This window comes from Orussus abietinus, unplaced genomic scaffold (assembly GCF_000612105.2).
Source record: "Orussus abietinus isolate OABI.00-Male unplaced genomic scaffold, Oabi_2.0 scaffold193, whole genome shotgun sequence".
NCBI classification, from domain to species: domain Eukaryota; kingdom Metazoa; phylum Arthropoda; class Insecta; order Hymenoptera; family Orussidae; genus Orussus; species Orussus abietinus.
In genome coordinates, this window is record NW_019395180.1 from 38,210 (window position 1) to 182,388 (window position 144,179).

A 144,179-nucleotide genomic window follows, 5' to 3' on the forward strand; every position below is an offset into this window, starting at 1 on the left:
CAATTTCCGAGATACGTATACGATTTTTCATCCACCCTTCAAACCGAAAGTAGGGCTTTTAAATGCTTGTCAGGTGATCACGCAACCTGATAATGTTGCGGTGAAACCGGAAATTGGAAATTTTTTACAAAGTTGTTATGAGCAACTATAAACGATTTTGTTATACGAGGTATTTGTTAATAATAACGCCCCGCCCACCACCCCACGAATCCCAAGAGATCGATTCGCCACCAACTATCCAACTATTGGGTTGTTCGGAAAGTAATTTCGTTTTTTTTTTATGAAAATGAAAGACGATTTTTTTATAGCGAATAAATATTTTATTGAATTATATAATGTCCATTTTGGTCCAATACCTTTTGCCTTCTTTCTGGCAGTAGCATGATTCCACGCTCATAAAATGGTTGGTTTTTGCTGTCAAAATACTGATCCAGGGGATTTTTGACCTCCTCGTTTGAAGTAAAGGTTTTACCGTCTAAAAAATTTTGTAGAGACCGGAACAAGTAATAATCAGAAAGTGCCAGATCTGGAGAATATGGTGAGTGTGGCAGTATATCCCATCCAAGCTGTAGAAGCTTTTTGCGAGTTAAGAAACTTGTATGAGGTCTCGCATTATCTTGGTGAAACACTACACCTTTTCTATTGATCAATGCTGGTCTCTTCTGTTTAAGTGATTCATTCAATTTGTCCAACTGGGGACAGTACACCAGAATTGATCGTTGGGTTGTTCGGTAGAATCTCAAAAAAAAAACGATTCCTTTAAAATCCCACCAAACAGATACCATCACCTTTTTTTGATGAATTTCGGCTTTCGAAGTTCTTTGAGCCGGTTCGTCTTTTTTACTCCATGATCTCTTGCATGTAACATTGTCGTAGATAACCCATTTCTCGTCCCCAGGGATGATGCGCTTCAAAAATGGATCACATTCTTGACGTTTGAGAAGCAAATCGCAGACGTCAATGCGATGACACAAATTTCTTTCCGTAAGAACATGAGAAATCCATATGTCGAGCTTTGAGATTAAACTTAGGCGTTTCAAATGATCATGAACGGTCGAATTCGATAAATTTAATCTCTCAGCGATTTCACGAGTTTTTATTCGCCGGTTTGCATCAATTAATGCCTTTATTGTGTTTTCATCAGCTTTAAGTGGCCTTCCAGAACGTGGGGCATCTTCAATATCAAAATTGCCGGATCGAAATTTTGCAAACCAGTTTTGACCCCGGCGTTTTGTCAATACATCTTCTCCATACACATCGGATAATTTTTCTCATGCTTGAACAGCAGTTTTACCTTTTCGATAGTAAAACATAAAATATGCCGAAAATGCCGCTTTTCACTTTCCATATTTGAAAGGGTACCAATCAAAAACTACAGCGTAGAATCAATCAAACTTTTACACAAGCAAGCCTTGGTAGATCAGCTGTCAAAATATATAATGTTTAAGCGGCTTAAGTGTGAATTTGGCCGTAAAAAAAAAAATTAAGTCCTCTGTTGGGAAATAACGAAATTACTTTCCGAACAACCCAATATGTTTTTCCTCCTACCCTATCCAGACATCGATGAATTATATATAGTATAGTGGACGTAAAATACTCGTATATCAGTTTCCATTGAATGTACGTAAGATATATATCACAAACTGTATTATTTTTTAATTCACTTGCCATGCTGAAGCGACCTACTCAACTGCTGTACAAACTCTAAATAATCTAATATTATCGCAGACCAAGCTCAGGCAACCATGAAGCGGAATATACGTAAATTAATCCAGTAAATTAGGTTTATAGGTATAGCAAATGTATATCGTCTATTATCCACCCAAAAAATATCAGAAGAATATATATAAATATCTATGTCTATTGTAGATGAAAATTATATATCCACTATTGATCTACAAATATCAACTTATTTCTTGACGCATACAAAATATATAATAGTTCTAGCAGACATCTACCAATGGTTAATTAACATCGTTAAAGAAAAGTAAAAAGACACCTCATGTAACCTAACATTTTTCATACATACTTAATGTTTATATTTAAATTCCAGCTTGATAAAACTGTTCATTTCGACCATACTCTGATTTTTTATTCACTTCCTCTTTGGCTGGATCATGATTTTTTACCACATTGTAAATTATAATGTATTACCAGGCACCGTATGAAGTATAATTTACTTACTTATAGTGGAGGTACAAATTAGAACATAAGTATAGAAAACATCTATGGTATGCATAATAAAAATATCCCGTGAATATATACGTAAATCTTTTTCACGCCTATATTTTCAGTACATATATCATAGAAGTCTAGATTACCTGTATAGAAATCGAAACTATCCGAAAACATTAAATTGATAGTTTATATTCAGATTAACAGTTTATATTCAGCTTTCACAGACCTATAAAAATGTAGTTACCCTAAAAAATTGCGCACATTTAAATGAAATATCTTCAAATCATATTCATAAAATTCAATCACTTTTACTATACAAGGTTGTACTAAAATTATGTTTAGTATTTTAAAAGTGAATCGGTATACATTTATTATACACTTTTAAATAAAAAGATGAGTTTAGAACATACTGTTACAATTTTTCAAATGACTCTTAATTTTATAATCACTTAGGCAATGACAGGCAGTATGTGCAATACCGTATCTTTGTTCGATCGTCATTCAATCATTTCATTCAAATATCTACATCACAGACATTGTTTTCACCGATATTTCTTTCGGTCCGTACACATAAATTATCATTTAGTCCGTAAATACAAGCCTTATCGTACATAAATTGCCTCGCAATACATTGTACAACTTTTTTGTTGTACATTAAAAATAAACCACTACACCGTTCATCACATATCTTCGCGCGTCCAAAGATATAAATGGATCAGTTGTTTCTGGAAAAATATGTATGGAGGACTTATAAACAACGCCAACATATATGTATAAGATTATGAATCGGTATATAAATAAACGAATGGTATCGCAAGCAGATGTGTGATTTTCTATAAATTCTGTGCGTGCATTGCGGCTTAAGGTGAAGTGAAACCCACTTCAAATTAGTCGATTTGAATACAACACTTTTTTTTAAGGGTATTAGACCGAACTGTCCGAAACTTTGACACATCACTCCTGATCATCTAAGAATTGTCCTGACACATTCAAAATTTGGATTTTTGGAAAAAATTTGTTAACTTAGCCCAGATCAGAACCAAAATGGCGTCGAGTTCTTATATTTCGATCAATATACAATTTTCGAAGGCTCTGATATGAGAAACGAAAGGGTCAGGGCAATTTTACGACAATTAGAACGCTCTGGTAATCGTTAAACTCGCATTTGAACGGGATAAAGGCAAAAAAGTGTTGTATGCGCTTCTGTGCCAAAAGGATGGTAATACGAGGTCTCGGATAGAAAATTTAATTGACCTGGAAATCACAGATGGCGCAGGGTGTCCCGCTGCAGTCATTTAGGGTCCCAGAAAGCATGAATCCAGAAGATTTCTGGAGTTTTACTTCGATTTCTTGATATTTATTGTACGAAAACGGCAGGCGGAGTATGCCATTTGGTACAATATCCAATATAATTCGACACATCTGTCAATATAAAAACGAACGTCGGCAACGTAGGCATTTAGAAAAACCTTCTTTATCGACGTCGATGAAGTTCCTCGACGTGTTTCACTTCACCTTAACAATCGTTAGACACTCTTCAGTACAATGAGTTTTCAATTGTTTCAGCGCGTTCCGATTTTTCAAACATGTTCGTAAATCCAATGAACGTGATTAATTTACTGCTCGCAATATTTCAAACAATGCATTTCCTAACGACTGAATTGAATTTGGGAGAAGTAGTTCTAAAAGAATCGATTCAAATAATTCTTATGGATTGTATATTCGACTACAATGCTTTAGAAATAACCGAAGATTGGACATTGGATTTCGAAGAAGCCTTTTTAGAAATGGACGCAGAATATGTCGAAGACGCAGAAGATTGGAGTGAAGAAGGAGTGCCTGGACCTTCTTCATTTGTGTGCCTTCGTCTAGCGCAAGATGACATTGATTTCGATTAGAAAAAACGAGCAGTAGATTCCTGGTAGAGTAGAAGAAATGAATTTCATAAGTTTTCCAGTGTCCAGAATAAATTTAGTTTACAATTTTATGTGAAAATTATTTTTATCACATTACATTTTGTAATACATTCACTCCCAATGTATTTCTTTGCTGTCCGGAAATGATATTCTTGGAGTATTATTATATATTCAAGTTGTACAATGTATTGCCAGGCAATTTATGTAGGATAAAGTTTGTATTTGCGGACTGAATGTTAATTTATGTGTACGGACCGAAAGAAATTTCGGTGAAAACAATGTCTCTGATGTTGATGTTTGAATAAAATGATTACGCCACGACCGGACAGAGATACGGTATTGCACGTACTGCCTGTCATTGAAATATGTTTACCACGTTACACAATGGAGTTTGAAAGAACACGAAAAACATATGAACTCTTATTTTCTATAAGAATCATCATCGTGAAATTTCTATTCCAGTCGGATGAATTGTCTTCGACAAAAAAAAGAATTTCTTTCTTTCTCAAGGGTAGTTCACCTCTTTAGAGGGATGCTCCCATGTCGGACGGTATCGTTTATGGATCCTACCGACCCGAAATATATTCGTACCGAGTTTCATATGAATCCGTCTAGTGTTTATATAAAAAAATACTACCTGCCCTTGATTAATATTTATAGTGATAAATAGTGGTTTTTCGGAAAAACACATAAACACGTAAACTCTTATTTAATGCAAACATTAACGGCATGCAGGATTTATTTCGATCGGATCATTTGTCGCCTGAAAAAAAATTATTGATAAGGGTAGTTTACCCCCGTCGAGGGGGTGCAACGATGTAGGGTAGTATCGTTTATGGATCCTCCTTACACGAGATATATTTATGCCAAGTTTCATTGAAATCCGTGGAGTGCTTCTATGAAAAAAAGAATCGATTTTTTCATCGAACTTTGAGGGGTTGTTTCACCCCCTAGATATCAATCTTAGCACCTAAAAACTAATTAGATTTTCGAGTTCTACAACATATATAAAAATGATTGAAATCGGGATGGGACACTTGGGAATGTTTCTTTGTTAAAGTTTTATGTAACAAAATAATATTTCACAAAGCACCGAAGATAAGCTTCGTTACATAGTGAAAGAAAATGTTCATAATTAAGAAAAACCTGCATAAACTCTGTAAACTTATCTAAATTCATTTACGATAAATTGCTTATTAAATAGGCTTCACTCCCGTGCTCTGGACGATATTTATGAATTAAGTCATGTTATCGAAGCTTCGAAATATGCACAACACTCAAAACTATAACCTCACGTTCCTAACCTCAACACATTTGATCAGTATCTGATAGGTATCCTACTATACAGAGAAAGGAAAGAAGATTGCGCTGCCTAGTGAGAAAAATTGGAAGGGTGTCCCGCTATATAGAGAATAGAAAGAAGATGGCGCCGCCTAGCGAGAAAAATTGGAAACGCACGTGTGAAGAACGGCGATACTGAATCTCAAATAAAATCTCGGCGTACTTGGAGGCTTGCATATATCATTGAATATCTCTGTGAAAAAAAAAAATACAGGGCACTTGAATTTAGGATGAATTTAATCCTTAGAATATACTGATTAAGAAACACTCTTGATACATAAGTTTCGAAGCATTTTTTAATTAGATATTACAGGTTTAATAGCTGAGGTCGGAGAATCGCCTTGTCGTCAGTCCATACGCAAATTGGTAGGGGTAAAGATACTTCAGCTGAGCTTACTCGTACAACAGGTTTCCTATACAGTACTTGGCAACGAGACACGACCGAGTCTCTTGATATATATTCCTGAAGGAAATCGATGCTGCTCTCGCCATATTATAAAGAAACGTTTATTCGGAGATCTACGCGTAGGAGAGACCGAGGTCAATTGAAACAATTTATACGTTTTTATTTCTGCAATTAATTGTAACGGCTCTTTATGATCAAAACTTGGTCCATGTATTAAGTGAACCCCCTGAAAGATAGCTTACATTGGAATGTTTCAAGATCCTATAAAAATCAGCAATTTTTATTTTCTCTACTAAATGTATTTGTTACATTTGCAACCGTGGTGGGGGATGATAACACTCGTCGGGGCAAATGTAACGCTATCGATTAATACAAGAATGCTCAAATAACTGTAGAAAATAACTATGTTTTGGTAAATACGGATGAACACAACAAAAGTTACTTCTATAGGATACATATAAAAAAAAAATAAACATAAATGTGTCACATTTTTAATTAGTATTACATTTCAAACAGTAAAAGTAGAAATGGTCCATCTTGCTTTCCGTTTTACTAATGCACTTTCCATGGGACCATCTCTTAGATTGGGGGCATTGAATCTAGATTTGGTCTATTTTACTTTCAGTGATGTAAAAGGCTACGTATATCTGTTGGAACTAATCCTAAATATAAATCTACAGATTTACGAATACATTCACAAAAAGTTTATTCATTTTCATGAGATAAAACTTTGTTTTGGGCTTTGTACCCCATGACTACTCCCTCCCTTTCCTTTAGGCTTCTTACGTACTTATTTGAAGTCACATGACAAATTTCGAAATCTTTGACTACCCTTCTCTGCCTGCGATTTTTATTCATAACTAAATTTGCGACAGGTTTCGTGATATTTCCATATGGATTTCGGTTCGATATCCTTTTACGGACACGGGGAATGTTCAAAAAATCTGCAAGAGTTATATTGTATCGAATTTATCCGTGTGAACGTAGATGGTCGGGGTCAAATGTCGCATATTACATTTGTGACAGGGTGACTTGGTACAATTGTCCTCGATGGCTCTTTTCAAATAATTGATACAATTACTGCAACTTAGAGCCAGTCTACTTTCAAATGCATTATACATATGATGAACACCTGTAGGTGCAATACTGTGGCATGATTAAATCAGCTTTATCGCCTCCGGATTGATGATGACTTCGATGAGAAACTCTATACGCAGAGACGTCTCTTATGCAATTGCTGTTTTTATGTTTAAATTATACACTCATAGTTCGAACAGGATAATTGCTACCATTCTTGGGCTCGAACGTGAGCAGCAATTGCATCCGATTACTGTGCATCAGTGACTAACTTATTTGAAAAAGACATAGTGCCTCTCGCTTTGGATTTGCAGCTCTTCCTCGAGAAATTCTCATTGAAAACGAAACATCCATTGTTGCGGAGAAGCTACATCAAGAAACTAGGTAGAGTTTCGAGCCAAAAACATTTTTGATCGAGAAACACAGCGTAGTGTCGAGCCAAAAACATTTTTGAGCGAGAAACTCACAGCGTCGTGTGTTGAGAGAAACGAGCGCTGCGTAGGGACGTTCGATTCCGATTCGATTTTTTGAATCGATTCTTTACTATTCAATTTTCTTGAGGATCGATTCTTTACCCTCAGAATCGAGAAACCGATTCTTTTTGACTGAAACGGTAGAGTGGAGAAATTCGCTTCGCTCATTGGTTGCTGTTTATTGCCACGACAAGATTGGTTACTGAAACTCAGCGTCGTGACGCACTTCCATCGTAACTGACTACCTGACTTTCAACAGCCAATCAGAATCTCTCATTTGCTCCATCGACCATCTCGGCCGGAAACATCGGTCAAAGGGAAAACTAGAGAAGACGTATAATTGCTATATAAACGGCTAATAAGGGTTTAGTTCTTTTATACTGTGGCGGTCATAGCATATATATATTAGAAGTTCTTCCTTCGACACGGGCCTTCGATAGCCCAACGGTTACGCTCACCGCTCATACCATGTAGTCTCTCGGGTTCAAATCCCGCTCAGGAGAGATTTTTCGGTGTCTAAGGCAGGGTCTGCCTGATAGCCTTACTGACGAGTCCACACACAGGCAGACCCGGGACGAAAGGGCACACACACCATCATTCCACACCTAAGCCCAAAATACAACATTCATTTCATTTTCATGGATGGCTTTCGACGCGTAAAAATGTATTAATTAAATTTGTGTTAATTATATATAAAAAATTTCCGAATTTTTTGAATCGATTATTGCAGAATCGATTCTTTGGATTCCGATTTTTAAGAGAATCGAACATCCCTAACCCTGCGTGGCTGAGTTCGAGCGAGACGCTACAAAGTTCTATACGCCAAGGATCGAGATTTCAAGAGTGGGGGAAACGGGAATCTACTCTCACCATTACTATAAAATAGAAATGAACGTCTGATCAGCTAAAAAAATTAAGTAAAAAATCAGGAGTTTTATAAAATTTACCCGTCTTCGATCGCTTGTCCCTACGTGAAGATCTTAAAGATTTTCAGCGTCTCAGAATCGTGGTACTGTTCGTCGCATCACATAGTCGTCGCCTCAGTCACAGACTACTTTTTCGCACAGACATGATAGGTGGACTGTCATATAGTCTTTGGGGAGCCACCATGCGACACCGCCTCGCGCGGAACGGAAAGGAACTATACCCACCTCAGCTTTAAAACGATTGGATCTTTATAGAAAATCAGTTTCTTGATATTTTTGAGAACGCCAAAGCCAAGTCAAAGAATATAATTTCCAAATTCAAAATGGCAGATCGAATATGGCGAATAATATAATTTCAAAATAACTGGATTATTTTGAAAAAACGGTTTAGCGTGGTTTTCATAATCGCTTAATCCAAATCTGGTAACATAACTTCGAAATTCAAAATGGCGGACACAAAATTACAAAATGGCTATTTTTATAAGAAAAAAAGAGTTTTGCAGATGTTTGAGGTAGCTGAATCCAAATCTGGCAACCAAATTTTAAAATTCTAAATGGCGGATGAAAAATTTAATAATGATTATACTTTTGTTGGAAAAAATTTTTTCTCAAGATCTTTGGAGTCAATGACTTCAAATCTGGAAACAAAATTATTAAATCCAAAATGGTGGATCCAATATGGCGGATGAAAATGTAAAAATGGTTGGATTTTTATAAAAATGAGTTTCCTACGGTAGTCGAGGTCGCTAAATCCAAACTTGATATTAGAATTTCGAAATTCATATTGGCGGATAAATTATGGTGCCATTCAAAATGTTGCGGGTGGTAGCATAAAACATATATTTATATATACTGCGTATCCGAAATATACAAATTCCTAGTAACTTTTTATCAAATTATATGTTTTTAGTAAACATATTTTGATATTACTATTCTTTAAAATATTTCCGTGTTTACACATGTGCTAAAAGACGTTTATAACCTAGCAGAAGCCGTATATCGTCCATCTGCGGCACTCTTCATATTGGAAACTTAATTTACTGGTTTTCTACGATTTTCTACGGTAAACTACTTTGTTATGTAATATACGTCCAAAATCTCGAAAAATGGGAAATTACTTAACCCAGGGTCTCGCTGTTGCTAAGTTCTGGAATGATCGTAGTGAGGGAGAATATCCCCCCATCGGGTGCAGCAAAAGGACGGAAACCCGAATCTGCTGATCGGAAGAATCTTCCTGTCTGCCCGATTCGGGCAGACAGGAAGTCGCGTTTCCGAGTCCTCGTTAAGGTGAAGTGAAACACATCGAGGAACTTGATCGACGTCGATAAAGAAGATTTTTCTAAATGCCTACGTCGCCGACGTTCGTTTTTCTATTGACAGCTGAGTCGAATTATATTGGTTATTGGATCAAATGGCATGCTCCACCTGTCGTTTTCGTACAATAATTACAAAGAAATCGAAGTCAAACTCCAGAAATCCTCTGGATTCATGTTTTCCGAGGCCTTAATTGACTGCATAAGGATCCCCTGCGCCATCTGCGATTTCCAGGTCAATTAAATTTTCGCTCCGAGATCTCGTATTACCATCATTTTAGCATAGAGGCGCATATAACACTTTTTTTGCCCTTTTCCCGTTCAAATGCGAGTTTATGGATTACCAGAGTGTTCTAAATTGTCGTAAAATTGTCCTGACCCTTTCGATTCTTATATCAGAGCCTTCGATAATTGTATATTGATCGAAATATGAGAGCTCGACGCCATTTTGGTTCTGGTCTGGGCTGAGTAAAAAAATTTTGTTAAAAAATCCAAATTTTGAATGTGTCAGGATAATTCTTACATGATCGGGTGTGATGTGTCAAAGTTTCGGACAATTTGGTCTAATACCCTTAAAAAAAAGTGTTGTATTCGAATCGACTGATTTGAAGGGGGTTTCACTTCACCTTAAGGACACGTAAGATTTCGCAAACGTGTCAGTACTTACGGATGAGTTTGAACGTGAACCAGCAGATTTGTCAGTAAATCAGAAGGTAAAGATAAAATAATGTAATGAATTTAAGAATTAATACCACTTTGATAGAGGATATTTAGTACGAAAAAAATGTTTTCAGTTTAGATCTCGAGCAAATGTCATGTACTGTTTTGAAATCAAATAAAAATCTTTTTCAGATCTTTTATTTAATCTTCGGGGTGTTTTTGAGGGGAAAATGTAATAAACTGTTATTACTTGCATATTTATATTTAATCATTTGTGTATCTGCAATATATTCCTTATAAAAATTTTAATGAATAAAAATATACCAAAATATTAATTTCTAAGGCAATAAAATTTAAGAAATTAATAATGACTGGGTATTATTAAAAATCAATTCAATGATACTTTTAATGTAGTTTAAAGAAAAAGTAAATCTCAATTAAACATTTTGTTCTTTCTCCATTTGAATCATATCAAATTGTCAAGATATATATTTAAAGCATGAACCAGTACTTTTTTGTGGATATAAAAAAAATGCGCTGTTCTTATTTGAACTTATAAGTATCGTTTCATAAAGTAATTTTTTTTTATTTTAGGCTACAGAAATAGTCTCAGTAGTGAATTTTGATACCGTTGGTGAGCCAACCGCTTCAACTTCAACTATTGGAATATCCCCAACATCCTCAGGTTACTCAACTATTTCAAATAGTTCTCAACAGTCATCAATAACCGAGGCATTTTCGTTGATACATTCATTTTCAGGTATGTTTAAGTATTTTTGTTTAATATTACAATATTTTGTATCACGTACAATATTTTATAGATGGTGGGGCAAAATCAACAAAGATTATGGATGTTAGAGGTATACGTGATAATAAAGGATAATTTACCTTTAAGTACACTCAAAAAAGAGGGCTTTATATATTTAATGACGGTAATTACCCCATTGAGGCAAATGCCTTGAGGAAAGAAGATTACTGAGATCATTGATCAGAAATATGAAGTATTTTCTAATGCATTTAAAAGAAAATTAATAGACATTGTAACGTGGTGGGCTCGATGTCCCTTCACGTTACGGGGAATCAGGTCCATCGAAGAATGTGACCCGCACCCTATATTAAGATGAAGTGAAACCCCCTTCAAATCAGTCGATTTGAATACAACACTTTTTTTTAAGGGTATTAGACCAAACCGCCCAAAACTTTGACACATCAATCCTGATCATCTAAGAATTGTCCTGACACATTCAAAATTTGGATTTTTTAACAAAATTTGTTTACTCAGCCCAGACCAGAACCAAAATGGCGTCGAGCTATCATATTTCGATGAATATACAATTATCGAAGGCTCTGATATGAGTATCGAAAGGGTCAGGACAATTTGACGACAATTTAGAACACTCTGGTAATCGATAAACTCGCATTTGAACGGGATAAAGGCAAAAAAAGTGTTGTATGGGCTTCTATGCCAAAACGATGGGAATACGAGGTCTTGGAGTGAAAATTTAATTGACCTGGAAATCACAGATGGCGCAGGGGGTACCACTGCCGTCCATTAGGGCCCCAGAAAGCATGAATCCAGAGGATTTCTGGAGTTTTACTTCGATTTCTTCATAATTATTATACGAAAACGACAGGTGGAGTATGCCATTTGGGATAATGCCCAATATAATTCGACCCAGCTGTCAATAGAAAAACGAACGTCGGCAACGTAGGCATTTAGAAAAATCTTCTTTATCGACGTTGATCAAGTTCCTCGACGTGTTTCACTTCACCTTAAGAATATTTTAGACGGAAGAGGCCCTCTGATTACTTCACTGGGTTCCTTGCCACCGTTCACTACCTAAAGGAAGATCCCATATGTCCTGTCGATAAAACGTAGGTCCAGGTGGACTATATAAAATATATTGGGATTGGTATCGGGGCCTCTCGACTACCTTCCCCTCTTTTCGGGTTATACACCTTCGACATGAAACCTAAGAGAATTTGTGAGGGAGGCCAACCAGATAGAATTAGTAATAATTCAAATAATAGAATATTTTAGGGACGGAAAGTTACCTGGTGGTGCGGTTGGACTGAAGCTGGTGGCGTCGGGGCCGAACCTCCAAAGGGCTTCCGAGGATTGGGCTGGCACAAGCCGATGCAGAATCGGAAATCCAGGGCGAGATAGGGATGTTCAATTCTCTTAGAAGAATCGATTCTCTTAAAAATCGGAATCCAAAGAATCGATTAAAAAAATCGGAAATTTTTTTTATATATAATTAACACAAATTTAATTAATACGTGTCGAAAGCCATGCATGTAAATGAAAGGAATGTTGTATAAAAAAACTAAATTATTAGCCGTTTATATAGCAATTATACGTCTTCTCTAGCTTTCCCTTTGGTCGATATTTCCGGCCGAGATGGTCGACGGAGTAAATGAGAGGTTCTGATTGGCTGTTGAAAGTCAAGTAGTCAGTTACGACGGAAGTGCGTCACGGCGCTGAGTTTCAGGAGCCAATCTTGTCGTGGCGACAAACAGCAACCAATTAACGAAGGACATTTCTCCGCTCTACGTTTCCGTCAAACAGAAACGATTTCTCGATTCTGAGGGTAAAGAATCGATTCTCAAGAAAATCGAATAGTAAAGAATCAATTCTAAAAATAGATTCTTTCACCAAAATAATCGATTTTTTAAAGAATCGAATCGGAATGGAACATCCCTAGGACGAGAAGTCCCAGAGGACTCCTGCGGTCCCGCGGCCACCACCGAGAGTTTGTCACGGGCCCAGAGGTTAGGGGCGCCGATTGACAGGCGAGGTTATGTTTTTTCTATTTTTTTTTTGTGACGGTGCTTCGTGACACCTTTTTTGGCCCGCGGTATCCGTTAGGCACCTTAGCCAACCCAAACTATTAAACTGTTTTGTGTATTTTCCTTTGTTCTATATTTCAGTTTGTCTTCTTTATGGGTTATAAGAGCATGGGGAGCTAGTGACTCTCCATGCGGTTGCTTCTTTGTGTGGTGACGCGAGGTTACTAGAACGTCTCCCGCGTGCTTTGTTCTGTGTGGGTCTTAAGGTGAAGTGAAACGCGTCGAGGAACTTGGTCGGCGTCGATAAAGAAGATTTTTCTAAATGCCTACGTTGCCGACGTTCGTTTTTATATCGACAGCTGTGTCGAATTATATAGGGTATTGTACCAAATGGCATACTCCACCTGTCGTTTTCGTACAATAATTATGAAGAAATCGAAGTAAAACTCCAGAAATCCTCTGGATTCATGCTTTCTGGGGCCCTAATGGACGGCAGTGGTACCCCCTGCGCCATCTGTGATTTCCAGGTCAATTAAATCTTCACTCCGAGACCTTGTATTACCATCGTTTTGGCATAGAAGCGCATACAACACTTTTTTTGCTTTTATCCCGTTCAAATGCGAGTTTATCGATTACCAGAGTGTTCTAAATTGTCGTAAAATTGTCCTGACCCTTTCGATTCTCATATCAGAGCCTTCAATAATAGTATATCGATCAAAATATGAGAGCTCGACGCCATTTTGGTTCTGGTCTGGGCTCAGTTAAAAAATTTTTTTGAAAAATCCAAATTTTCAATGTGTCAGGACAATTCTTAGATGGTCATGAGTCATGTATCAAAGTTTCGGACAGTTTGGTCCAATACCCTTAAAAAAAAGTGTTGTATTCAAATCGACTGATTTGAAGGGTGTTTCACTTCACCTTAATAGGTTGTTATATTGTTTTATTTTCGGTTTTGTTTGTTGCCTTGGGTGTAGTTATTCTAATGCACTGATTTTTGTTGCGTAGGTGTTTCGTATAAAACAATTGTTAGTCTATGCAATGAATTTTTCGCGGGACCCCCGGCGATCGCAATAGCGGACGTCTTGCCGCCATCGCAATCGCCGGGAGACTCTAGGAGAGGTTATGTCTCCCTGCACGCGGATGCCCGGGAGCCGGTGAGCGGCCGGTAAGGAGGGACGGGCGCCGCGCGCGCGGGATGCGGCGGTGGCCCAAAGTACGGCGTTACTGGCCGGGGAGGATCTCGCAGGGGGTCCGACCTAGAGTTCGAAAATTCTCGGTTACATTAAATTGGAGAAGGTAACTGTGAAACATACCGTAAGTTACCGGGAACACTGAGAATTTAAGAGAACGTTAATTTTGTTATTTATACTTCAGGTTTCTTCTTTTAAATAACTTTTTTTTTCAATCAACTTCAAAGTTCAACCTAAAGAGTAATAATTACTATTAGAAAATGTTGATTATAGGGTCGTATTTACCTCCAGCCAAAAATATTCACGTATGTACAACTTCACGGAAAATTCCATGCCATTTGCTTCAAACGAACTGATATTTCATTCTGCGACGAAGCGAATGGGAGGTTTTGATTGGCTACGAAGAACGTACAACGGAAATTCCCCTCTACGATGTTTCTCTATAGCTAATCGAAACCTCTCGTTCGCTCTGTTGAAAAATTCAAATTCTCATAATTTCTCCATAAAAAAGGGGTTGGAGAAATTACCGATAAATTACCGGGAATTTCTCTTCGTTTCTGACGTAACTTACTGGATTTAGAACTCTAGTCCGACCATTCAGAGTTGAATTCGCGGAATTTGCCATCGATCCTCGGGTGGCTTAGATCTGGCTCTTCGATACGAAACCTTTTTTCTATAAACATTCAATCACTTTAAGTTTCTGATGGGTATAGTTCCTTTTCGTTCCGCGCGAGGCGGTGTCGCACGTTAGCTGCCCGAAAACTATATGACAGTCCACCTATCATGTCTGTGCGAAAAAATAGTCTGTGACTGGGGCGACGACTATGTGATAACAGAATCACGATTCTGAGAGGCTGAAAATCTTTAAGATCTTCACGTAGGGACAAGCGATCGAAGACGGGTAAATTTTATAAAACTCCTGATTTTTTACTTAATTTTTTTAGCTGATCAGACGTTCATTTCTTTCTCTATAATAATGGAGAGACTAGATTCCCATTTCTCCCACTCCTAAAATCTCGATCCTTGGCGTATAGAGCTCTGTGGCGTTTCTCGCTCAAAAATGTATTTGGCTCGAGATTCTACCGAATTCTTGATACTAAAAATATCAACGTTAATATATTTTGATATGAATTGAAAATTATGAAATCACTGTACCATCTAATATACAAGCAGGGTATCGGTTTGAAAAGATTAAAACCAGAACTCACCAACCTAAAAATATCGATCGGTGTTAAAACTATGAAAGAACTATGCCAGTAAAGTACAAAAGGAAAAGTGTCAAATGAAAGAAAACTATAAATATGGAACTATGTCAAGCATCAGTTGTGCCTCTAATCTGAACGATTTTGATAGTGATAATTAATTTGAAAATGTCAGTATCAACAGTTTATCCTGACATTTTGACAAAAATATCTCCAATGAAATGTTTAACCTAAAAATGTCATCCATGTCGAACCTGTAATAATGCGATGAATTTGGAGGTGTCATGAATGTTTAACCTCAAACTGTCATCGATGTTTAGTAACCTGAAAATTATTCATTGGTCGTGATACAGAGGGAACGACATTGGTATCTAATCTGAGGATGTGGTCGACGTTTAATACGTTTGTCGCGATGCAGAAGAAACGGTACTTCATGGCTGGAATAGCACTGAGTGCGTTGTGTGCCACATAGTGTGACACGTCAATACGTGAAAAGGAAAACCAATCAAAACTGCAACGGCATTGACGCGCCGTACTCTGTGTAATACTCAAAGCGCTCACTGGGATCCCCGCGTTTTGACGAGTCTACCTTGGCGCCACTTGCGGCAACTCTATGGAACTTGAAAGGGATACGGGCAGATGGCGCTGATGAACACGTTAAGGTGAAGTGAAACATCCTTCAAATCAGTCGATTCGAATACAACACTTTTTTTTAAGGGTATTAGACCAAACTGTCCGAAACTGTGACACGTCACACTCCTGATCATCTAAGAATTGTCCTGACACATTCAAAATTTGGATTTTTTAACAAAATTTGTTTACTCAGCCCAGACCAGAACCAAAATGGCGTCGAGCTCTCATATTTCGATCAATATACAATTATCGAAGGCTCTGATATGAGAATCGAAAGGGTCAGGACAATTCTACGACAATTTAGAACACTCTGGTAATCGATAAACTCGCATTTGAACGGGATAAAGGCAACAAAAGTGTTGTATGCGCTTCTATGCCAAAACGATGGTAATACGACGTCTCGGAGTGAAAATTTAATTGACCTGGAAATCACAGATGGCGCAGGGGGTCCCTCCGCAGTCAATTAGGGCCCTAGAAGGTATGAATCCAGAGGATTTCTGGAGTTTTACTTCGATTTCTTTATAATTATTGTACGAAAACGACAGATGGAATATGCCATTTGGTACAATACCCAATGTAATTCGATACAGCTGTCAATATAAAAACGAACGTCGGCAACCTAGGCATTTAGAAAAATCTTCTCTATCGACGTCGATCAAGTTCCTCGACGTGTTTCACTTCACCTTAAGGTGATATGAAAGAGTCAGCCTTTATATCTCTGACAGATCAAATCGTTGGTGAAAATATTCCACGAATTAGGTGTACCGATTCGTTTCAAGTTTTACCACGTGTATATGGAGGTCCTGAAATTTCTTTTTTATAACAAAAATTTATTTGTTTCTCATGAGCTAGAACCAACGTGGCGTGGTTCATGCACGTGTTCGATGTTTTACGCTTCTTAAATGCTTAGAATCGAAAATGAAGAGTTTTAGGACTTAGCTTGAACAATTTAGAATACCATAGAAATGGAATATTACAGAGTCAGGTAGGAATACATGAAAAATACTTTTACCAACGATTGCAAGAGAATGCTGGCTTGTCCCGTGGGTAACAAGTGTTTCAAGAGCAAAAATTTAGTTGTAGTTAAACGTCACAGATGGCGACGTTCGTCCTAAACAATTGTTATAATAATGAATTCCCGAGATTTCGACAGTTTTACATCGATCTCATTATCATTACTTTACAGAAATGGCATATAGAACGCTTCATATCGAATAATTCTCGACGTAGACTGTAAATGACTTTAACATAAATATAAATGTCGGTAAAATGACGCGCCAGGTTATATAACTACTTGAGTATCCTAAATGGCATTACCGTCAAAAACGGTATACATGAATTTTATTTTATCGACGTCGATTAAATTTTTCAGCGCCTTTCATATCGCGTTAAGTGAAAGAAATGTAACCTTAAATATTTTCATGTTGGTATAGCGCAGTCGTAGAGAAACATAATGTGGCTTAGATCTGGCTCTTCGATACGAAACCTTTTTTCTATAAACATTCAATCACTTTAAGTTTCTGATGGGTATAGTTCCTTTTCGTTCCGCGCGAGGCGGTGTCGCACGTTAGCTGCCCGAAAACTATATGACAGTCCACCTATCATGTCTGTGCGAAAAAATAGTCTGTGACTGGGGCGACGACTATGTGATAACAGAATCACGATTCTGAGAGGCTGAAAATCTTTAAGATCTTCACGTAGGGACAAGCGATCGAAGCCGGGTAAATTTTATAAAACTCCTGATTTTTTACTTAATTTTTTTAGCTGATCAGACGTTCATTTCTTTCTCTATAATAATGGAGAGACTAGATTCCCATTTNTATACATAAAGAAATTCTACAAAGCTCGCGCTCTTCAAAAAATCCCATTCCGTCCCATGATATTCAATCCAAGATCTCCACTTAAGAAGCCAATCCAGTAAAACTATTCATCCGACGGCTACCAACCATCAGCTTCAATCGTCGATCGGTAACCGATTCAATTCCTAATCGAAATTCGATTTTTATCGGAATCGAGGATCGACCGTTCCGCGTTGGGGCAATTCTCGGCTCGTTCGTGCACCGCGAATAAGGGAGAGTCAAAGACGCGATAACTCCACTGATAATGCCGGAAACGCGTTATCACAATGTCTGATATCGTGTCGATTCCACGGGGTGCAATAAACTTCTCTGACGCAGAGAATAAACCGCAATGGTAACACGTTTCCTCGGAAAGTATGTCAGTAAGCGCGCAGTGCGGTAATACGCACGTTTCCCGGAGCTGCATTTACATTCCGCGATGCGGCCAATAAGCTGGCGATATATTCTCTTCTTCTCACATGCAACGCCTGGTGCATTCGCGGGGATGCACGCGGAAGGAGGCCTAATAACGCATGCGATAAACGCGCCGCTGTCCGAATTATGCACCAGCTCGTATCTCATCGCGATGCGAGTTAATTCACGACCTGATCCTGAGCCTAGGGATCAATTTTGTAACTCGGATTGGGTAAAATGTGAAAAGTGAGCACCTCCCGCGAGTTAGTAATATGTATACTTTACCCACTGAACACCAAACCTAACAGTTACGTAATTTAAAAATAACAAATAACATAGGGTAAGTCCGGGATATATGGACCACCGGTATAGACGGACTAGTCGAATACTTGGCTGGGGTGTCACAGCAGCGCTGCAGTCGTTGTCTGAAGTTGTTCTTCTTGAGTAGACGGAACCACGCTTAGTTTTGCTCATGAGTTTCATGCGTATTTTAGAAGAAAACTTTGTTTATTTCTTTTGGTGAGTTGAAAAATATTTTATACTGGATTTATTTGATATGTGGTTAAGTTAGTTTAAATGATTTCGACGTAAGATCAATCCTATAACTCAAGTGTATACTTGAGTACAATCTTAACCTAAAATGGCATGCCGGTAGCGTTGTTTGTCTGGACGGGAAACTGGTCCATCTATCCCCGACAATTGGGATAGATGGACTACTTGAAAAAACCTGGGATAGGCGGACCATATCTCCTATTAGGGCTTTACTTTCTATATAAATGGATATATGGATGGATGGATGGATGGATAAATGGAAATGGAACGGAAATGGAAATGGAAAGAAGATGACTGCAGAATGATTAAATGTTTTGAACCATGTGAATATAAATCAGACTACCTATATTTTCTAAGTATATTGACTATCAAATTTACTTATCCTTTTTCAAATAGTTTATAACTCTATACTAATCACTTTTCAAGCAGTTTATAACTTTATGCTTTGAAATAAACAATGTTTATACCTTTGATAACATGTATTTCTTGTGTTACACCCTGATTTAGTAACGTATACCAGAGGTCCATCAATCCCTAGGAAGTGGTCCATCTAACCCGAGTACCCCCGGGATAGATGGACTACCGAGTAAAAAAAAAGAAAAAATCATAACTTCAAGTGTGATTAGTGTAACAGCTGGAGAAGTGCTTACAATTGTTCAAGGTCATATATACATATTATAAAAAAATATACCAAATCCTAGACATCGCGAAGTTTCAGAAAAAATGACTTTAAAAAAACATGGTCCAACTATCGCGGACTTACCCTAGCGTTTGTTACAATGTAATAACCTAACGGTTACGTAACATAGAGCTAACTAGTTACATGACATTTGTTACAATGCAGTAACTGAACAGTTATGTAACATGGAGCTAATAGGTGACATAACATTTGTCCCGCGAGGGCAAGAGGACACAAGAGGGTTCGAAAGAGGGTAAGATGGGTCGAGGAAGGGCGAGAGAGGGTGAGAAAGGACGAAGAATGAGGCAAGAGGGCAAGGGTTAGAGCAAGAGCGAATTTATCCCGTGAATTCATGACTTCTTATATTCTAACTGACTAACGGCGCCATCTGTGACGTTTAGCTGCAACTAAATTATTGCTATAAAACCACGTGGTAGCCACGGGACAAGCCAGCATTCTCTTGCAATCGTTGGTAAAAGTATTTTCCACGTAATCCAATCAGTCTGTAATTATCCATTTCTATGGTATCGTAAATTGTTCAAGGTAGGCTCTGAAATTCTTCAATTTCGATTCTAAGCCTTCAAGAAACTTCAAACATCGAAAACGTACAAGGGTCACGCCTTGTTGGTTCTGGTCCAGAACCAACAACCAAATAAATAATTTTTCTATTTAAAAAATGAAATTTCATGAAGTTCTGGATCTACTTTAGGGCCTCCATATTCACGTGGTAAACTTTGAAATGAATCGGTGCACCCTATTCGATGAATTCTTTCACCAACGATTTGATCACTCGGTATATTTAGGCTCCTTCATATCACCTTAACAATAGCAGAAGAGTAGGAAAGTCACCGAAGATGGGTAAGGAGAAGGAAAAGGGTGAGGAAGTAAAAACTGGAAAAGATAGGGAAGGAACAGACGAAAAAGAAGTAGGATAAGTCATAGAAATGTTGAAAGATATGCGAGAGAGGCTCAGATAGTGAGAGGAGAATCTGAATGAGGTGGTGAAGGAAGGTGTGAAGATAGTGCGAAAGAAAGTGGAAAGGTTGGAGGGGGAGATAAAGAAGAAGGATGAGGAAGAAAAAGAAAGGAGGATGGAAGAAGGAGAAAGAAGAAATGTGGAAGAGGATAGAACACCTCACAAAGAAAGTAGAGGAAATGTACAAGTAGAAGTCGGAAGCAGAGAGAAGGGGGAAAGCCCGCGCAAGGGATTGCAAAAAAGGGTAAGAGATATGGATGAAAAGGATGAAAGAAAAAAGGAGAAAAGAGAGAATTGAAAGAAGAAGGAACGTATTAATAAAAGGTTTAATGTATGAGGAGAAAGGGAGTACAAAGGTGGCGGACGAACTATTAGAGATGGTAGAAGACAAGGTTGAAATAGAATGGGTGAGGGAAGTAGGCAAAAATATGGCAGGAAAGGGAAACATGGAGCTGAGACAAAAGGTGATGTAAGGAAAGAATTTGTTAATAGGGTAGAGGGAAAGGATGGAGAATGATCTACCGTTTAGAGAGAGAAGGATGTAATGGCGATTGCGGGGTATGGTGCAGAGAGGAGAGAAGAGGGGGAAAGTGACGGTTAGTCACGGTAAACTATGGATTAATACGAAATGTGGAAAATGCGATAAGGAAAAAGAGGCATTAAGGGATGGGAAAGGAAGGACGAGAGAGGGAAGTGAAAGTGAGGAAAGATCAAGTGGGGAGGGAGAGTAGGGGACAGAGAAAGGGGAAAGTAGAAGTGGTAGGGAGAGGAAAAGAAAAGGAAGGGAAGGAGAGTAGAGGCAGACGAAGGGGAGAGTAGAGAAGGTAGAAAGGGGAGAAGTATGGAAATACCGTGGGAAGAAAGTGAGGAAATAATTCAGGGAAATATGTAATAGAATGTGAAGTGAAGAAGGATAATCAGAAATATGGAAAGAGGGAATAATAGTGCCAATAGTCAAGAAAGGAGAAGGGGAAAAATCCCATCAAAAAATCCTACTTTACGATTCAAGTTGGCTTCTCTCTCTCTACATTTGCAATTGTATGTACGTGTGCGAATGAAATCAGCAAAAAAGTTTCACTCCATTGCTCGAAATTTCCGGCCTCGGTTTCCACTTAGTCGCTACGTAACGCTCACAAAGATGAATATAAATAGTAATTAACTGGTAAAAAATTAATAAATGTTTACTTTCTGACATGCTCTGATTCCTGAAAATGGGACTTTACACTACCGCGATATCAGACGTTTCACTTCAACAATGATAGGTTTCTATGATGACATATGAATTATTAGAACTGGGATCCCACCTGAAATATTCCAGACACTTTAGCAACATCGAACGTTTCTCCTTGTGAATTCTTGAAGTTATGAAAAATAATCTTTTTGCCTGAATCAATCCACAGGGATATAAGCATTTAGTATTTCTACACGAAGAATGAGAACAATTCATACAACTACACAGAGAAGGGGAAAAAGAGGAAGAGTACAGAGGAGTCACGTTGATGCCAACGATGTTCCAGAACTACGCGGCTATATTAGCGGAAAGACTAGTGGAGGAGATTGAAGAGAAGAGGGTATTGGATAGAAGCCAAGTGAAATTAAGGAAAGGGATGGGGGTGTTGGATAGTATACAGGCTGTAACAGAACTCGTAGCCACAGTTTATACAGTTGAAGGAGTCGAAAAGTCCTATACTACTTTTTCCTACAATGCATAAATTTCCTGTAATAACTTGTTTTGCGTTTATCGAAGTTACTCACGTTTTCCCGCGTAATAAATTCTTTAAATACATTATTTCATGAAAGTATTAAGGGGTTAATAAAAGAGCCATTCTATGTAAATCGAAACGTCAAAATATATATAAAACTTCTTCAAACTGGGTGCACCGAATCATTTGAAACTTCAGCACGTGATTATGGAGACTCTGAGGAAGACTGGGATTCCTATAAAATTTAAATCTTAAAAAAATGTGTCGATACTAGTCTCGGGTAAATAGAAAATATTATTTTAAATGAAATTTCATGAGCATCACGTTCTTTCTTAGGGCTGCCATAATTGCGTGCCGAAGTTTCAAATGATTCGGTGTACCCAGTTTGGCGAAAAGTTATACATTTTTTGACGTTTTGATGTATATAGAATGAACTTTTCACAACAACTTGACGGATCTACCAAGCATTCGGCAAATAATCAATAATATAAATGTAAGCGATCGTACAGATGTAGTTTCGATGTGATGCTTACACTGTTTTGTATGGACACATTGTCAGGTATATTGACTAAGGTTTGCATTTACACCTCACGTATATAATGCAAAGACGTCGTTTATCTTTAATCTTTAAATGGCTAAAACATGTCTGTTGACGCTAAAAGTGGGGTATGAGTACAAATGTTTGGTATCAAAGATATACAGGGTGGTCCGTTAGTCACTTTATCATTTACATATCATACCAATTACAAACGATAGAACAACTTATGAGGTACGCCCCAGGCACCGCGCAACGTGGAATATCCATAAATTAACCGTATATAAATATTTATTGAATGTATGTGAGATATACGTATATGGATATCTATGAACTCTACTTTAGATACACTCAAAGGCTAGTTGACCGGATATGATACGTAATATATATCGTAGATATCTACAATAGATGGTTAATCCACGTCTATAGATTTTCATATGTATTTATAAAATAAATGAAATTCATAACACTTTTTGAACCGAGTCTGAGAATTTGTTCAGTACAGCTATGTAGACAAATCCTGCTGTTGTTGACATAGACCAATTTTTTTGCAATTTTCGGGATTTGAACCCTCGACTCACGGATAGAAAGCAGTAACGCTAATCATGATGCTACCAAAGCCTATAAAAGAATAAACATTTTTTGCACATATGAAGACCGCTCCGGTTTTTCTCGATCGATGTTAAAAATACTTATTGCATCTTGGTGCAAATTTATTCTTAAAAAAAACCTCGTAAGCGATTATAAAATTAAAAGTTATTTAAGAAATTGCAACAGTATGTTAAAAACTCGTCTTTTTATTTAAAAGTGTATAATAAATGCATACCGATTCACTTTTAAAATACTAAACATAATTTTAGGACAACCTTATATACTAAAAGTGCTTGAATTTTATGAATATTATTTGAAGATATTTCATTTAAATGTGCGCAATTTTTTAGTGTAACTACATTTTTATAAGTCTGTAAAAGCTGAATATAAACTGTTAATCTGAATATAAACTACCAATTTAATGTTTTCGGATAGTTTCGATTTCTATACAGGTAATCTAGACTTCTATGATATATGTACTGAAAATATAGGCGTGAAAAAGATTTATATATATTCACGGGATATTTTTATTATGCATACCACAGATGATATAAGTTTTCTATACTTGTCCTAATTTGTACGCCCACTATAAGTATATTATACTTCGTACGGTGCCTGGTAATGCATCATAATTTACATAATGGTAAAGAAACTTATAAATACAACTAAACTTACAACTATTGATTGCCCAGGATGACCCTGAGTGTCGTCAACCGACACCGTAATTAAATAATTACCAAATTCGGTACTTATCACCCACGCTGCACTCCGACTTATGATGGTAGAATTCACCCACGTCACAACATATACAGAGTGTCCCATAATAGCTAATTAATCTTTCAAGTAGTAAAGGAGGTTGGGATTTTTACCTAGAAGTTATTACGTAGGCACCTTCCGTACCTTAACGTAGGAAAAAGCCCTATTTTCCGATCACCGGAGCTAGCCATGGAAATCCGAATACAGAAACGCGATTAGGAAACTCTTGCGAAAGGATCCAACGAGTTCATCGGCCAAACGACTCCAAAAGTCATCGACCGACCCGGGGCGAACAACCTGATGACTCCGCAACGCATCAGCACGACTCAGAAACGCCACCCTCACCTGGGCCCTAGAAAACCCCCACTAATTGGAACATCCTGCTAATAAAACCAGCAGTCCAATCAAGACGGGAGTATTAAGTCTTTAGTCAATTTGTTATAAGTCAACGTCAGTATCATCGAAACTTCGAGTGGAGCTCCTGGTCGCCGGTACTCCGTTCCTAGCGAGTCAGATACCGAGACCATTGGACTCCCTGCCAAGGACCACTATCCTGCGAGCTGCAGTAGCGCCATCCGGTACTCCAGCGATCAAACCACCGAGTCAGGACTAGACAGCGGCACTGCGACTTCCGTTGGACGGGAGGCTTCTAGGAGACCTCCAACCCTAGGGCACGCCACGGGACAAAGGTGTTCACGCACAGTCATTCGACTGGGTCGATCAAAAGAGACTGTCACCGATTACGGCCGCTGAACAAACCAGGTAGAGGATCCTTCGCAAGCTCGACTCATCCTCATTTTCATTCTAGTCTATTTATTAACCCTTGATCTTCAACCAAAACCGAATTCTAACCATTATCGCGATTTCCATGCCTTGCTCCGGTTAACCACATAGATTAAGAACCCATCGACTTCCATTAAACAGCTGAGCTCGAATCTCAGCATCGCGAAACAGAATCACGCGAAGACCGCCATTAGAACAGTCAGGAATTCCCGCATCAGCACTCCGGTATCCAGTAACCTGCCGCCGCTAAATCGCGCTATCGCGACACCCGAACCTCCGCGACGCGGAAGTATATTAATCTAGAGAAATTAGGTCAAGGCACCTCGGGTGCCCTTCCAGCTGATTGTAGCTCAGACCTCACGTACGAATAAATGCAAATCTTAATACACTAGCCACATAGCCATTCGTTCGTACCCCTTGTTATTCCTCACTCCCCTACATCCCACCAGAGGAATTGATCTAGCCGCTCGGATCAGTCTCCTCACAAACTTAAAATAATCGTTACGCGCAAGATTTGGGTAATCTTCATCTGAATTACCCCGGCCTCGCATCCGCTCGGCCGCCCCGTAACAAAGTTCCTTTTTCACTTTTGGCTCAGACCATTATTCATCGAGTGATTACCAAATAAAGGTGACTAAAGGCTTGCGCTGATTATGCCGGGGCGGATCGCAGCGCATCGAATTGCAAAAATCCGCACGGGATTGATTTAATACATTTTATATGGACTATCGCATATTGCAGACGGGGCGCATTTACGGATTGCTCGCTAAGCGGATTTTTGCGTGGACCCGCTGCGACCCATTAAAATGTGCGACGAATCTGCGCAATGGCTTACGCAACGCGAAACAGACATTGCACGTGGGCATGAGTTTTGAACTTAAAGGTAACTTTCATATCTGTGTCATTGTCGTTGGTATATAGGCGATTTGTAAATTTGCTTGTAATATAACGATAGCACATATAGGTCCGCGGCAATTCTTATCCACGCATAACCTATTCTTTTTTTATATTTCAAGTAAATCTCCAAAATGGTTTGAAATTTTCCAAATAACTTTCTTTTCGAGCAAATATTGTGACACCATATACCACGTTTTCATTTCTTAGTTTTTTTTTCTCATTTCTTTATCGAACAAAATTTTAAATAAATCAAGTTCTTCGCCGGAACTATCCATTTTGGAAAACGTACGGACGCAAACAGGGTTAATTGACAACTGAATGCTGTAATGTGTACGAAACGACGCACAGCCGGAGTATGCGTTCCTCCAGAAAAAATGTTTATGTTAATANTTATTAAATACTTTGACATATTAAAGTAAAAACTTTTTCTGTAGTAACGTAAGGAATGAATGAGAGGTTTCACGGCGTGCTGTGACTCTGTGTACTGCAATTGCGCGCCATCTCGTTGTTCAACGTTAATTACTAATAATTCGATAGAAAATGTTTTGAGCGAAAAATGGAAAAGGAACATCTAGTTCAAAATACCAATAAAGCCGTTTCTCTTACCCGGACCTTAGAACATCAAAACTACATCAGAAATTCCAAAACCCTAGAGAGAAAAAATATACAGATAATCAGATAATTATCTCGTATCGATACGAAAGAGAAACTGGAGAATGTAGCTGTCTCGAACTCAAAAAACACTTCCCGAGTTCGGGAAAAACGGCACCTACTTTATCATAAGGCGCTCGCCGCCGCCGTCTCTCCTACCAGTTGAAGTCCGGGCTATAACAGTGGCGGATCTCAGGCACTCGCGTTATTTCTCTTCAGAGAATAAGGAATCATACAAACTTTAGGGAACCAATGCGTGTGGTCGGGCGATCCAAGGCGAAGAGGTAGGAGCTCCTTATGTCCGGTTCAATAAAGTATCCCGGGTAACCCGTACAGAATCCTAGGCGCTGGTCATTGATTGACTCTAGGCGCTCCGCTGTCGTCCCGACTTCCAACATTTTCGCGTTCCACGCTGCACTAAGTGGTGCTTGACGGATGGCGCATGCAGGGTGTGGCGACGGCAGCAGGGCTGATTGCGCACGTTAGACGGTCTCCGAGGTTCATAGCCTTAGGTGATGGTGGGTTGGAGCCCTTGGTGCGCCGCTCTCTGCCTGGAACGACCGCCAAATTCCCCTCTGAGAGTCCGCGGTTCACCCAAAGCAGACTTCGGTAAGCCTCGGGTCTTTCGGCGGCGGAAGGTCGGACTCCTGGCCCGGAAGTCGGACGTACCGGGAGCTGGGTACATGTGCCCTGGACCTTTGTGTCCGCTCCCTGACGCTGAGACTTGGTCGCGAGTGGACCACCCAGGATGCGGCATCTGCTCGACGACGTGCCGATCGGGACCGGGAAATAGGCCAAGGCCCCATCCCCTAGCCCGGCCTCTGTCGGGTTAGTCCTGTTGCTCCTGTTACCGACGTGATGATTTCTACCCTGCGACTGCGGGTTGTCCTGGAAAACCACGAAACGCGAGGGTTGCACAACAGTCCTCACCTTGGCTAAAGTTGTTTATCTGAGGAGATTAGCCAAAATTCCGGTAAAGGAAGAGTAAAATGAGTGGTAGCAGTAGTGAGCGATAGAAAGAAAGAGCAAGGTGTAAAATCCTGGAGTTGACCAAGAACAAATTTTAATGGCACGGCGGCCCTGTTAGTCATCATTTACAACACTGTCATCTACCGATTGTCAATTTAAAAAAAATATTCTGCAACCTGGATGCTAAGGACAAGTCAGTCACCAAAATGGATACCCATTGACAAACCACGATAGATTACCGTCGTAAGAAGCAGAATGGGAAAGAAAAGTCTAATATTATTATTGGATAAAGAGAATCAAATCCAGTTAGAAAAGTCACAGCACTTCCAACATTCTGTAGGCAAAATCAAAAATCAAAATCTCCATTATCAGGAGGATCCTTTCAAAATAAGAAACGTTCTCATACATTGAATAAGACTACAAACCATTAAATTTGCCTTTGCAATAAGGGGCCAATCTATCGAGATGTACTACCTTAAATTTACTATTTCTGGACTTCTGGATTCTACAAACAACGATTTTATCGATAATTTAATACAGGCCATCCCAACATCGTTGAAGTTTAAAAGAGAAATTCTTAATTCTTTGAGGGGGAAAAATGTCAAACCAAGTCACCATTTTTAAAAAAAAAAAAGGGCTCTCTTTAGAATTATAATTACACCAGAACCGCCGACATGAAACACGCTGTTATTCGTTGTCTCTTGACCGTTGTCAAGAGAAGTATAAAAGACGGTTGGGAAAGAAGCGTATACCGGATGTCCAGACACAAGAATATGTCTTAGACCAGTATCTGATAGTCCGATGCGTAGTAAGTTGATTTTCGAGACCGGAATAATTCCTATTTTATTCAGCTCTTGTTATATTATTTCGCGGGGAATAACTGGACACACATTTGATATGATGATTCGCTTCGGTTAAAAGATTAGAGGCCTTCATTCTAGTGTATGATCTTGGATTTTTATTTTTTTATGCTTAGATCATTAGCTGCTTCTTCGTTGGCTAAAAAGATGCGGATTGGAGTATTTGAGATTGTAGAAATTAATCGAATAGGGCTTGTGTTGATTAACTATCCAAGTGCGGTTACGTAATCCTTAATTGATAGGCCGTTTTTAACTTCTATAATAATGGTTGGGTCTTTTTTGGACAAACTTTCGGTGGCAATGGCTCTGACGTAAGATTTTGATGTTTGGGTGGTTGTACTATGTTAAGGGATGTTGTTGCTGTTGGCGGTACGCATCTGCACCAACTGCATCTTTAGATGTAGCCAGGGTAGGGCCCTGCACCGTATGTACTGTGACTTCGATTGTTGTTCACTTATTTTAGTGGTTTTGACACACTGATTTTTGTGTTGATTAACTATCCAAATGCGGTTACGTAATCCTTAATTGATAGGCCGTTTTTAACTTCTATAATAATGGTTGGGTCTTTTTTGGACAAACTTTCGGTGGCAGTGGCTCTGACGTAAGATTTTGATGTTTTGGTGGTTGTACTACGTTTAGGGATGTTGTTGCTGTTGACGGGACGCATCTGCACTAACTGCATCTTTAGGTGGAGTCAGGGTAGGGCCCCGTACCGTATGTACTGTGACTTCGATTGTTGTTCACTTATTTTAGTGGTTTTGACACACTGATTTTTGTGTTGATTAACTATCCAAGTGCAGTTACGTAATCCTTAATTAATAGGCCGTTTTTAACTTCTATAATAATGGTGGGGTCTTTTTTGGACAAACTTTCGGTGGCAGTGGCTCTGACGTAAGATTTTGATGTTTGGGTGGTTGTACTACGTTTAGGGATGTTGTTGCTGTTGGCGGGACGCATCTGCACTAACTGCATCTTTAGGTGGAGTCAGGGTAGGGCCCCGTACCGTATGTACTGTGACTTCGGTTGTTGTTCACCTATTTTAGTGGTTTTGACACACTGAATAAGGGATAGTACTGTACAAGGTTTAGGCTTGGGACGCTTGAATTTATACCGCTCTCGTAAACACGTCTGTTCTGCAAGAGGATCTGACGAGTACAAGTTCATTAATTGCTTTTATAAATTAACGCATTAAAGCACAAAATCTATAAAATATAAACACACAATTTTTAAAACATTTTCGGAAAGCCGGATAATATTCTATCAAATACTTCACAGTTGTTGCGACCTCACTATGTCAGTGTCAAGTCAGTTATGCGGCTCGCCAAAAATGATTATATATTGTATGTCATAGATTTTGTGTTTCAACGCCGTAGTTTAGAAAAGTCATTCATAAATCAGACGGACGTTATTTTTTGTATTCTGAACATAACTGATCTTAGATGTTTGTGGCCGGAATGATGTCATGGTCACAATATATTGTTTAACATAGCAACTAATCTCATTGTCAATTTTGTGATCGAAAAGATTTATGACGGTCACATATGTATTTGGCAAAGGCTTTTTACGCCTGATGAAGGTGTTTTTGGTGTGATTTCGTGATTATAAAGATACAACATAGAAATAATTAATATTAATATATAAATAAGGGAGGGGGAAAACGGGGAGAGAGAGGGACTAGGAGAGGGGGATAGAAAGAGGGAGAGGACGAAAGGGCGAGGATGAGAGAGAGAGCTCAGCTCCTTATTGATCCCACTGTATATTTGATAACTCCGTTATGGTGCTCCCGCCTATTGGTTGCATGGCATCGTTACGATCTATTGGTCGGTTGTCTATTTTCTACCCAGTTTTATGCTCCAGGTTAAACATTGCAGATAATGACTATGTGAGGGCTTCGCACCTATCACGTTTATAACTCTACACTCTTGAGAGTTTGTACGTGTATTTGGAGCGAAAATATATTGAGTTTCTTAACTAGGTTGGGGTTTTGTACCTACTGCGGTTGTAACGCTACTCTCTTAAGCGCTTACGTATATATTTGGCGCGAAACTCTACCGAGTTTTCTAGGCCACTGGCTGCTAAACCCTTTTGACGTACGAGAGAAATTCGTAAACTGGTGCAGGCAATAGTGGACCAAATATTTGACGTATATATGTCTTTTACAGCCAACGAGTTTATAACTAGCTGAGGGTTTTGAGCCTACTGCGCATAAAACGCTATGCTCGATTCGCGAAACTGTATCGAATTTCTTTATTTCTCCCGGTTAGAAAAAGCTAGGCGCCTCTGTCGAAATGCGATCGGTCGGTCGTCTATTAGCGTGATTTTCAATTCCGGTACCGGGTCTATGTCATCGAAGCCCCTGAGAAACATACTTTGTGTTATGGAGTTTCTTCGATTTCCTCACTACTTCAAACGCTGCCTCGAAATCGGCGTTCACTTCCTGTTTAGATTTAATGAAATTCTGGACATCATCTATTGCCATGATCTGCGCAAGATCGCTCCTTTCCGATGCGTTAAATTTATTCACAGTCTTTACATTCTCGCCTAATTCGATTGTCATGACGGCTTTCGGGAAAAATTGCGCCCAAGCAACGCGATGCACGTTGTCGTCTCTCTCGGGACTGCTAAAGAACCGCAACTCTATTTCGACGCCTTCAACTTCGAAGGCGCTCGTAAACACGCCTTGTATGCGGGCAATCGATTTGTTCATGCGCACAAAATATTGCCGTTAAGCAGCACGAGCTCGTGAAAGTTCACTGGTACGTACGCGCCCCTGATTAGACTTATCGGGGATCGTGGATCGACGACGGTGTTTATCGAATGAATGCAACTATCGCTCTTTAAATGGAGAACTGAAAAATTTATCTGGTCGTAATACGAATTGCTCACTTGTGTTGGTTTGGTCATGTTTGTCACACTTGCTGGTGTCGGCTTTGATTCTTCCTCTGGGTAATTTCTTTTCGGGGGACTGACTATCAGGTGGCCAGATTGAGTTGGTTTGGTCATGTTTGTCACACTTGCTGGTGTCGGCTCTGATTCTTCCTCTGGGTAATTTCTTTTCGGGAGACTGACTATCAGGTGGCCAGATTGACTTGGTTTGGTCATGTGTGTCACACTTGCTGGTGTCGGCTCTGATTCTTCCTCTGGGTAATTTCTTTTTGGGAGACTGACTATCAGGTGGCCAGATTGAGTTGGTTTGGTCATGTTTGTCACACTTGCTGGTGTCGGCTTTGATTCTTTCTTTGAGTAATTTCTTTTCGGGAGACTGACTATCAGGTGGCCAGATTGAGTTGGTTTGGTCATGTTTGTCCTTTGGGTAATTTCTTTTCGGGAGACTGACTGTCAGGTGGCCAGATTGAGTTGGTTTGGTCATGTTTGTCACACTTGCTGGTGTCGGTTTTGATTCTTCCTCTGGGTAATTTGTTTTCGGGGGACCGACTATCTGGTGGCCAGACCCACAGCACTTGCAACACTTTACCGCCCTTCTCCGAGACGGCGAATTCTCGTTCGTCGGCGTTGAAGTTCCTGCCGATGTCATTGGATTTTTTGCCGACAGCGAACCACTGTTGAATTCCTTGGATGCGCTTTTTGCGAAAAGGCTATATGTATGTCTGTCAATGTAAAATGCTAATGTAGGGTAACCGTCGTCGCTTTAGTCGTACAATTCCAGGTATGGCCGATGTAATTCATTGATAAAGAATAAAAAACATTGAGTTCAATGTCAAGCACGCTATTGATATATATTTGCAAGCGTCCTTGAAAAACGCACTAGGTTGAAATCTATATCCTTGCAGTAAACATTTCGTACGAACGAGTGTCCTCGAAGTATACGCCATTTATCGGATTTTCGGGGTTTCAACAATAAGTTCAGCATTTAATTTGCGATATTGCTGATTCGGGTACATTTAAAAAAATTCCTGATTTTTACTTAACTTTTTTAGCTGATCAGGCGCTCATTTCTTTTTCTAAAGAAATGAAGAAAGTAGATTCCCATTTCACCACTGTTGAAATCTCGATCCTTGGCGTATGGAACTCTGTAGCGTTTCGTTCGAGCTCAAGCGCGCAGGGCGCATTTCTCTTAGCACACGACCTTGTGAGTTTCTCGCTCAAAAATGTATTTAGCTCGAAATTCTACCGAGTTTCTTCATGTGGGAAGTGAAATCGTTGGGGGGTGTATTCTCCGAATTGGACGTACCGATTCGTTTTAAATTTTACCACGTGAATATGTATGCCCTACGGTAGGTCCTGATACTCATGAAATTTCATTTTTCATTCAAAATTTATTTATTTATCACGACGTTGAGTTTCTCCCTCAAAAATGTATTTAGCTCGAAACTCTACCGAGTTTCTTCATCTGGGAAGTGAAATCGTTGGGGGATGTATTCTCCGAATTGGATGTACCGATTCGTTTCAAATTTTACCACGTGAATATGTAGGCCCTAAGGTAGGTCCTGATACTCATGAAATTTCATTTTTTATACAAAATTTATTTATTTATCATGGGCTAGAACCAACATGGCGTGGCTCGTGCACGCTTTCGATGTTTCACGTCTCTTAGAGACTTAGAATCGAAAATGAAGTGTTTCAAGACCGAGCTCGAACAATTTAAAATACCATAGAAATGGAATATTATAGAGTCAGATGGGTGAATATGCAAAACACTTTCACAAACAATTGCAAGAGAATACTGGCTTGTCCTGTGGTAAACACTTGTTTTTAGAGCGAAAATTTAGTTGTAGCTAAACGTCACAGATGGCGACGTTCGTCCTAAACAATTGTTATAATAATGAATTCCCGAAATTTCGACAGCTTTACATAGACCTTTTTATCAGTACTTTACTGAAATGACACATGGAACGCTTCAGTTCGTATAATTATCAATGTAGACTGTAAAAGACATCAACATAAATATAAATGTCGGTAACGGGACGCGCCAGCTTATGTTACCACTTGAGTATTTAAAATGACGTCACCACCAAAAAGGGTATAGATGAATTTTAATTTATCGACCTGCGGTAAAATCCTCAGCACCTTTTATATCATCTTAACGTTTCCTTGGGAGAAACAATTAGCGCCAATTTTTCTATCGGACATGCGAATTTATCGAGATAATGAACAATAATAAATGGAGCAATTTATCGTTGTCGTGAGTACCTATAAATTCATCGAACGATGAATTTTAATTTATCAACCTGGAGTAAATTTCTCAGCGTCTTTTATATCATCTTAACGATTCCTTGGGAGAAACAATTAGCACCAATTCTTCTATCGGACATGCGAATTTATCGAAATAATGAACAATAATAAATGGAGCAATTTATCGTTGTGAGTACCTATAAATTCATCGAACGATGAATTTTAATTTATCGACCTGGAGTAAATTTCTCAGCGTCTTTTATATGATCTCAACGATTCCTTGGAAGAAACAATTAGCGCTAATTTTTCTATCGGTAAATTTCTCGGCGGAGTAAATTATCGAAGTAAATTTCTCAGCACCTATCATATCATCTTAACGATTCCTTGGGAGAAACAATTAGCACCAATTCTTCTATCGGACATGCGAATTTATCGAGATAATGTACAGTAATAAATGGAGCAATTTATCGTTGTCGTGAGTACCTATAGATTCGTCTAAGTGAATTGGCTCATCCGATTAGCTCGCGGCATGTTGCGGTAATGGATTCGCGATTGGACGCGGGCCGCGTGTAATCGAGTCGGCAATCGATCGATGCCCGATCGCGATCATCGCGAATCGATTAGCGCGACACGCTAAAATGACTGAGCCGCCGTATTTCTCCGTGTTACAGACTTTCTGCGTGGTCTCGAAGAGGTTTCGCAAGAACTACATCCACAGGTTCACTGCGACGAACAGCTGGTTCATCTTCTCGCCGTGGAACCCGATAAGGCGGTGCTGCATCTTCCTCAGTACGAACCAGTACTTCGATTACGTGGTCATGGCCACCATTATACTTAACTGTGGCTTCCTAGCCATGACCGAAACCGTCGAAGAAGCCGAGTAAGTCAATACTACCTTAGTCCTCGTGTGATCAAAATCGATTATATTAACACCCCCAGTTTGTTTCCTTTACAGCATACAGAAAAAATTGAAACACTAAAGTCCTTACTCATACCTCACCTTTAGCGTCGAAACACGTATTTTGGAGCACTGTTGAAAGCGACCCTACTCTAGTCTCGCTTTAAAACCAGTTTTATAGAAAATCCTTAAAAGCAGCCATAGAAGACGTATTTTAGTAGCAATACCTCTTCATACCCCCTTTTAAGGTGACGTAAAACCCCATTCAAATCAGTCGATTCGAATTCAACACTTTTTTTTAAGAGTCTTGAGCCACCCTGTCCGAAACTTTGTCACATGACTCGGGATCATCTAAGAAATGTCCTGACATATTCAAAATTTGGATTTTTCAAACAAATTTGTTAACTGAGCCCAGACAAGAACCAAAATGGCGTCGAGCTCTCATATTTCGATCAATATACAATTATCGAAGGCTCTGATATGAGAAACGAAAGGGTCAGGACAATTTTACGACAATTTGGAACACTCTGGTAATCGATACACTCGCATTTGAACGGGATGAAGGCGAAAAAAGTGTTGTATGCGCTTCTATGCTAAAACGATGGGAATACGAGGTCTCGGAGTGAAAGTTTCATTGACCTTAATACCAGTTTTATAGAAAATCCTTAAAAGAAGCCATAGGAGACGTATTTTAGTAGCAATACCTCTTCATACCCCCTTTTAAGGTGACGTAAAACCCCATTCAAATCAGTCGATTCGAATACAACACTTTTTTTTAAGAGACTTGAGCCACCCTGTCCGAAACTTTGTCACATGACTCGTGACCGTCTAAGAATTGTCCTGACACATTAAAAATTTGGATTTTTGGAAAAAATTTGTTAGCAGCCCAAGCCAGAACCAAAATGGCGTCGAGCTCTCATATTTCGATTAATATACAATTATCGAAGGCTCTGATATGAGAAGCGAAAGGGTCAGGGCAATTTTACGACAATTCGGAACACTCTGGTAATCGATACACTTGCATTTGAACGGGATGAAGGCGAAAAAAGTGTTGTATGCGCTTCTATGCTAAAACGATGGGAATACGAGGTCTCGGAGTGAAAGTTTAATTCACCTGGAAATCACAGATGGCGTAGGCGGTCTCTCTGCAGTCAATTAGGGCCCCAGAAAACATGAATCCAGAGGATTTCTAGAGTTTTACTTCGATTTCTTTACAATTATTGTACGAAAACGACAGGTGGAGAATGCCATTGAGTACAATACCCAATATAATTCGACACGGCTGTCAATATAAAAACGAACGGTTTAAATCATTGGAAATCATGTGATATCCGTGGGAAATCGTTTTGATACAAAAAACATCGGAAAACGAATTTTGGAAATCAATGTAAATAATTGGAAATCATTGGAAATCATTGGAAACCATCGGAAATCATTGGAAATCATTGGAAATCATTGGAAATCATCGGAAATCATTGGGAGTCATTGGAAATCGTTAGTAATCACTGGAAATCGTTGGAAATCGTTAGAAATCCCAGGCACGTAGTTGGAAATCATTGAAAATCGCCGAAACTTTAATACCGAAAGTGTTAATGCAGGAAATCACGAACTAATGAATAACATTATCAATTTTCGTATGAAATCAATTGCAATCACTTCTTAAGGAATTAAATCATTTTTATTGATTTCCAAGTGAATAGCCCCTCGCGCACGACGTTAACTTCCGATGGTTACACGAAATCGTATGAAATCAATTGTGCCCATAATTATGAAAGTGGTCTAAGTTATATATTTTTTGTTTCGAAATTTCATTGAATTAATTTCGTTTGAAATAATATGGCGTGAAATAACTGATAAACTCATTTTTTTTTTAATTTTGACTTAGACCACTTTCATAATTATGGGCACAATTGCAATCACTTCTTAAGGAATGGAATCTTTTTTATCGTTTTCCACGTGAATAGCTCCTCGCGCACGACATTTACTTCCGGTGGCTATACGAAATCGTATGAAATCAATCGCAATCACTTCTTAAGGAATGAAATCATTTTTATCGATTTCCAAGTGAATAGCTCCTCGCGCGCGACATTTATTTCCGGTGGTTACATGAAATCGTATGAAATGAATTGCAATCACTTCTTAAGGAATGAAATCATTTTTATAGATTTCCAAGTGAATCGCCCCTCGCGCACGACATTTACTTCCGGTGGCTATACAAAATCGTATGAAATCATTTGCAATCACTTAATGAAATCATTTTTATCGATTTCCAAATGAATAGCCCCTCGCGCGCGACATTTATTTCCGGTGGTTATGGCGATTTGTCGCGAGAACGCGCGACGATTATGTTACGTTGATTATAAATTCGTGGCAAGTAAAGCCCAAAAAGCTTCGTTATTCGCATAGGATCAGCAAGGGAACATGCTGCGCTCCTTGTAGGAATCAGTTATTCTAACAAGGGATGTTTCGAGCCCGTGAAAAACCACGGTAACATAGGTATTATATTAGTTAGCCCATACAAAATTATCGGTAGAAGGGTTTTTTACTAGGGTCTGTTAAACCCATTTCGCGGGGATAAAGGAGAGCGATCATACCGATTAGCGAGTAAAACGTGAGGTCGCATCGATTTCCCTCCTGTGCACCGCTGTATTTTCGCAATATTGTCAAGAAGGAAAGTGGAACGCGGTGTGTATGTGTGTGTGCGCGCGCGCGTGTAGATATTATAAATTTATGATTCTCGGTTCTATTTTTTCTTGGAATAAAATGATCCTCTATCTCAAAAAAAAATTCCCCCTTGCTGGAGAAAAATGGGAATAATTTTTCCTACCCAAAAAAGAAGTAGGACATCTCCCCCCGTATCTCTACGTGGGAATTTTAATTATACCAAAAAAATCCTGCGACATATCGGAAACAATTACGATTATGTGCTAATGGGTTAAAAAGGTATACAAGTAGGGGAGACCGAGGTCAAAGGTAACACGGGGCAATTGTAACAAACGTTATAAATTATTTGTTCCAACTTGAAAAAGCGTGGTTAAGCGGTGGAAGCTTTCCGTGGATACTAGGATTATCTTGCAGTCGTTTCATGTTTGTTATATCAGGCATTCTCCTGTTATTCGCATTTTTCGCGATACGATATAGGTCAGTAATATTTTTATGAGTGCAATATTTTCGATGTATATTAAACCCGCAGGGGATAAAATTGATTTAACCATGCCACAATAGTGCACCTCGTCATATGTTCAATGCATTTGAAAATAGACTGGCTCTAAGCTTCTGTAATTGTATCAATTATTTCAAAAGAGCCATCGAGGATAATTGTACCAAGTCATACTATCACAAATGTCACATGGGACATTTGACCCCGATCATCTACGTTCCCACGAATAAATTCGATACAATATAATTCTTGCAGATTCTTTGAACATGCCCCGTGTCCGTACAAAGATATCGAACCGAAATTCATCTGGGGATATCATGAAACGTGTTGCAAATTTAATTATGAATAAAAGTCGCAGGCAGAAGAGGGTAGTCAAAGATTTCAAAATTTGTCGTGTGACTTCAAATAGGTACGTAAGAAGTCTACAGGAAAGGAAGGAAATGGTTATGGGGTACAAACCCCATAACAAAATTTTATCTCATGAAGATGAATAGACTTTTTGTGAATGTATTCATAAATCTGCAGATTTACATTTCGGATTAGTTCCAATGGATATACGTAGCCTTGTACATCACTAAAAGTAAAATGGATCAATCTGGATTTAATGCTCTCAATGTAAGAAATTGTCCCATGGAAAGTGCATCAGTAAAACGGAAAACAAGATGGACCATTTCTACTTTTACCGTTCGAAATGTATTGCTAATTAAAAATGTGACATATTTATATTAATTTTTTTTATATGTATTCTATATAAGTAACTTTTGTTGTGTTCATCCATATTTACCAAAACATAGTTATTCGCTATAGTTATTTGAATATTCTTGTATTAATCGGAAGCATTACATTTGCCCCGACGGAGGTTACAACTGTACCCTGGAACGGTTGCAAATGTAACAAATACATTGAGTAGAGAAAACAAAATTGCTGTTTTTTATAGAATCTTGAAGCGTTCAAATGTAGGCTGTCTTTCAGAGGAAGGTTCACTCAATATATTAATCAAGTTTCGATCATAAAGAGCTGTTGCAATTAATTGCAGAAATAAAAACGTAAAAATTGTTACAATTGACCTCGGTTTCCCCTACTGTACGCATAATAGCCGTTCCCTAAGAGAATTTCTGCACGGTTGATTAAAATAGGAAAGTAGTTTGCGTTACTAGTAATTCGACATTTTTTTTTCTTCTTTTTTCGCCACGTGAGGGCATTCAAAACTCCACCTAACGATGCCGAAAAATCGACCAATTTCAGGGATTCATGAATTCGAGGTAAAGCGGGAGACAACGCGATGGAAGTTCGCAACGATTTTTGGATCATCCTTGTTCCTTATCAGGAACACTGATGCAAGGGAGTGATAGGAGACTCCCAGAAGCGGACTGTATCATAATTTTCTATTACTTTGTCCCCAGGTACATCTTCCTAGCCATCTACACCGCGGAAATGGTGATGAAATCGATAGCCAAAGGTTTCATCCTGAACAAGTACACGTATTTAAGGAATCCGTGGAACTGGTTGGACTTTGTCGTGATAACTAGTGGTTACGCTACCATCGGCATGGAGGTTGGCAATCTGGCTGGGCTCAGGACTTTCAGGGTGCTGAGAGCACTCAAAACGGTCTCCATTTTGCCGGGTAAGGAATATTTTAAGGAACAACATTAAGGAACATTAACATTTGCCTATCTTCCTTTAACATTCTGTAAGGAATTTCTTTAAACTTTCCGCACTGCATAAAATAACAGAAATTAATATGAATAACATGCCATGGGAATCGACTATCAGGAAGAGGACAACATTGTTTCCTTTTTAATCCTGCAAAATGCCCCAATTTACCATAAATATATATGTTTTTCTAATCGAAGGATTTGTGCGGATACATTCTTACAAAATGGCCATTTAGTGTTTATGCATGAGAAAAATCATATGAGTATAAAATCTCTTTCTCAAGATATTGGTACTTAGGGGAAAGTTGCCTAAATTAAACCGTCTCCTCAACTGAACCACTGTAATAAAACAATGTAGTCAGTCCAGAATCATCTAGCCGAGAATGAAAGTATCATTACATGTATTCTTTTGTGCCACTGACGTGCAATCCTACAACTCCAAATATGCAAATTATGTTTGTTTTAAGAAAATCCAATCCGTAAATGTCAAGTTTCATGTTTGTACTTACTATTACCTGTGAGAATTAACCAACTTAAGAATCTTGGTACTGTCTTATTTGCGAAAACCAGGTCTAAAATGCACTCTTGACAACGTTTACATTTTTTAGGTTTTTTTTAAATAGTTTTAATTAAATTTCACATTACGTTACATACTTTCATTCCTAATTAAAGGTATAAGATATTAACTTCCACAATGAATTTGATGAAAATCAATTATGTTAAATATGAAAAACATGTTTTTAAATAACTGGTATAATGCCTTGCTTTCTACCTTGGATTGTCAATGCATTCAGATATGCGTTGAATGCCAAGGATATTGTAAAAAACGTCATGAGAACGTTCCTTTAACTCCTTTGAAGAGTGTTGAATCATCCTATTTACTTTTCGGTAAAACGACACTAGGAAATATTTCTTCAAAAACAATACAAGAGCGCGCGATGCAGTAACGTGTTATCCAGGTCCATAGCAAAAAAAAAGTCTTGAGAGTCAACATGGGTTTTCTGATTCTGTAAGAATCTACTTAGACACCTTATTAAGAAACTCATTGTCAGTAGAGTTTCGCGTTATATATATTGTGACGTTATTTTTAATGGCATAACTCCCAAACAGAATTCTGGCAATTAATGTTCCGACCTTCTGGTGGAGTCACAAATAAATAATCTGAAAATAGGGTCTCCGTCTCCTATTTGCTCAACAGCAACAACATTTTTGGGCGCCAGGCCCTCCAAAGGGTCAATCCGGGCCCAATCCGTCGGGACTCGCATCAGTGTACGGGAGTCCACGCACCAGCGATGAGCCTCCCAACCCACCCACGGATTCGCACCAGCGTAAGAACCGAAGGGTCGGTCCCTCAGCTAACGGAACGCGAAAATTATCCTAAAGTCCCAGACACGTGACTATTGAACGGAAGGTAGCGATACAACGCACCAGCGATGAGCCTCCCAACCCACCCACGGATTCACGCCAGCGTAAGACCCGAAGAGTCGGTCCCTCAACTAACGAAACGCGAAAATTATCCTAAAGTCCCAGACACATGACAATTGAACGGAAGGTAGCGATACAACGCACCAGCGATGAGCCTCCCAACCCACCCACGGATTCGCACCAGCTTAACCGTTTGAGTGCCACGTGTCTTTGCTGTTTTCCCGTCCAAAAGTGCCAAGAAGCGCTTTTTCACTTGTCTTATTCCCTCTCCAAAAATGCCAAGCGGCGCGATAGCGCTTGTCTTCTTCCCCGATTAAAAATGCCAAGGAGCGGTATTGCGCTGTTTTCTGCTCTATAGGGAAAGCGGTAATGTTCAACTGAAATTAAAATTCGTTCTTTAACAGCTGTCTCATTCTTTTACTTTTACCTAAAATGGAATGGTAACCGTAAAGTCGCGCATCGACGGAAACCGAGCGTGTCGCGGTTATCGACTTCGCAACCTAGAACGCTGGCGCTGTTCGAGCGACACAGAAGAAGCGCAAAATCGCCCCTTGGCACTCACACGGTTAAGACCCGAAGGGTCGGTCCCTCAACTAGCGGAACGCGAAAATTATCCTAAAGTCCCAGACACGTGACAATTGAACGGAAGGTAGCGATACAAGACGCAGCGTCGCCGACAACGAAAATTAAGGGCGCTCACCACTCTAGCGATTTTGCAGGGCCTCATGGGGACAACGATTCCGAACGTATTTCTAAACCGATCGAGCTTAACGAGTGCTCATATCGAAGATGAAACGTTGGCCTGTGTTTATATAGGAGCGATTTTCGATAAGTGGTCATTTTCATATAAAAAGGTGCAACGACATAATTTCAATGCCCTTTTAACTAGGAAGGAGGTGCTCGATCGAAAATCGCTCCCATATAAACACACGTCTACATTTTATCTTTAAAACGAGCACTCGTTGAGCTCGATCGGTTGAGAAATACGCTCAAAATCGTTGTCCCCGTGGAGCACCTTTTTCAGGATTTTCGAGTTTCTCGCGAGGAATTTGGGCATTCCTTGGCAACCGTTGCCGACTCTAGGCGGAACGTCCAACTGGCGTGTGCGTGCGGCCGGGGGTCACCCACGTTTCGATGTCTAGTCCAGAGGCGTCTAGCCGTTGTGTGAGTCCTATACGTGCAAAATACCCACACATTTTTCGCCCGTTGCTAAACACCGCCCATTACGCGTCGCGTCTCCTTCATCCGAGCGAAAAAGTACGTTTTGGTTACCTCCCACCGAATTCGACGCTAATGCCATCTAGCGGTGGAAGTCGTCGTCCCCACTTTGGTGGTGAACGCCGTTAACCTCTTTTAGCGCACATGTAAATATGTAAAAATTGTTAAGGAATGCTTAATCTGACGCTTGTGTTTTTGACATTCTTTCGATTGGTTAAATCCTGTTTAATATGAAATTTCTCCCTGGATTTATTATCTAAAAATAGAAATACAAGGGCGTAATATACTTTGTACTCGCGTAGAAAACTAGAGATTTATTATACATTGTAATATGCGCGTAAAAAACCACGTATATTACATGACGTATTATACTTACCCAACCGTGGACGTTAGCCGGATATGTTGGAAGCGTTAGAAGGACGAAGGACGTTATAGGTGACTAAATTTTCATTGAGTAACGTATATTATTATACAGCCATAATTGAATGTTAAAATTTCATGTGCCACAGTTCGTTTCATTTCCGAATAATTTCGGAAAAGAGTGATTGAAAATTAAAATGAAAAAATAAAGGATCGCGGAAACACGAAAAGAAGGGAGGGGGGTCAACAGATAATAATGACTGACAACTGGCAAGAGAGTAATTAAAGGCTTGACGTTCATCCTGAAATCCGTTAGCCAATATGATCTTGAGTAGCACCTTGACTTACACTTGGTGACAATGGATTTTGTGAACCCTCTCGAGATCGAATCTCGGCCGCTATAAACGGCCCTGAATGAATACCTCCTAACGACCGTTTTCAAGTGGGTCACATGGACAGGACATATCCAAGAGACGACGTAGTATTACTAGGTCAACAGCATATCGGGACATGCACATACGTATGAACATGTGTCCCTCGCAATCGAATTGTCAATGCGTGACACTTCCATATCTTCTCGAGGGAAATTCCGGCTTTGAAGTCGAGCTTTACCGTGAGGTGTGCGGCGTTACATTTATTAGAAGAAATGAGATTCCGAAAACACTACAAGCCGGAGTCTAGGAGTCAGGGGGTCGATTTTGTATCTTTGGTAAAAGTGATTGCTTTCATCTCACCTAAGCTTATTCACTCGTTTTTTAATCTTCGGGAGATTTACAATTTGTATGTAAAATTGAGTATAAGTACTGAAAGTGAGCACCTTCCGCGAGTTTGTAATTATCACCAAGGTAAATGTATGAGATACTTTCGGTAAGAATACTCGATAAGAAATTCCGTGTTGAAATGACGAGATGTGAGAGAGAGGAACGATAGATATAGCGAGAGCGAGAAAGACAATGACAAGAGCGCGACATAAAAGATGCGGACGTAAAAGACTTAAGTCAGTAGAGGTTAACATGGTCCACCTAGCCATATCGATAATACTTGATGACAAATAGATAAAAGAAGGATGAAAAAATGAGACCTCGGTATATTTTAGAGTCAATTTTGTATGAGTAATGTTGACCGTAATGTTTATTACTAAAACGAATACTTTTTTATATTATTATATATCGCGGTACATTAGCAGTAATAAATATTTGTTGTTGCTCTGTAACATTCATTTTCATCTCTTCATTATGTCGCATATAAAACTTGCACTCACCACAATTTTTTGTTCGTACGATACGAAGGACGAATTGGATAAATTCAAACTGTTTTCAAGTGAAGAGATATATGTTACTCTTCCGCCGAAATCCTTTTCTCCCCATACTTTTAGTCTAGAGATTTCGCGAATTTTACTGGAGGATACAAAATTGGGTGAATAATTTCAGGTGAGATGAAAGTGCGAGAAATGAGTTCTCCTCCCAAAGATAACTGGCGTAGAGTTCTAAATCCAGTAAGTTACGTCAGAAACGAAGAGAAATTCCCGGTAACTTATCGGTAATTTCTCCAAAGCCTTTTTTATCGAGAAATTATGAGAATTTGAATTTTTCAACAGAGCGAACGAGAGGTTTCGATTAGCTATAGAGAAACATCGTAGAGGGGAATTTCCGTTGTACGTTCTCCGTAGCCAATCAAAACCTCCCATTCGCTTCGTCGCAGAATGAAATATCAGTTCATTTGAAACAAATCGCATAGAATTTTCCGTGAAGTTGTACATACGTGAATATTTTTAGCTGGAGGTAAATACGACCCTATACTCAATATTTTCTAATAGTAATTATTACTCTTTAGCTTGAACTTTGAAGTTGATTGAGAAAAAAAAAGTTATTTAAACGAAGAAACCTAAAGTATAAATAACAAAATTAACGTTTTCTTAAATTCTCAATGTTCCCGGTAACTTACGGTATGTTTCACAGTTACCTTCTCCAATTTAATGTTACCGAGAATTTTCAAACTCTAAACTGGCGAGCATTGACTGGTTTCCCTGCGGATGTGCTGCCGCCACCGGCCGTGCGGAAAACGCCGTGGAATCGGCGCAAAATTTGAATTGCTACGAGTGACAAAATCCTTTTTCCAAAGAAACCAACCATTTAAAAGCAAATAAAATTCAACCAAAGTAATAAAATATTATTCTGAAACATTTCTCAACCTGTTAACGATTCAACTGCTTCGTCCTTTGAATCAAAGGATATATATCACTAACTCGTAGGAGGTGCTCACTTTTAGCATTTTAACCCGATTCGAATTACAAAATCGATCCCTAGGTGTTAGCGCATAAATGAGACGCGTCGATTTTTTGGCTTTATTTTAGAAAGCAGATCAATATTGATGAAATCTCTCGCGCCAACGGATTACAACTGTGTCATACCGAGCAGTATCAAAATCTCAGGTTAATTACCATGCCATAAATAGTTATAATAGTAGCATTAAATACTTGCTGTAGAATAAATTAACGAGTTAGAAGACAATGGTACTCACTTCACCCATTGCGGATTCTTCATTAAACTCTAATAGGAACATTTGGTTCTTCGAGCAGGATTGAGCCTAGATGATCGGATTTGCGTAATTTAATCTTAATCATTACGGGTACACAATCACAGGAGCATCTCAATATCTAAGTGTTCGTACATCTGACACTTCGAACATAAGATTCAACCATAAATTAGAATTTTTAGGGGAAATAGTTTATAAAGTGTTTATAATTTGGACATAAATTCATAATAGGGGCCAGAATAAAGATCCGAAAAATTTCCATCTGACCCACGGGGGAAATTGACCAATGTTTAATAAAGCTTTGGTTTTTTATTTAGTATCATTCTTAATTTTATCACCCATTCCTAATTGTGTCTCATACTTTTATTTGTTAATAGTATTAAACAAATACTTCATTTCATTCATATTAATACCAAATAAATAATTAATTTCTAAGGAATATCATTCCGATTAATATTTTTCATGAGGCAGTATCGAAAGAAAGTATCGATGGTTGGATTGGATCCATTGTTCCCGGTGCAGAAGAACTTTCTTTAAATTTCTTATGACCTCGTCACGTTCGGTCCTCAATTGATGGATCAACTAAATCTTAATACAGCTCGCCCCTTCTATAGCCCTTTAAAAATGGTAGTGGGCTTCCTTGAATCGGTGATTAAGGAGATAGGAAACTGCCGAAAAGTGTCATTCGGGACGATCTCTGGGTTGCATGATTAAACCCTAGACGGAGCTAGAAGGACAATCTCGAATTTTCCCCTAAATGGAGTAGAATAGTCGACGAAATTTCTGGAATCGAACGACTGCTGGAAAATTTGTACTGTTCAGACTAGTAACAAATCCAATAGTGTTGAGGGAGGGCTGATAAATTGTACCACGAATCTTCCAAAGAAGTAAGCCTAACAAATGCCGACATAATTCTTGGAGTCGAATGTTTACTGTCAAATTGCCGGAATTTAGCGGCTGCCGATAAAATTGTTTGAATCGAACGGTTACTGACAAAATGTCTACTGGTTAGGCTAAGGTGAAATTTCAATACTGTTGACGCAGAACCGATAAATTACCCCACGAATCTTTCTAGTGAGGAAGCTTCAAAGGTGCCGACATAATTCTTGGCATTAAATGAAAGACAATATTTCCAGTGTTTTTAATAATGCGAAATCTGATACCGTTGATGGCCAGCCGGCAAGTTGCATCGCGAATCTTCCCAGAGAGGGTCAGAGGTTCCTACGCTTTAAAGGTGACGATATAATTCCTGAAATCGAGTGGCGGGCGACAAATTCCTGGAATCGAATAGTTGAAGCTCGGTGGAAACTTTTCGAACATTCTCGAAATGTTGCGTCAACTAGGGGAAGAAGTTTCCTGCGTCTTGAAATGACGAATCGCCCTCAAGGTCGAGAGTGGAGAGAGGAATGTTTCGAGAAAATACCTGGAATTCAATGGCTGCGGGGTGGAGAAGGAAACTTCTCGAAACGTTGTATTAATGTCTTTGGGGAGAGGGGGAGAGGGGGGTTGATAGGAAGGGGGCTTCCTGGAATTGATGACGTTACTCCCGCTTGACGACACCCAGCGCACATGCATAGGCCCCCTGCGTGTGCGTACGGGCCCATGTACCTGTGCACGCACACCGATCGATCTAGAACCGCCACTGAATGCCACCACATACTATACCGCGTTACGATCGAAAAGTAACATGCATGTACCTCCGGCTTCATGCGCGTCCCGATGTGCTATTGACCCAGTAATGCCACGTCCCCGTCGGACATATCTCTGTTCTGTCTGCTATGCCCGAATTATGAACTACTTTTATAATGTATAGTATTCAGAATGTTAAAGCTACAACTTCGTTTCAAGCTGATTACATTTTTGCTTTTCATTGATATTACTAAAATTCCTTTTTCTCCGCTACTTCTAGTTTTCGGGAAGTATACACAACTTAATTGATTTAAAATTATCTAACACAGGTATCCGTTTAATATTAGCTTATTTTATTGTTTCTAGGAAATACAGTACCATACATGTTGTAGAGGAGTTTCTCTACAGAGCCGGTATTTCTCTTTATAAGATGCTGAAGTTCCTCGTATTGACATTGCAGCATTCAAATGTGGGTGACACATGTCGCGACGTAATCTTTGTCACAATTTCTATCTCCGATTTTTTATTACAATTTTATTAGAATTGGGCAAAGGCCGTCACCGGATGTCACTAAATTATCGGAGTCTATACCTACACTTCACAAAATGCTCGGGGTCGCGAGTTTCCGGCCTAAATAGCGTATTATACGACACACAATCATGTCCTCCTCGTTGCTACTGATTTTCAAAAAAGTATGTCCAGAAATGACGGGACCCTAATTAATAGGGACCGTCTACTTCCTAAATGAATCCCTAACAAATCCAAAACCAAGGCCACTTGGCCCATACCTTAATCAATGAAGGTTTCCGCTTCTCTCCCTCAACAAACATTTCCGATTATATCGCTTAGATTATGCTAGAAAAGTTAGCAGAGTATCGTACAATTTTTTATGTAATTAATAGTTGCTCAGTTCTGATACGTTGATAACAGGAATGTGACCTGTTTCAAAGGAGTCAAATCCATGTTTTAAAGAAACAATAGATCGTAGAACCAAAAACAAATACATCTCAGAAAGATTCTTCCCATGAAGAAATTACTACACATAATGCTAAAGAATCATCAGATTAAGAAAAGTGGACGCCATCAACGGAATAATTTAACACATTTTTTTATTAACCGATAACATTAAACCCATACCTACACAAATATAGACAATGCATGTTATTTAATTGATCGTGCATTTACGCCATGATTGTCATAACACATCGAATAACATAGTTCCAATCGATTTTAATCCAAAAAATAATTTTGGCCACCGTTGTGGTGCAATTTCCCCTATGTGCGCCACCAAATCCCGCGCGCACTGCACCCGGTTCCTCCTTACCGGTCATACACCAGCACCGGGCATCCGTGTGCCCACACTGGGAGCCCTAACCTCGCTTGTCAACGGGCGTACCCTAATCTCCGGACTTGTGACAGGCTCTCGGTGACGACCGGGGGACTGAAAGTGCTGCTTGTGATCCTTCGCCTTCAATATCCGATTTCGCGTTCATTGCATGTTTCACCGTTTGAGTCCCAAGCAGCGCGATCGCGCTGTTCAGATTTTATGCCGAGAAAACCCAACACATTTCGAGCGTTGTGGACAACTAGCGGTGCGTCACCGATTGTCGAAGTCGCGCGCTCAGATTTACTCACCCAAGTACATCTCCTTCTTTTAATGTAAATAATACATCTTACAATTCAAGAAACGCTGTCGCGCTGATTAGGATTCATCGACATAAAATAAACGAAGCGCTATCGCGCCGCTTGGGTTTTATCGACATAAAATAAAAGAAGCGCTATCGCGCTGCTTGGGTCTTCTCGTACTCATTTAGAGAAAGCGCGATTGCGCTGTTCGGGATTCTTCGACTGGGTTTTTTCAATACCCCCTGGGAGTCAAACGGTTCACAACCCGAACATCGGACAGTAAGTGAGAGAAATGTGTGTGCAACCAAAACCAGGGTGAGCAATGTGGTTGAAGTTAGACATGTGAGGACTGTAATTCTTAATGGACTGTAATTCTGTATGATCCGTTCTTCATGTTCATTCTCTTCATTTCTAAAAATTACTTAAAAAAAAAGCTTCTAGACGATAATACCCCCTTAACTGCCTTCATCCCGGCCATCCCCATAAGGCGGGGGTTGTCTCACAAAGAGGGTGAAGGGAGGTCCCGTCGAGACTAGGCCCTTGATTGGACCCCCTCTAATGGGTGCTCAGCCAATCCTTAAAAATGACGTCTCACAGAATAGTTATTCTACCATCCACGGACGTCGACGATTGGTTTGACGTAAATGTAACGTGTAAATTGCTGACCAAGATCGAAGACTTCAATGAAAAGGAATCAGGCTGGTCATCGTTACAAATTATAAATTTGACGGTGAACATCAAGAGATATATTCGTATACACAGCGGCTTGTCGGCCTTCATCGAACTGCCTGAAGATATTCAACGCAAGAAAGCACTTGCATACATTAAAAATAGTGATCCTTTTTGCTTCCTCCGGTCGATAAATGCAGCCCTGTGTCCAACAGCGTATAATATAAACTTAATCAATTCATAGACACATTTCAGCTCAGTGTTAAATCCCCTTAAAACACATCTTCAGTGTACACAAATTTAGCCAAACCCATTTACTTCTACTCAAAATTGGAAAAATAGCCCAAATTGCTCCGGTCCCAAGAAAAGCTCAGATCAACTATTCTTGTCAAATATAGTAGAACTTCATTCCATTAACATCCCAGCCAACATGATTTTGCCAAATATTACAAAACATTCGGTTTCACGTATGTTGCATGTACAGGATTTTTTACTTCCTCGAACCAGAGGCAAATATGAGAAACTATATAGAATCAAATAAAAAAACTAGAAACTAAATTTGAAAGCAATATTTTATTAGCGAGCACCCGAGGTATATTCATAGCATATGATCATTTTCGTACTCGCCAAATAAAATATTGTTTTCAAATTTAGTTTCCAATTTTTATATTTGTTTCGATGTAGTTTTTAATATTTGTCTTCGGTTAGAGGGAGTAGAAAATGTTGTATATACAACATACGTAAAATCAAATGTACTGTGCCATTTGGCAAAAAAATTGTAGCTGGAATTTTTATGAACCGAATGTTCTACTATATTTGGCAAAAATTTGAGCTTTTCATAGGCAGGAAGCAATTTCAGCTAATTTTGCAATTAATTGAGTAAAGAGAAATGTATTTGACTACATTTGTGTACTCTGAATGTGTTTTGAGGAGATTTCACTCCTTTTTGAAAAACAAAATGATAATCTCTCTATTATTAATAACAAAATCGGCAAATATATCTGATGCATTCCTATAATATCAAAATATAATGACTATAAACATACATATTTGACAAGAAGTCACTATGAATATGTATATTTTGTATCCGCAGTATATATAAATATATTTTCTTATATTAATACCCTCAACATTTTTAATGGTACCATAATTTATCCGCCAATGTGAATTTTGAAATTCTAACATGGAACTTGAATGCAGCGAGCACAAAAACCATGAGAAACCCATTTTTATAAAAATCCAATTATTTTTACATTTGTATCCGCCATATTGGACCCACCATTTTTTATTTTAAATTCTGTTTCCAGAATGGTATGGCTATAAATATACTGGTGTCCGTGTACTCTGCGCACACACCGATCCATCCAGAACTACCATTGTGCACCTACTTGGCAAAAATAATACATGACACTTATGAAAATAAGGGCTTCATAAACAACACATTTTGAAAGGCCCAACTACGTGGCCAAAAATATTCAAGCTGTTCCAGTAATCGCGTTTGAAATACATTTCTGCTGATAGCAATAGCTCTGTTCTCATGAAATGTAGTAACGAAGATCCGATAATCCCATAATCCCTGTAACGTCTGTTGCAGGCTTGAAGACCATCATCAACGCGTTATTGCATAGCTTTAAGCAACTTGCTGAAGTAATGACGTTGACCATTTTCTGCCTGATGGTTTTCGCGCTGTTTGCCTTACAAGTTTACATGGGGGAGCTTAGAAATAAATGCGTGAAGCAACAGGAGCCCAACGAAACACAGGTCGAATGGATAGAGTAAGTACTCAAAGAGCAACTATCGGTGAAATAATTTCTCTATTCATTTCATTGTCGACACATTTAAAATATTCAATAGGTAATACCTATATCCGAAGTACATTCTCCAGGAAGCGTCCTGGCCTCGTCGCTTTATTTCCCGAAGACCTTCTGCGCCTTTTATAAAATATTCTTATTTTAAATGACCTGTCTGTGCGAAGTTTCCTTCATTAGAAAGGACCTCGGACTTTTCAACAAAAACTGTGACCTGTAATGAGGTTGTTGCTTTTCGACTAGTAGTATACAATAAGAAATCACTCAACGTTTTATTATTAAATGACAATCCATCATACGTAAATGTAAAGGAGTAGTAATAACAGAAACAAGCGGTGAAGTTATCAATATCTGTAAACATAGAAATTAAAATAACGGGCAACTAGAGACTTGACTTTGTGGTATGATTTCAATGCTTTTTGAATCTAGTAACGTAATGCAGAGTATATAATGTGAACCTGCACTCAGCAAATGTTTTCTATGCAGAAACGCGTTTAGCGGAGATTCCACAAGCTTTATGTTTTTAATGAAATATTGTCGTTTTATTAACACTTAGCCGACAACGCGCGCCACAACGAACTGTACGGTTTCAACCGCGCTAGGGGAAGCCAAATTGCGCTGTCCACAGCGCATTTTTCGGAAGTAACATTTTGGTAGTAGCAGTAAGGTCAAAGTAGGAGATCTCCCCGATCGGTTGGCTAAGTGTTAAGACTGTTTGTCATATTGACACGGTCAGAACGTGAGGGAGGTCCATGCAATTGGAGAATGGGGTGCGGAGCAAGGTGAGAGGCCAACGTTGCCTTAGAACGTCTCGGCGTCGATGAGGCGCTACCACGACTGCCAGACGCGACGGCTAGTGGGACGTGTCGCGGCGATGTCGCGTCTGGGGAGGCGGGACGGGTCGCTTTGTGCATCCTGTTCCTCTGACGTCAACGGAGTGTCCGGAAAGGGGGCAGGGGTCACCGTTAGTGACTACACCGGCGGCGATGGCAAATCGCGAATCGACGAGGTTGATGAGGATCGACTGGTGGTGGTGTTCTCGCTGCCTTCGGATTCCCTTCGTCCCTTGGTTCTTCCGCATCGTCGGAGTACCTACTCTCCGCAGAAGACAGAGGAGAGAGTGGACCAAGGAGTTCGCAAGGGAGAAACCCGTACCGTGGGAGCGAGTTGCGCCCTTGGCTGAAATATTCGGAAAAGCAGAAAGGAGACAAGGAAGGGAGCCTGAGGAAAGTAAAAAACAAATTCCGAGTCAGAGTTTTCCTTTATTTACTTCGACGTCTTCGATGCTTCTCACTGATATTCGCTGGTTTGGGATGTTTGGTCGCTAGAAATCTCAGTAGGGGACTAGTGCCGATCCTTCCGATCGGCCTAGCCTTATACCCCAGGCATGGACGCGCTCGGCTTCGGCGGCGCGACTCTTTGCGGCGACTCGGCTGCTCCCTGGCGGTCACGGCTACGCCGAGCCGCCGGGCCCCCGTGTCGAAGCCGAGCCTCCCGAATTTTATTAGTTGGTGGACCTTAGTAAACTTACAATTAGTTACTACTCAGTTCACAAACTCCGTGCCGTTATCGGCGAGCAACACGTCTAGAGACCTCCAACGGCACACTACAACTTCTTCGAGCGCATGTACGATCGTTTTCGCATTCGCTGTACGAACCAAGAAACATTTTATCCACCTGGACCAGAGATCCTCAGATATCAAAACGTACGTGTGCCCTCGCTCGCTTTGCGATAGCGGTCCCATAATGTCGACAGTGATTACCTTCCAGGGTTAGTCCATCACTCTGCGTCTCGTCAGTCCGGTGTCGAGCAACTGTTTTAACTTAGGATGTTGGCAAGCGGCGCACTTAATGACGTATTGCACCACATCCCAATATAGACCGGGCCAATAACATTCCCGGACAACTTTCTGTTAAGAATTTTCGATTCCCCCACGCCCTGCCTGCGGCGCATCGTGTGTCTCCCGGAGGACACGGACATAAAGGAGCACCAGCATCTACCCGTCCAAGACCGGCTCCACCACAGGGTTCGAACGATAGCGGGGTAACCGTCCATAGGTGATTTTCCAATTCTGAAGTTTGTAAGCAAACCGTAGTACATCCTTAACTCGACGCAAGTGCCATTCGTCCTTTACCGGCGCAACGGCAGAAACCGGATCAACTTCCCCTTCCTCGGACGTCCGGTAGAACGAGTCAGACATCTGATGCATCGCACCCTTCTGGTGCACTACCTCGAGGTCGTGCACCAGAAGCTTGAGTGCCCAACGAGCAAGCCGGCCGGTGGGATTGTATAGCCTGTGCAACCACCGGAGGTCCCGGCGGCCCTTTTGGCTACATTTCCAGCACGTAACGGCCGCTGACTGCCCCTTCAGCTATCCGCCCCTTCCTCTTCTTCACCGTGCGTGGTCCGCCGCTCGGTCTCTTCGCGCTGCGATTTCTCCCCTTCCGGACGCGTGGGGACTGTTTTACGTGAGGCGATTGCGGTCGCATCACGCAAACCGCCCCTTCTCCTGCGATCTCCGTACTCCGAAACTTCCTCAAGGCGTCGCGCATCTGAGTCGCTTAAGCGTCCAACGCGCATCGCCAGTTTGGGACCTCCGGCCTCGTAAAGAACATAGCCGATCGCGCCGCCATCTTCAGGCGCAACCGCTCGGCCTTGGGGTAAGCGAGCTCTAAAATTGGGGTCTCTTTTACAGGAGGAGGTGACGGAAGCTCCTGCTTATTGAACCATTCCTCCTCCTTTTCCTTCGCGACTAACTGCTTGAATGATCGGATTGTTTCACGGTCTATCACGCGGCGCTGCTTTGGAAGCATGTTCCCGTACAACAGATCTAAATGTTGGTCCAGGGTAATCGGATCATCTAATTAACGGAACAGAGCCTGAACCCATGTAATATACCGGGACACGGGTTCGACTTACCTTGAAAATTTCTTACCTCACCTTCCGGTTGAAGTGAGGGATTCCGGGCGAGATTCTCTACAGCACGCCGCCGAATCTCTACAGAGGCGGCCTTGCTCGCGATACCAAAAATGTGCGTCGCCCGATACCGTCCATGGAACATTTCGCAGTACCGGTGCATTGGTATATCCCGACGTAGACCTGCACTCCTGCATGCGAATGAGGAAAGCTTCCACGCTCACCCCCTTTTCGTTCAAAAGAGTGAGGCTCCACTGCTTAATGTCCGGGCTACTCGATTCAAGGTCGGGTCCGGAGGGTCGAATTGCGTGCCCTGACCCCTTAAGGCCGTGTCATACACGGTGGCCGTTTCGGCGGCGGTCCCCTCCGTATGCGCGCTTTCCTCTCCCCGGTGACTACCCGTTACCGTCCCAGGGATGGTGGAACCATCCCACTCCTGGTTCTCGTGCATCAATTCCACCTATAGTGTCGATATCGTGGCCCGCTCGGTCCGCATCGTCCTCCCTGCGTGATATGCTGGCTGTATGCCCAGGCCCCATTCGCGTCCCTCCCGACCCGAGCCCTGATCTAGTTCCTTACTCGGGACAGTTGGAGTCGCTCCCGTCATGCAGGCCCACCCAGGCCCTGCAGGTGCTGGGCCTGTTCCTGCAGCGCTTTCATTCGCGCCTCCCACACTGGAAAAGACCCCCGTTCCAGTGGGCTCAGTGTGGCTGCACCCTCGCGAGCCACGAATCTCTGCAACTGGAGTCGCGAGTGGGTTCGGCTTGCTCTCCGAATCCACGAAATAGTCCTCCGGATTGTGGATCGTGGCTTCCGCAGTGCACATCGTTCGGCGCCTTCGCGGACGCAACCCCTCCTCGGGAGTAGTAATGGGTTACATTTGCGTCTACCTGCACGACTCCCGCGACCTCATCCTTCTTGGGGTGAAGTGTCTTCTTGACACGAACCGAGCCCCCCTGTCTGTGCGACGGCCCAGGTATCAGGTTCTCTTCCATGCCCGCTACCGCTCGAGCCCCGGAAACCGACGTTGATGTTCAGGGCAGCGGGACCGGTGTTATCTGACCTCCTCTTCCTCCGCATTGGGTGGCGGCCGCTCCCGATTCGATCACAATTCTGCCCGCGACCGGAACCCTAGCGACACATCCCATGGAAAAAGCGTGGCCCTAGCTCGGTCCCATTTCTCGCACGCTGTCGCCCTGGTGGGCAGACCAAAATTCGTTAATATTCCCTCGGCCACGAATTCGTCAGAGCGCCGAGATTCACGTATTCAGGATTTCACGTAGAATTTGGCGTGGTGGAAGTGCTCAAGAGACTCAAACGAAGGATTCATCGCGTCTGGCCCGACATCGCGGACGATTGGAGACTTCACCACGACAACGCGTCAGTCCACACCGCCTTCCTCGTGACCCGTTTCCTGGCTGATTGAAAGGTGCCAAAGGTTCCCCAGCTGCTCTACAGTCCAGACGCGCTCCCGCAGACTTTTTTTGTTTCTGCGCTTGAAAACTTCGATGAAAGGACGTCATTTCGGAACAGTTGACAACGTCAAAGCGGCTTGCACCATGGTTCTACAAGACATTTCGGATGAGGCCTATCGTGCCGCCTTCAATGCCTACAAATCTCACAGGAAGCGACGTATTGACGCAGGAGGAGCCTATTTTGAAACCTTTTAATGTGTTGTACTGATCTGATGTGTATACTTTTTTTAAACGACTCACTGACATTACTTTTCGGACAAACCCTGTATTATACTAATTTGTAGTTTCTTTCGACACCAGTTTCAATTTTCTTTCGATACCAATTTTAACATTAACACTTTCAGTTTCGTGTATTGGCAACTCGATACCTTCCTTGTATTACTAATATACCAAGCTGAAAGTGTTAAAGTTAAAAACGGTATCAGAAGAAAATTTAATTATATTATAAAAGTGAAATATTTGATATTGAAACTGGTATCGAAAGAAAACAGAAATGCTTTATAATAAATATATTCAAATAGTTCCTCTTAATATAAAATGGGAGTCAACAATTTTTTCCATATACATTATTACTTTCGTTCTATTAAGTACTGGAATAAAATATTTTTGCCATTATTGTACATTTTGTTCCACGTAACACAAGTATAAATATTCCAAAAATTATATTATCCCTCACATAGGCAAGTATATAATAACCTTGCAACGAGTAAAACCTTATTATAATACACGATTACAGCTTCCAGAAAAATCTTCCATTTTCCTGTGCGCTGTGTAACCTCTTCATGTAGTTAATATTACCATTCCAAATGATGATCACTCCTGCATCTTTAAGCGCAGTGCCATGGATACAGTACCTATTTGCAAGGTTACATTTACCATTCCATGAGGTCAGTTTATTCCCCATTTGTGCGGTTTTACATCCCACAGTATTTTATCCATGTCCCTATAGTAATTGTAACAAAATTATTTTTTTTCCGTAGAACGAAAAAATCGCATTACGCAATAAAAGAAATTTTTGCGTCGAACGGATATTTATTGGCTAGTATCAACGAACTAATCTGAAAGCTTGATCAAATGAAATAAAGACATTTCAAATAATACTCCATTTGCTTAAGTTCAGCTTTACGACGTCTGTTTGACTCGTTATTGTTACATTTTCTATACATAAACGTATTAGAATAAAAAGTTAACTCACTTCAAAGGCCGTTACTCTTACTTCACCTTTATGGCTGCTTTCAAGTGTCGATTAATTAAATACGATCGAACCGTTGGTAAAAGACTCATACCTTCTTCTAAGTCGACTTCTCGTTAAAAGACCGCTTTTATGAAATGTGATATGACAATGTCGAAAAAATGTGACGATTGCGTTACGCACATGCGCTCTGCTTATTCAGCGCATACGTTTTCCGTATGCTAAAAGTTCAGAGACCGCTAAACTCTGCTACAAAAATGGAAAGCGAGTTTGCACAACCATAGTCCAATTTCTTGGTTAGCCCAGAACGACATAAATTCGATTTCAAAAGTCCTTAGTATTTATTTAATGCATTTGATCCCTAGTATGTATTTACTTCCCGAGCTTTTGCTTGGTCAAAAATGTCGTTATGCAATCCATTTTGCACGTAATTCCACTAAAAGTTGTCAACATTTGATGTATGATTTTGAAACCTAAAAGCGGTATAAAAGTCCCCCTACCCAATTTTACGGAATGGTCACTCATTTTTATCCTAAAAGCGTTCAAACAGAAGTTCAAAAGGGGGTATGGGGAGATATTGCCGCTAAAATACGTCCTTTAAAGCCTATTTTCAGAATTTTCTATAAAAGTGATTTAAAAGCAAGGCGTAAGTCGCTTTTAACAGCACTCTAAAATACGTCGTTTAACGCTAAAAGTGAGATATGAGTAAGGGCCGAGTAAGATGCAGCTTTACATGGGATATGTCCTTCAGGACGCACGTTTAGGGAGCCATTGTTATTCCCGCATTGTCACACTCCATCAAGGAAAAAAAAAGGAAAACAACGGCACCACTTCTTTTTTATGGCAGTATCGCATCGCGCAGGAAGAACCTAGATTGCAAGGCGAGAGATTCTCGGGTTTCTTGAAGAAAGACTCTTTCGCTCATTGTTTTGCATTGTGCCAGAGTTTGCTTCGTTCTTGACATTCGCTTCCCCAACGGGAAAGGGGACAAATTCTTCGTGTCCTAATAGGACATTTAACGCCTCTTAAGCACAAGCTAATGCCCCTTAAATTTGCCTTGGCTGTTCCAGCTGAAAGTTATGAATAATTTTTTATGACACATGCAAGTTGAGGGAAGGCGAGGGAAACACATCGAAGGAAATAGAAACAAGGGAAAGGGCTTTCAACACTCGTTGTATATGTTGATGAAGTTCAGAATGTCATTTTTGTACGACCTGTGAGTAGATTCTGTATGTTTGACGATAGTGCTCAACTTCTCGCAATGTCATCCCTCGTGATTTTATTTACGTGATCCTGTATCCTCCAAATGGAAATGTGAAATCCTTCGACTGAAAGTATAGTGAAAATGGTAGATGGTATGGTTGAGCGTTATGAATCATTTTTCATGGCACAAGTAAGTTGAGGGAAGGCGAGGGAAACACGTCGAAGGAAATAGAAACAAGGGAAAGGGCTTACAACGCCCCTTCGTATATGTTGATGAAGTTCAGAATGTAATTTTTGTACGACCTGTGAGTAGATTCTGTATGTTTGACGATAGTGCTCAACTTCTCGCACTGTCATCTCACGTGAATTTATTTACGTGATCCTGTATCCTCCAAGTGGAAATGTGAAATCCTTCGACTGAAAGTATGGTGAAAATGGAAGATGATATGGTTGAGCGTGAGTTTACTATAAATGTATGTGACTGGCTGCTATGTTTGAAAAGGGTATGCCCACTGAACACCGAACCTAACAGTTTCGTAACTGGAAACTAACAAATAACATAACGTTTGTTACAATGTAATAACCTAACAATTACATAACATAGAGCTAACCAGTTACATGACATTTGTTACAATGCAGTAACTAAACAGTTATGTAACCTGGAGCTAACAGGTGACATAACATTTGTTACAATCATATCTATATAAATGTAGCATAACTTTGTTACTCTCATCTTACATTATGTTACTGTCTTGATATTACTGTGTATATGCAGCACATATTTGTAACAAAACAGAACTACATTGGTGCTGTCATCTATTTTATTACATCATCGTCATCGTCATTGTCATAATTCATCGTCAAATGTCATAAGATTAATACATGCCATATTTTATTTACTACTCGTATGAAAAAATATGACTAATTCATACGCGCATATACATTATCAGTCATTGTTTGCTAATCGAATGAAATCCTAATAGTATTTAATTAAAACAGATAGTTTATCATTATATAATTTAATTGAAAGTCTGATCTGTCATTTAATATCTAACTACTGTCAAGTACCAAAAAATAATTAAAAATGAAAAATTATATAATTTTGGATAAAATTACGTGATCTTTTTTATTAAATGTATGAAAAATTAATATTATTTTAAGGTAACTGAAATCATAACATCAATATAACATGTTACATAACATGTTACCTTACCAAGTGGGAAATAATAACTAACATCTAATTTCCATGTTACTTTTATGCTACGTAATATGTTAGTTTCGAAAACGTAACATTTACCCAACAGTTATATAACAGTGTTCACTGGGTGAATTTTTACCTCATAGAACACATGAAATTACGAAAAGTTGTAAGTTCCATATGCTACGTAATAGAAAGGTAAAACTGAATGTTAATGAGCGTAACAAATTATTCCGTTAACATACTTCGATATACTATAAAATACAAAATATTCATGTTAATAACTAACATTACTGTTGCGGATCAATTTTCTAGAATAGTAAATGGGTCAAAAATATCCCGAAGGACTCTCCTTGCTTTCCACATTTTCCCATCCTTTTTGTTCCTGTTCGTCATTAAATATTATTAATATGGCTACGTGGCTACTACACATTAACCGCTAATGAATTGGAATCTTCAGAATGTATGTATAGACGCGCTCTCGTTTTGAGTATTTCTCGCTCTCCTTCTTTCTATCCTTCTTCTCTCTCACATCGTCATTCAACATGAAATTTCTTGCCGAGCAGTCTCACGCGAAATATCTCACAGTTTTACCATGGGGAAAGTTACAGAATTATGGATGCGATTCACATTTTCCTAAATTCGAGTTACAGAATCGACCCCGAGGAGACGGACCAAAATTTCAGTTTGAAAGAAAATGTGAAGATTTTCATGGCAACTTCGAGGGCCAATTTTTGACAGCTGATTTTTCATCGTGAATTTTTGAGAATCGACTCTTAAGGTGAAGTGAAACACGTCGAGGAACTTGATCGACGTCGATAAAGAAGATTTTTCTAAATGCCTACGTTGCCGACGTTCGTTTTTATATTGACAGCTGTATCGAATTATATTGAATATTGTACCAAATGGCATACTCCACCAGTCATTTTCGTACAATAAATATCAAGAAATCAAAGTAAAACTCCAGAAATCCTCTGAATTCATGCTTTCTGGGGCCCTAATTGACTGCAGAGGGACCCTCTGCGCCATCTGTGATTACCAGGTCAATTAAATTGTCACTCCGATATTCCCATCGTTTTGGCATAGAACCGCACACAACACTTTTTTTGCCTTTATCCCGTTCAAATGCGAGTTTATCGATTACCAGAGTGTTTTAAATTGTTGTAAAATTGTCCTGACCGTTTCGTTTCTCATATCGGAGTCTTCGATAATTGTATATTGATCGAAATATGAGAGCTCGACGCCATTTTGGTTCTGGACTGGGCTGAGTTAACAAACTTTTTCCAAAAATCCAAATTTTAAATGTGTCAGGACAATTCTTAGATGTGCCAAAGTTTCGGACAGTGTGGCTCAAGACTCTTAAAAAAAAGTGTTGTATTCAAATCGACTGATTTGAAGGGGGTTTCACTTCACCTTAAGGGCAGATTGTAACACTAGAACTACCAAATCCGTCGAAATGGCGGATTTCAAATGGCCCTCCAAAAACAGGAAAATCCGCCGGTAGTTCCAGTGTTAAATACTGAACTTTCGAGGACGGAAAATTATCTGAAACCTCGAATATCAAGTATTAATCATATTTTCTACTGAATCACGGAGCCGGATTTCTATCGAGTTCAAACAGGTGAAAGATCGATCTTTCGTGAGGTTGCCCCTTAACTTCCAAAGAAACTTTCGTTGCCACAACGGTTCCATTAAGATCCCCTTGCATGATAGATTCGATCCACCGGTTTAGATCAAGATGAAGGGCTCTGAAACAAGATGGGAATGAATTTCCTAGGTTTAAGAAATTCCTCTCAGATTTATAGGATCATAAAATGTAATGAATGAGTACACCGGAAGAGGAAATCCATAAAGTAGGAAATCAGATCAGGTTTTCGGATAAGTGTCAACTATTTTCTACTTAATAGATCCAGTAAGTTACGACCATGTACAGAAATAATTGTTATGATTACGGTGTTACCCATGACAGGAATCGAGGATAAATATAAAGACAGCAGTTCTGCAGAGTTATAGTTATTCTGCTTTTAAATGTTACAACTGCGACGATCTTGTACGTGTCTTTACATGTATAGTTTCCAATTTTGTATATGTAACACTGAAAGATGTAAATGTAACTACAACGTATTTACATGAATTCTGCAATTACCGCTGCAGTCGCAAGGGCTAAAAGAACAAACAATTGTAATTAAGATAACTTTGGGTAGTAATGTGGGTTGTAGGCCCATGCTTATTTTTCACTATACAGCAAAAGTACAATGTTTGTGGCTCCCTCTGTCAGTTAGTAGCACAAAGAAGAGTCCATTGTGTGTATTGCCGGGGCTGTCCACGATAAACTGACAAGGGAAGTTCCCCAACCCAGGAATTCAAAGAATTTGGAAACTTAGGGGATATTTAGAGTGTGTCTAGGTGAGTTACAAATAATTTTCTTTTCGGCAGAAAATCATTTTGAAGAAGGGAAATCATCCCCTGAAAATTATTTGATTTTCAGTTTTCATTTTATTTCTCACAAACCCCGAAAATGATCCCCATCGAATCTTGAAACTCAGAAATCAGCCGAAATTCTGGAAACTGCCCCCAAATCAGTATAAAAAGGGGCGCATCGATCCTGAGACAACGAAACTTTACCCAAGCTCGAAAATAGCTCGATTAAAGTAATATCAATTAAAAATAACCGAAAAATCAACAGTAATCAAGTTTAAACAATTTACGAACAAACTACATCTCGAATTCTTTTTTAAGTCGTTTCCAACGAAACGTCCAAGTTATAAACTGCCGCTCATCGAAGGTCGTCGTCAGAGTTAGTTATTTGCGTGCAATGTGGAGGTCACAATTTCGATCTGAGAACAAAATGGTATATTTCCTACATTATTGGCAACATTTAATCGTGTGCTTTCGAACTTGATTGTTTCCTAACCTGAAGAATTTGTAATATATGAAATAAACAGCCACGTGGTACCGATGTACTATTGCAGGGACGACTCAAACAGCACCGAGGTTGGAATAGCATTATTTTCACAAAAAACACAGAAGGTCCTCAGGGAAGAAACGGTGTAATTCCTTATGTTCTATAACTTTCGACTTTACCTATTATCTAAGGCTTTTTGAAATCTAAGGATCCTTTGGCGTCCACTAAAAGAGCTTCTCCTCTGGTCAACAGGTGGACTTGGAATTCGTCCAACTGGGCGTTCAATGAGGACGAGGAGCCAATCATCTGTGGCAACGTAACCGGTGCCAGGTTCGACCACTCTTTTGACTCGGTGAAACAAAACCACGGAGAAATAGTCAATGAATAGGCACGAGCAGGCCTCTGCTTCTCATTACTAAATAGTCTGACGTGCATCCGAAATAAACCGAGAATGCAGCACTCATTGCACCCGTTTCGCCTGCTAACCACTCCGTTTCATTGCAAGCAGCATGAACTTGGAATGAATTAAGACCCATGCGATATGCACGATAAATCGAATGAATTTAAGATGATATGAAAGGCGCTGAGAAATTTAATCGGGCTTAATAAATTTAAATTCATCTGTACCCTTTTTGGTGGTAACGTCATTTTGAATACTCAAGTGGTAACATAAGATGGCGCGTCCCGTTACCGACATTTATATTTATGTTGAAGTCTTTTACAGTCTACATTGAGAATTGTATGAACTGAAGCGTTCCATATATCATTTCGGTATAGTAATGATGAAGAAATTGATGTAAAACTAGTGAAATCCCTTGAATTCATTATTCTAATGACGTTTAGAACCAACGTCGCCATCTGTGACGTTTAGCTACAACTAAATTTTTGCTCTAAAAACATGTGTTTAATGTGCTCTTGCAATCGTTGGTGAAAGTATTTTCGATATTTTCCCATGTAACTCTGTAATATTCCATTTCTACGGTATTCTAAATTATTCGAGCTAGGTCCTGCAACTCTTCATTTTCTATTCTAAGCCTCCAAGAAGAGTAAAGCGTTGAAGACTAAATTTTTGTTCTACAAACATGTGTTTACCACAAGACAGGCCAGCATTCTCTTGCAATCGTTGGTGAATGTATTTTCCATATTTTCCCATCTAACTCTGTAATATTCCATTTCTACGGTATTCTAAATTATTCGAGCTAGGTCCTGCAACTCTTCATTTTCTATTCTAAGCCTCCAAGAAGAGTAAAGCGTTGAAGACTAAATTTTTGTTCTACAAACATGTGTTTACCACAAGACAAGCCAGCATTCTCTTGCAGTCGTTGGTGAATGTATTTTCCATATTTTCCCATCTAACTCTGTAATATTCCATTTCTACGGTATTCTAAATTATTCGAGCTAGATCCTCCAATTCTTTATTTTCTATTCTAAGCCTCCAAGAAGGGTAAACCCCGTGCAGGCCCCGCCATGTTGGTTCTAGTCCATGATAAATAAATAAGTTTTTTATGAAAAATGAAATTTCATCAGTTTCAGGACCTACTTTAGAGCCTCCATATTCACATGGTAAAATTTCAAACGAATCGGTACATCCAATTCCGAGAATACTTTCACCAACGATTTGACTTCTCAAATATCTTACTCTTTCATATCAACTTAGGTAAATCAAATTTCCGAGATTTCTCTACGTCTTAAAAATATGCCACGAGGAAAAAAATTCCCAGGTTTTTATGTATGTTATAAGTATTTAGATATTTTGCTAGTATTTCCTTTTGACTGTTAGATGTGCGAGAAAAAATGTACAGAAATGTCATTGCGTGTTATAAAATATTAGAGTACGGTTTCGTTTCAGTTTACACAATTACCTGGTGGAGATGTACTAAAGACTGGAACAGCTGGAATTGGCACAACTGCATCACATGCTCGCTCGGATATTATTGCAGCTTGTCCAGCATGCGGCGAATGAGACATTTTACGATAGACATAATGTTTATAGACTGCACCAGTATGCAAGAAGCTACAGAGGGTAATCCGTTACATCGGATTAACCCTAAAGAACATGCTCCTTCCTCTAAACCTAAACGACTGCAAAGAACGACCACCTTATCTCGGACCTATGAACCATTGTTTAATATTTTTTAGTTCAACAAACCTCTATCCAACCCCGCCTATATTCTTACATTATACGTTAGTATCCTTTCGCATCAAAAGCCAAAAAAAATTCGTTTCAATCTTAGGTTGACCTAACGCAAAAGAAAAAGATACAACTTGCTCCATTCTACTTTCACCTACTGTAATTTTCCTGACGTATATTACAACAAAATTCATTTCTGCCCAATTCATTTTGATAACGTGTGATTAAATGCATGAGAAACAAGCCTAAAGCGTCTGTTCTTAAGGTGAAGTGAAACACGTCGAGGAACTTGATCAACGTCGATAAAGAAGATTTTTCTAAATGCCTACGTTGCGAATCCGAGAAACACGATAAACGTCTTCTTGCCCCAGACTTTCTGCTGATAAATCGTATCGAAGAATCATCCCTGCTTTCCACATCCACATTGTTATTAGTTTCACTCATCTTGATTATAACGGCATAATATTTAGTTCTTTAAAAACAATCAGGGAGTAATGTTGAAAAGACCAAAAAATATGTAGTCCGTGTAATATTGATGAAGTATACAGTAACATTCAGCGTGAGAGATCACCGTTATACTAACTACCGTCTGCATTGCGCTTCTTTCTATCTGTTTGCTGATGCGATTTTATTACTCATATTGTTGAAAGGGGGAAAGCATCTTCGGCTGTTTAACAAAAAAAAGCGTCGATGTACGGCCGCAACAGATAATCCAATAATACTATACTGCCAGGTATTCGTCTACGATTTACATTAGAGTATGGAGTTAATCAAAATGGCTTCTGAAATAAATCACTTATTATTCAATGCCCAACAAAATTTTGCCGTTTAATGGTGTTAATCTCTATTAATCAGGAAAGATATTATAAATATAAAAAGTTATGGCTATACCAAGTGCTTTGACCCCTAAATTTAAGATTTTTCAAACAGTAGAGTTAGTCGATGTGTGCACTGAGCGGCTCATATATCAGGGCAGAATATACTATTTTCCTGGGTCAATTATTATTTTTACTTTCCTTCTTTCTTTGTTTAGACAGAACAGATTCTACTATGAAATTTCAATTTGTTCGCGCCTCAAGAATTCCACATCCTTGTGCCCATGGTGTAACATTCCTTTTCCCTTATTCCATTTAGTTGTAAGTGCGCACCATTCTTTGCAAACGACGATACCACTTTGGCAGCTTCTCTTTGTTCTTAAATCTGAATAAACGGTGAATGCGCTTAGCATGGTAGTATTTTACGTTTTGGTTCGGTGGAGAGGCACGTGGTCGGAGAACTACACCGATCTCGGACACAATGGCCGTGCAAATACTTTTCCGAGGTAAATTGCACCTGCCTCGCGGAGGTACGTCTTCCTTTGCAAGGGTAACGCAACGACGAGTACACCACGGTGAACCACGATGGACCATAAAATTTGACGCGTAAAGTTTATCGCGTCGTAAACGCAAATGCTCGCACTTATTCAGGACGAGCAATCTGCGTGGCGATGAACAATAGGCTGTGTCCGCAAGAATGCGCATTCCTCGAAGCACCGACACGCGCCTGCAAGTAGGTACGCACGCACGCATGTACCGACCACTTAACCCTTTAATTACGGCAGACTTGGCCATGAAGCTGTTTCGCCTGTACGGGTACCTCAGTGCTAATATTTTATCTGAATATGATGCTCATCTGTTGCTTTAAGGTGAAGTGAAACGCGTCGAGGAACTTGATCGACGTCGATAAAGAAGATTTTTCTAAATACCTACGTTGCCGACGTTCGTTTTTATATTGACAGCTGTATCGAATTTTATTGGGTATTGTACTAAATGGCATGCTCCGCCTGTCGTTTTCGTGTAATAATTATAAAGAAATTGACGCAAAACTCCAGAAATACTCTGGATTCATGTTTTCTGGGGCCCTAATTGACTGCACAGAGACCCCCTGCGCCATCTGTGATTTCAATGTCAACTAAATTTTCACTCCAGGACCTCGTATTACCATCGTTTTGGCATAGAAGCGCATACAACACTTTTTTTGCCTTTATCTCGTTCAAATGCGAGTTTATCGATTACCAGAGTGTTCTAAATTGTCGTAAAATTGTCCTGACCCTTTCGATTCTCATATCAGAGCGTTCGATAATAGTATATCGATCAAAATATGAGAGCTCGACGCCATTTTGGTTGTGGTCTGGGCTGAGTTAACAAATTTTGTTGAAAAATCCAAATTTTCAATGTGTCAGGACAATTCTTAGATGATCATGAGTCATGTATCAAAGTTTCGGACAGTTTGGTCCAATACCCTTAGGAAAAAGTGTTATATTCAAATCGACTGATTTGAATGGTGTTTCACTTCTGCCTATCTACTGTTGTATATAATCGACTGATCGTAAATATGGCCAACTTCCGGGTTGCCTTAAAATTTTCAAACGTGCATTTCCTGATTCCAGGCACTGCAATGAGAGCTATACCTGCCTCTGTGTGGGGCCCAATCCGAATCATGGCTACACCAACTTCGACAATTTCCTTTGGTCCATGCTCACCACCTTTCAACTGATCACTCTTGATTATTGGGAAGATGTCTACAATAAGGTTCGTCCGCATAAATCATTTCAATGGATGCGCCTTAATTGTAAGAAGTTGCTTAAACTTTTTCAATTACTCTCCTATTCCTGAGAATACATTAAGAGTAAACTTATTTTCCCATGAAATAAGAAGGTAAAGAAGAATAAAGACTGAGAAATGAATTTCTATTTCAACTCGCAAAGACACAAGCCTCGACTTAAATTTTCAACAATCCCCAACATTGCGTATACTTTCAGAACAATTTTTAAGCTTGTGCTCGACTAAAGGTTCACCGCGGGGTTTTCAATATACAGCGAACCCAACTCTACCATCTCTCTATTAAGGGGATGTGAAAGTGACATCTTAGGGGTCAATCTTTCATGAAACTTTTCTCCGAATTGGATGTACCAATTTCTTTCAAATTTTACCACACGAATAAGGTGATCCTAACGTAGGTCCTGACACTCACGAAATTTCATTTGCTACTAAAATTATTCAAAATAGCTATAAACAAATTATCTTAAAATTGAGATATCATAGGCTTCAGGACCTTAATTATGGCCTCCATATTCACATTGTCATGTCTTGGACAATTCGATACACCCAGTTCGGAGGAAAGTTTCATAAACGATACCTCTTTCACGCCACTTTCACATCACCTTAACACTTTGACTTCCATGTCACCCAAATATCGGTGACATAGCAGTCAAATAAAATGCACATGGCAGTCGAAGTGTTAAATCAGATTTTCTCCAACCTTCCTAAAAGTGACTGGCGAATAATTCCTCATTATGCTATTGAAGTAGTTGCCTTCGCCCCAACGGCGAAGATTTTCCTTGTAATACGTCGAATGATGTTCAGCCTGACAATTAATCTAAGACTCATTGACATTTGAATCAATGTGCAGGTACTGTCGGCGTGCGGACCTATAAGCGTCTCGTTCTTCACGGTGGTCGTTTTTTTCGGGTCCTTCTACCTTATCAATCTGATGTTGGCGGTCGTAGCGCTGAGCTACGAAGAAGAAGCTGAAATTACAAATGAGGTGAGCACGGCGTTGTGTCGGCCAAGTACACTCCTATTGCGTTTTCGATTTTGAGGGGATGCAAAAGGTAAGATCTGCCGTGGAGCTTAAGATGAAGTGAAACACGTCGAGGAACTTAATCGACGTTGGTAAAGAAGATTTTTCTAAATACCTACATTGCCGATACTCGTTTTTATATTGACAGCTGTGTCGAATTATATTGGATATTGAACTAAATGGCACAGTCCACCAGTCGTTTTTGTGCAATAATTATAAAGAAATCGAAGTAAAACTCCAGATATCTGTTGGATTCATGGTTTTTTATGTCTTAATCGATTATAGAGTGCCACCCTGCGCCACCTGTGATTTTAGGGTCAACTAAAGTTTCCTTTTGAGACCTTGCGTTACCTTCGTTTTAGCACAGAAGTGCTGTTACGTCAGAATTGTAACAATAGTTGGATCCGATTACAGTTCAACTTACCTGTAGTACGGATGAATCCTCCTTTTAGGCCACGAATTCAATCGTAGATTCAGATTCGATTTCATTGGAGATGGGGGTTAAGAAGTAGGAATAGAATGAAATGAAGATGAGTCGAGTTTGCGAAGGATCCTCTACCTGGCTTGATTAGCGACCGAATTCGGTGACACTCTCCTTTGATCGACCCAACCGGATAACTGCTCGTGAATGCCTTCGTCCCGTGGTGTGCCCTAGGGTTGGAGGTCTCCTAGAAGCCTCATGTCCAACGGAAGTCGCAGTGCCGCTGTCTGTTTCTGACCCGGTGCGTTTGGATCGCCGGAGTACCGGATGGCACTACTGCGGATCGCAGGATAGGTGATTTTCGACAGAAAGTCCGACAGTCTCGGTCTTTGACTCGGTAGGAATAGAGTACCGAAGACCAGGGGCTCCACTCAAAATCGTCGACTAACGTCAACGTTGACTAACTTGTGGCAAAACGGCTAAAGGCTGAATGGCCCCGCTAATTTGGCGGTTTTATTGACAGGGTGTTCCAATTGGTGGGAGGTCTTAGGGCCCAGATGAGGGCGGCGTTTCTGGGGCGTGCTGATGCCCTGTATAGTCATCAGATTATTTGCTTCGTGTCGATCGATGACTTTTGGAGTCGTCTTGGCCGATGAATTTGTCGTGTCAGGTAGCCTGGTTCCGGATCCTTTCACAAGTGTTTCGTAATCGCATGCCTGTACTCGGATTTCCATGGCTAGCTTCCGGTGATCGGACTATGTTTTTCCCTAGATTCGAGGGTACTAAGGATGCCTAAATAACATGTCACAACTTCTGACAGTTCGATCCAATACTCTAAAAAAAAAGTGTCTTATTCGAATCGACTGATTTGAGGGGGGGTTTCACTTCACCTTAAATGCTGCAATGTGGACGAGTTTACCTGGAATTGAGTTCTACAGAAGACATTGAATTATGTTTAATCATTCACAGGAACGCAAGAAAGACTTGACCGACCATCGTGAGGACTCGACGTTTAGTTTCGACCCGACGAAGATCAACATCAAAACCCTAACCAAAGAGAAGCAGAAGAAAATCGATGCGAGGAAAGGGGTACTTCTGAGTAGTTACACGCGGAAAAAGACGCGTCGGCGGAAACGTGGAAGAAGTTCCGCTGGCCAGGAAAAAAATGGCGGGGCTCGTAGTCGGTGAGGATTTTCATTAACTATACATTATTAATGACGATTTAGATAAGGTGCAACAAATAGATAGTACCAAAACGTATTTAAAACCAATCGAAGGTCTTACATACGATTATTTGCTGCACCTCATAAATAAATCTGTTTACCCTTTGCACTCGAGAGGTGACTCTCAGTCACCGCTTGGCCCGATACGGCAACTTGAGAGGTGACTCTCGATCACTGTTTGGTTTGATACGGGAACCCGATTGGCAACAAGGTATGTACTGGTTTGTATAATTTGACGAAGGGTAGAATGATGACCCTTGCCATTAAACTGGGATGACCATAACAAATAGGAAGGAGTTGCCATGTCTGATAAAAAAATCCACAAGAAATCCACGGTAGCATCCCGCAAAGGTAATACTATAGTTCTAGTATGGAAAGACAAAAGGATCATCATATTTTCGACCACTTAGAATAATGCGGGGATAACTCTCGTGAAAAGGATTTTACGAGGTAGTGTTGAAGTTACTATAAAAAGAACCAATGATATCATAAACTATATAAAATATATGGGCGGCGTTAATCAAGCAGGCCAATATGCCTCGACATATTGTTTTCTAAGAAAGTCTTTGAAATGGTGGCTTAAGCTATTTTGGGGGGGTTTAGAGATTTGTTCAGTTAATTCTTATATTCTTTACAAAGCAATAAAAAGTAGAGAAACGAACAGCCGCTCAGTATTTTGCAGGATGGAAAAAACTTTGGTTGATCAATTGAGAGGAAATTTCCGCCAGACTCGTGATCAAGCTGCTACTATGACCTTTAGTTTCGACGAAATTCGATCAAATGGAAAGCTACATGTCATTCTAACAGGAGTTAAGAAAGATTGTAAGGTTTGCTCTCAACGAAATAAGCCCGGCGAAAGACGTCAAACAACACATTACTGTAATAGCTACCTTGACAAACCGAGGATGCATCTTGGCGATTGTTTTGTAAAGTACCGTACAAAGCAACAATGCAGTCCTTAATATTTAACAAATTTTCTTCTTTCACATGTAAGGATACATAAAATATTAAGATATAATAGTTTTATACGTTAATTTGTATTACGTTAATTTGTATGTAAAATCATTTTAAGTTAGCTGGATGACATTCACTAAGTATGCAGAAAATCGTCTCGAGTTGCTGGTTCGTCCGGGCGAAAAAGGCCTCGAGTGCAAAGGGTTAAGTTTCCTTTTTCGCCTCAGCAATTGACATAATCACTGTAAATCCTTGATACAGGTCAGTTACGCCAAGTCCCAGCCCCAGTCCCAGACATAGCAATGTCAGGCCGTCTCATCTTCCTTTGCAAATTATTGCACCGAAACTTCCAGAGCCCAACGCGGTCCATAGACTAGCACCTCATCGAGGCATGTTGCACTCCAGACAGGCTAGCAACAACAGTAACCAGCAATCGTCCTTGGACGACTCGGGAGTCGTCGACGATCACGACGGCGACGACGTGACATCGGCCGAGGAACACGAGAGGAGAGAACACAGAGAGCACAGGGAGCACAGGGAACACAGGGACCATAGAGAACATAGGGAACACAGGGAACACAGGGAATATGGGGAATACAAGGTTGAAAGGGAGGAGCGAGCGATGATGGAACTGAGGAAATCGGATCATTCTCCTGCTCCGGTTACGGTTTCGGTGAGGGCCAGTAATCGAGAAATTAGGGTTCTGTGCAATGGAGTCAAGACGAAAAAGCACATGTACACGCTACCGCCTGAGTACTTGTCGCACATCGTAGTACTGGGTAGGTCCCTCAATTACAGTTATGTTGAAAGTGCAGAAAGTAAGCTGTGTTAATCGAACATAACCTTAAAAGACAATCTCGTGAATCTGTATTTTTTGGATTTCATGAAGTAGAGAAGAATTAGGAGATCGCGCAGTATCAAAGTAATTTTACGGGCCTTTAAATGGAATCCGTGATTGTTTTGAACCGTTCCAAAAAGAAAAAGAACCATGTAAAGAAGTCACTTTCGTAAATGTAAGCATGGGTCATTTTAAAAATCTTGAGAAATTAAGTTGTTTACTTACTGGATGTTAAGGGAGGTGATAACAGGACAATGGACTTATAGTATGTGGATAAATGTGATCAAATTCCAGACGACCTGCCGGACAGGAACTGTGATAAGTGCATCCAGTGCTGCGTGGACTACGAAGGCTGGTTAAGGTTTCAAAACTGTTTGTATAAGGTAGGTTCTAAATCGCGTTAACGAGATGGATCTGTATCAGTCCGATGGATTATCTGTCAACAGGTAGTCAGGGATCCACTTTTCGAGCTCATGATAACCCTCTGCATTGTATTGAACACGGGGTTCCTAGCAATGGAGCATCACGGGATGAGCGAGTCGATTCGCCAGGCGTTGAATATCGGCAACAAAGTCTTCACCAGCATCTTCACCTTCGAGTGTTTTCTAAAATTGCTAGCACTGAGCAAGGATTTCTTCAATAATGGGTGGAACAACTTTGACCTTATAATAGTGTCAGCTTCCCTTATCGACTTAACCTTCGAGCTGGTAGATGGATTGTCCGTAATCCGGGGTCTGCGACTGCTAAGGGTGCTGAAACTGGCACAATCCTGGACCACGATGAAGGTCCTGCTGAGCATCATCATCTCCTCGATCGGGGCCCTTGGTAACCTGACCTTCGTCCTGGTGATCGTGATCTACATATTCGCTGTGATCGGCATGCAACTCTTCAGCAAGGATTACACGCTGGACAAGTTTTACCCAGACCCAGTGCCGCGGTGGAACTTCAATGACTTTTTTCATTCGTTCATGATGATCTTCCGTATTCTATGCGGTGAATGGATTGAGCCACTCTGGGACTGCATGAGAGCCGAACGTGACGAAGGTCCCGAGACCTGCTTCGCCATCTTCCTGCCAGCTCTGGTGATGGGCAATTTCATGGTTCTGAATCTCTTCTTGGCGTTGTTGCTCAACAGTTTCAATTCCGAGGAGCTGAAACAAAAGAAAGAGGAGGTCGGTGAGGAGTCCAAGCTGGCTCGGTCCTTTGATCGGATTCGCTCGATAGTGCGCAAGAAAAAGTACCGCAAGGAGAACTCCGAAAACGAGAAGAATTCCAGACTGGAGCAAATAGTCAGAGAGGTGATGGACAAGTCGGACAAGGAGAAATACGCCATCCAGGAAACCGTTCTGAGCCTTCCCAAAGACAATATTTACAATAGGTCCTACCAAGAGAGTCTGAATCAACCAGTATTCACCTACGACCCTGTTTACCGCCAGGCCACCGTTACAACCTACAGCCAGGGTAGCTTGGAGGCCACCAAAGAGTCCAACACGCTCAAGGAGAAATCCAACGGAGGCGAGTCAAACCCTGAAGAGAATATCGAAATGGAGGTCCTGAAGGACACCGACAAGCCCGATGAAGAAGCGGCTATGTTACCTGAAAAAGAAAAAGAGATGACTCTTCGTCGGGATGAACACATAGAGAAACGACCCTGGCACGCTCTTGTCAGTTACGTCGACGAGCTGACTGTGGGCGGCAGAAGGGATAGCAAGGGGAGGTACATCGACGGAATGGGCTCGTTTCCTGGATTCGGCAGGAACAAGCAGCCGAAAGTGCCCCAGGACTGCTTTCCTCAGCATTGCTACCAAAAGTAAGGCGACTGATCAAATCACTGAAAAAAAACAAAAAACCATCATTTCATCGTAGCTGCCCGATCTTACCTCGCTGACTAATTCTACAAGTTATTGGTGGTGCACCGGTGCACCGTCGTCATCTTTTTACTTTGTCATTTTCTATACTATCCCCACATGGCAACATAGGTATAATATACGTATATTATACATATATTTGGAATATCCATACATCTAAGGGTCTATATCATTCATATACTCTAGCTATACTGAAGACAGATGTCTATTTTACTGCACCGCCCCTGAACGGAACGGGACGCTTCGGTAAGAGATGTGGCCTGTACGGTAGTCCCTCTGGCAATGTCGGTCCTGCCGGAAGATCTTCCGTTCCAGCGCCGCTGTCCTCGTGGTGGTCTCGGCGGAACTTCTTACCGGCGTTCCGTCTTGCCATCTCGCCTAGTTAAATTAGGTTAACACATTCCGTGCCACGTGTACAAACGTGGTACGCGTTAAACTCGGCTGGTACACGTCTTGGCACGGAACGTGTTGATAGGCCGCCTAATTAGGGCGGCTGCCGGTGGATGGCAGCAGGGTCCCCCAATTCGGGGCCCCGCGCGCTTTTCGCGAGTCCGTAAACCGAATTGGCTCGCCGATGCGCGCCGACTCGAGCCGTTCCTGTGCATAAATAATGTTTACCGCAAAATTTCGGCATTTTTAAAGTAACAAAAACAGATCTTGGACTAACGATTGCCAGAGGGATTGCTTCCCGCTCCGGCTCCGAAACCTCATGACGGGCGGAAAATTCGCCACGTCACAGTATACAAATCTATATCACGTATACACACTCGTTAGAGATTCTCTTGATGATCGCAGATATCTAGGTTTGGTATATGCATATTTAAACAGATCTAAAAGACATCTATAAATAGTCAATATCCATAAATGATACGTATACGTTCTGTGTGGGTCCTATTATTTTCTTTTATCAAATTGGAAAAAATGACCGCTGGGAAATGTTGACGTTGCATGATGGATTTGTAAGGTCAGTGCAGCTGAGGCGACACGAACATTAGAAACAACATGCCATACAACGGACATTGTCTCATAATAGGGCGATTAAACAAACTTACCTACCTTCAATCGCGATTATACTAATCTTCTCGTCCGAATTTGTGCTTGTCACTGGATAGTAGTGCTCTTGTTCCTAGTACTGGCCACAGGGTTGAAAGAAAAGCAGATATTTCACTGTTGTCTCTTTCATCCCTGCGTTACTATGAAGCTTCACTATTTTTAAAGTGTGTATTTCCAATCACGAGTGAAGCCGCGACGGAGATACTAGTAATATTGAAAAGAAATCCTGTTTATTCCGTTACATCCCTCTTCTTCTTCCAATAGGGTGCATGTCCGTCTAAGGCTCGCTTTCCCGGGACCCCTTATCACTCTAGCGATAAAGCAAACTTCTGTGTAAGAAAATCACACCTCGGGGATCAATTCGAGTTTTCGTCCGCGATCGAATGAATAACAAGTTCTAATCCGATGGCTATCTCAGATGTAGCTGCATCAATAGATGCATCGCCACCGATCTGGGCAGAAGGTGGATCAACGTTAGATCGGCGGTCCTCTCGGTGGTGGATACCCCGGCCTTCGAGTGGATGATCTTGGTCCTGATATTCGCATCTTCCATAACCCTTTGCTTCGAAGACATCTACCTGGATGACAATCCGTTCCTCAAGAACATCCTCTACTGGACCAATCTGGGCTTCTGCGCCCTCTTCAGCATCGAGATGCTTCTCAAGTGGCTGGCTCTCGGCTTCTGTAAATACTTCACCAGTTTCTGGACAATCCTGGATTTTATAATCGTTTTCGTAAGTAGCTAGACGTCGAGACGATCGATCGAAAGAAACGCATTAATCTCGCTGTGGCATGCCCTCCTTACGTTGGCCATTGTGTCCATTTGCTTCTAAAACGGAATACGAAGTGTGTGACCTTTGCCAGATATTAACCCTATATATTTGCGCATACACACACTATACACACACGGCCTCGTATGTGTGGTGACTCTGAATGTTGTTTCTGTCTTTTTCTGTATGTTTTATGTGTCGATCCGTGGAGCCAGGTACGTTGAAACAATCATGCGTTACTCATGTCAGCGTCATCATTTTGTATTTACTTTTCCCCGATTCCTCTCATCGGAATGTCATATGTCACGAATGATTATTGTGCTCTTTCTTTTAAAATCTTCGTGACATTGTATCGTATTGCTTAGATCATGGACACTAGAGACCAGGAGGACGAACATAATGTTATAGAAGTTTCTTCAATGGGGCATGGGCATGGATTTAAAGACATACATTTACAATACGGTTATATTATCCAAATAAACTAAGATAAAATATTCAATGTATATTTTATCAATAAAACATTTTTATCAGCATTTATTTGTCACATATGTAAGTACTGTAATTAAAAAAAGTTTTGGCAGAGGTAGTAGAACGTAAGTTTTCCGAGTTTTCAATTTCACAGGTCTCCCGCGTTGTTAGAGATTCATAAGATTGCATACTCCATGTTGGTCCCTTAGCGATAGCATTGCCACCTACAGACAAAATCTCAAACAATGTTCTGTATCCTTTTTCGCTGACACGAGCTCCCATAAGGGACCCTGTGCAGTTCGTCCTCCTAGTCTCTAGTCTCCCTGGCTTAAATACACATATAAATCACGAACAAAGCACGAGATCATTGTTAGAAATTGATGTTGACGATGAATGAATGGGAAAAATAGCAATATTCAATCCCCGGTAGAAAATGACGATTTCACGTTCAATTCGCATAAGAATTTATTCCTCTTTCTTCATCCTGCTTGTCTAATCTCCTTAATAATTGCAAGACCTCCAAATAGTTTTGTGAAGTAATATAGTAAGTACGGAATGTCTATGATGAAAAGTAATGGTGCAATTTAGGACGGAAGAACAATATTGATATTAGCACATCAGAACAAATTCAGCTCATAGTAAAATGTTGAAAACGTAAAGAGTGTCGCGCTCTAACCTTAATCAAATCCATTTTCTTTAATATGTGCACACATAGTCTTTATTCTAATCATTGCATAGCAAATAATATATTTTTAAATATGTTGCACACGCTTTAATAGGACTGATAGAAGAATTAGAACACGTCGATCCTTCGTGATTACCTCTTTTGGCTGTGAAATAATTTTGAAGGGGCCTTGATACACAAATCAATGAGCTGAATCGATCCTTATACACTGGGAGACATCAATGCCCTCCCATCCTGCACAGGCGATGCCGTATCTGCAGGGGAGGCATTTATGTCCGCCATTGTACACTGGGAGACATCAATGCCCTCCCATCCTGCACAGGCGATGCCGTATCTGCAGGGGAGGCATTCATGTCCGCCATTGTACCTCTTTCCCAAAGTATATGAACTTTTTTATAAATTAGTCAACTTTATCGATAATAGTGATCGTCACTTTATAATTTTGCACATTTATTATCAACTCACGATTTACCACGTTGCCTATAAAGTCATATCGTCACCTTATCACCTTAAGGGGATGTGAAAGTGACGTCAAAAAGTTGATGAAACTTTTCTCCGACTTGGGTGTACCAAATTATTTCAAACTTCAGACCATGAATATAGAAGCTATAAAGAAGGTCTTGACACCCATGAAATATAATTTGAATAAAATTTGTTTATAGATGTTTTCTAAATATTTTATAAAAAAAATGAAATTTCGCGAGTTTCGGGACCTATTTTAGGGTCTCTAAATGCACATTGTGAAGTTTGAAACGATTCGGTACACCCAGTTCGGAGAAAAGTTCCATGAACGATTGACTCCTCTGATGCCACTTTCACGTCCCCTTAATTTCTTGAGAAACGATCTATTTAATGTACTAACAAGGAAGGTACCTGAGGTGTCCCCCTCCGATTTTGTTCATTTTTAAATATGTTATAGAGGATTAAAATCTAAGGAACCCGTGTTTTTTTTTTTATTGGCGGATAAACACTTTTAGCGGGTGAAATTAGGCTTCCAGGTTGGCCGTGCAAGGGGGCGAGTTGGCTGTTTCATATAGAAGCACTCGACCGATTTTTATGAAACAACCGTCAAAATATAGGTAATGAAGAATTATGAAACATGCATTTGGAATTTTTCGAAAAAAATTCATTTTTAAGGGGTTGAGCCACCCCTTTGAATACTTCTTTTATCCCTCACGCGAGCAGTCATTGTTCTATCCAAATGAAACTTTTTTTTGTATTAATCTGGTCTATAAATGAACCAAGTTTCATTTGGATAGAGCAATTACTGCTCGCGTAAGGGGTAAAAGAAGTATTCAAAGGGGTGGCTCACCCCTTAAAAATGAATTTATTGCGAAAAATTCCAAATGCATGTTTCCTAATTCTTCGTTCCCTACATTTTGACGGTTGTTTCATGAAAATCGGTCGAGTGCTTATACATGAAACAGACAACTCACCCCCTTGCACGGCCAACCTTGAAGCCTGATTTCACCCCCTAAAAGTGTTTATCCGCCGATAAAAAAAAACACGGGTCCCTTAGATTTTAGTCCTCTATAACATATTTAAAAATGAACAAAATCGTAGGGGGACACCTCAGGTACCTTCCTTGTAAGTACTGTATGTGTGTAATATACTGTACTTAATGTACCAAGAGATCCTGATTATGGGACTTAGGGTATCAGGAAATCGTAAACTTCACTACATTTTGTTAAAATTTGTGGATTAAAGCGTTATTAATAGAATAACTGAAACGATTTAATCAGAATATAAAACAGGCCGTAATTTAATAAATTTGACAATCTGGCGATGTGTTGTTGGTTGTTTTGTATAACTCCTAGTCGCTTTATAAAATCACTACCGGGATTGTAAGATAAGGCCAAGTGAACGAAGATTCGACCAATTGGTGTAAAACGACTCGTTTACTTTTACCTAAACATTACCTAAATTTTACCTAAACATTACCAAAAGCCGGATTTTTCAGAGTGGCTATGATATATGTTTCAATTATTTACCGTTTAGATATTAAGTACATTGTAAATTTATGCCAACCAATTAGGTATCGATGTTACCGACCTGATCAGTATCAAGGCCCTTTAATCTTTGTTAGTCTACCCACCAAACACTATTACATAACAATAATATAACCGTTACATAACGTTTGTAACATGTAATACATATAACATATAAGCAAGATTTGTATTACTATTTCCTCCGCAACTATATAACAGTGAAAACGAATAATGTAAAGTATACATAACATATCGATAACATGTTATATGTTATATTAATGTTCTATAATTGCAATGCTTACAAGTAACAATGTTACCGAACGGTAATAATCCGACGTTATTTGATATTAATGTATCTTTTAGATAACATTCGTTACATGTTATGTTATTCCAGTGTTATGTAACTGTAACACAGTGTGTTTGGTGGATAAGAACCTTTTGTCACTACTTTTGGAGACCTAGAAAATCAAGTAAAGCAAATTAAAATTGCTAAATCTTTCACAACTTTCGCACCGTAAGCTCGATCTAATTCCCCCCTGTAAAATGATATAGATTAAATTAAGCATGACCCCTGCAATATCAATTGCAAAATCAATTGACTAAATCTCTGATATTCTTCCACTAGGTATCTATGTTTAGCCTTTTAATAGAGGAGAATGAAAATCTGAAAGTCCTACGATCGTTAAGGACACTCCGGGCACTAAGACCCTTAAGGGCGATATCAAGATGGCAAGGCATGAGAGTACGTACTTAGCCAATTTCTTTGAATATTCAATTTCATCGAGTAATCCAAAGTAAAGTTCTCTCTTAACTGCCTACAATCTTTATAAGTTAATTTACAAGTCTTCCACGTTTCTAGATCGTAGTGAACGCGTTGATGTACGCCATACCCAGTATATTCAACGTGCTCCTCGTCTGTCTCGTGTTCTGGCTCATTTTCTCAATAATGGGCGTGCAATTCTTCGGGGGCAAGTTCTTCAAATGCGTGGACGAGTACGGGGAGTTGTTGGACATATCGGTGAATTTATAAGGAAAACACTAATTAAAATGAAGACATCTCTTGGGGCAAGCACGACATGGATCAATGTACGATATTTCTCGCTTCAGGTAGTGAACACCAAGGACGACTGTCTGTATCAGAATTATTCCTGGGAAAACAGCAAGATCACTTTCGATCATGTCGGCATCGCTTACTTAGCGCTTTTTCAAGTGGCAACATTCGAGGGTTGGATGGAAGTGATGGAAGATGCCGTGGATGCAAGAGGGGTTGATCTTCAACCCCAGAGAGAGGCAAATTTGTACGCATACTTTTACTTCATAATATTCATCGTCTGCGGCTCTTTCTTCACCCTCAACCTGTTCATCGGAGTTATAATCGATAACTTCAACATGTTGAAAAAAAAGGTAAGTCGTGGAGCAACCAGTAAAACCATCGCACAGATGCTGGTCAGAGCATATAATCATTCTAAACTATATCTTTACGTTTTTTCTGTTTACAGTATGAAGGTGGCGTGCTAGAAATGTTTCTGACCGAGAGCCAGAAACACTACTACACTGCCATGAAAAAACTCGGTCGCAAAAAACCGCAGAAAGTGATTAAACGTCCGATGAACCAATTCCTCGCCATGTTCTACGATTTGTCTAACTCCCGAAGGTAATTGCTGGACTACCAAAGATACCTGAAAAATTTGAATTGTTCAGGCATTTCTAACTGGAATATTTTTTCATTACATTACTAAGCCACATCGTATCGACGATTTCATCTAATTGCCGTCATGAGTTTCGATACTACCGATAGAACGTACACAGTATACGAACACATTATTTGTCAAGCGACCACACCTAAAAATTGTCAATTTTTAGATCGGGCTCAAATTAGGCCAATTTGTAATCTTATAGGGTAGAATTTGATATGCCAAGTCATAAGTCCATAAAAATAAATAGGGAGCGTATGCGCAGCGTAATGGTCTGTATTTTTCCCGAGTTTTTGCACTGGGTAAAATACAGCCTCCGAGGGTTCGACCCTCACGATTCCTGAGACTTGAGTTTCAGTTTTAATTTCATTTCCGAAAGATTTTGTGACTGGCGATAGAGTGAGATCATTTCACGAGCGATCAGCTGCACGTGTCAATATTATAATTATTGTACGGACACGACATATGAGGTACACCATTTAGTGCAATGCACGATATAACTTGACATGGCTGTCAATATAAAAACGAACGTCGACAACGTAGGTATTTAGGAGAGTCTGCTTTACCGACGTCGATCAAGTTACTTTATGTGTCTCACGCCACCTTAATATTATTAAACCCTGGGGGGTTCAGACGCTATACGTAGAGTTCCTACTATGATTCAAGACGGTCAAGAATGAACTTCTTTAAAGTACGTTTGGCTTGCTTCCAGATTTGAGATAGCGATTTTCGTGCTGATATTCCTGAATATGCTGACGATGGGTATCGAGCACTACAACCAACCGCATCCGATATTCTTCGTGCTGGAAGTGTCCAACGCGTTTTTCACGACGGTCTTCGGCCTGGAGGCCATAGTGAAGATCATCGGCCTGAGGTACCATTACTTCACGGTCCCGTGGAATCTCTTCGACTTCCTGCTAGTACTAGCTTCGATCCTGGGCATACTCATGGAAGACATCATGATGGATTTTCCCGTGTCCCCGACGCTCTTGCGGGTGGTGAGGGTGTTCAGAATCGGTAGGATCTTGAGGCTTATAAAGGCTGCTAAAGGGATCCGCAAACTGCTCTTCGCCCTAGTCGTCAGTCTGCCGGCCCTCTTCAACATCGGGGCACTGCTAGCGCTGATTACTTTCATCTACGCCATCATCGGCATGTCGGTCTTTGGCCACGTTAAGAAGCAAGGTGCCTTGGATGATATGGTGGGTTCGGACGCTGATGATCAGCGAGACGATATTCCATAACGCCATATTGTCCTGTTCCTACAAGATGGAAAAGAACAGTAAGAGGAATCAAATCGCAATGGCGAGTCACGTTTGGGATGTTTCAGGTCAACTTTGAGACCTTCGGGCGAAGTATGCAGCTGCTGTTCAGATTGATGACCTCGGCTGGGTGGAATGACGTCCTGGAGTCCCTGATGGTACAGCCACCAGACTGCGACCCAACGCCCACCAGCCGGCAGATGAATGGCGACTGCGGATACCCCCTCCTCGCGATCACGTACTTCACGTCCTTCATCATTATTAGCTATATGATCGTCATCAACATGTACATCGCCATCATCCTGGAAAACTTTAACCAGGCTCACCAGGAGGAGGAAATCGGCATCGTAGAGGATGACCTAGAGATGTTTTATATAAGATGGTCTAAGTAAGACTAGTCGGATTGTGGCACCATGTAAACTTCCCTAAATGAAATCATCTTTTTAAGATAAGGAAATTTTCTTTTGTTGCCCTAGGTATGATCCACACGCTACGCAATTCATCCGATTTTCGCAGCTGAGCGACTTCATAGCGAGCCTCGACCCGCCGTTGGGAATATCAAAGCCCAATGTCGTAGCGTTGGTTAGCTTTAATCTTCCCATCGCAAAGGGTAACAAGATCCATTGTCTGGACATCCTACACGCTCTCGTCAAGCACGTCCTCGGGCACGTGGAAGAATCCGAGGACTTCCGTAAACTACAGGAACAGATGGACGTTAAGTTCAAGAAGCAGTTTCCAACGCGTAAGGAGCTGGAAATTGTGTCTTCCACCAGGATTTGGAAGCGCCAGGACAAGGCGGCTAGGTTGATTCAGCGCACGTTCAGGGAGTACGTCAGGTAATCGAAACGAATCCCGACGCTACAACAAATCGCTCGTTTCGTCTTCTCCGTTCATTCTCATCCCTTCTTACCTTTCTCGTCTTCGATCGTCTAGATTGAAGAAGGAACGCGAAAGGATCGCCCAGGAAGTGGACTCGCAGACACAGACCTCCAGCCCTGGAGGTGGCGGCAGTGAAGGTAGGGGCGGGGGCGGGTGGGGTGGAAAGCTGTCGGCCCTCCTGCACGTACACAGAGGTAGTAGGGCCAGTAGCCGCAAGTCCTCCAGGGCCAGCGACGCCAGCGACCTCAGCGAGCTCGGGACCGCCTCCGCGTGGCTCTTCCCGAACCTGCCGCTGCTGCTGCTCTCCGGCGCCACCGGAACCCACGAGGACCTGCAACCCCCCGCCCTGACCGTGTCCCGTCCCTCACCGACCACCGACCAGCCTGAGGCTGCCTCCAGCTCTGGCTCAGACTCCCACGCCACTCTCAGGTTGGTACAGGAACTTCTCGGCGCGATACTATCCAGTCCCATCACTGTACTCTCGACCTTAGATGAACAGGATCCTCGCGATAACGATTCTCACCTGCGCATTTTCTCGAAGTCTGACTGAATTAGGTAGATCCAGCCAGAATATTGGTTGCTGATGGGATGATCAATCTTGAAACGTGTTGCTGCTGCTAATTAACGTTTACCGTTAGAGAAGGAAATACTTAATTCGATTAAGCTAAATGAATGTTAGCTTAATCCGATAACGAGTACTGTAACCCGACCGTGGCATTCATCTAAGGAGAATCAGTGAAAGGATTTCTTAATTTCTAATTTGCAAAAGTTTCGCGGAAATGCAAGGACTTCTAAAATTTCAGTCACCATAATCGATTAATTTATAATTTTTTTCGTTTCAAACACCCGAAGGCAAAGAAATAAATAGGTAAAGAGAGCACGTGAAAAAATTCTATCCGGGCTATTCATCGTGTCGATAAGTTTAGAGAATGATTCGCCAAATAGAATGCTAGCCAGAACTAGACTAGAGCTCGTAGGTACCACACCTCCCCTTGTATATAAAATACTCCCACGTTATGTATAGGTGTTAGTTAGGTTAAGGGTTAGTTTGGTAAAACCCAAGTCTTCAGTGTGCTCGTTCCGTTTCGCGGATCGCGGCCTTAAGGTGAAGTGAAACCCCCCTCAAATCAGTCGATTCTAATAAGACACTTTTTTTTATGAGTATTGGATTGAAATGTCTCGAACTTTGAGACATGACTCGCGAGCACCTAGGAATTATCCTGATACACTAAAAAATTGGGATTTTTGAAAATAATTTTTTAACAGTCCAGACCAGAACCAAAATGGTCTCGAGCTCTCATATTTCGAACAATATCCGATTTTTTAAGGCTCTAATATGAGAAACGAAAGTGTCAGGACAATTGTACGACAATTTAGAACACTCTGGTAACCGATAAACTCGCATTTGAATGGGATAAAGGCAAAAAAGTCTCTTATACGCTGCTATGATAAAACGATGGTAATACGAAGTCTCGGAGTGAAAATTTAGTTGACACGGAAACTCACAGATAGCGCAGGGTGTACCTCTGCAGACAATTAGGACCTCGGAAACCATTAACCCAGAGGATTTCTGAAGTTATACTTCGATTTCTTTATAATTATTACACGAAAACGACAGGTGAAGTACGGCATTTAGTCCAATATCCAATATAATTCGACGCAGTTGTCAATATAAAAACCAACGTTGGCAACGTAGGTACGTAGTAAAGTCTTTCTTACCAACGTCGATCAAGGTCCTCGACGTGTTTTACTTCACCTTAAATCGCGAACTTATGGCTCGCGTCCATGTGTAAGTCAAACTTGCGAGAGCTGCTCTCAGACAGTTCTTGCCATAGTGAACACGGTTTTGTATGTGAACTTGCGCAAGAATTTGTCGTCTCTCGCAAGTTCGTGTACACGCCTGCTTTTAGAAGTTAAAATTGCACAAGTCGATTTTGAATCGGTCCCGAAATTCTTGCTGGAAGTTGCGTGCGGATTTGCCTGTGTTTTGGATATTTCCTTGTATGACTCTTTCAATATGGAGTATCTAACCCTCAAGTAAAATTGCAGCAAGTTTGTAACTACCGTGTATACGGCAAAGCAAGTCATTCTCGCAAGAACTTGCTAGATCGACTTGCGGCAAGAAGTTTGCTGTAAATTTATTGGTAGGGTGCCCGCAAATGCAAGTTGCTCTAGCAAGAAGTGGCGCAAGTTACTTGCACCTAGACACGAGCCATTAAGGGGAAGTGAAACCCCCCTCGAATCAGTTGATTCGAATAAAACACTTTTTTCTAAGGATATTGGACCAAATTGTCCGAAACATTGACACCTAACTCGTGATCATCTATAAGAATTGTCCTGACACATTAAAAATTTGGATTTAAAAAAAGATTTGTTTAATTTAACCAGGACAAAAATGGCATCGAGCTCTCATATTTCGATCGACATACAATTATTGAAGGCTCTGATATGGGAAACCAAAGGGTCTGGATAATTGTATGACAATTTAGAACACTTTGGTAATTGATAAACTCGCATTTGAACGGGATAAAAGCTAATGGTGATTGGGTGAGGGGAGAGGGTGAGAGAAAGAGAGCACTCGAAAGGGCAAATGCAGATCGTATTTTATTAAACCTACGATATAACCTTAACTTCTACTCTTAATTTCTACTTTCGCCTAGTTGCTTAACACGTTGAGTGCCATGTCAGTCACCGGTGACTGACATTGAACTTTCCGTTCAGGCCGCGTCAGTCATCGGTGACTGACAACTGAACCGTCCGCAGAGCGCGTGGCCAGAACGGGAAGTCGTCAAAAAACCGCGTGGCACTCAACGTGTTAATTATACGAGCGTCGGTGGGCTAAGATGGCGCAACGGCCGGCGTCTCGTGGCGGCGACGCGGCGTCTCTGGGCAGAGTGGTGGCGTCGGCGCTCGGTCGCGCGGCCAGCGCGGCAGCTCCGGGGCTCGGTGGCGCCACTGGCCTTGTGGCGCGCCATTTGAGTGGCGTGACGCGCTCACCCGTCACAAAGGAAAAAATGAGTCTTATGCGCTTCTATGCTAAAACGATGGTAATACGAGGTCTCGGCGTGAAAATTTAGTTGACTTGGAGATCACTGATGGTGCAGAGCGTCCCTCTACAGTCAAGTAGGGTCTGAACAAGCATAAATCCTGAGGGCTTCTGGAGTTTTACTTCGATTTCTTTATAATTATTGTACGAAAACGCAGCTGTCAATATAAAAACCAACGTCGGCACCGTAGATAATTAGAAAAATCATCTGTACCGGCGTCGATAAAAAAGATTTTTATAAATACCTACGTTGCCGACGTTGGTTTTTATATTGACAGCTGCGTTTTCGTACTATAATTATAAAGAAATCGAAGTGAAACGCAAAAAATCCTCCGGATTCATGCTTTCTGGGGCCCTAATTGACTACAGAGGACACCTAGCGCCATCTGTGATTTCCATGTCAACTAAATGTTCACTCCGAGACCTTACATAACCATCGTTTCAGCATAGAAGCGCTTAAGCCATTTCTTTTGCCTTTATCCCGTTCAAACGCGAGTTTATCGATTACTAAATTGTCGTAAAATTGTCCTGACCCTTTCGTTTCTTATATCAGAGTCTTCAATAATTGTATATTGATCGAAATATGAGAGCTCAACACCATTTTGGTTCTGTTCTGGGCTAAGTTGAACAATTATTTTCAAAAATCCAAATTTTGAATGTATCAGGACAATTCTTAGATGATCACGAGTCGTGCGTCGAAGTTTCGGACAGTTTGTTCCAATAACCTTAAAGAAAAATGTTTTATTCGAATCGACTGATTTGAGGGGGGGATCATTTCACCTTAGAGTTGCCCTGACTCAGAACCGAACCTTTTTCAATCCTTCGTCGTTTGCAGATCCTCGGGACCAACATTAGGTCGCCAGGACGCCGTCGAGAGTTACACCGACGAGGATGTTCTGAGTCCTCCAATTTCCAAGAGAGGCTCCCTGCGACCAAGTGGAACGGCCTTGTCGCTGAACATGCTGCAACGCGACATAAAGGACGCGTTCAGCAGGCGTTGCAGCAGCCTCAGAAGGAGGCCGCACCCCCCGGAGCCGGTGGCTCTGCCGATCCCTGACGGGAGCGACGTCAGTATCCTGGTAACGGAGCCCAGTCCCGAAAATATCGCTCCTCCTGCTAGACCCCCGTTAATGAGGCAGCAATCGGAAGCGACGGTGGTGCACGCACTGGTGCACCGAGAGAGCGAGGAGTACCACGAAACTCCGGACGACAGCTGATCCTAGTGTCGAGAGGACCCGCAGGCAGACCTTGCACCAAAATGAGTCGGATCGACCCAATCGGTCGTAGGATTCGAACTCCGAATCGGCTAGAAATGGCAGACAGGGGTGGCGTCCTCGAAGAACCACCGTGATAACACGTATCTCCTCGTCTTCGCACCGGGGCTTGTTAAAGGATTCGTCTTGGCTACACACGCTTACCCTAGAATCTTCGTTTGAGATGATAACCATCTGACCTGATATCAGGGTTGGGTGGTTTACGTCAGTCCATCGCTTTGACGAATACTTGCAGGGCCGTGAACGAGGGAGTAAAATTAGGGAGTGGTTTTCTGTGTATAGAGCATGTTAGAACTATTCCTGGTGGTACGGGTAAAACGAAACGATATTCTTTAAGGGAACGCTTATGGTTTTAAACCGAAGGAAAACGTGTTTTGGGCCTGCTAGATGTCTGCAAAAGTATTTAGATTTCATTCGGGTCGATCATGTAGAGTAATTTATTTACCAGCGCACCCAAGCGGTCTTCAACGTCCGCGGAGAAGTAATGTATGTAATTTACTTGATACTCGGTGCGAAGAAACGATCCTGGAATGGAAGAAAACGGGTCGTCTTCGGAGTGGCATCGGACCGATCCTATCAGTCCTCGAGTGCCGATTGCGATCGCTTGATCCGTCGATGGCACAACGCCGTAATTAGTGCCTATTTTCGGAGAGCCGAACTCTTTGACCGGACGAGCCATCGTAGGATCGAGTACCTACTCCGAGAAAAAACACATCTCCTGAACCAAAGGAACATTTCTTTGAACAGTACCGAAGAAATATTTTGTTAATTCGAAGAATAATTATTAGACTCAAATGAAGTCAAATGAATTGTCATACTTCCAAAGAAACGTTGCATGCAATTTATTCCAGTGTACTTAAGCGCAAGAATTATTCTTTGAATTAAAGGAATACCTGTTTGGTTCTATGAAATGTTTTTATTTTCAGGGTACTCGAGGATCGATCGATCGCTTCATTGTGCAAGAACTAATTTCGTCGTCGAGATTCTCGACGATGACGCGAAGCGACCATAAATCTCGATCGTTTTCCCACCGTGCGGTGTTCAGCGACTGGAAAGTGCGTACGCACTTTTGCCTCCTATTTTTCCCACCTAATACCTTATCGATAATACCGTATCATTACGCCACAGTAGACGACCGACTCGTATCGCTTCCGCGACGCAATGTCCGACGTCCACTTCAAGCTACTTACGTGTAACGAATGAAATTACTGCCTCGAATCGTAGGATAGTTGCGAGCGACGTAGCTGCCACCTAGCGATCACGAACCGAGGAAAGACTTTAGCACGAATCACTCCGCCATTTTGGACGCCGATTCTGTGCTTCTGGCGTTCAAAGTTACCCAGAAATACATTCACTCGTCACCGAAATTTTAAATATTATTCTTTACTTCGATAAACTTAGCGTGCTTGGCCCCATTTTATGAACAGGAATTACACCGATTATCCAATTAAGGGGATGTGAAAGTGGCATCTGAGGAATCATTCATGAAACTTTTCTCCGAACTGGATGTACCGAATCGTTTCAAACTTTATAATGTGAACATGGAGACCATAAGGAAGGTCCTGACACTCATGAAATTTTAGTTTTTATAAAAGATTTTGAAAATATCTATAAACAAATCGTTAAAAAATTGAAATTTCATGAGTCTCAGGACCTTCTTTATAGCTTTCATGTTCATATTTTTAAGTTTGAGACGATTCGGTACATCCAGTTCGATGAAAAGTTTCACGAACGAGACTTTTTTGACGTCACTTTCCCATCGCCTTAATTCGCAATTCTCAAGTTACATGGACCATTTCATATTTTCCAGTACATCGATTCATTTCCCTTAACAATGGGTCCAATGATTTTTCCGTAATTATTCCAATTATAATTATAATTTTAACAAAGTTATAAATCTATGGTTACGCGTTCATATGTGCAGTGGCCATAAATGCCTTTCCATTGTACAATGGTGGTATTGTATCCGTAGGGAAGGCATTTGTTTCTGCTGGGGCATATTCAAGGTGAGATGCTCGAATCAAGGTGCATTCAGAGGGAAAAGCGGTTACCGATGAGTTGGGAACATGTTGCGATTTTCTGCTGAAAATGGCGATCAGAATGGTCTGATCAGTAAACATGTTGAGTAAACGTACCCATTCAGCAGATGAGCGCTAACCGATCACTCAACAGTTGTCTCCTCTGAATGCACCCATTGTATCGTTCGATGCTTTTTCAATGCTTCTTCGATGATCTTTAACGTCAAAAGTACAGAATCGTCTGACCGAAGTCTTATCGTAGCGACACATTTACGCCAATTCAAGTTTGCGACATTTACGTACAAATACGTACAAAAACTGTTACTAGAGTTCAGGGAATCGGGCCGATTTAACGACATTCCTATAACGAAGTTATTCGGATATAAACATTTACGACTTGTTTCATCTGATAATTGAATAAGGTCCTTACTCGTATCTCACTTTCAGCGTTAAAAGATACGTCTTTTAGAGCACCGCTAAAGCGACCCTACTCCACTGTTATAGAAAATCCTTAAAAGAAGCGATAAAAAATGTATTTAAGCAGCAATACCTCCTCATACCCTCTTTTAAGCTTCTTTTTGAGTGCTTTGAGAATGAAAGTGAGTGTCGCTTACCTAAAAGTGGGTAGGGGGACTTATAAACCGCTTTTAGCTGTCAAAATCCTACATCAAATTTCGACAGCTTTTAGTTGTCAAAATCCCACATGAAAAATGGAATGCAGTAACGACATTTTTCACAGAGCAAAAGCTCGCAAAGTGAATACAGGGCATCAAATAAATATTAGGGACTTCTGAAGTGGAATTTATGTCGTTCTTGGCCAACCAAGAAATTGGGCTTTATTCTGTGAAATTCGCTTCCATTTTCGCGGCAAAGTTCAGCAGACTGAGCTTTTGGCATACAAAAACCGCACGCGGAACGCAGTGGTCACATTTTTCCGCCGTTTCCATATTAAATTTCGTAAAAGCGGCTTTTTAACTAAAAGCGGTCATAAAAGAAGGTACAAGTATGGCGACTTTTAGCAGCGGTCCGATCATCTTTACCTAAAAGACGTTTAAAAGCGCTGCTAAAAGTGAGATATGAGTAAGGCCCTAAATGTGTACCTTCGGACTGGAAAACCTTATTTGGTGGGATATTGTTCTTAGCCCGTTTCATCGGTAAGTGTATACGGTTTCCTCGTTTTATCGAAAAGGTAAACTGCGAGCTTTGCGTTGGCACGAAGAGCGACCTTCCCTCATTTCCCGAGTTACAGGCACAAAGTTACGTAAGTTTCGATTTACGGCATTTCGTCAATCGAACGTAAAAATAACCCCGTTAAGTAGGTGTAGTTGTGATTAGAGGAGAGACTGTTACTGCCGCAAGAGCCAGCTCATAAATCGAAGACATATTGCGGGTATTCCTCTAAATGGGATGGAGTTTACTCAACGAGATGCGAAATAACTACCACGCATTAAAGTTCCCCTGAAAAGAGTAACACACGGAGATATATGTGCCCATAATTATGAAAGTGGTCTAAGTCAAAATTGAAAAAAAAAAATGAGTTTATCAGTTATTCCACGCCACATTATTTCAAACGAAATTAATTCAATGTAATTTCGAAACAAAAAATATATGACTTAAACCACTTTCTTAATTGTGGGCACATATGGAAGACATATTGCGCGTATTTCTCTAAATGGGATGGAGTTTACTCAACGAGATACGAAATAACTACCACGCATCAAAGTTCCCCTGAAAAGAGTAACACACGGAGATGACAAACATTTTTTTTTTATTTTTTTAACGTCGCATCAACTGGTCATTAGCGACGCACCGTTTAGTTAAATACGCCGTGTAACTGTGTAAGTCACGATGTTCAAATTTTACAATTCAGGTAATAGTGTAATGTCTTTTAGAAACATTAGTGTTTTATTAACTTCTTGTGGGTCCCCAAGAGCTTTGGTAATTAAGTGGCTGTGTGAACCTGGAATCCAGTTTGAGGCACAAACAAAATTAACAGACTTATTTAAATTTGTTCTGTCATGTAGATGTTTGTGCCATGTTGAGTTTTGTTTGCGCTATTTATTTTTACAAAAAACCAGAGCTGTTAACCCTTTGAACACGGAGCCATTTCGACATATGGGCGAAATTCGTCTGACCGTGCAGGCAATATTGGACCAAACGTCAGGCGCCTTTACGCGCTCTTAATAGTCAAAGGATAAAAAAAATAAACAAATTCCAAAAATGACCACTTTAACGTTTTTGACGGTCTGAGAGGTTCTGAATTTTCCTAACCCATTCAAGGAACCCATTAGAGTCGAAAAATCCAAGTTTCCGCGATTTCGGAATTTGTTTATCCTTTTGAACCGCTTTGATTTTTGTTAAAAAATGCCACAAACAAAACTCAACATGACACAAACGTCTACATCACAGGGACATTCCAATAAGCCTGATAATTTCGTTTTTGCCTCAAACTGGATTCCAAGTTCACACAGCCTAATTAAGTAGAGTACTTTGAAGCCTTTTCTTGTAAATTAATATTTATTTACATTCAGAAATTTTGTATTGTACCGTTATTTGACTGTTACATTCATTCCAGGGCATTGAATTTGTATTTAGAATTAGATGGTTATGAGGGAGCTTTGTATGACCGATTCTTGCTCTTGTTAAAACAACTTCCCACTGAACACCAAACCTAACAGTTACGTAACTTGAAACTAACAAATGACATAACGTTTGTTACAATGTAATAACCTAACAGGTACATAACATAGGACTAACGAGTTACATGACATTTGTTACAATGCAGGAACTTAACAGTTATGTAACACGGAGCTAACAGGTTACATAATATTTGTTACTATCATATCTATATAAATGTAACATAACTTTGTTACTCTCATCTTACATTATGTTACTGTCCGGATATTACGGTGCATATGCAGCACATATTTGTAACAAAACAGAACTACATTGGTGCTAACTGTCATTTATTTTATCACATCATCATCATCGTCATTGTCATAATTCATCGTCGAATGTAATAAGATTTATATGTCATATTTTGTTTACTACTCGTATGAACAAATGTGACTTTAATTCATACACGCATATACATTATCAGTCATTGTTTGCTAGTCGAATAAAATCCTAATTGTCTTTAAGTAAAATCAGATAGTTAATCATTTACATAATTTCATTGAAAGTCTGATTTGTCATTTAATATCTAACTACTGTCAAGTACCAAAAAATAATAAAAAATAAAAAAATTATATAATTTTGGATAAAATTACGTGATCTTTTTTATTAAATGTATGAAAAATTAATATTATTTTAAGGTAACGGAAATTATAACATTAATATAACGTGTTACATAACAGGTTACCTTACCGAGTGGGAAATAATAACTAACATTTACCTTCCATGTTACTTTTATGCTACATAACATGTTAGTTTCGAAAACGTAACATTTACCAACAATTATATAACAGTGTTCACTGGGCTGATGAAAACGAGGCAGATCATTCCAAGCTGGGTGGTGTACATTTTCTTTACCGATTAGATGAGTTTTACCACGATATAGTGATTTGCATTAATCTCTCCACTTAATTGAAAAAAATATTCTACCAGTCAATTAGGAGATTAAAGAAGAAACGCCTGATTCGGGTTTACAAGCTCAAAGTGATATTAGTATATCAATTTATTTAGAAGAAATTGAATTCCGAAGAAACAATTAAAGAGACAATCATAGATACAGCCGAAGTAAAAGGTAAATTATACCCTAAGTCGATATTTGATCTACGGTATAGATGGAACTTGAATACTTTACTGTATAGTAAACGGAGGTTTCAAAGAATCCCCACAAAATGCGTGACGATTATTTCGGTGAATTTTCAAAACTCAACTTCAAAACCGAAGTAAAAAATAAATTATACCCTAAGTCAATGTTTGATCTACGGTATAGATGGAACTTGAATATCTTACTGTATAGTAAACGGAGGTTTCACAGAATCCCCACAAAACGCGTGACAAATTTTTTCGGTGAATTTTCAAAACACAATTTCAAAACCGAAGTGAAAAGTAAATTATACCCTAAGTCAATATTTGATCTACGGTATAGATGGAACTTGAATACCTTCCTGTATAGTAAACGGAGGTTTCACAGAATCTCCACAAAACGCGTGACGATTATTTCGGTGAATTTTCGAAACTCAACTTCAAAACCGAAGTGAAAAGTAAATTATACCCTAAGTCGATATTTGATCTACGGTATAGATGGAACTTGAATATCTTACTGTATAGTAAACGGAGGTTTCACAGAATCCACACAAAACGCGTGACGATTATTTCGGTGAATTTTCGAAACTCAATTTCAAAACCGAAGTGAAAAGTAAATTATACCCTAAGTCAATATTTGATCTACGGTATAGATGGAACTTGAATACCTTCCTGTATAGTTAACGGAGGTTTCACAGAATCTCCACAAAATGCGTGACGATTATTTCGGTGAATTTTCGAAACTCAACTTGAAAACCGAAGTAAAAAATAAATTATACCCTAACAAGGAAGGTACCTGAGGTGTCCCCCTCCGATTTTGTTCATTTTTAAATATGTTATAGAGGACTAAAATCTAAGGGACCCGTGTTTCTTTTTTATCGGCGGATAAACACTTTTAGGGGATGAAATCAGGCTTCAAGGTTGGTCGTGCAAGGGGGTGAGTTGGCTGTTTCATATAGAAGCACTCGACCGATTTTCATGAAACAACCGTCAAAATGTAGGGAACGAAGAATTATGAAACATGCATTTGGAATTTTTCGAAAAAATTCATTTTTAAAGGGTGAGCCACCCCTTTGAATACTACCTTTACCCCTTACGCGAGCAGTAAGTGTTCTATCCAAATGAAACTTTTTTTGTATTGTTCTGGTCTGTAAATTAACCAAGTTTAATTTGGATAGAGCAATTACTGCTCGCGTAAGGGGTAAAGGAAGTATTCAAAGGGGTGGCACACCCCTTAAAAATGAATTTTTTGCGAAAAATTCCAAATGCATGTTTCATAATTCTTCATTCCCTACATTTTGACGGTTGTTTCATGAAAATCGGTCGAGTGCTTCTACATGAAACAGCCAACTTACCCCCTTGCACGGCCAACCTTGAAGCCTGATTTCACCCCCTAAAAGTGTTTATCCGCCGATAAAAAAAAAACACGGGTCCCTTAGATTTTAGTCCTCCATAACATATTTAAAAATGAACAAAATCGGAGGGGGACACCTCAGGTACCATCCTTGTAAGTCAATGTTTGATCTGCGGTATAGATGGAACTTGAATACTTTACTGTATACTAAACGGAGGTTTCACAGAATCCCCACAAAACGCGTGACGATTATTTCGATGAATTTTCGAAACTCAACTTCAAAACCGAAGTAAAAAGTAAATTATACCCTAAGTCAATGTTTGATCTACGGTATAGATGGAACTTGAATTAAACCTTACTGTACACTAAACGGAGGTTTCACAGAATCCCCACAAAACGCGTGACGATTATTTCGGTGAATCTTCAAAACTCCATTCCATTTTCAGGTACGCGAATCGATGATTCCGGGATGACATTCTCGACAAGCTGGCTTCTGCGAGGCGTTAAATAATTATAATAAATTATAAGTCAATTAACGTTAGCATAAAACTCTGTACTCGAGGTCTATATACGTTAAACAAGGGAAGCGACGGAATGCGTGCAATCCACTTCCCGAAGTTGTCTCAAAGAAGCTGTACAATCATAAAGTGAGTGCTAGTAGAGGAAACTAGAGTGCCGTAGTTCTTTCGCGCTCATACATGTACGTGTACATAGTGAAAAAGGTCGTACGATCGCGTTGTTATAAAATATAACCGACGAAAGAAGAAAAACACATCGAGCATGAATCTCTACGATTCTCCGAAGAAGATTTCTCAACTTTTGTAGATATTTCCAAACGTCCTCGGAGGTTAATCAACGTTTCCTGCTTGTTAAATTTCTTATCATTCTTTGCCATCCCTTTCCTTCGCGGAGGATTCCGTGGTTTTATAACGATATAATTGTACAACTTCTCTATACATGTACGTGAACGGAAGCGCAGAGTAGAATTACATATATTGCACCAAGACAAGAAGCGACTCGTGCAGACTTTTTTAGGCATTTTAGGTCCGTACATTTAGAAAAAATTACACCTCGCGACCTAGACTCATTCACGCTTTCGACTTACGATAAATACTAGCGACGTAGTCTAGCTCGCTACAGAAAAAATCCACATTTACTTTCTGTTCCGTTTAATCAATTTTACGAATATATATATATATTACTTCTAGGTCTCTTATGTTCAGCTCTGATAAATTTGTCACATTCTACATGACATAAAAATTGACAATCGATAAGATACGATTCATCGAGTCGCTTGTCAGCTCCGATTCCAAATTATTCAATACGATTTAATAAATAAAAAAGCTAGGAGGTTGACGTGGATTTTTTACGGTGCAATAGGATACGTCATGTGTTATCAGGACATGTACAGCTGGCTTGGCATTATCAGGAAAGCATCGACACAAGAATGCACGGACCCCGGCCTAAGTCTCTCGAAAAATGTCAAACAGGAGTGTTTTTTTTATTGTCGAATGACTTTTGTAAAGAAGCGAACAAGGAAAAATTAACGAGGCGTGAATGCGCGCAGGTTTCAAAAGTTGTTCGATAGGATCGGGGGAAAGGGACAGGCAAATTTCCAACAAAAGGCGTAGGATACAATGAGCTTCAAAGAACTTTAAGGCCGTGTAGTCACTCTGTACATACGTGGCTAAATAATTAGGAAAATATACACTGATCTATGCACTAACTGGATAGCTGATATCCTACAAAATGGCTTCACGTTTTGAAGCGACCAGAGCCCTCTGGTTATGGGCACAGGAACTAATATCGTAGTACTTGCGCATGCGTCAAAACAACGCGTCATTTAACTGCAGATATGATAAGAGGGGTGGAATTAATTTACTGGAAAAAAATAATTACGACTTCTATTAAAATACTTACGAGAAAATAAATAATCGTTTAGTTTTAGTCGAAGCTCGCTTACGATGTGCCCTACGCACCATTGTACTCGTTAATTATGTCTCTTGTGTTCTTTGTACCTTAAATATTTACATTTGCGAACTGACAATTCAACATTTGTCATTACTGCAATTGACAGATTGACAGTTCAGAATTTTTGCATATGTGCACATGTTACTTATTTAGTATCGCTGCCCATATGTGCCCTAGTAGCACAAAATATTTCTCCTATATTTTCTATATATTTAACGAATATCGTACATTTTGTAAATATTTAGCAGACATTTGAAATATTGGCAAAANTAGTCGTGAAGTAAAAAATGTATTTTTATTACATGTTCATGAATTAAAAAATATAATTTCTATATATGTTTATAAATTATTGAAACTAAACATGCCATTGAGATTTTCAAGAAATATTTCAGATATGTTCGAACGACATCTAGAAGAAATATTAAAAAATCTGTCGCTTGAGATATTTAACAAAGATTATAAACAAATATTTAGAAGTTATTCTATGCTACCAGGGTGGCGGCGCTGGGGTGCCTTGAATTCGTCAAAGTCCTGTCCGTATTAAACAAATAGGTATCAGCTATCCAGTTAGTATATAGATCAGTGAAAATATCGTAATATATCGTACCGAGTGGTGTAGTAGTGTTCGAGAGGTAAAGACCAAATCCTCGACGCCCTTTGTCAACTCTGTACAAAGTCGTAGCAATTGCGATATCTTTTAACAAAGTTTCTTTACTTCCCATAGCCATTACGTTCACTTCCTGTCTGATAAAAGTATCCATTACGTTTGCACCAAATGCCTTTCCTGAAATCCAGTTTCGGGATGTCGATAACAACGACATTTTGAAACGATACCCAAAGATCTGTTATTATCATCACTCAGATGCAGATACTAATTTTCTTAAAAAATTCCTTAAATATGTTTCAGTAGGTATCATAACCTAGATATTATGACCAAACTGTAAAATTAACAAACATTATTGAAAGACACTTTACTCGCCAGGATGAGAGGAAACTTTACTGTCAATTTTAATCTACTGTAAAATCGTAAACTTTCGATAGGTACATCTTGAAGTAGACGCGATCAGCTGTTGAATCTTTAGCGAAGGATCGACAAAAAAATGCGAAAAGCCGAGAAGATTACGAAACGAAGATGCGAGATGATTTCTTCCGCAGGCGAGCGAGTTTTCGCGTCCAAGAGGGATTAGAAAGATATGCTTTAAGAATTTTGTACTTTCTTACGAGGGAACCCAAGGATACCTGCTCACGTTTCAAAATAATAGCCGTTTCGTTGCGTTTTCTCATCAGCTGAGAGAATGTCTATTGCGTGTACAGAAAGGAGGGCAACTTCGCGTGCGATTCGGCCCGATTGATAAACACGTAGACACGCCAGAAAACGATCGAAGTTTGCATGACGCTAGTAATAACGTTTTTGTGCCGTCGGCCATCTTGTAAAGCTTCGGTCTGGATACTTAAAGGGAAAAAGAATTACCCTGGCTGTTGCACGTCCCTTTTCGAAACAAAAGAACCCGCGTCGAGTATTGTTCTCAGGTCCGCTCATTCGGAATGACTTTATCCAACCTATTGCAAGAGTTTCGTGGATTGCGTAATGATTACTTTGGTCCTTATTCATATCTCACTTATAGCGTTAAAAGGCGTATTTTAGAGCATTGTTAAAAGCGACCCTACTCGTGTCTCGCTTTTAATCCACTTTTATAGGAAATATCCTTAAAAGAAGCCACAAAAGCCGTATTTTAGCAGCAATACATCCTTATAGCCCCTTTTAGAGGGGTACAGTGGAGAACATGAATGCCTTCCCACAATACATTAGCAGAACGTTATCCATAAGGAAGGCATTCATGTCCGCCAGTGTACATGCAGTTGTCATAGGCCAAATTCAAGAATTTTTTTTTCATAACTAGACACAATTTTTTAATCGAAAACAGAACGTGATTTCATTGTACAAATATTGAACTTAATGTATCAATTTTTTTTTTGTCAAGATATATTCAAAAATTAGCGGAGTACAGCAATTCTCCGAAAAAATTTCTTATTTTTTTGCGGTGACCACGATATCGCAAAAAGTATTTCATCGATCGGCTTGAAATTTTTAGAGCTCATTCTACACATCGAGGGCTGCTGAATGAACGAAGGATCTGATTTGAAATTCCGATTTTTGCCAAAATAGCAGGGGTTTTACTGAAAAATCACTTTTTCCGTCTTATAACATTTTCGTTTTTCCTTAATAAAACAGTCAGTTTTCATACAAAAAAAAAGAATCCTCTCGTTCATTCAGCAGTCCTCCATGTGTAGAACGAGCCATAAAAATTTGAAACCGATCGGTGATATACTTTTTGCGATATTCTGGTCACTGCAAAAAGGAACTTTTTCAGAGAATTGCTGCACCTTGCCAATTTTTAAATATATCTTGACAACAAAAATGACATATTAAGTTCAATAATTGTACTATGAAATTACGCTCTATTTTCGATTCAAAAATGAATTTTAATTATGAAAAAAAAATTCTTGAATTTCGCCTATAACAACTGCATATAACCCCTGAGCTTTTTTTTCAGTGCTTTAAGGATAAAAGTAAGCGACGATTCCCTAAAACTGGGTAAGGGGACTTTTAAACCGCTTTTAGCTGTCAAATCATACATCAAACTTTGACAGCTTTTAGTTGCCAAAATCATACATGTAAAATGGAATTTGCATTAACATTTTTCACAGAGAAAAAGCTCGCGAAGTTAATAAAGGGCGGCAAATAAATACCAGGGATTTTTTAAGTCGAATTTATGTCATTTTTGGCTAACCAAAAAATTGAGCTTTGGTTCCGGCTGTATTCTGTCAATTCGCTTTCATTTTTGCGGCAAAGTTCAGCAAATTTGGAACTTTTGACACACAAAAAACGTACGCGGAACGCAGTCGTCAAATTTTTCTAACGTTGTCATATTACATTTCGTAAAAGCTGCTTTTTAACTAAAATCGATCATAAAAGAAGGTTAATAAAGGGCGGCAAATAAATACCAGGGATTTTTTAAGTCAAATTTATGTCATTTTTCGCTAACCAAAAAATTGAGCATTGGTTCCGGCTTTATTCTGTCAATTCGCTTCCATTTTTGCGACAAAGTTCAGCAAATTTGGAACTTTTGACACACAAAAAACGCACGCGGAACGCAGTCGTCAAATTTTTCTGACGTTGTCATATTAAATTTCGTAAAAGCGGCTTTTTAATTAAAATCGGTCATAAAAGAAGGTACGAGTATGGCGTCTTTTAGCAGCAGTCCGATCATCTTTACCTAAAAGACGATAAAAAGCGCTGCTAAAAGTGAGATATGAGTAAGGGCCTCTGAAAATAACCACCATTACACGTGCAAACCCGAAAAGAAAATTCAATTCGCCGTTAGACTTAACTGACATAATTCTCTAATTTTACAATATCGCTTAAGAAATTAGAGTAGAGTATGACATTTGAAATCGCGTGTTTAAATAATACATAAAGTGCGTTGGTTAAGTTCATTAGAGTAACGTAGTAATTCGTTTCTGCAGATTTGAGAATGTGATACGAGGCCGGATTCGGACACAAGTGAGTGCTTTCAAAGCTCCTTAATCTATACCGAATTTATCTCGCTTCCATAATTGTATAGTGGAAAAGAAATGCGAAACTCAACGCAGGACAGCTACTCCTCGTAACTGAGATTTGCGCGGATATTAGAAATTGAGATCAACGAGCGTGATTTCGAATCTCGGAAAGGAACCGATCGCTTCCCAGTAAAATCGTTTTGCGCGTCAGGAAAACAATGTCATTGACAATATTTACCACACGAAATCTAGAATAGGTGAAGGTAATGACTACTGTATCGGGTGGCTCAAAAAAGTGAGGGAGAGAGTAAGAAAACGCGCTCATCCGGCGAGAACGAATAAGGGAAAGAAATCGAGACGGAAGCGTTCGAAATTCTTTTTTTGAATCACCCTGTACAACGAGATCTACAATCAAAGGCCTATATAACGTTAGTGGGAGTGGCGTTAATTAATGTCTTCAATAATTATTAACGTTAACTTAAGTAGCCGTTAAACACGTTTTACTATCGTTTCTTGTAAGGCCCCTTGCGAGGAGAGCGCCTTCGAGAAAAGCTGCAAGAAAGACTTCCAATCACGGGAAGCTCTTTTTGATAACCTGCAGTCCAAGATATTAACGTCGCTGATAAGACCTACACGATGAAGAAGGAAAATAGTAACCGCGTTCGAAGTTTCGCGATACGACATCGGGGTACACAACCGCAGGAAAATGATCATCGACGGGTGTGTCGAGAAATCGACAACATCGGGACGGGCAAAAAGCGAGAAAAAAAGGCAATAACGTACAGAAACGTGCAGGATATATCTCCCCACTCGTATAGACATTGTACGTATATAAGAATAGGTCGAAGCCTTCGTTTGTTCCTCTCCATTCCAGACATACGGTCAAGCCGCCATTTGTAAACGTCCAGTAGGAAAGTCCTCTCCGAGGGCAAGGATGTATTTCGACAGTAAAATCCGACATTTCGCCGCACTAATCCACTTTAACTGTTAAGATATCCTTACTGAAAAACTCGAGAACCCATGAGCTAAAACCTGGCCACCCGAAACTCGGGTTAGACTGGCTTGAAAGCCTCCGTAGGCTCCTATCCAGCAATCTCGAAGACTTCCGGTTCTCAGGTCCGGTAGATCGAATCTAATCCAATCTAATCTCCTCCTACCGACAAATTTAGCTGTACATGTGTACATACGTATATACACCAGGAAAAATAAGAGAAAGAGCCGGGATAAAACGGTCGACCGAGCCCTCGGGATCGTCTCCGGGACCACTCGCGTGGGTCCGAGTCGAATGCGATCGGTTCCAGGACCTGGTCCTGGTTTCATCCTCCACCGGTTCGTTCGGCATGGGGAAAGAAAAGAAAAAACGATCAACTCAATTAGTCCCGAGTTCGATTGCCGACGATTGTACGACCAAGAGAGTCGGAAATACCTGCGGATGATGACCACGATCTAGGGGGTTCGATTGCCGAGCAAAGCGTGACTGCGTTTCCAAATCAGCTTTCGGCTGGTCTTTGGCGAAGCGTGAAAGGCCTCGAAGAGAAAATCACGGCCAGATAGATCGATTTGAAGTCAACGACGATCGCCAAGGCGATTCCGGAGTTGACACCCGGCAGAGTCTTGTCAAAGTAGCAGTCGCGAGCACAAGACGATCTCCCACGCGTTTCACTGTACATAAAGACGACAGGCGCATACTTTCAGCTCAAGCACGTGTAGATATTTGATTAATTCTTGTTGGCTTGTGATATACCGATCGAGAGATGATTCATCTACGAACGCAAGCGCGTAATCGATGCTGGTTCTTTGCATTCCTTTTGAGGAGCTATACCACTGTGAACGTCGAAAAAATTACACATTTTTCACCATTTTTTGTCTCATAAAGTACTGTATATAATGGCACAAACCTCATTTTTCCATGAAAGGTCTAATGTAGGAGATACAGGGAAATTTTTCTTTTTAGTAAAAAATATGTATTTATTTATTTATATATTATTACAAACACAGAGGAGTAAGAAAAAATTGGTGATCTGAAACAAAACATTCAAAAAGATTCTTAATCTGTAAGGCCATCGCTATCGCCCGTACCTCAATTATTAACTTATATTATAAACTAACAAATGGCGTTTGTTTGCAAAAGTGTAAAAAAAAATACGTTTCTTGTGCTATAATCGAGGCAACAGTATCAGTTAAAATTAAAATTTTACCACAAATAAGATACAGGCGATAGCGACGGCCTTACAGATTAAGAATCCTTTTGAATGTTTTGTTTCAGATCACCAACTTTTTCTTACTCCTCTGCGTTTGTAATAATATATAAATAAATAAATACATATTTTTTACTAAAAAGAAAAATTTCCCTGTATTCTCCTACATTAGACCTTTCATGAAAGAAAAGTTTGTGCCATTATATGCAGTACATCTAGAGAGAAAAATTGTGAAAAATGTGTCATTTTTTCGACGTTCACGGTGGTATAGCCTCTTAAAAGAGCGAGGGGATGCTTTGGTTAACGCCGATGTTCACTTTTATCATGGTCATCCTGTGCCAGGGCGTCAAGATCAGCTCATAATAACGAGATTTCTTGTTGTAGTGCCGGTGGGAATACGCACGTGCGTTCGTGCGTGATCCATGTTAAATATATGGCCCTTATTGGGGCGCCTACGAAAAGAACGGATCTAGTCCGAACCTGAGAAGCGTGATCACCTGTTGCACCTTCGATGATTCGTCATTAACCGTTTGAGTGCCAAGGAGCGATTTTGCGCTTCTTCTGTGTCGCTCGAACAGCGCCAGCGTTCTAGGTTGCGAAGCCGATAACCGCGACACGCTCGGTTTCCGTCGATGCGCGACTTTACGGTTACCATTCCATTTTAGGTAAAAGTAAAAGAATGAGACAGCTGGTAAAAGAACGAATTTTAATTTCAGTCGAACATTACCGCTTACCGTATAGAGCAGAAAACAGCGCAATAGCGCTCCTTGGCATTTTTAATCGGGGAATAAGACAAGCGCTATCGCGCCGCTTGGCACTTTTGGAGAGGGAATAAGACAAGCAAAAAAGCGCTCCTTGACACTTTTGGACGGGAAAACAGCAAAGACACGTGCCACTCAAACGGTTAACCTACAGCCGGATTCTCACTGAACACGTCCAGAGTCACGGAGCGACGCACAGCGGCAAAATGACGAAACAGCTGGCCAAAACCTGAAAAAAGAAATCTGTATTTTGGAAACAGATTGAAATTTAGAATCAGATCGTCAGATAGGGTACAGGAGTAATTCCGACATTTATTGCCAAAACGATGGAAGCCTAATTGTTATGTACGGTTCGGAACGTCAATGTAATATTGACGTTCGGACGAACTACCCACTGAACACCAAACCTAACAGTTATGTGACTTAAAACTAAGAAATAACAACGTCTGTTACAATGTAATAACCTAACAGATACGTAACATAGAGCTAACTGGTTACATGACATTTGTTACAATGCAGGAACTTAACGATTATGTAACATGGAGCTAACGGGCTACATAACATTTGTTAATATCATATCTATATAAATGTAGCGTAACTTTGTTACTCTCATCTTACACTATGTTACTGTCCTGATATTACTGTGTATATGCAGCACATATTTGTAACAAAACAGAATTACATTGGGGCTGTTATTTATTTTATTACGTCATCGTCATCGTCATTGTCATAATTCATCGTCAAATGTCATAAGATTAATATACGTCATATTTTGTTTTCTACTCGTATGAAAAAGTGATTTTAATTCGTACACGCATATACATTATCAGTCATTGTTTGCTAGTCGAATGAAATCCTAATTGTCTTTAAGTAAAATCAGATAGTTTAACATTACATAATTTCGTTGAAAGTCTGATTTGTCATTTAATATCTAACTACTGTCAAGAGACCAAAAAATAATTAAAAACCAAAAATTATGTAATTTGGGATAAAATGACGTGATCCTTTTTATTAAATGTTTGATAAATTAATATTATTTTAAAGTAACTGAAATTATAACATTAATATAACATGTTACATAACATGTTACCTTACCGAGTGGGAAATAATAACTAATATCTAACTTCCATGTTACTTTTATGCTACATAACATGTTAGTTAGACAAGTTAGTTAAGATGTAACATTTACCCAACAGTTATATAACAGTGTTCAGTGGGTACTGACAACGGTCTGTAAGAAGGAAAATTTTACTAAGTTTGAGTAAGCGTGATGTTTTTTTAGAGTGTCTTTCCAATTCCGTAAATTGTAGGATATTGCTGGAGAATCATATAATATCTCATGCCTTTCAAAGTTTATTTTGTATTGGCTAAAAAGTTTTAAATATCGCATAAAATTATTCCTTTATTCTAATGCGGCATTCTTACATTTTGTTTTCAGTTACTGAAAATGTTATGAATCCCGTGATATTCCGCGGCGTTTCAAAAAAGAATCTTTAGCTTATGCCATTGTTCGTTGAAATTAAAAAGAATCAGCTGTCTTTGTTCTACAAGTAGAAAGAAGTAAGGTATCTTCATAATGCACGTTGTTGGTCCCATGATTCCCCTCTTATGTTTAACATCTGTACAGTTTTACATTTAGCAATATAATTTGAGAACTCAAAAATGTGCAAAACAACGATAAGATACGAAATTAGAAAAGTTAGGACTATAACATGGATAAATTTCGTTAGGGTACTCTTATTTGGCTAACTTTTCGTTTCTTCATTTTTCCTCCTGAATAATGAAAAATAATGTTATAATACAAAAAATTGACATTCAAGCAAACAAATAATTTTGACCAGCTTTTTCGTCATTTTCGCCACTGTGTGACGCCTCGGGGACCAGAAAACAATGCAAGTAACGAACGAGATTAAGCGCATTTCCGATTGGTTTCTCATCTTCGATGCGTTGACCCGCCGCGGTCTTTGTGACACCCGACGCGCTCAGTGAGACTCCAACCTAATGCGTACTTCTATAAAGATTTTTGAGTAGCAGTTGACCATTTTAGGAAGGATTTACGAGACGAAATACGTTTCCTTTACGTATTTTTGTAACGTGGTATTTTTCCTTGTACTTTATTTGTAGATTGGCTGTTGACGATTGTTTAGGGTTCGAAAGGCCTGCGGTGATTTCTACGATTCTTAGGTTCGGTGACACGTATCGAATCAGCAATATTATAGTTACCTAGTCAGATATTTTATTATAAATATATATATAAATATTAGTGATACTTCAGTGCATCATTTAAAGCGACGAGGGCAAGAACAAAGTTAGACTTTATTGTATAAGAACTTTTTGCTTGTTTTACTAATAATACGATAAAATTATTATATCATAAAACTATTATATAATTATTCCTAAACAATAAATAATCGAGTTTATTGCTAATAACGAGTGTACTTCATATTATTTTCGTAATCGTATTACGAGGTCGAGCGCTAAGGTGCTACCGTGATACGTCTATCACCATGAAAACAGCGACGAACGTGTACTATTTAAACCTAAAGGTCTTGCATTTTTATTAGATACGCTTCTTTATATACAAGTGAAATTATTAAAATACACCATTACAATGTTCAACGACGACTACATATATGTATTTTTGACTTACTTCGTGGACACTCTGGTGCGTTTGTTCCAAGAGAAATTCATACCGTACGTACGTGGCTTTGGTTGACTACGATTAGGCTTTTGAATGTAGTAATCCCAACCCATTTTCTGGCAATGCTCTATCGCTTCTTCCGGGCTTTGAAAGTCAACCTTCATATTTGACATTGGGTCGCCTCTAAAATATACAATCCAGAAGTGTCATCATAATATCGATCAATTTACAACTACACATTAAAAGTAAATAAGTAATTTCAATCAACTTACGTAGAGCACCATCCCATTAAAGGATTTTCCCATCGTTCGCGTGTATCAAAATCGATCTGCCAGAAATCAATATTATTCGTTCCAGACTGCATGGCACTCTTTGCTGGCTGATAGATACGAACTTTACGAGTTTTTATGTGTTCTTCGGGGACACCCGATACGATACCAACATTTTCAGGTACGGGAATTGCGATGTCCCCCCTTAGCTTTTGTCGATATTGTTGTTCTGCCGGTGGCAAGAGATATTCTTCATCGTGTTTTAACTCAGGATCCTTTGGTACAATAGATTTGTTATTCAAACTAGTAGTAAAAATCGTTCTGCCAAATCTGTATAGAAGATAATATACAGATTAAAATATTTCCAGTCAAACTTAGGAATAGCAAATTGCTATTTTTATTTCTTGAAATGCTTGTCTAGTGTATGGAATACTCTTAACAAGTAACTTTATATATTAATTCAGTTTGTCATAAAAATAATTAACAGGAGATGAAATTTATTTCCATGTAATTTAGACCCAAATGGCATAGGCTAACCTAACCATGTGTCAGACGATCATACATGATATTACTTTAAGAAAAAATATTTATAAATTCATTACAATACTACTGTGACAAATTCAACCAGTTCTATTTGTCCACGAGGCAATAATAAAACGTAAACTGACATTTTATTGATAAGTAAGACTATTACATAAAATGGAGAGGTTAGGATCAGATGGAGTTAAATAAATATCAGCCTAATAAATTAAATGTGATTGAATCTTACGTCATTCTATTATTATGAAGAACATCTCCGATACACACTTTTAACAATGCACGTGATGCCATTATTCAAGTTATTTTTCCTCACAAACCGAAAAAGGAAACGAACTCACCACAAAGATGAGTTGTGAGATTGCTCACGCGCAAGGTTGCAGGATCGCGCGATCCCGCCCTGTGCTGCCCCCGGTGGAGGATGCGAACAGCTAACGCACTTACTACCTGTTACCCCTCAGTGGCGGCGCAACTAGAGTTCTAAATCCAGTAAGTTACGTCAGAAACGAAGAGAAATTCCCGGTAACTTATCGGTAATTTCTCGAGAAGTTGTAAAAAGTAGTTGTAAATTGATCGAGAATTTGAATTTTTCAACAGAGCGAACGAGAGGTTTCGATTAGCTATAGAGAAACATCGTAGAGGGGAATTTCCGTTGTACGTTCTCCGTAGCCAATCAAAACCTCCCATTCGCTTCGTCGCAGAATGAAATATCAGTTCGTTTGAAACAAATCGCATGGAATTTTCCGTGAAGTTGTACATACGTGAATATTTTTAGCTGGAGGTAAATACGACGCTATAATCAATATTTTCTAATAGTAATTATTACTCTTTAGCTTGAACTTTGAAGTTGATTGAAAAAAAAAAGTTATTTTAACGAAGAAACCTAAAGTATAAATAACAAAATTAACGTTCTCTTAAATTCTCAATGTTTCCGGTAACTTACGGTATGTTTCACAGTTACCTTCTCCAATTTAATATTGCCGAGAATTTTCGAACTCTAGGCGCAACACATTTATGGTAGGGGCTCACGCAATCGCGATGGTGGTGCCATCTAACAGTCGCCGCTAGCGGCTCACGCACTCGTGATGGTCATACCCAGGGTTAGGTAAGTATAATACGTCAAGTAATATACATACGTGGTTTTCTACACTTACAAAGTATAATACATTCCCAAGGTTGGGTAAGTATAATACGTCAAGTAATATACGTGGTTTTCTATACTTACAAAGTATAATATATCCCTAATTTTCTACACAGGCACGAAGTATATTACCCCAAACTAAATGTGCAAAGCGCATGCGCAATATCGTCATTAGCCAATGAGAGTCCACCTATTTACCTCTAAGAGAGATTCTCATTGGCTATTAAGGGGATTGCGCGTTACGCATCCATAAATCCGCGCACATTCGAAATCAGCCTTGGAAATTTGAAACGTATGCATATATGTGCATTTGACGGTTGTTTATAACGGCTATTTGAAGTCGTAAGATTCGTATCTAATATTTATATAAACATGTATAAAGGTGGAAGACCTAAAAGTAAATTATGGGATGAAACAAATGGACAAGATGGATGTTTATAACCTAGCGGATACCGCATGCCCTACGTCTGTCTTGTCCGCCATATTTGATACGTTTTCTCCTGGTTTTCTACGTTTCCTCTTGTAAACTACTTGATTTACATAATATACATCAAAAACCTCGAAAAACGTGAAATTACCCAGTCCTGACTTTGCCTATGAAAGTGAAGCAAACAGAGAACGCTTATATACGGATAAATGTCAAGTCCAGGAAGTAGTTTCTAAAAGCTGGCGCTGCTCTCTGCAAAATTAAATTGGAGGGAAAAACAATAGCAGATAAACAAATAATCGTCATCAGAGAGCCGATCATTCGGAAAAGTCGTAACAAAGCCCACAATAATAAAATTGAGGAAAATTAACAGTGTAAAGTAAACAAATTTGAGGAAGGAATACACCCTGTGAACCCCAAATTCGCAAATACGTTTTTTCCCACTTTTTGCACCTGAAAGTGTCGTTTTTTATTACTATTTGTTTTAAATGATTAAAAATAATCCTTATCACTTTGAATTGTTACTTTTGAGCCTTCTATAAATGAATAACAGCAAAATATGTGACCAGGACGTTATGTTTACTCTAGTCTTAGGTAAATAAATTTTTTTAATGTAATTTTCTACTGTCCGTTACAATATTCGATACCTTCATAATCGTGTGGTAAAGTTTCAGGCAAATAAATTCATGCATCTTTAATCCTTTCGCAACCGTGACGACATCAACGAGTTCATGGACATCGGATATATCCGACGTTAGACACGAAAGGGTTAAAAAAAAATTGTATCTGAGGAATTCGATCGTCATCGATCTGCTAAAACAACCTTCTACGTCACCTTAAGGTGAAGTGAAACACCCTTCAAATCAGTCGATTTGAATACAACACTTTTTTTTAAGGGTATTGGACCAAACTGTCCGAAACTTTGATACATGACTCATGACCATCTAAGAATTGTCGTGACACATTGAAAATTTGGATTTTTCAAACAAATTTGTTAACTCAGCCCAGACCAGAACCAAAATGGCGTCGAGCTCTCATATTTTGATGGATATACTATTATCGAAGGCTCTGATATGAGAATCGAAAGGGTCAGGACAATTTTACGACAATTTAGAACAGTCTGGTAATCGATAAACTCGCATTTGAACGGGATAAAGGCAAAAAAAGTGTTGTATGCGATTCTATGCCAAAACGATGGGAATACGAGGTCTCGGAGTGAAGATTTAATTGACCTGGAAATCACAGATGGCGCAGGGGGTCCCTCTGCAGTAAATTAGGGCTCCAGAAAGCATGAATCCAGAGGATTTCTGGAGTTTTACTTCTATTTCTTTATAATTACTATACGAAAACGACAGGTGGAGTATGCCATTTGGTACAATACCCAATATAATTCGATATAGAAACGAACGTCGGCAACGTAGGCATTTAGAAAAATCTTCTTTATCGACGTCGACCAAGTTCCTCGACGTGTTTCACTTCACCTTAAATCTCCAGCCCCAATTATCTAACGTATTCTCGCGTCTTATAACCCGTGGAAATAAAAAGGGTTATTCCCTTTCTTGAATAATTCCCCTCGCGTAATTTTTATTTTTCCTTAAACTAAATTCAGTTTTAGATTTCCCTGCCTTGACCGTACAAGTATCACTAATCTCATGAATCTCTATCTCATGTCACATTTCATCCTATATACTTCATGGTATTATTGTCTAGAAGCAATGAAAAATATAAAGACCCTCTTAGAGAGTTTTCAACCGAAATAAACTTTGAAATCTTCAAAACGAGAGAGTAAAAAATCAATAATTCCGGTTGGGACGAATCTACAGACCTACCTCAAACGACACCAACAAGGGCAGAGCCGACGTAGTACGCATGTCCGCGACTCGGCCCAGGTTTCCTCTTAGAATCTTATCTCCTGGAAGACATGCCTCTCGAATAGTACTATTTTCCAAGAAATAACCCCTTTTCATGCGAACTCGTGGTATGTCATCCAACACGTAATGTGCAGCGGCCGATCAGTGAAGATGCGCGAGGACGTAAGTAAATTCTGTGTGAAATTAATCATTGGCTGGAATGGCTGCGATCTAGCACCACCAAGGCTGTTACGTCACGCTCATTGATCAAGGTATCTGCTGTGAACAGCTGTTGCGTATTAGTATTCCGCCCACGACAATCCTGGATCAGGATGGAAGTACCGATGTACCTTTAACAACCACTTGAGGCCGTACAATCAGCTAGTTTTTCACAAATTTGCGTTATGAACCAGTGGTCACCTAGAAAATCGTTGAGTCTTCAAATAAATGAATGCCGACTCATAAAATGGGTTATCTTATTAAATTCAATATTGAGAGATGTCTAAGAAGAAACATTGATTCTAATGGGGCTATCTATCCTTGAAAATTCTACGTTTCAAATTAGAATTTCAATCTATGTGGTTTGATACAATTTTTCTCATTTGCAGGACAGAACGACGTTGTACTTACTGTTGGTCCTGGCATTATGCACCAGAGTATATTCGGTAAATGCAAGGCATATCCTTACAAAGAGGAATTACAGCGATCAGAGCGTGAGGGGGTACCTGGCAGAGGTATTGAAATTAATTTTTCATATCGTGTATGGTCACTTTCAAATAACTACGTCTAAGAGGAAAGGTAGCAGAAATTAATAACACCGTTTCTTAGAGGACATGCTGGTGGAACGAAGTATGCAAGGAGGAATTTCGCAACAAATTCCGGTGCCGTTGCCCGAGATGGTCTTATTGTAGGGCACCGGGTAGATACTACAACGCACATTGCAGCATGACAAAAACCGGATATATATGGACCCAACCGGAAACATCGTTAACTCTAGAAATTGATAAATGAGATACCACCTGATAGCACAAGGTCGCTGTTTGATTGTCAAACGAAGTTTCGATCACATGAAACGAATGGAAAATCAAAATCTACCCACGCGCTTTAATAAAAATTGGGATCAACATAGGTCCCAATTAGTTGTTTATTATGCAGTTGATCCTGCGTTACCAAGCAAAAACGCAATTATCGCATGCTTCGAGCTTAACAAACCAGACATATTCTGAACCTTTAACGCTTTTTCTAAAGTCTACCAACGGGTGTCTCCCTTTGGAAGTTATTCTATAATATCTCGCTAATTGAATTGTTAAATCTTCATAGATAATCAAATTACATGTACCGTACGTTTAATACCGTATTGCTCATTTCCATGGGCAGTCTCAATTTACTGATGTTCGTTCGTGGGTTTCCTAGAAACGCCATTTATGTAATGAGCATCATGGTCTCAATGACGACAATGAGCTTCCAATATTTGTGATTATTGTTAATACCGCCAAGCCGGTGTAAAGAAATAACTTTTTGTGAACAATTACGGTTTTCTTTTATGTTACATTACCTACTATCACCTGTACATTACATATAAAGATAGAAAGGATGCATTAGAATACAACATATGTGTATGTACGATTATACAGTGTACATATACCGGTTGAGAAATTTAACTTGAGATACCGTCGTATACTTTGAGCAAAGCTTTATATAGAAAAAATTGTCATTTCAAAGTTTCTTGATGTCAAAGGGAGAAGTAAAATGATAACGATCATTACTTATTTCAGGTTTCATTTTCAAGGTCATTTCTAGGTGAACTTCAATCTTTTTAGTGGAAATCCTATTTATTTATCGCGACATTGTGTTTTGTGAAAAAGAAGTTACTTTCATTCAAAACATTTTTACACGACTTCAATTTCGTAAAATAATAATAAAAATAATGTTAAGTACTTTCGATTTCAAGTTACCTTGTTAAATAGCACCATTTTGCTATTTACATCAGTCAATCTTTGTGTCGGTTAAGGAAAGTCTTCACAGTTACAAATTAATTAATCGCCTTCATCATTTTAATAAGGTGAAAATGGTAATTTTTAACATTAATGCATTTCTTAACGCGCGTTATAAAAGATTGATGATATTGCATTAACGTCAGTCCATCGATTTTTCTACATGTTTCTTTAATACGTTTCGTCCTACATTGTGGAGGGATTGAAACTTTTTGGGAAATTCTTTAAGAATATTACACAAAAAGAAATTACGAGAAGTGCGATCTGGTGATCTAGGAGGCCATGCAATTGGACCATCTTTTCCAATCTAGTGGACTTTACAGAAGCTCAGTGCTTCCTTTCCTTGAGCTTTACCCTTGCATTTCCTTAAAAATCACTTGCAATAATAATTAAAATTGAAAATAATTTCAATTTTTTCTGCAACTGATAACTGTATAACCTATTATTTACCTAACATTGAAATTGCAATTGAAAAGAACACTTGACGAATCATATGACGAAAATGATTTTAATGAAGATTTTAAGAATTTAATCACTTGCAATGATAATTAAATTTGAAAATGATTTCAATTTTTTCTGCAAGTGATAACTGTATAACCAATTTTTTACGTAACACTGAAATTGCAATTGAAAAGAACACTTAACGAATCATATGACGAAAAAGGTTTTAATGGAGATTTTAAGAATTTAATCACTTGCAATAATAATTAAATTTGAAAATGATTTCAATTTTTTCTGCAAGTGATAACTGTATAACCAATTCTTTACCTAACACTGAAATTGCAATTAAAATGAACACTTAACGAATTATATGACGAGAAAGATTTTAATGAGATCTTCCGGCACTTGTCAAAAGCTAATGAATGAATGTGGTTTAATACGATTCTGCGACAACAAAAGAGTACATTGGAATTTGTAAACGTTACTTGCTCGGATAATAGACTTAATTGACATGAAAAGCTGTAACTATGACGACTTTCCTTAACATACATAAAGTCGTAAATAATAAAAAGGAGCTGTTGAACAATGTAACTCGGAACGGAAAGTTCTTAACATCATTTTTATTATCATCTTGCAACATTTACGCGGTTAAAAAAATGTTTTAAACGAAAATTACTTCTTTTTCCCACAAAGTACAATGTCGAAATGAAAAAAATAGAGTTTCCATTTAAACAATTGAAGTTGACCATGAAATGAACTTGAAATAAATAATGATCGTTACCATTATACTTCCCCCTCGACATCAAGAAACTTTTTGTTTTTTCTAAAATGCTTTATTTGTTGTATACAATGGTGTCTCAGGTTGAACGCTCCACAGGATATGGTAAACAATTCTATCTTTATAAATTGTCCCATGGGTATAGTAGGTATAATTAATTTTATCAATCAACGTGATATCAAAAAAATTGTTACAGAACTCGATTAGAATAAGTTTGGTAAAATTTTATTGATGACCGATTTTCCAGCAAATGAGAATGATCACACCGTCACAGATCAACGAAAGTTGATCACTTTTAATCAATTTTGTATGATACTTTCTCATTTTCATTGATACATTAATAATTTCAATTTTTAAGACGTGATCGCTCGTGATTAACCGTCGTGTTTTTTAAAATCTCAATGAGATTTAAAATTAAAATGTTCGTTATAATGAACACCAAAATGTGAAAAGTGATAACGATATGTGATGCAATGACTATCAATACCAGGACATTCATACTGCTGTACTAGAATTCAAGAATTTCGTGTTTCCTCACTATCAATGATATAATCATCACATTCAATGATACAAATCTAGTTAAAAGATTTTGCGACAATATTTTATGTTACACCTTAGACGATCTCTAATATATATTACGATTCTATTGATGTAGTACGACATATATAACGAAATAAAGAATAAAAAGTGTCTGTACACCCTACTGCATTTACTACCCCATTAGATTCCGATTTATTAAAAAAAGAGGCTTACAAAATTTTAAAAATATGTTATAGTACTTTTTCTTTCCAAGGCTGTAAATTTCAATAATGCAATTTAACAACAACAACCCACCAGTTGTGATAGCTTAAAAGGGAGCTGAAGTGTTATCGAGGATAGTTGTAATCCACGTTCCTTTTTTACACAAATCTCGAAATATGATACGAATATCTCAAAAGAGAAACGGTAGTTGATATCTAGGATAGTTAGCTCGGATTTATTTTCGTCGTTACCCTATCTACCCATGTATGCACTAGACAAGACCAATTTGCAACATACATGCGCGATGGTATCGATTTTCTTATCAAGAGACGTGGTAGCGTCTCGGTCAAGTTCAAGGCCTTCTATCAATAGCTGGGAAATATCACGAAACCGTTTTTTTAGCGTAAAAACCACAACTATTTGGTTCCGAGGGCCATACTAAACTTCTCGCCCCAAAAGGCTATTGCAACTAAATTAATGAATAATTTTAACACATTATCTACCGGAAGCCTATTAAGCAGTTTCACGATACCTGTGATCGCCATTTATCCTCAGATTCGCCGTTCAATACTGTGTAATACCAAATTTTAATAATCCTGAAGAATGTTTCTTAAAAACAATACTAAGTCTTATTAAAACTAGTAGTCTCCTGGTATGAAGTAAAAATAAAATAAAATAAACGGTTTCATGGATGAATATGCACCATTGTTACACTATCATTTAAGTTGTATACAAGGTGTAACAAAAATTGTGGTCAGGGTTTATACAGCGCTATGCTTGTTGAAAACGGAGTCGAAAAGTCCTGTACTATTTTTTCCTGCAATGCATATTTTTTCTGTAATAACTAATTGAAGCACAGCCAATCAATCGCGTTCTCCAACGGAATGTACAGCGGAGAGGACGTCGGTAAAACTGTTACGTCGTAGACAGCCAAATGCATGGAACGAAAAGAAGTCGAAAAATCTTGTACTATTTTTTCCTACAATGGATATTTTTTCTGTAATAACTAATTGAAGCACAGTCAATCCATCGCGTCTTCCAACGGAAGATATAGCGGAGAGGACGCCGCTAAAATTTCTACATCGCAGACAGCCGAATGCATGGAACGAAAAGGAGTCGAAAAGTCCTGTACTATTTTTTCCTACAATGGATATTTTTTCTGTAATAACTAATTGAAGCACAGCCAATCAATCGCGTTCTCCAACGGAACGTACAGCAGAGAGGACGCCGGTCAAATTGCTACGTCGCAGACAGTCGAATGCATAGAACGAAAAGGAGTCGAAAAGTCCTGTACTATTTCTTCCTACAATGGATATTTTTTCTGTAATAACTAATTGAAGCACAGTCAATCCATCGCGTCTTCCAACGGAAGATATAGCGTGGAGGACGCCGCTAAAATTTCTACATAGCAGACAGCTGAATGCATGGAACGAAAAGGAGTCGAAAAGTCCTGCACTATCTTTTCCTGCAATGCATATTTTTTCTGTATTAACTAATTAAAGCACAGCCAATCAATCGCGTTCTCCAACGGAAGATATAGCGGAGAGGACGCCGCTAAAATTTCTACATAGCAGACAGCTGAATGCATGGAACGAAAAGGAGTCGAAAAGTCCTGCACTATCTTTTCCTGCGATGCATATTTTGTCTGTAATAACTAATTGAAGCACAGCCAATCAATCGCGTTCTCCAATGGAATGTACAACGGAGAGGACGCCGGTAAAACTGCGACGCCGCAGAAGCCGAACGGAGCTTTCCAGCGTCCTCTCCGCTGTACATTCCGTTGGAGAACGCGATTGATTGGCTGTGCTTCCATTAGTTATTACAGAAAAACTATGCGCTGTAGAAAAAAATAGTACAGGACTTTTCGACTCCTTTTTCACCAAAGAAAGCGCCGTATAAACCTTGACCACCGTGTGTATGTTACACCCTGTATATTTGCAAAAGGCGTCGTTGAGAGCTAATATAAAAAATGTCTCATATTTTTAACACTTACATAATCATAATGTATCATATGACAGATTGTAATAATATAGAGAAGCCGCAGCATCTACGGATGTCCGGAGTATCCTAGGTTGACCTAGATTCTCAAAGTCAATTCACCAAAAATCGATCGTTTCTCCCGCCAGGACTACTTGGAGCCGATAAAGGCACCTGCGCAGATTTATCGATTAGTCCACCTGGTAAAACTGACTAGGACCTTGCAGCAGTTCCTGGAACCAGTGCAGTTGGTCATAGGCAATCCATGGCGCGGCTCGTTCGCCAACTGCCAGCCTAAGTTCACTTTACTTCCACCTAAGTTGTCGCTTACAAATTTCCGCCCCACCGCGAACCGTGGACTTCTCATAGGGAATTTAAAACCAAATCGCATAACCGACCAAATTGACATCCAAAAGCTCCAAGTGTCTGCAACTACCGAGTAACCAATTTGCGCAGTTTACCCATCGGGATACCGATTAGAGCATCAACGTCAAATCTAAACTAGCTGTTCCAAGTAAAGTAAAAGAAAAAAGAAGAAAATCTCAAAAAGAGTTATCAAAAAGCCAAGTCTTCCGCGGATCAGGGCACGATTCTTCGTTGGGTGCCGATCCGCTACCAAAAACAGTGATTCATTCACCGCGAATTCATGACAGAGTACGGGACCGGGGTAACCCTAAATACTGTCCACCAACTCCATGTCAGGGACTCCATCACGAGCTAAAACAGAGATAATGATAATTGACATAGAGTTTCCCATTGATGAACTATCAGCCGGTTCAAAATACTTCCTGTCTCGTGCTCGGTGACTTTATCCACGCACGCTGTAGACCTAGACCCTGAAACCAGAAACGAGTCTAGACGACCAGGGACTTTCGTGCGCTTGCGCCGATGACATATTGATCCACAGTGAGTAGCGCTGGGAGGAAAGTCCACTCGAGTTGAATAAATATGGCCGTCCGAATTGTCGTTCAGCTGTTGAGGGTCCTTCCAGTGCTCGCGATACCCATCTTCGGGGTTGAAACCATTAGCCTTCCTCGGTCGGGCCTTGAGGACAACTTCGTCGAAGAGAACCAACCCCGGACCAGCTTAGATTGTCCTGGGGAGGACGAACTTCTTCTGGGACTGTTTCGTGTAAGTTCGGAACTTTCTCACTTTCCGGTACACTTGCATCCCGTCTGCGCACGTCCAATTTATTTTCTAGTGCAATATTTTCTTTACATTTCGTCAGATTAAGGCGATGTGAAAGTGACGTCAAAGAGGTCTCGTTTATGAAACTTTTCTCCGAACTGAGTATACCGAATTGTTTGAAACTTGACAATGTGAGTATGGAAGCTAGAAAGAAGGTCCTGACACCCATACAATTTTAATTCTTTAAAAATATGTTTATAGATATTTTCAAAATTGTTTTACAAAAAATGAAATTTTGCGAGTTTCGGGACCTACCTTAGGGTCTTCATATTCACGTTGTAAAGTTTAAAATGATTCGATACACCCAGTTCGGAGTAAATTTTCAAAATTGTTTTACAAAAAATGAAATTTTGCGAGTTTCGGGACCTACCTTAGACTCTTCATATTCACGTTGTAAAGTTTAAAATGATTCGATACACCCAGTTCGGAGTAAAGTTTCATGAACGATTGAGATTTCAGATGCTGCTTTTACATTCCCTTAAGGCGATGTGAAAGTGGCATCCGAAAGCTCAATCGTTCATAAAACTTTTCCTGTCCCTCTGCAGTCAATTAGGGCCTAAGAAACCATGAATCCAGAGGATTTATAGTTTTTTACTTCAATTTCCTTATAATTATTGTACGAAAACGACAGGTAGTGTATGCCATTTAGTACAATACCCAATATACTTCGACACAGCTGTCGATATTAAAAATGAACGTTGACAAAATAGGGATTTAGAAAAATTTTCTTTACCGACATCGATGAAATTCCTCGACGTGTTTCACAAGTTCAGAAAATTTAGTTGACACGAAAATCACAGATGGCGCAGGGGATCCCTCTGCAGTCAATTAGGGCCTAAGAAACCATGAATCCAGAGGATTTCTAGTTTTTTACTTCAATTTCCTTATAATGATTGTACGAAAACGACAGGTGATGTATGCCATTTAGTACAATACCCAATATACTTCGACACAGCTGTCGATATTAAAAATGAACGTTGGCAAAGTAGGGATTTAGAAAAATCTTCTTTACCGACGTCGATGAATTTCCTCGACGTGTTTCACAAGTAAGAAGATGACAGGGAATGAGGAAGGAACTTGTTACTTATGAAGGTAAAGTTGTCCAGTTTCGTTTTAGAGAATAATTTTCCATAATTTTTGACAGGCCATACAATCAGTAGCTGATCAAATCTCGGTGCCGCAGCTCATTGAGAACCGAATATGGCGAGGACCCCAAAATCTAGGACAAATTTCTGGAGTTTCCGTGGACCCTTCCGGAAAACCAGTAGTGTTCCATCGCGGAGATCGAATTTGGGACTATCAGTAAGTTTCTATTTTACCTAACTTAAAATTGCACTTTATTCGATATTTCTTTTTAACGCGTAGAGCACAAAATCCTCCATATCGAATAACATAAAATGCATTGCCAAGAAATGTAATCTAATTGGCGCAATTTGGAATCTAAAGACAACCCAATGTTGAATTCTTGGGCAAATGATCTTTTGAAAAAAGTGAAAAATTTGTTACGCTCAACCTTCTAGTTCACTAGAGCAAAGTTCTAATTTGCTGCCGTAAGAATACACTAGCGGCTTCGTATAATCATGATTGTTTACGTCTTTTGCTGTTTCTTGTAAAGGCAGATGAAATGAGTTTCTTTTTCCATGCACAGAACCTTCAACAGTTACTTCCAATACCGAGAGGAATTTCGTGGGCCAATACAGCAGGATACCGTTTTGACATTAAATCCTTACACAGGCGATGTCGAGGACAGTTGGGGAGGTAACATGTTCTATATGCCCCATGGAATCCACGTGGACCATTTCGGAAATGTGTGGTTAACGGACATTGCTCTGCACCAAGTCTTCAAGGTAAATTCACTACCCAAATGACCGTTGTTCCCGGAATATGATGCAAATATTTAAGGTATACAGTGTATAAGTATAAGGTATGCAGTAAAGTATACAACATTCAACGAACGCAGAATGTCCGCCCGGTGGACAATCATATACACCTGTCCCTCAATTTGCGCGAATATCTGTTCCACGTAGATTTGATTTACGCGAATAAAAATCGGGTAAATTGAATCCGTCAATATAAAAGGAAGAATATTGGAAATAAAAGCTAGTAAAAGTTTTAGAAATACATGTGTATAGATTTAGTTCACATAACTTAACGAAAAAAGAAATAAGTAAGACATTTTAGAAAACAGAAGTATGTCAGTTTTATTCGATGTCACTATCGCTCCTGTAATTCAAAACAATAAGCCTTTTCTTTTTAATTGGCATAAACTCATCATCATTGCTTGAAATATTTGGAAGTTCGTCTTCATTTGCATCGTGAATGTAAATTTTTTCAGATAAGTTTTTCTCAATATTTTCTGTTACTAAGTTTTCATAAATTTACTGATATACGCTGCAACATTTCATTAAATTTTGACGAAACTAAGGTTCTTTGAATGTTTGGATCATTGTCTATAATGGCATATTCCAATTTTTTGGCTAACTGAAGAGCTTATGCTTTAGCAATCGCTGTAGGTTTTTCTCCTTCTTCAAGTGGGTTAAAAATTTTCATTTTCACGTCCAAAGACCTCAACTTTCTCTTCTTTCGTGTGATTGAAAGTTTGTTAGATATGACTGGGGTAAAATTTAAAAATATAAATTATTAATCTAAACGGTATAGTAACGATATCGTCCTCTCAATGTCCAAAGTCACCCTGTTCGCTTCCGCACAACGGCCCAGCGGCCAAAGACAATGCCTTGTACGGGTCTAACGCAACAAACCCTAGTAGCATAAAATATTTATCCTATATTTTCTATATATTTAACGAATATCGTACATTTTGTAAATATTTACCAGACATTTGAAATATTGGCAAAACGTTTACTTCAGAATATTATCCCTATAATATTTATATAATATTAGCTCCATGTGTTTTCATAATATTTTTCTACCAGATATAAAAAACATTTTGTTTCATTTTAATACAAGTATTTTTTAAATATTATCTGCCGAATACATTATAAACGTTTTAAAAATATTTAAAATCAAAATCACACGTTTTGCTCCCATAATGAAATAGCGGAACGAAAATATTAGAAAAATTTCTCGTGTTTTTTGATACCAAATGAAGTGTCCGATAATAGTCGTGAAGTAAAAAATGTATTTTTATTATGTTAATAAGTTAAAAAATATAATTTCTCTATATGTTTATAAATTATTGAAACTAAATATGTCATTGAGATTTTCAAGAAATATTTCAAATATCTTCGAATGAAATCTACAAGAAATCTTAAAAAATCTGTCGCTTGAGATATTTAGCAAAGATAACTAACAAATATTTAGAAATTATTCTATGCTACTAGGAAAGTTTTTTTTTTGTGTCACGCGTTCCGCCCACTAATTTCACAATCCTGACTGTATAAAATTGTCAATTTTAAAACTTATAGGAAAGTATGTATGTATATACATATCTGACCGCGTAAAATAAGATCGCGTAAATCATTTCCGCAATATATTTACTGCAGAATCAAAGAATAATTATTAGGAAAAAGTCAGGACAATTGTACGACAATTTAGAACACTTTGGTAATCGAGAAACTTGCATTTGAACGGGATAAAGACAAAAAAGGTGTCTTATGCGCTTCTATGCTAAAACGATGGTAATACAAGGTCTCGGAGTAAAAATTTAGTTGACGCGGAAATCACAGATGGCGCAGAGGGTCCCTCTGCAGTCAATTAGGGCCTCAGAACGTATGAGTTCAGAGGATTTCTGGAGTTTTACTTCGATTTCTTTATAATTATCGTATGAAAACGACAGATGGAGTGTGCCATTTAGTACAATACTCAATATAATACGACACAGCTGCCAATATAAAAACGAACATCGGCAACGTAGGTATTTAGAAAAACTTTTGTTACCGACGTCGATCAAGTTCCTCGACGTGTTTCACATCACCTTAAGAGACTGAGAGCTATTAATTAAAGGCTTTAAAAAATGAAAACTTAAAAGTTATGAAGAAAAATCTCTATTTCAGTTCCTAAAAGGTTCCAAGACCCCAAATTTGATCCTTGGTCGGCGATTCGAGCCAGGATATGACGCGACGCATTTTTGTCAACCAACCTCGGTAGCCGTCTCCAAAACCGGCAAAATTGTCATAGCTGACGGATATTGCAACAATAGGATCATGTTGTTCAACCCTTCTGGAGAACTACTGGATATAATTCCCCAACCCGGAGGCAACTACTTACACTTTATTTCCAACCTATATAATTCTGTGACTCTACAAAACATTAAAAAAAATATATATCAACACTATATCAAATCTAAAGAAATCTTTTCTTACTTAGCGTTTTAGATGATACCATCACCTCGTTAAATCGAAATGAAATCTTTTCAGACCATCTGTCTCTGCAAGTACCCCATGCTCTGACCATCCTGGATAAGGGGGATGTTTGCGTGGCCGATCGTGAAAACATGAGAGTAATTTGTCTGAACATCGGCCTAAACGGAACTGAAAGATCACGCGATCCAACGTTCACATTTCAGAGGCCCGACCTCGGCAGAGTTTTCGCAGTGGCATCAGATGGTACGTACCGTGTCGCGTATGTACATATCTATTGTTATGAATTTCTTCATACGCTCACAGTAAAATACAATTTATTATAATAGTAATTTATACGTTTGGGCTCTTTGTTGAGATCCAATCAGTTACAGTGTTCGAAAAGAAGTTTCGAAGGGCAAGAGACTTACTCAGTTCGATGGCTGCTTAACGAATGCCGCATTTTGTCTTTTGCGATTCCTTCATTGAAGTTAGAAGACCTTACGTGGTCAAATCTCAGGAAAGGAAAGGGGGAATAGGGTCTTTACCGAGAAATGACACCTAGGTCCAGCATCAGCGCGTGAACTTTTACGTGGGAAATTGCATAACACTATATACGCAAAGCCCTGGAAGTATATGGACATACCAGGTGTATACGTTTAAATCCGTCGATTGCTCATAGATTGCGTTAGGGAGCATAACAAGTTACTATAGACACGCCATACTTTTGTTTTGTATGAGTTTGACATCTGTCAACAATAATCAGTGTGCATCATCAGCAATTTCATACAACGCATAAATTTTTCCATTGGTAATTAGGGCTAGTTCTTGACAGAAAAAGAGCATATGCGAGAAGCTCTACTTTTTTGCTTCAATTGGAAGAAATCGGCTGCCGAATCGCATCGAATGCTTGTGGTGGCCTACGGCGACAGTGCCTCATTGGAAACGTGCAGAGATTGGTTTCGTCGGTTTGAAGACGGCAATTTTGACCTGAGCGACAAAAAGCGTGAAAGTCGGCCCAGGAAGGTTGAGGACCATCAATTGCAGGCTCTTTTGGACGAGGACGATACCCAATCGCAAAAAATGCTTGCCGAGCAATTGGATGTTACTCAACCAGCCATTTCCATGCGCCTACGTGCCATGGGAAAGGTTCAAAAGATCTGAAAATAGGTGCCGCATGAATTGACCGATAGGCAGATGGAGCTACGCCAAAACACATGCGAAATCTTACTCGCCAGACAAAAAAGAAAGTCGTTCCTGCATCAGATTGTGACTGCCGATGAAAAGTGAATATTTTTCGAGAATCCTAAACGCAAGAAATCGTGGGTTGATCCCGACCAACCATCAAAATCGTCCGCAAGAACAAATCGCTTCGGACGGAAGACGATGCTGTGCGTTTGGTGGGATCAGCAGGGTATCGTCTACTATGGGCTGTTGAAACCCGGTGAAACTGTCAATGCCCACCGCTCCCATCAACAACTGATCAAATCGCTTCGGACAGAAGACGATGCTGTGCGTTTGGTGGGATCAGCAGGGTATCGTCTACTATGGGCCGTTAAAACCCGGTGGAACTGTCAACGCCCACCGCTCCCACCAACAACTGATCAAATTGCCCCGTGCCTTGCGTGAAAAGAGGCCGGATTACCAGCAAAGATATGACAAGCTGATTTTTCTCCACGACAACGCCCCATCGCACCCGTCAAAAATGGTCCGAAACTACTTGGAGGCCCTCAACTGGGAGGTGCTACCCCACGCCGCTTATTCCCCAGACCTGGCCCCTTCCGACTACGACCTGTTTTCGTCGATGGGCCACGCACTCGCTGAGTAACACTTCGATTCTTACGAAGAGGTCCAACAATGGCTTGATGAGTGGTTTGCCTCGAAAGTAAAGGAATTTTTTTGGCGTGGTATCCATAAATTGCCCGAGAGATGGGACAAATGTTTGCTGGCGAGGGCCAGTACTTTGAACAAATTATTTCTTCGCTTTCAATGAAAAAAACATGTGTTTTTCTGACTAAAAAACAGCGGATTTAAGCTTATACACCTGGTATGTACGCACGTGCGGACGAGGGCATAGCTCCGTTATGCAATTACGCAATTACGTCCGTCGGCGCTGTTGATGCAATTATGAGTGCTTACCGGCTGCGAGTAATTAACCGTATAATATCGGCCCAGGGCGTTAAAGTAAAGCCGTATTCGCGGTTCCTTCTCCGGTTTCGCGTTACCTTCACTTTTTTGTAATTACGAGACCTCGGACTTTGTCAAGTTAATTTAAGGTGAAGTGAAACACCCCTTAAATCAGTCGATTCGAATAAGACACTTTTCTTAAGGATATTGAATTGAACTGTCTGAAACTTTGACACACCACTCGTGAGCAGCTAGGAACTATCCCGACACTTTCAAAATTTGGATTTCTGGAACAAATTTTGTAGCTTAGCCCAGACCAGAACCAAAATAACGTCGATCTCTCATATTTCGATCAATATACAATTATTGAAGGCTCTGATATGAGAAGCGAAAGGGTCAGGACAATTTTACGACAATTTAGAACACTCTGGTAATCGATAAACTCGTATTTGAACGGGATAAAGGCAAAAAAAGAGTTGTATGCGCTTCTATGCTAAAACGATGGTAATACGGGGTCTCGGAGTGAAAATTTAATTGACCTGGAAATCACAGATGGCGCAGGGGGTCCCTCTGCAGTCAATTAGGGCCNTTAATATTATCTGCCGAATACGTTATAAACGTTTTAAAAATATTTAAAATCAAAATCACACGTTTTGCTCTTATAATGACATAACGGAATGAAAGTATTAGAAAAATTTCTCGTGTTTTTTGATACCAAATGAAGTGTCCGACAATAGTCGTGAAGTAAAAGAAATGTATTTTTATTGTATGTTCATAAATTAAAAAAATAATTCCTCTATATGTTTATAAATTATTGAAACTAAATATGTCATTGAGATTTTCAACAAATATTTCAAATATCTTCGAATGAAATCTAGAAGAAATCTTGAAAAATCTGTCGCTTAATATATTTAGCAAAGATTACAGAGAAATATTTAGAAATTATTGTATGGTACTAGGGCGGTTGCATTAGCAACGACTTTAAGGCTAAAACACTCAAGACGAAGAATTTCTCCGTTTAACGTAACAAAATTGTAGTCCGACTTCCTGTGGATGCAAGGAAACAATATCAACTAGTAATAATTTACTTAAGAATTTTAAAATATCTGATGAATTAATTATTGTAATATTAATTACCCAGGTAATTACATCTATGCCGTCAATGGCCCAACATCGCCGGTTATTCCGATTCGGGGCTTCACGATGAGCACCAAAGTTGAAGACTTAGCGAGGCACTGGGGTCCTTTCAGCGGCGTAAGCAATAATGATTATTTATGCATGCAATACGTATATATTGATGTTTAATTTTAATTCCATATTTTTTATAAATTGTAAAATCATCATTCATTTATTAATCATCTTACTTCCCGCCCAGTCGTTCCAGAAACCACATTCAATCGCAGTCTGCCCGAACGGAACTGCACTCTACGTGTCGGAGATCGGGCCGAACAAGGTTTGGAAGTTCGACCTCGTCTAGTGAACCTTCCCCGAGGTGAACATACCCTGCGTGGACATGCGTGTAAAAAAATAATTAAAGAAGAAAAATCGAAAAAAAAAAAATTGCAACCCAACGTTAGACGAATTTGACAAGTGTCTGATACGATCGTCAAAGCGTGCAATGATTTGGTGCATTGCATCATCCTAAGAATTTTTCCCTGTCGTATGTTTCGTGTATCAAAGAGTACAATGTAATAGTACATACAATAGAAGCGGTACTCTCTGGTACGTTCACATCAGACGGCACTAAAAAAATTCAAAGTTTGCCTACTTTGGTGCCTATCAAATAGTCGTCAAAATTCTCACCGTAAACTGTGTCCTCCCATTTTGCGGAATAACTCGATACTTTATAAATTATAGACAATTACATAATCCACATTGTATAAAAGAAAGTTCACGGATCACATCGTGTACTTTCGGTAAAAGCGTCTCAACGCGTGCTAGGTTACCCCATGCCATCTGTGACGTCATAGAATGCGACAAAAGTTGGGAAGGAAACAAAAGGGATCGAGAAATAATATGAATATGCATATTATTACACACGCACACCCCCACACAATTTTTCTCACGTTACACTTAACCGGGTACCAATCGCAATTGCTTGCAAACCTCGACGGTACGCAATGAATATAATGCCGATTAAGGGGGTATGAAAGTTGCCTCAAAGAGGCCTCGTTTATGAAACTTTTCTCCGAAATGGGTGTACCGAATTGTTTCAAACTTTACAATGTGATTACGAAGGCTATAAGTAAGGTTCTGACACCCGTGAAATTTCAATTCTCGAAATATTTCTAAAATTTTGTATAAAAATGAAATTTCATGGGTGTCAGCACCTTCCTTATAGTCTCCATGTTCACGTTACAAAGTCTGAAACTATGCGGTACACTCAATTCATAGAAAAGTTTCATGAATGATTCCCCTTTCAGATACGACTTTCACACCCCCTTAACGATCCCCAGCGGCAACCACGTACTTAAATTACATTCTTTTCTCAAAATTCATTAATCAGAGGTATAGGTGTGCTAAATGTTCGACGTATCATCGATGTTCGACTCCCTTCGTATTCGTTGTTCATTGCGGTGCTGTCGTGTCATAGGGATAATCAGTGTGTCTCGGCATATCCGAAAAAATGAATATTTTTCAGAATGATACTTAGAGGCGGTAACGACTAATCCTAGTACTCGCAGTTTAATCGATGAAAGGAAGGGATGTTCATTAAGGGGATGTGAAAGTGGCATCCGAAAGCTCAATCGTTCATGAAATTGTTTTACGAACTGGGTGTACCGAATCATTTAAACTTTACAACCTGAACGCGGAGGCTATAAGGAAGGTCCTAGACCTCGTGAAATTTCATTTTTTATAGAATATTTTGAAAATACCTATAACCAAATTTTTAAAAATTGGAACTTTATGGGTTTTAGGACGTCCCTTATAGCCTCCATATTTACATTTTCAATTTTGAAACGATTTCATACACTTTGACTGGAGATAAGTTTCGTAAGCGAGACTTCTTTGACGCCACTTTCACATCACCTTAAGTGTCGCGTATATCTACCTATCAACCTCTTCGTCGTGATTCAATCGATGTTAGATGGGAAATTTCGACGTCTATGTACATGCACCGAAAGACGGGAAATGTTAGCCCTAGGGTGAAGCGTACTAATTCTACTTGTAACAATAAGTATGTCGCATGCGAACGTCAACTTTCGCGTCGAGACGAACATGTAACGAAGAACACCAACCGGCCGCTTATTACAAAAGAAAAAAAAAGAAACAAAGATATGAAAGGATGCATCTCCACCAATTGGACGCAGCTACTCGTACCAAAGCGAGGCATTTGGGTTTACACTCGATTTGCAAGATAATACTCCGTAAATTTTAAGTCATTTGGATGCGATGTCGTTGAACCGTCAGGTTATTACCTGCCATCCAAATAACCATAACAACCTCAGTACTTTTTATGCAATGATGCACTATTTAAGGACTTTAGGGAAATCGCTTTTGGGTTGGGCAAAATCGGCGCGGTTATAGGGACTTTTATTTCCCACGCTATTTCCAATAAACCCTAGTAGCATGGAATAATTTATAAATANATATAGGATAAATATTTTGTGCTACTAGGGCTTTCTTATGCCTGAATTTTGAAAATCAATTGACACTATCACGTATCAAAAATATTGTTTTCGTTTAGACGGTGTTGGAAGGTATTGTTTAAAGTTTTACAGGCCAAAACTGCGGGAAGATAAAAGGTTTTAACTTTATCGAGAAGCGGATTTCCCAAGCTTAACAGTAAATAATGCACTTATAGATAATGTTTAAGGTTAATCAAACTTCATCGAAACAAGTCGCTGTAAACAAAATGTGCGCTACGGAAGAAATCTATAAAAGCCGATATCAAATTAGTACCTGACGATGAGAATCTTCTTTGGCTACATATTCGGAAATTAAGCCCTTCCATCGTGTTAAAATTGACTTTGACGTGTCATACCGAGATTAATCAGTGGATTTTATATTAACAAATCAAACGGTAATTAGGCACTTTGCGAGTGTAATGCATATTTAGCAAGGACAGAGAAGTACGTTCGCGCTTCTTTTGTCAAACCAAATAATTAGTATTCCCGTATATAGATCAGAAATTGATGTTAATTGGGCAGTTTCTTACACACGGATAAACAACGAGTTAATTTTCATTTATCATTCGTTGAATCTCGGGATAGCGAATGCATTATTATCCGCTACTTATGTATAATAAAATATATGATTAAAAATATATTCGCCATCCACAGACGAGCCGAATGGTAAAAGAAAATTTGTTTATTGTTTACATACAATGGAGCAGATTTGCCCTTCCTAGATAATGACTGGTTTGGATTCTAAATCGCTTACAAATTTGTAGAGGGTAATTGGAGGTGCAATTTAAAAAAAGAACGCGAAATATTAAATTTAATACAACGTGATTACCATTTGCGAGTTTTCAGACGAATCGATAGTATTTTTTCTTAAATCTTAATTCAATGGAACTTTACCTACTCAAAATGGTGCAAGGTCTGTAGAGATAATTTTAAATGCAGATTACAATACGCAAATGGAATTTATCTGCAATAAGAGAAGCAATTCTTGCAAAATTGTAGATGCAATTTAAAAAGGAACTCGAAATATTAAATTTAATACAACGTGATTACCATTTGCGAGTTTTCAGACGAATCGATAGTATTTTTTCGTAATTCTTGATTCAATGGAACTTTACCTACTCAAAATGGTGCAAGGTCTGTAGAGATAATTTTAAATGCAGATTACAATACGCAAATGGAATTTATCTGCAATAAGAGAAGCAATTCTTGCAAAATTGTAGATGCAATTTAAAAAAGAACTCGAAATATTAAATTTAATACAACGTGATTACCATTTGCGAGTTTTCAGACGAATCGGTAGTATTTTTTCTTAATTCTTGATTCAATGGAACTTTACCTACTTAAAATGGTGCAAGGTCTGTAGAAATAATTTTAAATGCAGATTATAATACCAAAATGGAATTTATCTGCAATAAGAGAAGCAATTCTTGCAAAACATCCTTAAAAAATTAACGTCGCTGTCGGAAAAAAAGAACATTTAACTTAACATCGCTCCTCTATTTACAAATAACGTGACTATACCTTAGAGAATAATGCCTGCAATTCGATGTTTTACAATAATTATACCGATTTCCAAGACATTGTTGTTGGGCACGTCTCTATATCCTCGAAGGAATAGAAACCGTCGTTTCTCTGGTTTAACTGTGTCCCTTGGTGTTTTAACGATATTCAAATTACGCGCGTTGGGACAATAGACAATATTAGTTAGGATATCAAAAAGGGGGAGGACAAAGACAAAAAACGAAAACACATTCCTCAACGTTATATTCAAAATAGGTCGCTCGCTCAGAAGCATTAATTACTGAATTATTGCTGCACAGAGTGATATTTTTCTCTAAAAATGTTATTTATATGGCTAACAATAGAAAATATCTAATTTAATAACTTCGGTGTTGAAAAAAAAGTTAAGACCAGCCAACCAAGTCGAACTTATAGTTTGTAGCGAATTACATTCCCTAAAAAGAAGTGGTTTAACAATATTAATCAGAACCCACCAAGCACACTATGTTACAATTACATAACAATGGAATAACATGATATATATAATGTTATTCAAAAGATACGTTAATATCACATAACGTCGAATTATTATCGTTCGGTAACATTGTTACAAACTTCTTAGCATTGCAGTTATATAATATTAACATAACCTATAACATGTTACCGATATGTTATGCATACGTTACATTATTCGTTTTATAACAGGGTTATATAGCTGCGGAGGAAGTAATAATACAAATCTTACTTTTATATTATGTTTGTTACGTTACATGTTACAAATGTTATGTAACGGTTATATTATTGTTAGGTAACGGTGTTTGGTGGGGAAAAAATAATTTACTTCGTATCATCCGAGGCCTTTTATAATCTGGGCATCATATCGTCACCTGCAAATATTGTATTCCTGAAAATAAATGTTGTAGAGAAAAAAGTGACTTTGCTGGCTGGACTTAATGCTTCGCTTCAGTCTGAAAATGATTGAATCTGCAAATTATGAGACCTTAAATCGAGGGTGTAGCAGTCTCAAGAAAATACTAAAGGTAGTCGTGACAAATCGTGAGTGAAAGTACTAACCCTAAGTCCCAAAAAAAATTCTTTTTAACGATCTCATCCACCCCACGGCGAAGAAAAACAAAAGCCGTTGTAGGTATCTGCAAATGAAAAATTTCTAACGAGTCTCCCGATTAGAAAGAATTTATTACACTGAGAAAAGTGAGGTACTTGAAATCAAATAAATGTGCCTCTTTACAAAATCGTTGTAGAGATCTGCAAATGAAAAATGTCTAACGAGTCTCCCGATTAGAAAGAATTTATTACACTGAGAAAAGTGAGGTACTTGAAATCAAATAAATGTGCCTATTTACAAAATCGGATAGTTCACTCGGGTGAAATTTTCAATGGTTGAAATAATTATTTCTTTACGGGAATTTAAAGTGAAATACTTTAAACTAAACGAAAAATGTGGAAATAAGTGAAGGTCTACTAGGGTCATATGTGACTAAAATTTATTCGCCTCCAGTTTTACATTTTTCTTAGTGTAATGTTAGAAACAAGTATTCACCCTATAATGAAACAATAATTACATGTCTTTATCCACCGGGTTAAAACAAAGGTTTACACTAGTAACCTCCACTATTTTTTATAATCACAGATTTATTATTTCATTTTGCATAATGTAAAAAGTTGCTTCCAACAAAAGGCGTTCCGTTGAAAACGCTATTATCTTTAATGCTTTTCCGTATCGTGCGCCACTCATGCAGAAATCAAATTTATTTATAAATATTATAAAATACAACCGTGGTCAAATCTCTAATTGGCAAATTCTGACATGTGACAAACTTACGAATAGGGTCGTTGTGTTTTAACCAGGAATATTGTTGTGTATTTTTATATGTCACCATGATTAAATAATGCATTAACGTATAAATTTATTTAAGATAGCCCAAGCCTCAAGGAGCCGATCCCAGTCTTTCTTTGCAATTTTGTGAAATATTAAGACTTTCGGAAGTACTTGAAGGTGCGTACAGACTCGCAACATCATCACGTTGCGTGGTGATATTTTAATAAGAAGAAGCACAACTGACAATCTCTCACCTCTCTCTTTACTATCCTGCATTAATAATAATCTTTATGGAATTACCTTTGCATACATAAAATCTTTTAAACTTACTGTAATATCCTGCATGTGCGCGTCTCTGACTCCAAATGTTTCGCAACGTTGATCACGTCGCTAATCCAAGTACAAAAAAATCGTATTGTAAGTTATTGTTCATTTGGTCGTATTAGTGTCTGTGTGAATCCTTGTGAATATTCCTAGATATGTTTCACGATATGTTCCTTTTATCTGACGAAGTTTGCCGCTCGCTAAACGTGACAAGGTTGCAAGTTTGTACGCGCCTTAAGGTGAAGTGAAACCCCCTTCAAATCAGTCGATTCGAATACAACACTTTTTTTTAAGGGTATTAGACCAAACTGTCTGAAACTTTGACACGTCACTCCTGATCATCTAAGAATTGTCCTGACACATTGAAAATTTGGATTTTTTAAAAAAATTTCTTCAACTCAGTCCAGACCTGAACCAAAATGGCGTCGAGCTCTCATATTTCGATCAATATACAATTATCGAAGGCGCTGATATGAGAATAGAAAGGGCCAGGACAATTTTACGACAATTTAGAACAGTCTGGTAAACGATAAACTCGGATTTGAACGGAATAAAGGCATAAAAAGTGTTGCATGCGCTTCTATGCTAAAACGATGGTAATACGAGGTCTCGGAGTGAAAATTTAATTGACCTGTAAATCACAGATGGCGCTGGCGGTCCCTCTGCAGCCAATTAGGGCCCCAGAAAGCATGAATCCAGAGGATTTCTGGAGTTTTACTTCGCTTTCTTTATAATTATTGTACGAAAACGACAGGGGGAGTATCCCATTTGGAACAATACCCAATATAATTCGACACAGCTGTCAATATAAAAACGAACGTCGGCAACGTAGGCATTTAGGAAAATCTTACTTATCGACGTCGATCAAGTTCCTCGACGTGTTTCACTTCACCTTAAGGTGAAATGAAACCCGTCATGAAATTCAATCAGCATTGGTAAAAAAGATTCTTTTGACTGCCTACGTTCATATTTACATTGTCAGTGTCATATTACATTGGGTTTTGTGCAGAAAGGCATTCTCCATATGTCGTTTCCGCACAAAGATTATAAAGAAATCGAAGTAAAACTCATGAACTTCTCTGGACTCGCGATTCTTTATACCGTAGAGTGCTACTGACGCCATCTGCAGAATTCCATGGCAACTACATTTTCCTCCTGAGACCCCGAGTTACCTACATCTAAGCACAGAGACTAATAAGTCACTTTTTTTGCCTTTTCACGTTCAAATGAGCATTTCTTGATTATTAGAGTGTTCTAAGATGTCGTATGACGGTGTTGAGACTTTCGTTTCTCACATCAGAGCCTTCAAAAATTGTATATTGATCGAAACATGAAAGCTCGACGCTAGTTACTTCTGGTTTAGGCTAAGTAAACAAATTTCGATTGAAAATCCAAATTCTAAAGTTTCACTCAGTTTGATGCAATACCTTTAAAACAATTGTATTGTTGGAATTGACGGTTTGAGGAGGGTTTCATTTCATTTTAACGCGAAAATACGCATAGGGCATACTATACGTTGCCAATTAAAAAAGTACATAAACGACCCTCACTTTTACATATAATATAGTGAATAATTTTATCAACTCAGTGAAACGTGTAAACCGTACTATAGAAGATCCATCTTTCTGACTTATGAACATTGAACTATCCTCACAATTGAACGCGCACAAATCGCTAATGAGATATTTTTGTAATTTTCTCGCACAGACTCCTAAAGAGTATTGTTGTCTTTCAGATGTTGACTGTATATACAGGCATGCACTGAAAGAAAAAAAAAAGGACACAAATATCCCTTGGGATTATGTACGTATGTGAGAAAGTAAAATTAGCTGAATTAATTGTTTAATGGGACAGTTTTTAACTGTATCGAAAACTGTAACAGAAATTTCCAACAAACAGGCATCCGTAACTTTTAGGCTCATATTTCTCTCCGTGTACATGTTTAATCGAGTGCTTACTTAATGACTTAATCTACTCCATATTTTTACATTCGACTCATTAATGACGTAATATCTATTGTACGTATGTGTTAATTTACTGAAAAATCCGTATTTTAACACATTTAACCCCACAACGGTCACGAGTGAATATCTTAACGATCTCTTGTTAAACGTATATATTTAAATTTCATTAGAATGTGTAATAGGAGTCTATGACGTCATATTTGTGAGTTGATTAAATCCGTAAATTTAAGACTTCATTTAAACCTGATAATAATTACCAAATAATACCATTTGGCCAAAAAAATTATCAACAATTGTAAAATCCATTACGAGTGAATATGTTAACGATCTCTTGTTAAACGTATATATTTAAATTTCATTAGAATGTGTAATAAGAGTCTATGACGTCATATTTGTGAGTTGATTAAAACAGTAAATTTAAGACTTCATTTAAACCTGATATTAATTACCAAATAATACTATTTGGCCAAAAAAATTATCAACAATTGTAAAATCCATTACGAGTGAATATGTTAATGATCTCTTGTTAAACGTATATATTTAAACTTGATTAGAATGTGTAATAAGAGTCTATGACGTCATATTTGTGAGTTGATTAAAACAGTAAATTTAAGACTTCATTTAAACCTGATAATAATTACCAAATAATACCATTTGGCCAAAAAAATTATCAATCGTTGTAAAATACATTAAATCTGCATGGTTAGAAATTTTCATATATGAACAATGCTAATGACAAATTAAAATCAAACAACCAGTATGACTACTTCATAAGCTATTCGAAATTTAGATCGATATACATATATATACAGTCAAATCGTATATATGTGAATTCTATGGTCATATTTGACACGTGATATTAAAATTAACCAAAGTAAGTGCGAGGGAATACTTTAGTTCTAATTAATATTCGTGCTTAATATTCTATTAAACTGGCCAGGAACCTTCCAAGTTACTAACCTGAAATTGAAATAAAGTTGCAATTAGGCCAAATTAATAAATCGTCCGTGTGTAATCATCCAAAAGTAAATCAAAGAGGAAATCTCAACAACCGACGAAAGCATTGTTAAACAAAATATCGTAAAGGTGGTCTTAATGGTCGCTTAAATCTGCGATTACTCATTGAACAATTCGACACTTCAACAGATGCGTTTTCACAGCAATTAATTGCACGATCGCGATTACACAAGGGCAATTAAAAACCGATCATTAGAATTTTAAATGTTCGAAGCTTGTACCCTTGATGAAATACCATCCTAAACAAGTCATTTTAATGAACGGTCTTATGAACAATTCCAAATTAAGTTACCACTACTATAACGTAATTGATAATTAAATGCCACGGTAGGACTTCTGTGAGTGCATGATTAAATTAATTCCATTTAGTTAGTAGGCTGACATTGTTTAAACAATTCCAACATATGCGAGCGTAGTTGTCATTACAGCTCGATTAGAAAAAACCAACCGAAATTTCCTAATTGACTGTCACAACTAAACCGTGATATTGCTTACAATACAGTTCCTTTTAAGCAACAAATACTATTAGCAATTAATCGGCGAGTATTGTAACATTTAGAATTTCAGTAGGTGCTAAACCACATTATCCTAAATTTGCAATCGAAATAGTTCGAATCGGAAAATGATGTGTCGGGTTAGGCAAAAAGTCACTGAACTGATAATTAATATCGAGACGTAATTCGATGAAATGTTGACACTTGATGTTACGATTCAATAACTTATTTCTTTACTGCGGAACTCCAAAACAGAACGATCTTCCAGATGTATCAAAATAGATTTATAATTACACTTAATCGAATTAATGAAGCGTTATTCCAACCAATTTATGGTGGTTAAGGTGAAGTGAAACCTCCTTCGCATCCACCGATTCGAAAAAAACACTTTTTTTAATGGTATTGAACCAAACTGTCTGAAACTTTGTCACATGACTCGCGAGCACTTAATAATTATCCTGACACTTTCAAAATTTGGATTTTCGACGAACAATTATTAACTTAGCCTAGACTAAAACCAACATGGCGTCGAGCTCTCATATTTCGATCGATATACAAGTATTGAAGGCACTGATACGAGAAACAAAATTGTCAGGAGAATTGCACAACAATTTACAACACTCTAGTAATCGAGAAACTTACATTTGAACGGAATAACGACAAAAAAGTATCTTATGCGCTTCTGTGCAAAAACGAAGGTAACAGAAGGTCTCGGAGAAACTTTAGTTCACCCTAAAATCACAGATGGCGCAGGGTGGTACTCTGTAGTCACTTAGGACATCAAAAACCGTGAATCCAAGAGATTTTTGGAGTTTTACTTCAACTTCTCAATAATTATGGTACTGAAATGATATATGGAGTTTGCCATTTAGTACAATATTCAATATAATTCGACACAGCTTCTAATATAAATTTCAACGTCGGTACCGTAGATATTTAGAAGAATCTTTTTTACCGATGTCGATCAAATTACTCGAAGTGTTTCACTTCATCTTAAGATAATTGAAATCAACCAGAGCCGTAGGAATTCAATTGAGCACCTACTCGAGACATGTCAGGAACTAAGTCTTAGTCAATAGAAATTTTCGCATTCAATCTAAAGATTCAACGATGAAATTTTGAGCCACGGACACCTTTAAGGGAACGATCGAGGCACAATATTACTGATACTATTATTCCAATTCACGAAATCTCCAAAATTTCAGGTAAAACTTCGGTAGATGCCTTAAGGTGATGTGAAAGTGGCGTGAAATGGTCTCGTTTATGAAACTTTTGTTCAAAACAAGAGTACCGAACCGTTTCAAACTTGACAATGTGAATATGGAAGCCATAAAGGTCCCGACACCCGTAAAATTTCAATTTTTAAAAATATTTGTTTATAGATGTTTTGAAAATTTTTGGTGAATTTGAAATTTCATGAGTTTCAGGACCTACCTCAAGGCCTCCACATTCACGTTGTAAAGTTTGAGACCCAATTCGAGGAAAAGTTTCATGAACAGAACCTCTTTGAGGCCACTTTTACATCACCTTAAGCCGATATCAAATCAGACCAGCGAATTCATTTCCCGCTATTAATTAGCATCGTGCGAAGAAAAGATGAAAAATTGAACGCCGACTAATTGCGAGCAACATCGGCTGCTAATTTGCTCAGGTTTTAGCTGAAACCAATCCACCATTACCGAAAGTCTAATCGATTGGACCACTCGATAGACAAACGGTGCAACGAGTTCTCTTAGACAGCGGTTTAAAAATGAATATTAATTATTAATCCCACTTCGCGACGATATCTTCGGCGTCTGTACACGTAACCAACCTTTTTGGATCAAACGAGGAAACGTTTACTCGGATGGTCCTTTAAAGAAGAAACAATTTAAAGAAAGTCGATCGAATGCAACAACGCGAACAGCACAGAGAGATGATAGTCGCAATTTTGCAAATGGCGCCAGGCCTGCGATAAACTAAAGAATCTAACCTATGCTTAGTGGAAAAACAATGACTTTGAGCGGCTTCGAACAAGCTGCGTCGTAAGGGAAATTCGTCGTTTGATCCAAATTGCATCGATGATCAGCGGGCTTGGTCGAAGTTAACCCTTATCACTCCAAGAATATTAGAAGAGTATAAGAAGTTGGCGGTATTACTTCCGGCTGGAGTGATAAGGGTTAAACGTCATGCACCAATCAAGACCGCTAACGTCTTTTCCGTCACAACACCCATAGACAAGAAAGGGAGCAGATCTAAGCAGCAGACTGCTAGTAGAGCAAAGACCCTCAGTAGGGATGCGATTATCTTGCAAATTGCATAGGCAGTCTGCTGATAAGAGAAAAGAAAAATCATCGTCCAATGCGAACCGACGATCGACATCGGCGACAGCATGGATTACTTAGGCATTTACCAATAATTAGGGCTCAGTGGAAAGTGAGGGCACTAGAACTAAGGGTTAAACATCATGCACCAATCAAGACCCCTAACGTCTTTTCCGTCACAACACCCATAGACAAGAAAGGGAGCAGATCTAAGCAGCAGACTGCTTGCAGAGCAAAGGCGCTCAGTAGGGATGCGATTATCTTGCAAATTGCATACGCAGTCTGCTGATAAGAGAAGCGAACAATCATCGTTCAATGCGAACCGACGATCGACATCGGCGACAGCATGGATTACCTAGGCATTTACCAACAATTAGGGCTCAGTGGAAAGTGCGATTATCTTGCAAATTGCATAGACAGTCTGCTGATAAGAGAAGCGAACAATCATCGTCCAATGCTAACCGATGATCGACATCGGCGACAGCATGGATTACCTAGGCAATTACCAGCAATTAGGGATCAGTGGAAAGTGAGGGCACTAGAACGCACAAAATCGAAACGTCGAACCCACCTTTCCGGCATCCACCGAAATCGGCGAGTCGTTTCAATGGACAATAGACGTTAATGATTACGTTACTTTCAATTACTCAATTTTCACCCAAAAGTGTTTACACCCCAAACGATGTCCCGGCATGATTACTCGTTTGATTGCGTTACTGTCATTTCGTTCCGGTTATTGCGAACAGGACAGGATCCAAATTGCATCGATGATCAGAGGGCCTGGTCGAAGTTAACCCTTATCACTCCAAGAATATTAGAAGAGTATAAGAAGTTGGAGGTATTACTTCCGGCAGGAGTATTAAGGGTTAAACGTCATGCATCAATCAGGACCGCTAACGTCTTTTCCGTCACAACACCCATAGACAAGAAAGGGAGCAGATCTAAGCAGCAGACTGCTAGCAGAGCAAAGACCCTCAGTAGGGATGCGATTATCTTGCAAATTGCATAGGCAGTCTGCTGATAAGAGAAGCGAACAATCATCGTCCAATGCTAACCGATGATCGACATCGGCGACAACATGGATTACCTAGGCATTTACCAACAATTAGGGCTCGGTGGAAAGTGAGGGCACTAGAACACACAAAATCGAAACGTCGAACCCTCCTTTCCGGCATCCACCGAAATCGGCGAGTCGTTTCAATGGACAATAGACGTTAACGATTACGTTACTTTCAATTACTCAATTTTCACCCAAAAGTGTTTACACCCCAAACGATGTCTCGGCTTGATTACTCGTTTGATTGCGTTACTGTCATTTCGTTCCGGTTATTGCGAACAGAACAGCGCGACTTCGGCGTCCTTTGACGTTTTTATCTATTGTCTGTAATAAATCAGTTATTTTCTTTACTTTTTTATATAAAAGAGGAGTAGCGACGCTAGGTACCCTATTGGTCCATTCTTCTAGGTCCCACTCGCTTTGGACTGGAGCAAGAACGTCATTGTTGCGGTTCGAGCAAATCATTGAAGGTAATTGGCGCAATTATCCGCGTCCCTTACGATTCCAACAGGTGCGTTCCGCGCCTCCGTTCACGCACCTTTCCCATCCCTCTCCCCCCTTCTCGCTTATGAACTGCAAGTAATTTCCATATTTTCCCATCTGACTCCTAACTGACTGTAATATTCCATTTCTACGGTATTCTAAATTGTTTGAGCTAGGTCCTGAAGCTCTTCATTTTCGATTCTAAGTACTAGTGATCTCGTTCTTTCATATAGCGAATACGTAATTCGGCGAATAAACCCACGTGAGATGAAAGTGCGAGAAGTGAGCGCTTTCGTCAAAAATACGTAATAAACGCCCAGAGATGGGTTGGGAGATTGCTCACGGGCAGGGTCGCGCGATCGCGTCTTGTGCTGCCCCCTGGTGGAGGATGTGGAAGACTAACGGACTTGCCACCTGATACCCCCCAATGGCGGCCCAGTTCAGGGATCCTCCTCATCTCTGCTTCCAACTCGCCTATGTGATAACAAACATCGTTTAACATCTCTTACCAACAAGTCCAGCAAGATCTGCGGCGATGAACTACCTATGATGATTTGAAAGAAAAAATGCATCCTGTTGTGATCCACCTAAACATGGAAAGGGGCACATAAGAACAGACAAAACAGAACATTAAAAAAAAATCAGAAAATTTGAGATTAGACACCGAATAAGTTACTATAAGACAAGAATATTAATGAAAGATCGATCTCGTTAAAATGACTGAACTGATATTTTCCATATCACTACGTAGGAAAAAATTCATTTAAATGAAGAATCGATAAAATATAATCGAAACGATCGTTCGCCGTTTCTTCTCCGTCAATCCTGACAAAGTGACAGAAAAAAATAGGAGGGACAACGTGGCCAAAATATGGATGGCTGTCCGTTCGAAAGAACGGAAGATCGTAGTAACAATAAAATCCTGAAAATATTTAAACAATATTATATTGTTTGACGGCTACTTTAAAAAGAACACTTTAAATCTACGTGTTTTATTATTATAAATAAAATAATAGCAAATATTTAATAAGTAATGTACTAAGGCAACTGTCACATCACCATTTAATATCTTAAACTGTTACGAAAACGAGGAGTGTTCTTGATACATTTGACGAATTTATTAGAGATTATAAACAAATTAAAATGGAATTTTTAAAAAAGGAAGCGAAATCTCATAAAAAAATGTAGGAGGTGAAGTTAACGAGGCGAATCTACTATTTACGAGTCTATATTTTCGTAGATTCACAGATTATTAATCGTTAAAAATTATATATGTAAGCCTCAAGGAGACGTATAGAGCATGGATCCAACTGTTTCCTTCTATGATTCTTGACCAAGTGCCGTTCCTGTCCACTGTTCATAGGGACAGTCTTGGTCTAGCCGTATCAGTTGTTAAGGCGTCTCGTAAACAATCATCACGTCTTCTTGCCCGTCATTTCTGGAATAGGCCCGCCCATGGACCTCCGATCATTTTGCCTTTGTCCTTTTGAATTACTTCCTTCAAAAGACACCTTAGCTGTAAAATACTCTGCCTAATACATAGGAGGAAGAGAAGCTCATTGTCAGTCCTGAGCTTTCTTCGATGCATTTTGTAACTGCCATCTCTTTATTACCCCGAAAATGGGCTGCAAAGGACTTTCGAATTTCAATTGCGGTTACGCAAGTCCTCCAGCAGCAGCTATTAAAAAATGCGGATACTGGTAAGGTACATCCGTGTACTTAAATCGAAGACACATCAGTGAAACTCTTGCTGTCAACAGGGAATTCGCCGTCTGGAAAGAAGACCTCGCCGATTTCTCGGGAAGAGAGAGAGATTCGTTCCGAATGCCACGGGATGGCGAGAGGGGCGAAAGAGATGAAGACGCTCTCCTCTTTGAGGGCACCGCCGATGGAATTGAAGGAGCCTGGCGATAATTGTCCAGGGAGTCCGGGAATCGGGACTGATGGCTCTCAAAGGGTCCCGAAGAGTAAGGCCGCGTCCAATCGGAACGAGCGGAATAATGATAAGGGGAAAGGCGGACCTCCGCTCGGCAGGAAGTACTTTCGAATGAGCTCATTATAAATTGCCCGTAGGTCGTGGCATTCCATGGCCCGGCCCAGCCTGTCGCATCCTCGGCAATTTGAGTAAACACTTCCACGAAGAGACGAACCGACGACCCAGGCTTCTTAGTACGGCAATTAGATAGCTGGTGACGACTCCTCGGAAGATCCTCCTCTTTCGGATCGAGTGATGTTTCTGCTTTTCATTGGCCATGCCTTCGCGTCTTTGCGCTGTCGTGCCTAGGAACCAGAGAAACTCGATATCCCATGAGGACCTTCAAGGATTCGGTGCAGTTTCTCGGAATTCCTACAAAAGACTCTCCTAAACGAGATTTATTAACTCTCAAATAAGATTGACGTATTGCGGGAGGTTTCGTCGTTAATGTTGAGCTACATATGATATCGCTGGCGGAATTTTGGCAATTCAAGAGATTATCCCTGATCTTTAGAACTCGACTGACAATTCATTTTGGAGATGGTTAATGCCGGCCCAAAGAACTCGGACGTTGATTAGATCGCGGATGGTTGATGCCGGCGCAAAGAACTTGGACGTCGATTACATTGCGGATGGACTTAAGTAGGATACTAGTACTTGTGTGGTCCAATGACAAAAAATGTTCGCGTAATTATTGTTTATACTTTAAATTACATGAGCATACATGTGAATGGAATGTATTCAGGAATAATCTCGAAGTGCACGAGAAATAGGATTACATGAAAGGGCCCAAGTAAAAAATGAAAGTTGACCCAACGCTAAACGTAAATTGCAACCACTTGATCCTATATTGGCAGCCAGGATTAGGCCTACAGTGAAAACTCTTTCATCGCATGTAAAACACTTCGTCAAATACATATGTGCCCGTCACAATCCGTTCCCACGATAATTTCGGTTGCATTATATTAATTATAAACTAAACAATTTAATCGCTCTCTCCCCCACTTTCTCGCCCTTTTTGCCCTTTTTCACCCTTCCTCGCCTTTTATCGCCCTCTCTCGACCTCTCGCTTTCTCTCACCTTCTCCCACCCTTTTTCGCCCTTTCTCGTTCTCTTCCACCTTTCCTCGCCCTATCTTGCCCTCTCACCTTCTCCTACCCTTCCTACCTTTCTCATCCTCTCTGGCCCCCTCCCACCCACTCGTCTCATCTTGCCCTTATGTCCTATCTCGCCCTTATTCACCCTTCTAACCCTCTATCGTCCTCCCTCTTCATCGCTCGCCATCACGCCATTTTGTCGTCCTTTTTCCCCCTCTCTCGTTTTCTTCCGTACTCCTCCGTCCCTCGTCGCCTTTCGCCGTTTCTCGCCATTTCCTGCCCTATCTCATTCTATTTTGCTCCCTTTTGCCACCCTACCCACCTTCGCCCTCTCTTACTAGATTCGTCCACATAACTCCGCACACCCTTACGGACCCCTATCCGCCACCCTCTTACCGATCCACTCAGCCCCACACACCCACCCACTCTCATCCATGGCAGCAGACAGCACATCATAGCAGCAGCAGCGACAGTAGCGACAGTAGCGACGACGGCGGTTGCGGCGATTTCGGCAGTTGCGGCGTAGACGACGGAGGCGACAGCAGCGGTCAAAAACAGCAGTAATTCGAATCGTAAAATGTATATTATTGTTAATTCAAATAATGCGATTACGAAAAGATGTGAAATCGAATAAAAACAACTTCTTCAGATGTAACAAAACTTCGCCAAATACATACATGCGACCGACCTTTCTAATCATAATTTCGATTACGTTAAGTTAATCCCTAGTCTGGGCTAAGTTAAAAAATTGTTTCCAAAAATCCAAATTTTGAATGCGTCAGGACGATTCTTAGATGATCAAGAGTGACGTATCAAAGTTTCGGACAGTTTGGTCTAATCCCCTTAAAAAAAGGTGTTGTATTCGAATCGACTTATTTGAAGGGGGTTTCACTTCACCTTAAAGTGCGTCACCAGGTGTACCAGGCTGTCATACCTTCTTCAAAACATGAATATCATTTCTACTCGATTCAACTTGCCCTCTAAATTCAGAGATTTGATAATTCCAGGTAGCGTAATGCACCATATATGGTGGAACAAAGGAGTTAGGTAATAAAAATTCAAACGAACCTCTAGGAATTCCCCGAGAGTACCCGGTATGGCGTCAACCTGTGCTCTTACCTGTGACCGATGTCGTAACTCATCTACAAATCCGGAATATTTGTCGAGGCCGCGGATTTTCGAGAAGGTCCAAACGTAGTTCATCGAAACGTCCAGCCTCCTCTGTGTACGTAGTGGCCGGCATAGTACGTATACACATCCAGATATGAACCGACCACGAGCCGCCATTACCTCTTTGGTCTTCTCTTTGGTTTCGCTACGCCCGAGGCAACGTCTTAACAACTTAATTTCTGACGATAGAGAGGGAGGGGGGGGAGAGATGGTGAGGGAGGGAGGGAAGGAGGAGGGGCGGAAGCAGCACCAAAGGAAGAGAGAGGCGCGGCCGGTTCTCTTTTTTACGTTTCCTTTTTATTTCCCTCGGTTCCTCCCAAGTGCCCGCGTCCTTTCCACCTCCTGGAACCATTTCTTCATCCTAATTCAAGAAAATCTAGCTCGAGTCGAGCTACGGCGACGGAGAATGCGTGTGCTTCCCTTGAACACTTTCTTAGGATTACTTGAGGTTAGAATAGCGAGACTAAATTTGTAATTCTTCGATCGGAACTCTGACACGTTTTATCTAGACGGGAGCTGAGCCCTTTTCTTTTTCTGGGTGACTTCTTGATGGTTATTAAAAAGAGAACTCGGCTGCAGCCGTGCAATGGCGTAGGAAACATGTTTGTACTCTTCTTGGAACATTCTTACGGTTGGTGGCAATTAGGGCATTGATGTGACATTTTTTTATATGCCACGATCCAGACAGCATGTCTGTCGTAAATATGACAAAAAGATGTCTAACGTTACACTTTTGCTGAATACACGAGACTACATGATGTCTCTATGGATGCCTGATAGAGGGCGCGAAAAACTATCTATACATATACGATATGGTTTTATTTGCGATTATTTAGAAATTAAAGGATTACATTTTTGTAGAAAGATAAATTCAATTTACGGTGTATAAAGATCGATGTCATTTGCTATTTCATTTTGCTTAATAATTTAAATTTACGACGACGAAACACTCTTGCGAATTAGTTTCGACGGGACCGGTTGATGGCGCTGGCGCAGCTTTCTCGCAACAGGTGCAGATGGCAGTTCGTTCGTACCCAGACAGCATAAAATATTCATAGAATATAGAAAAGAAGTTGGAAAATATTCCTCGTGTATATCCGACATTGGAATCATATTTTAAGTACAATATTAGATTATGTACATATGATAATGTCTATAAATTATTAAAACTACATATGTCATTGAGATTTTCAACAAATATTTTAGATATCTTCAAATGAAATCTACGAGACATCTTAAAAAATCTGTCGCTTGAGATATTTAGCAAAGATTATGTTAGTCAAAGTTTCGGACGGTTTGGTCTAATACCCTTAAAAAAAAAGTGTTGTATTCGAATCGACTGATTTGAAGGGTGTTTCACTTCACCTTAATAATAATAAATAATAAAAACTATCCATTCTATCCGTCGCGGTCCCATTTTCTTCGACACAAATCCCAGGACCATTGAGTCCGTTCGGGGACCGGAAATCCACCCAACTGGCGGATGTTGGGACTCGCCGAGGCGTGACCGGCAAGAAAGCCGAAGGCCGCGCAAATCGAGGGATCTGCAAAAACGTTCGCTTCTCTTGAACTAGATCCAAGACGTTCCTTCTCCCGTGCCCACTCCGGCGAGATGGTTCGAGAGCGTCCGAGGGTGTCCGAGGGCGTCAGCGTCGCGGCGACTCGCTCCTATCGGCTAGAAACCAGTTTTCAGATGTTTGGAGCAAGAGGTCAAACTCCGGAGAAGGAAGAAAGAAAGAGGGAGAGAGAGGGAACGCGCCGGCGGGAGGGCAAGGAGGCGACTGGTCCAGCACGTCTTCATTAGTCCAGCATCTCGGTCGAGCCATTGGCGTGGGTAGCCATTGACGTGGCTTTTGCTGAACTTTGCACTCCTTCTCGCTCCTAAAGATTCACCGTGCAATGGAGATCTCCCGTTTCCGAGATTTATTATCGTTCGGCACTATTTTTATTTTATCTCATTTTTCATCTCTTTCTGTATATTTATGAGGTCTCGGAGTGAAAATTTCATTGACCTGGAAATCACAGATGGCGCAGGGAGTCCCTCTGCAGTCAATTAGGGCTTCACAAACCACGAATCCAGAGCGTTTCTGGAGTTTTACTTCTATTTCTTTATAATTATTGTACGAAAACGACAGGTGGAGTATGCCATTTGGGACAATACATAATATAATTCGACACGGCTGTCAATATATAACCGAACGTCCGTAACGTGAGTATTCGGAAAAACCTATTTTACCGACGTCGATCAAGTTCCTCAACGTGTTTCACCTCACCTTAAGGTGAAGCGAAACACCATTCAAATCAGTCGATTTGAATACAACACTTTTTTTAAGGGTATTAGACCAAACTGTCCGAAACATTGACACATCACTCCTGATCATCTAAGAATTGTCCCGACACATTGAAAATTTGGATTTATGGAAAAACTTATTTAACTTAGCTAAGACCAGAACGAAAATGGCGTGGAGCTCTCATATTTCGATCAATATACAATCATTGAAGACTCTGATATGAGAATCGAAAGGGTCAGGACAATTTTACGACAATTTTGAACACTCTGGTAGTCGATAAACTCGCATTTGAACGGGATAAAGGCAAGAAAAGTATTGTATGCACTTTTATGCCCAAACGATGGTAATACGAGGTCTCGGAGTGAAGATTTAATTGACCTGGAAATCACAGATGGCGCAGGGGGTCCCTCTGCAGTCAATTAGGGCCCCAGAAAGCAAGAATCCAGAGGATTTCAGGAGTTTTACTTCGATTTCTTGATATTTATTATACGAAAACGACAGGTGGAGTATGCCATTTAGTACAATATTCAATGTAATTCGACCCAGCTGTCAATATAAAAACGAACGTCGGCAACGTAGGCATTTAAAAGAATCTTCTTTATCAACGTCGACAAAGTTCCTCTACGTGTTTCACTTCACCTTAATAACACAACATACAACGTCCTAAATCTCGATCGCAAGTAGGTTTCATAGGTCTTTCCTGACGAGAAGTGTAACGAAGAGTCATGAATCGCGTCGTTCATTTTTCATGCAAGGAGACACGAAGGAAGAAAAATGTGAGCGAGAAATCGGATCGTGTGAAAGGGTGGATCGCCGTCCTTGCACCCCCCGAATCACTGCTCGTAAATTCTAATTACAAAGGAATCACATCGGACGCACCTTTCCTCTCTTATGCATGCGAGAAGATGAAAAAGGACATGCACGCGTGCACGCTCGCATGAAATATAGCCGGGCGGGCAGGTGCACCGTGTCGTATCGGTATCTGTAATATCAGAAAACAGAACCGTTCGTTATATTAATACAGCCATATATCGTCCCTTTACACGCTGCGCCGTGGAAACGTAATATAAATTCCACGCTAAGGTTAAATTCGATATCGTAACCGACCCGAGTTTCGTTTACTCCAACCCTGATCCATTCCAATAAATGGAAAGTTCATAGTCTTGGCTTGTAATGTTTAATGTAGAATCTTCGATAAGACATTGCATTTTCTCTACCCTGTCATCGTTACAAGTAACAATGCACGTAATTACTCACTATACGTCAGAATTGACGATAATGTCTACAAGTATAAGATGTGAAAGACGCTGTGAAACTTAATCGACGTCGATAAAATAAAATTAATTTATAACTTTTTTGGTAGTACAATAGAACCATTTCTGGTGCACCTTGCAGATCTACTGGCTATTGCACTCTCCATCTAAACGCAGTATTCCTTGTTTGGGTTTAGGCGTCGGGTGTGGTGGTGTGTGTACCCTGTTTGTTGTGTTTCGTCCCGAGTCTGCCTGTGTGGACCTATCGGG

At 39.5% G+C, this 144,179-nt stretch overlaps 4 protein-coding genes across 4 annotated transcripts; 3 read left to right on the forward strand and 1 right to left on the reverse strand.

The window, feature by feature from the left end:
- The first annotated feature begins 34,232 nt into the window (after positions 1–34,232).
- LOC105695887 (sodium channel protein 60E) lies at positions 34,233–85,430 on the forward strand. Its single transcript, XM_023433676.1, has 20 exons — positions 34,233–34,322; positions 38,904–39,124; positions 50,212–50,392; positions 61,568–61,645; positions 65,875–66,016; positions 66,897–67,031; positions 68,458–68,672; positions 69,927–70,444; positions 70,798–70,886; positions 70,950–72,313; positions 73,843–74,158; positions 77,961–78,077; positions 78,195–78,353; positions 78,443–78,739; positions 78,835–78,989; positions 79,742–80,228; positions 80,357–80,676; positions 80,765–81,124; positions 81,222–81,596; positions 85,049–85,430. The coding sequence occupies exons 1-20, from the start codon at positions 34,261–34,263 to the stop codon at positions 85,428–85,430; spliced, it is 5,973 nt and encodes a 1,990-aa protein (XP_023289444.1). The 5' UTR covers positions 34,233–34,260.
- A 17,970-nt stretch (positions 85,431–103,400) lies between these two features.
- LOC105695893 (NADH dehydrogenase [ubiquinone] iron-sulfur protein 4, mitochondrial) lies at positions 103,401–104,926 on the reverse strand. Its single transcript, XM_012417899.2, has 3 exons — positions 104,783–104,926; positions 104,017–104,343; positions 103,401–103,927 (listed from the first exon to the last, which is right to left on the reverse strand). Exons 1-3 carry the CDS (start codon positions 104,842–104,844, stop codon positions 103,750–103,752), a joined length of 567 nt encoding a protein of 188 aa, XP_012273322.1. The 5' UTR covers positions 104,845–104,926; the 3' UTR covers positions 103,401–103,749.
- Positions 104,927–108,014: 3,088 nt separating this feature from the next.
- On the forward strand, positions 108,015–111,784 carry LOC105695895. Its single transcript, XM_012417902.2, has 3 exons — positions 108,015–108,151; positions 108,577–108,702; positions 108,797–111,784. Exons 1-3 carry the CDS (start codon positions 108,116–108,118, stop codon positions 108,977–108,979), a joined length of 345 nt encoding a protein of 114 aa, XP_012273325.1. The 5' UTR covers positions 108,015–108,115; the 3' UTR covers positions 108,980–111,784.
- A 2,364-nt stretch (positions 111,785–114,148) lies between these two features.
- Positions 114,149–124,322, forward strand: LOC105695935 (peptidyl-alpha-hydroxyglycine alpha-amidating lyase 2). The gene is made up of 7 exons (XM_023433677.1): positions 114,149–115,030; positions 116,232–116,389; positions 116,736–116,934; positions 119,101–119,302; positions 119,464–119,652; positions 122,654–122,766; positions 122,888–124,322. The coding sequence occupies exons 1-7, from the start codon at positions 114,848–114,850 to the stop codon at positions 122,987–122,989; spliced, it is 1,146 nt and encodes a 381-aa protein (XP_023289445.1). The 5' UTR covers positions 114,149–114,847; the 3' UTR covers positions 122,990–124,322.
- Positions 124,323–144,179: the final 19,857 nt, after the last annotated feature.

Excerpts from the sequence above, each read along its gene's own strand:
- LOC105695887 (XM_023433676.1), top strand. The coding sequence starts at position 34,261 with ATGGCCACCATTATACTTAACTGTGGCTTCCTAGCCATGACCGAAACC. Across the intron at positions 80,677-80,764 it reads TTTTATATAAGATGGTCTAA|GTATGATCCACACGCTACGC; the intron begins GTAAGACTAGTC and ends TTGTTGCCCTAG. Across the intron at positions 81,597-85,048 it reads GACTCCCACGCCACTCTCAG|ATCCTCGGGACCAACATTAG; the intron begins GTTGGTACAGGA and ends CGTCGTTTGCAG.
- LOC105695893 (XM_012417899.2), bottom strand. The coding sequence starts at position 104,844 with ATGGCATCACGTGCATTGTTAAAAGTGTGTATCGGAGATGTTCTTCAT. Across the intron at positions 104,344-104,782 it reads CTTCATAATAATAGAATGAC|ATTTGGCAGAACGATTTTTA; the intron begins GTAAGATTCAAT and ends TCTTCTATACAG. Across the intron at positions 103,928-104,016 it reads TTAATGGGATGGTGCTCTAC|AGGCGACCCAATGTCAAATA; the intron begins GTAAGTTGATTG and ends TGTATATTTTAG.
- LOC105695895 (XM_012417902.2), top strand. The coding sequence starts at position 108,116 with ATGTGCAGCGGCCGATCAGTGAAGATGCGCGAGGAC. Across the intron at positions 108,152-108,576 it reads CAGTGAAGATGCGCGAGGAC|GACAGAACGACGTTGTACTT; the intron begins GTAAGTAAATTC and ends TCTCATTTGCAG. Across the intron at positions 108,703-108,796 it reads TGAGGGGGTACCTGGCAGAG|AGGACATGCTGGTGGAACGA; the intron begins GTATTGAAATTA and ends ACCGTTTCTTAG.
- LOC105695935 (XM_023433677.1), top strand. The coding sequence starts at position 114,848 with ATGGCCGTCCGAATTGTCGTTCAGCTGTTGAGGGTCCTTCCAGTGCTC. Across the intron at positions 119,653-122,653 it reads TTTCGCAGTGGCATCAGATG|GTAATTACATCTATGCCGTC; the intron begins GTACGTACCGTG and ends TTAATTACCCAG. Across the intron at positions 122,767-122,887 it reads ACTGGGGTCCTTTCAGCGGC|TCGTTCCAGAAACCACATTC; the intron begins GTAAGCAATAAT and ends CTTCCCGCCCAG.